Consider the following 144,179-nt stretch of genomic DNA (forward strand, 5'->3'; position numbering starts at 1 on the left):
TGATGACATCGAATCCAATCAGATACCATGTGTCAATAAGTTTGCCACGAACAAAAAATATCTTAAAATGCTTCGTGATGATTCGTGATGTGAATAATAACGTCATGAATATTCTTACGTAACTTAAAACCACCCCGATCCCAAACATTACAAACAACTTCCTCTTTTCGCTTTGCCCTCTTCACTGCCAGCAAACACGTATACACGTAACAAAATTAGAGTATGATAACAGCATAACATTTACATGATTATCAAATCAGTCGCACGGAAAATTTCTACTTTATTAATAACACAATATAATGATCTCCTGATATGTTTATCAAGACTACAACAATATGTTGTTAAGCTGTTTGTTACTACTTAGTGGAAACAGATATATATATATATATATATAAACAGCCATGCGTGACCATATAGCCAATATACTTGTGTTATAAACCTCCGTGTCAACTTCCTTGATGACGAGAAGACGACATGGACAGCAACGTGAATGTACTCATGTCCTGCATCCTATGGATTTTACAATATTCAGGTAAATCAAAATAGTATTTTACGTCGTAGTTGATTTAAAGGGAGTGTAAAGTATCACTTTGTTAATTCAGAAAATGAGTTCTGTGCTGAAAGTTTTGAATGGCTAAACGACAAAATCAGAGTGAACATATAAAACAATTTATATTCTGTATCAGTGTCATCCTAAATTTGTCCTATAGACAAGGATGTGTCTACATTTTACTAACAAATACTGTAAATGCTTTACAAGAACTGTCATTATTTTATCTGACAGGATTATATACCGGGGTATGATAAACACAGGTAAATATGTGGCTCTACAGCGGAAATATTAGATCTGGGAGCAAATTGGCTATATTTCTATAAACGATCTCTCCTCTGGGACTAAGTGATGGATATCGCTCCCATATGACTGGAAGTTTCTGTATGTATTGATGATTCAAACAGCTAAAAATGGTGGGGCTGACGCCCAAGGGGGTGATGGGCGGGGCAAACAAAGGAGCCGCTAACGCGCTATATTGATTATGTCTACATCCCATAGTGTTCATACCACCGTCAACCTAATAAAAACACTGTTCAATCCTTATTTAAACGACTTCTCTCTTTGGAACTACGCAATGAATATCACTCATATTTGACTGGTAATATCTTTCGGTGATGGCGATTCAAAAAGCTACAAATGGTAGGGCTGACTCCTCATTGGCTCAGGACGTGGCCAAAAAGGAGCTATTTGTCTATATTGCCATAAACGACTTCTTCTCTGGAATTAAGTAATGTATATCATTCATATTATACAGGTAGCATCCCTAGGTCGCGAGGATGCAAAAGGCTACAAATTGTTAGACTGGCCAATCAGGGAAGCAATTTGGCTTTATTGCTTTAAACGACTTTTTGTATTTTTGAAACCTCTTAGATTCCCGCCCCATAACCATATATAGCGTCACTGTGCACCAAGAGATAAACTGGTAAAAATAGGCACTCGGGTTTTCCCCACCTATAGGGACTTACCTGTAGTTTCTTGGTTATATATTTGAAACCGTTGAGATCCCCAAAATATTGCCATATATATCACTGCTGGGCATCAAGGAATAAACACAACCCTGATGTAAAAATAGGCAAATGGGTCTTTTTCCACCCCCAAGGGACATAGTTTCTGGGTTGTAATTTAGAATCGGTGTGTGCATAGAATTCATTGGCACCAAGCTTTAAGCACAATCCTGTTACAAAAAGAGGCCGTCGTGTCTTTCCCCCGGAACTCAACCAGTAGTTTACCTCCCCAGCATTCTCAGTGGAATAAGTAAAATATACACGAGTGTAAAGCATCTTAAGGGTCATCTATATAGCAGAATAATGTTGAATTTCAAACACGAATAAATATCTTAAAATTTGCACAAAAATAGTCATATAATATACCAAAATGTTTGTTTGGGCATGAAGTGTCTTAAAATCACAAATAATTTGATGTAGATACTCATAATTTCTTCTATAGAGTTAATTTGTGGCAAGTTGTAGCATTTGTTAGTCACAAACTAAACCTGAAAAATAGCCAAGCTGTCATGCTCACAAGTGTCTATAGCACAGGGTAGGAGCATTTGTTGGACCGGATTTGACTTTATGTGGGTATAAACACATATTTTGTTTTGACCTTGAAATGCAAATGGCGGCTGTGGATGATATTACACAAATATGACATAAAGGGGGCATTTCAGCCATTAAAAATGTTCCTATATCATAATTTTAAGACATCTGATTATAGTAAGAATGACCCTTTTAAGAAAAATTGTCAAACTGGTGAGTTTTGGGCCTTTTTCAGAAATATATCTTTTACCCCAAACTCAACGGATGAACATTTTTTCCTAAAAACAGTCTTCCTGCCATGTCCAGAGTTTTTTATAGTATCTAATAAGAGCATTTTTTGACGTTTGAAATACCTTCTTATATGCCATAATTGTGTGATATTATTCACAACCGCCATTTGCATTTCAAGGTCAAAATAAAATCAGTGTTAATACATATCATAAAGCCAAATCTAGTCAAACCAATGCTCCTATTTTGTGCTTTAGACTCTTGTGAGCAAAACGACATGACTGTTTTGCGCAATAAATGCGATACCAATGAGTTAATTATGTCCCCCTGAAGCATGCATTTTTCTCATATTTTGTTGAAATTGACGAACTAATGAACAAATTAAATGTCAACAGCAAGGCCCACAGTTTGACATGATACATATCAAAATCTTATCAAGTTACTTCTATTAAATTGCATCCTAGTAGGGATTTATAGCCTTGTAAAATATCAACTATTTTGGCTGGATTTGCTGTTTAGATGCCCCTTGATCTTGATCTTGGTAAAAACATTGAGATCGCCCTGTTAGGGTGAACGATTGTATCAATCCCACCCCTAACAACCATGGGATTACCCTGTAAAGTATATGAGAAAATCAATATTTCATCTCTTTGGGGATGACACACTCCAAACAGCGTAAATGGGCTATGGGAGATCCCCGTCTAAATCACAAATAGATGAGCGATTCTAGTATCTGAAACTCAACCAGGGCCGAGTTGTTCAAAGGGTGATTAGGCTAATCACAGTTAACAACAATTTTAAAATCTTAATTAAATAATTTCCGGTAAAACTAACTTGACAAAATTTTATAAAATGATAACACTTCTCAGTCTCTTCCTACCTGACCATTTTCAGGAATACACACACTCAGGTTTTGAAGCAAAGGAGAAAAAATATTTTCACTAATCAAGTGATTAAGCTAATCACCTTTTGAGCAACTGGACCCTGTCCCAGCAAACTCGACGGAATGTACAAGATAAATACCAATGGAAACACCTTCATCATAAACATGTTATTGGTAATCGATACAGTTTATCCGAATAATGAAGATATCTCCACCATATACTGTTTTAACATTCCAGAACTCATTTACCTTATAATGACTTATGTGGTTAATGATGAAGATGTACTTATGTGGTTAATATTTTCTATTCTAGGTGCGTGTACGAAAGGATGCCACGTCACCAGGATAGAAGAGACAAGTCGTGTCACGTGTTCAGGATACCGTCTAAAGACTGTGCCCCAACATTTGCCAGTCAACACGACTGCGTTGAACCTACGGAATAATGACATTAATACATTACCGGGTAAATCGTTTAGCAATCTTCATGCTTTAAAAGCACTTACACTTTCCATGAACAAATTGTCCATTATTTCGACCAATGCATTTTACGGGCTTCGTAATTTAGAGTATCTGGATTTATCTGAAAACAATCTCGATGTTTATTCATTCGACACTACAACTTTTCATATCTTGGAAAAACTTAAATATTTAAACATTCAACGAAATCGTTTCCACTTGACGAAACTATATCCGCAATATGCAGTTTCTCACATGTCACAACTGGAGACTCTTATTATAGATGTTTTTGAAGGATTCCGATTCGGAAGTGGATTTTTGAATTTAACCAAACTGCATAAAATAGAATTTAATAATGTTAGTGAAGAACGGGTGTCATTTCAAAATTCATCTTTTCTCGGACTTAAGAACTCAAATATCTCGTGTTTAGATATCTCTGTGCGGATGAAAAAAATTGAGATCGATTGCTTGTCTCCGTTTAGCAGACTATCATCGCTTAGTTTGAGTTCAAAACGAACCATACCAATAAACGTTCTTCTGCGAGCACTTAACGGATTGCGGGGAAGAATAATGGAATCGATAACACTGCATACAAACGATGTTAGGTTTAACGGAATGATCCATTTGACGGACTCGGATTTTTCCTACCTGGGTACTATCTGTATAAAAAAGCTTAATTTAACTCGAAATTCTATAGGAACAATATCAGTGGCGTCGATTGTGTCGTGGACTAAAAGACCGTGCCTGGAGATGTTAGACTTATCAAGAAACATAATTCATTCTCCTGTAATTTTAGTACTTATCAATTTATTTCCATCTATTACGTATGTGGATATATCATACATGGGTGAGAGACAGATGAGGAAACGTGACATTCCGTTTAAACGACAAACTGTCTTTTTCATACCAAGAAAGCTTCGTTATCTTAACGTGTCGCATTGTCCCATAGACGGAGCTCTGATGAATTTTTCAATATCTACTAAAAATAATCTACATGTTCTCGACCTAGGTAACCCTACCCGAACTCCGCGGTGTTCCTACGGATTCTTCACAGGGCTGATACACCTCACGGAATTGGACATATCAGGCTTTGAATGTTCAACGCCATATCTTGAAACACTCACAGAAATGCATAACTTGACACGTTTTGGGGCCAGTCACTGTAGCCTTGGTGACAGTTTTACTGCAAATACTACTTTATTCAAAGGATTGTACAATTTGACATCTGTTGATATTTCGTCAAATAATATAAAGACACTTAACATTCAGTTATTTGAGGATCAAAAGGATTCCCTTCATACCCTAGTCCTAGCCCAGAATAACATGGAAAGACTTCCGACTGGATTACTTCAAAGCCTCAGTGTGTTGGAAAGACTTGACATGAGGAAAAATCTCATAACCACACTGACAATATCAGAATATGTTGCTCTTGATGAAATGCAAAGGAGAACAGAACGATTCAGGATTAATCTTTCCGAAAATCCTCTAGTTTGCAGCTGTCACAATGTGGATTTCATTTCGTGGATAGAAACTACACGGGCTATTTATAACAAGGAGGAACTTGTTTGTTCGGTTCCAGGAGGAAAGCAAATGAAGATTGAAGAATTCCTTGAAATGTTTGATCAATTTCAGGAAAATTGTGTCTCCCAATTCTGGTTGATCGTCTCCGTTACACTTTGTGTTCTTTTGATTGTGTTAGGTATTGCATCTCGGGAATCATGGCGGCGCAGTGTTTGGCTGCGAGTGAGGTGCCGAGAGCCATCCGCATATAATAAATATCCTTACGACATTTTTATATCGTACAGTGACGAAGATTCTTGCTGGGTAGCAAACACATTTGCCCAATGGCTAAATGAAAAGGGAATCCAATACTGCTTAGATGAGAAAAGCTTTAATCCAGGGTGTGACATAGCTGATAACATTATGGACGCCATAGATAGTTCGCGTCGAACTGTTTTCGTTGTAAGCAGTACATATTTAGAACACGAGTGGACGATGTTTACGATGAAATTAGCCAGTGTTTATTCATTTCGCGAAGGTCGAGAGAACATGAATATTGTGATTCTGTTAAACGATATAAAACGGAGTGAATTTCCCAAGCTCATGCGGAAGAACTGGAATACCATTCGTCCTTTGCATTGGCCACGCAAAAACACAACAGATCCAGAAAAAGATATCGCCGCAGAGCAGGTGTTTTGGAAAAGATTGTTAAAACGCATCCAACGAGAAAATAACATCGTTGTATCGTCAGATGTTTCAAAGTACACCGCATAATATCGATCTTACCACGTCGACAACAAAAACTGCAGAATACCTGGCACACAGTTTGTAAGGGTACATTTCAAATAGTTGATTGGTTTATTGAAGAAATGATTACAGTATATGTCTGGGATCATGTATCTGTGAGAGAATGAAATAAAATAATTAAACCACACAATGAAGTATTAAGGAAGAACATTCAAGATTCAACACATCTGAAATATTTTCATCAAAGACATCTAACTGCTATGTATTTGGGATTATACGTTAAGGAATGATGCGAAAGAAATTTTGTGAAGAAAACTCAAATTTTTAACTGCCCTCAGCTTGAAAGTGTCAAAAAGTCAAAGGAATGAATTAATGCCGGAAATGTGTATCTCAGTAAAGTGTTTTGATATACATGCATCTATATCAATTCCAGGGGGAAGTTCAGAAGATAATTAACAGCATCAAGAAGAGGTGTAGGAAGGAACTCAAACCCATACCCGCCATCTACGACGAAGAAGTATCCAAACAGACCCAGGACTGGGCAGCTGACAGACCACTACTTGAGCCGATTCCCACCTACGCAACCTGTAAGACAACCGTTTGACGCAACTGAAAACCCTTCTACACAACGGCGACATCGATTACATCAACTATGGCGACCGAGCAACATATTTATTACAAAACATACTACATATATGTAGCAACGTATAGTTCTGTAAACAATGTATCATCCTTAATATAAATTCATCTTTTGTTATACAGTACAAATATTATACAAAGAAAGTAAACTATTGGTTTATTTATGATATAAATAATGCTCATTTGTAATGTATGTATGAATGTATGTGTGCTTATTATATTGTATTTTGAAGATAACAGTGCATATTAGTTATCCATTGTACAAATATAATATCATCAGTAAAAAGTACATGTATATTTGCTGAATAGACGTAGTATACATGTTTATGTATTGTTGGTATGGTAGTATTTTCATATTTAATTGGTTAAAGTTATATTCAAATCTGTATTATAACATATAGGGTACCTATATTGCATTAGTAGTAAATATGTGTATGAATGTCCATATACAGGTAAACTAGGTCAGTGAGGCGCCATATCTGAACTATTGTCCATAGTGCTAGAAGTGTTAGAAATGAACCTACACGTGTTAGCAATACTGTTTTCTATGAATACAGGTATTAAATATATATATATGTTATGTGTTATGTTGCTAGTACAATACTAATGAATATAAGTTATCAGTATGAATGTTTGGTGAGGAATTGTCAAGTGCTTTGTTGTGTGTATTTTGAAGCTCTCCATGTTGGAATGAGATCGTTCCTTGTACCAATCAAGACACTGCAAACCACCACGGCTTCGGCAACAGGACCGGTTATGGACCAAGGTTAGCCACAGGAAGTGTGTCGGTAATCACGGGCGGGTCATGGTATCCAAAGGCCTAGGGATCGACACTGCAGACATTCTAGTTGGATTGTCTTTGAGTAACTAGCTAGAAACCTTGGCTGGTATCCATTTAGTGAGGAAGACTTTTGTGTCAGTCACCCTAGATGAGACGCGCGCGGGAGAACGCTGTGCTCCGGGTTCAGCTTCAATGCATTGATTCTTGATCATGAGGAGAACTTATACTGTGAACTGTGACGTGCTGTGCTGAACTTTAATACATCTTTAACTTTTTAAAGTGTATAATATGTTTGACATATATATTCACGTATATATGATTATGTCAATGAAATTTAATATATAATTTCACATCTCAAGGTATAACATTAAATTGATATTTTTGTAGTTCAAATACCTACCTACCTGTATTTACCGGTATTACCTGGATTTTGCAATAAATGAATGAGAGAGATAGTGACTTTCTCAGTTTACTAAATAATTAGATCCCTGGGTAAACAAATCCTGTTTCTCCCAAAAATGTTTTACCTGGATTTTCAGTTTTGGGAAAAAAAGGATTAAACCAGCTGAAGCCACTGATCCACATTGTAGGACGATTGTGGTAAGATCTTCATTGTAGCACGATTGTGGTAAAATCTTCATTGTAGCACGATTGTGGTAAGATCTTCACTGTAGTACGATGGTGGTAAGATCTTCATTTTAGCACGATTGTGGTAAGATCATCATTGTAGTACGATGGTGGTAGGATCTTCATTGCTGCACGATTGTGGTAAGATCTTCATTGTAGTACGATGATGGTAGGATCTTCATTGTAGTACGATTGTGCTAAGATCTTCACTGTATCACGATTGTGGTAAGATATTCATTGTAGTACGATTGTGGTAAGGTCTACATTGTAGTATGATGGTGGTAAGTTGATGACATTGATCAACATTGTAAGACGATTGTGGTAAGATCTTCATTGTAGCACGTTTGTGGTAAATCTTCATTGTTTTACGATGGTGGAAAGATCTTCATTGTAGTACGATGGTGGTAGGATCTTCATTGTAGCACGATTGTGGTAAGATCTTCATTGTAGTACGATTGTGGTAAGATCTTCATTGTAGTACGATTGTGGTAAGATCTTCATTATAGTACGATTGTGGTAGGATCTTCATTGTAGCAAGATTGTGGTAAGATCTTCATTGTAGCACGATGGTGGTAGGATCTTCATTGTAGCACGATTGTGGTAAGATCTTCATTGTAGTACGATTGTGGTAAGATCTTCATTGTAGTACGATTGTGGTAAGATCTTCATTGTAGTACGATTGTGGTAAGAACTTCATTGTAGCACGAATTGTGGTAAGATCTTCATTGTAGTACAATTATGGTAAGATCTTCATTGAGGTACGATTGTGGTAAGATCTTCATTGTAGCACGATTGAGGTAAGATCTTCATTGTAGCACGATTGTGGTAAGATCTTCATTTTAGCATGCTTGTGGTAAGATCTTCATTGTAGTACGATTGTGGTTAAATCTTCATTGTTACACGATTGTGGTAAGATCTTCATTGTAGCACGCTTGTGGTAAGATCTTCATTGTAGCACGATTGTGGTAAGATCGTCATTGTAGCACGATTGTGGTAAGATCTTCATTGTAGCACGATTGTGGTAAGATCGTCATTGTAGCACGATGGTGGTAAGATCGTCATTGTAGCACGATGGTGGTAAGATCTTCATTGTAGTACGATTGTGGTAAGATCTTCATTGTAGTACGATAGTGGTAAGATCTTCTTTGTAGTACGATTGTGGTAAGATCTTCATTGTAGTACGATAGTGGTAAGATCTTCATTGTAACACGATTGTGGTTAGATCTTCATTGTAGTATGATTGTGGTAAGATCTTCATTGTAGTACAATTATGGTAAGATCTTCATTGAGGTACGATTGTGGTAAGCCGATGACATTGATCTTCTATGTAGCGCGATTGTGGTAAGTTCCTGACATAGATCTGCATTGAAATACGATTGTGGTAAGTTGATGACATATTTAGACTACATTGTTATATGGCTGTGGGAAGCTGATGACATTTATTTAATTGTAGTATGACTGGTAAGCTGATGACATAGATCTACATTATAGTACGATCGAGGTAAGCTGGTGAGATTTATATTGTAGTATGACAGGTAAGCTGGTGAGATGTATATTGTAGTATGACAGGTAAGCTAATGAGATTTATATTGTAGTATGACAGGTAAGCTGATGAGATTTATATTGTAGTTTGACAGGTAAGCTGATGAGATTTATATTGTAGTATGACTGGTAAGCTGGTGACATTGGTCTACATTGTGTAATATGATTGTGATAAGCTGGTGACATTGGTCTACATTGTGTAATATGAATGTGGTAAGCTGATGACATCGAATCTTATCAGATACCATGCTGTTTGTTACTACTTAGTTGAAACAGTTACCGTATATCGTTTTTTTAGCGAGTGTCTAATTTCCGCTATTTTCCAGACTCCCTTGTATGGGTGTTGTCATAAACTGATCACCTGTTTACACATGCCATGTACAGGTGTACTTAACTAGCCGTGACTCGACTGAACTGCTTTATTAAATAAAATGTACTCACAGTTGATCATATTTTTGTCCTTTGTATAGATCTATTTGAAATGATAACGAGAGTGGCATTGCCAAGTGAATCATGGCCATACTACGATTTGTAACCGTTACACGGAAGGACGAAGAAAATCCGGTCAGGGACAGACCTGAGTTTGCTGAAGCAAACAAACATGTAGATAAATCATTATTACTGTACTTCTTCGTTTTTGTTGTATATGAAACATATGTATGATAAAATTTGAATTACACGTTGTGAAAACGCTAAAAATGAAATACGCTAAAAATAAAACGTGTCATTTGGTACAGAAAACGCAAAATTTGGCATACGCTAAAAAAACCCCGTTATATTTATATAAACAGCCATGCGTGACCATATAGCCAATATACATGTGTTATAAACCTCCGTGTCAACTTCCTTAATGACGAGAAGACGACATGGGCAGCAACGTGGCTCTACTCATTTCCTGCATCTTATGGATTTTACAATATTCAGGTAATTCAAAATAGTATTTTACGCCGTAGTATAGTTAAAGGGAATGTAAAATATCATTTAGAAGATGAGTATTTACAGAGAACTGTAAATGCTGTACAAGAACTGTCATTATTTTATCTAACTGTATTATATACCGGGGTATGATAAACACAGGTAAATATGTGGCTCTACAGCGGAAATATAAGATCATGGAGCCAATAGGCTATATTTCTATTTATAAACGATTTCTTCTCTGGAACTAAGTGATAGATGTCGCTATATTTGGCCGGAAGTTTCTGTAATTAAACTGATTGCATTAAGATTAGCGTTAAGCAATGGAAAAATTATCAGCGAATTATCATAACGTCGTCTCTTTGTGAATTACCGGAAAGTATTTGAGTGCTTTGTCAAAAACTAAACTGAAGATTGCCGAAATGAGTGAATATCTAACTTCTCCATGAGGTAAGTTAACAACAAATAGCCGAAGCGTTCAGTTCCTAGAGAACAATTGACCACGTCACTACTATAGTTGTGTCAATACCCGCTGTGCTTGACAACCATAGTAAATCTAAGACAGAAATTGTGGGTTATGAATATATTACAGAATTGTAAACGGAAAATGTACTTAACAAAAATATTGAGTTGTTTCTTTTAGTTTTGTAAACAAAACTGGTGTCTTTATGTAGATTCACTCGAATTGTATTATCTTAGCAACCACGATTGCCGTGGTTACCAACGTCGCAACACATCACGACTTTTGTTTTCTTTGTACGGTATTTCAACGAATTGTTTTATGTGAATTGATGCATTGAATGCTGACGCGCTATATTGAATATGTCTGTATCCCATTGCGTTCATACCACCGTCAACGCAATAAAAACACTGCTCAATCCTTAATATTTACATTTTCACTTCGCTCCGCCTCAATGAACATAGTAAACTCAGATCACTTATTTCCCGTTGAAGATTTTGGGTCGCGTGCTTCTGTTCTGCGAGACGAATCACTTTCTTGCCGGCGTGTGAATACATTCACTGAGTTTACAATGGCGATCGAGTTCTGTACCGCCTCAGACTTGAATGCACTTTCACTTTGTGAATTGTGTAACATTGTTATAAACGTATATGAACACAAGTGGAATAGCCGCTTTATGTGCTAATAAAAATGCCAGTATAATGCAGACAGTTTAGAAAACAGGATCTGACAGAACACTGACACTCTCGATAGCACCGAGCTCATGACCTACGTAGCGCAGTAGGTCTAACGTTAGCTGTATCTCGAATGCCATGCTTAATACCATTTCAGTGGTCTCAGAAAATAAACCTCAATTTAAACACTATTTAACAACACAAAACAGACTGGTAGCAGAAGTATGCTATATCGAGAACAGGGACACAGTATTGTCGTAATTTGACTCAATCTAAACATATGAAGGACACAAGTTTCCGGTCGTCGAATACAGCCAATTTTCAAATCAATGTTTCTTTACTTACTATTATCAAAATGTACATCCCAAAACGCCAGTACGACAATGAAATCCAATATTTCAAGAACATCACCAGCTAACCTGCGACTAAAATCCACATTGTTACACTTTTTCTCGAGCTCTGAATATCCCGGCTAGACTGCATCACATCATTTTTTTAACCGAGTCCCTGTGTCTCGAGTGACCAAATCACACACATACTATACTGTCAACACTGCACTTTAAATTCGTATCTATATGGGTATTGCTAAGTTTTTATTATACAATATCATAAATATTTGTTATAAGTGAATATTTTACCTTGAAAATATCGTATCAATGTGTATCAACATCGTAATAATCAAACCGTGTATGGCACTATATTTTGTGTTGCCTTGGCGACGAGAATAGTTGACTGTCTGCTGTTCCACTACTGTGCACACATGTACGATAAGTATAACAATGTTACAAAGTGACGCACTTACGTCATACTGTTGCGACCGAATTTTGCAATCTGGTGGGGGAGTTTTAAATTTGGTTAACGTAAATATAAGGATCAGTTCATGTACCATTTGCACGAGGTTCACTTCCTTTCATCAGTCCATGCAAGCAACAAAATTGACAATCAATCCTTAATTAAAACGACTTCTCTCTTTGGAACTACGCAATGAATATCACTCATTGACTGGTAACATCTTTCGGTGATGGGGATTCAAAAAGCTTCAAATGGTAGGGCTAACCCCTCATTGGCCCAGGACGTGGCCAAAAGGGAGCTATTGGGCTATATTGCCATAAACAACTTCTTCTCTGGAACTATGTAATGTATATCGTTCATATTTGACAGGTACATGTAGCATCCCTAGGTGGCGATGATGCAAAAAGCTACAAATTGTTAGACTGGCCAATCAGTGGAGCTATTTGGCTTTCTTGAAATCACTTAGATTCCCGCCCCATAACCATATATAGCGTCACTGGGCACCAAGAGATAAACACAATCTTGTTGTAAAAATAGGCTCTGGAGTTTTCCCCACCTATAGGGACTTACCGGTAGTTTCTTGGTTATATATTTGAAACCGTTGAGATCCCCAAAATATTGCCATATATATCACTGCTGGGCATCAAGGAATAAACACAACCATGATGTAAAAATAGGCAAATGGGTCTTTTTCCACCCCCAAGGAACATAGTTTCTGGGTTGTAGATTTAAAATCGGTGTGTGCATAGAATTCATTGGCACCAAGCTTTAAGCACAATCCTGTACGAAAAGAGGCCTCGTGTCTTTCCCCCGGAACTCAACCATTAATTTACCTCCCCAGCATTCTCAATTGAATAAGTAAAATATCCACGAGTGTAAAACATCTTAATTTTGAACTTGGTAAAAACATTGAGATCGCCCTGTTAGGGTGAACGATTGTATCAATCCCACCCCTAACAACCATGGGATAACCCTGTGAAGTATATGATATAATCAATATTTCATCTCTTTGGGGATAACACACTCCAAACAGGGTAAATGGGCTATGGGAGATCCCCGTCTAAATCACAAATAGATGAGCGATTCTAGTATCTGAAACTCAACCAGGACCTAGTTGTTCAAAGGGTGATTAGGCTAATCACAGTTAACAACAATTTTAAAATCCTAATTAAATAATTTCCAGTAAAACTAACTTGACAAAAGTATATAAAACGTTAACACTTCTCATTCTCTTCCTTCCTGACCATTTTCAGGAATACACACACTCAGGTTTTGAAGCAAAGGAGAAATTATATTTTCACTAATCAAGTGATTAAGCTAATCACCTTTTGAACAATTGGACCCTGTCCCAGCAAAGTCGACGGAATGTACAAGATAGATACCGATGGAAACACCTTCGTCATAAACATGTAATCGATACAGTTTATCCGAATAATGAAGATATATCCACCATACACTGTTTTAACATTCCAGAACTCATTTATCTTATAATGACTTATGTGGTTAATGATGAAGATATCTCCACCATATACTGTTTTAACATTCCAGAACTAATTTATCTTATAATGACTTATGTGGTTAATATTTTCTATTCTAGGTGCATGTACGAAAGGATGCCACGTCACCAGGATAGAAGAGACAAGCCGTGTCACGTGTTCAGGATACCGTCTAAATACTGTGCCCCAACATTTGCCAGTCAACACGACTGCGTTGAACCTACGGAATAATGACATTAATACATTACCGGGTAAATCGTTTAGCAATCTTCATGCTTTAAAAGCACTTACACTTTCCATGAACAAATTGTCCATTATTTCGACCGATGCATTTTACGGGCTTCGTAATTTAGAGTATCTGGATTTATCTGAAAACAATCTCGATGTTTATTCATTCGACACTACAACTTTTCATATCTTGGAAAAACTTAAATATTTAAACATTCAACGAAATCGTTTCCACTTGACGAAACTATATCCGCAATATGCAGTTTCTCACATGTCACAACTGGAGACTCTTATTATAGATGTTTTTGAAGGATTCCGATTCGGAAGTGGATTTTTGAATTTAACCAAACTGCATAAAATAGAATTTAATTATGTTAGTGAAGAACGGGTGTCATTTCGAAATTCATCTTTTCTCGGACTTAAGAACTCAAATATCTCGTGTTTAGATATCTCTGTGCGGATGAAAAAAATAGAGATCGATTGCTTGTCTCCGTTTAGCAGACTATCATCGCTTAGTTTGAGTTCAAAACAAACCATACCAATAAACGTTCTTCTGCGAGCACTTTACGGATTGCGGGGAAGAGGAATGGAATCGATAACAATGCATACTAACGATGTTAAGTTTAACGGAATGATCCATTTGACGGACTCGGATTTTTCCTACCTGGGTACTATCTGTATAAAAAAGCTTAATTTAACTCGAAATTCTATAGGAACAATATCAGTGGGGTCGATTGTGTCGTGGACTAAAAGGCCGTGCCTGGAGATGTTAGACTTATCAAGAAACATAATTCATTCTCCTGTAATTTTAGTACTTATCAATTTATTTCCATCTGTTACGTATGTGGATATATCATACATGGGTGAGAAACCGATGAGGAAACGTGACATTCCGTTTGAACGACAAACTGTCTTTTTCGTACCAAGAAAGCTTCGTTATCTTAACGTGTCGCATTGTCCCATAGACGGAGCTCTGATGAATTTTTCAATATCTACTGAAAATAATTTACATGTTCTCGACCTAGGTAACCCTACCCGAACTCCGCGGTGTTCCTACGGATTCTTCACAGGGTTGATACACCTCACGGAATTGGACATATCAGGCTTTGAATGTCCAACGCCATATCTTGAAACACTCACAGAAATGCATAACTTGACACGTTTTGGGGCCAGTCACTGTAGCCTTGGTGACAGTTTTACTGCAAATACTACTTTATTCAAAGGATTGTACAATTTGACATCTGTTGATATTTCGTCAAATAATATAAAGACACTTAACATTCAGTTATTTGAGGATCAAAAGGATTCCCTTCATACCCTAGTCCTAGCCCAGAATAACATGGAAAGACTTCCGACTGGATTACTTCAAAGCCTCAGTGTGTTGGAAAGACTTGACATGAGGAAAAATCTCATAACCACACTGACAATATCAGAATATGTTGCTCTTGATGAAATGCAAAGGAGAACAGAACAGTTCAGGATTCATCTTTCCGGAAATCCTCTAGTTTGCAGCTGTTACAATGTGGATTTCATTTCGTGGATAGAAACTACACGGGCTATTTATAACAAGGAGGAACTTGTTTGTTCGGTTCTAGGAGGAAAGCAAATGAGGATTGAAGAATTCCTTGAAACGTTTGATCAATTTCAGGAAAATTGTGTCTCCCAATTCTGGTTGATCGTCTCCGTTACACTTTGTGTTCTTTTGATTGTGTTAGGTATTGCATCTCGGGAATCATGGCGGCGCAGTGCTTGGCTGCGAGTGAGGTGCCGAGAGCCATCCGCATATAATAAATATCCTTACGACATTTTTATATCGTACAGTGACGAAGATTCTGGCTGGGTAGCAAACACATTTGCCCAATGGCTAAATGAAAAGGGAATCCAATACTGCTTAGATGAGAAAAGCTTTAATCCAGGGCGTGACATAGCTGATAACATTATGGACGCCATAGATAGTTCGCGTCGAACTGTTTTCGTTGTAAGCAGTACATATTTAGAACACGAGTGGACGATGTTTACGATGAAATTAGCCAGTGTTTATTCATTTCGCGAAGGTCGAGAGAACATGAATATTGTGATTCTGTTAAACGATATAAAACGGAGTGAATTTCCAAAGCTCATGCGGAAGAACTGGAATACCATTCGTCCTTTGCATTGGCCACGCAAAAACACAACAGATCCAGAAAAAAATATCGCCGCAGAGCAGGTGTTTTGGAAAAGATTGTTAAAACGCATCCAACGAGAAAATAACATCGTTGTATCGTCAGATGTTTCAAAGTACACCGCATAATATCGATCTTACCACGTCGACAACAAAAACTGCAGAATACCTGGCACACAGTTTGTAAGGGTACATTTCAAATAGTTGATTGGTTTATTGAAGAAATGATTACAGTATATGTCTGGGATCATATATCTGTGAGAGAATGGAATAAAATAATTAAACCACACAATGAAGTATTAAGGAGGAACATTCAAGATTCAACACATCTGAAATATTTTCATCAAAGACATCTAACTGCTATGTATTTGGGATTATACCTTAAGGAATGATGCGAAAGAAATTTTGTGAAGAAAACTCAAATTTTTAACTGCCCTCAGCTTGAAAGTGTCAAAAAGTCAAAGGAATGAATTAATGCCGGAAATGTGTATCTCAGTAAAGTGTTTTGATATACATGCATCTATATCAATTCCAGGGGGAAGTTCAGAAGATAATGAACAGCATCAAGAAGAGTTGTAGGAAGGAACTCAAACCCATACCCGTAATCTACGACGAAGAAGTATCCAAACAGACCCAGGACTGGGCAGCTGACAGACCACGTCTTGAGCCGATTCCCATCCACCTACGCAACCTGTAAGACAACCGTTTGACGCAACTGAAAACCCTTCTACACAACGGCGACATCGACTACATCAACTATGGCGACCGAGCAACATATTTATTACAAAACATACTACATATATGTAGTTACGTATAGTTCGGTAAACAATGTATCATCCTTAATATAAATTCATCTTTTGTTATACAGTACAAATATTATACAAAAAAAGTAAACTATTGGTTAATTTATGATATAAATAATTCTCATTTGTAATGTATGTATGAATGTATGTGGTGCTTATTATATTGTATTTTGAAGATAACAGTGCATATTAGTTATCCATTGTACAAGTATAATATCATCAGTAAAAAGTACATGTATATTTGCTGAATAGACGTTGTATACATGTTTATGTATTGTTGGTATGGTAGTATTTTCATATTTAATTGGTTAAAGTTATATTCAAATCTGTATTATAACATATAGGGTACCTATATTGCATTAGTAGTAAATATGTGTATGAATGTCCATATACAGGTAAACTAGGTCAGTGAGGCGCCATATCTGAACTATTGTCCATAGTGCTAGAAGTGTTAGAAATGGACCTACACGTGTTAGCAATACTGTTTTATATGAATACAGGTATTAAATATATATATGTTATATGTTATGTTGCTAGTACAATATAATTGAATATAAGTTATCAGTATGAATGCTGGGTGAGGAATTGTCAAGTGCTTTGTTGTGTGTATTTTGAAGCTCTCCATGTTGGAATGAGATCGTTCCTTGTACCAATCAAGACACTGCAAACCACCACGGCTTCGGCAACAGGACCGGTTATGGACCAAGGTTAGCCACATGAAGTTTGTCGGTAATCACGGGCGGGTCATGGTATCCAAAGGCCTAGGGATCGACACTGCAGACATTCTAGTTGGATTGTCTTTGAGTAACTAGCTAGAAACCTTGGCTGGTAACCATATAGTGAGGAAGACTTTTGTGTCAGTCACCCTAGATGAGACGCGCGCGAGAGAACGCTGTACTCCGGTTCAGTTTCAATGCATCGATTCTTGTTCGTGAGGAGAACTTATATTGTGAGCTGTGACGTACTGTGACGTGCTGTGCTGAACTTTAATACATCTTTAACTTTTTAAAGTGTATAATATGTTTGACATATATATTCACGTATATATGATTATGTCAATGAAATTTAATATATAATTTCACATCTCAAGGTATAACATTAAATTGATATTTTTGTAGTTCAAATACCTACCTACCTACCTGTATTTACCGGTATTACCTGGATTTTGCAATAAATGAATGAGAGAGATAGTGACTTTCTCTGTTTACTAAATAATTAGATCCCTGGGTAAACAAATCCTGTTTCTCCCAAAAATGTTTTACCTGGATTTTCAGTTTTGGGAAAAACAGGATTAAACCAGCTGAAGCCACTGATCCACATTGTAGGACGATTGTGGTAAGATCTTCATTGTAACACGATTGTGGTAAGATCTTCATTGTAGCACGATTGTGGTAAGATTTTCACTGTAGTACGATGGTGGTAAGATCTTCATTGTAGTACGATGGTGGTAAGATCTTCATTGCTGCACGATTGTGGTAAGATCTTCATTGTAGCACGATTATGGTAAGATCTTCATTGTAGTACGATTGTGGTAAGATCTTCACTGTATCACGATTGTGGTAAGATCTTCATTGTAGCACGATTATGGTAAGATCTTCATTGTAGTACGATGGTGGTAAGATCTTCATTGCTGCACGATTGTGGTAAGATCTTCATTGTAGTACGATTGTGGTAAGATTTTCGTTGTAGTACGATGGTGTTAAGATCTTCACTGTATCACGATTGTGGTAAGATCTTCACTGTATCACGATTGTGGTAAGGTCTACATTGTAGTATGATGGTGGTAAGTTGATGACATTGATCTACATTGTAAGACGATTGTGGTAAGATCTTCATTGTTGCACGATTGTGGTAAAATCTTCATTGTAGCACGATTGTGGTAAGATCTTCATTGTAGCACGTTTGTGGTAAGATCTTCATTGTAGCACAATTGTGGTAAGATCTTCATTGTAGTACGATGATGGTAAGATCTTCATTGTAGCACGATCGTGGTAAGATCTTCATTGTAGCACGATTGTGGTAAGATCTTCATTGTAGCACGATTGTGGTAAGATCTTCATTGTAGCACGATTATGGTAAGATCTTCATTGTAGTACGATGGTGGTAAGATCTTCATTGCTGCACGATTGTGGTAAGATCTTCATTGTAGTACGATTGTGGTAAGATTTTCGTTGTAGTACGATGGTGGTAAGATCTTCACTGTATCACGATTGTGGTAAAATCTTCATTGTAGCACGATTGTGGTAAGATCTTCATTGTAGCACGTTTGTGGGAAGATCTTCATTGTAGCACAATTGTGGTAAGATCTTCATTGTAGTACGATGATGGTAAGATCTTCATTGTAGCACGATCGTGGTAAGATCTTCATTGTAGCACGATTGTGGTTAAATCTTCATTGTAACAAGATTGTGGTAAATCTTCATTGTTTTACGATGGTGGAAAGATCTTCATTGTAGTACGATGGTGGTAGGATCTTCATTGTAGCACGATTGTGGTAAGATCTTCATTGTAGTACGATTGTGGTAAGATCTTCATTGTAGCACGATTGTGGTAAGATCTTCATTATAGTACGATTGTGGTAGGATCTTCATTGTAGCAAGATTGTAGTAAGATCTTCATTGTAGCACGATGGTGGTAGGATCTTCATTGTAGCACGGTTGTGGTAAGATCTTCATTATAGCACGATTGTGGTTAGATCTTCATTGTAGTACGATTGTGGTAAGATCTTCATTGTAGTACGATTGTGGTAAGATCTTCATTGTAGTACGATTGTGGTAAGATCTTCATTGTAGCACGATTGTGGTAAGATCTTCATTGTAGCACGATTGTGGTAAGATCTTCATTGTAGTACGATGGTGGAAAGATCTTCTTTGTAGTACGATGGTGGTAGGATCTTCATTGTAGCACGATTGTGGTAAGATCTTCATTGTAGTACGATGGTGGTAGGATCTTCATTGTAGCACGATTGTGGTAAGATCTTCATTGTAGTACGATTGTGGTAAGATCTTCATTGTAGTACGATTGTGGTAAGATCTTCATTGTAGTACGATGGTGGAAAGATCTTCTTTGTAGTACGATGGTGGTAGGATCTTCATTGTAGTACGATGGTGGAAAGATCTTCTTTGTAGTACGATGGTGGTAGGATCTTCATTGTAGCACGATTGTGGTAAGATCTTCATTGTAGCACGATTGTGGTAAGATCTTCATTGTAGTACGATGGTGGAAAGATCTTCTTTGTAGTACGATGGTGGTAGGATCTTCATTGTAGCACGATTGTGGTAAGATCTTCATTGTAGTACGATTGTGGTAAGATCTTTATTGTAACACGATTGTGGTTAAATTTTCATTGTAACACGATTGTGGTAAGATCTTCATTGTAGCACGATTGTGGTAAGATTTTCATTGTAGTACGATTGTGGTAAGATCTTCATTGTAACACGATTGTGGTAATATCTTCATTGTAACACGATTGTGGTAATGTCCTCATTGTAGCACGATTGTGGTAAGATTTTCATTGTAGTACGATGGTGGAAAGATCTTCTTTGTAGTACGATGGTGGAAAGATCTTCTTTGTAGTACGATGGTGGTAGGATCTTCATTGTAGCACGATTGTGGTAAGATCTTCATTGTAGTACGATTGTGGTAAGATCTTTATTGTAACACGATTGTGGTAAGATCTTCATTGTAGCACGATTGTGGTAAGATTTTCATTGTAGTACGATTGTTGTAAGATCTTCATTGTTGCACGATTGTGGTAGGATCTTCATTGTAGTACGATGGTGGTAAGATCTTCATTGTAGGACGATGGTGGTAGGATCTTCATTGTAGTACGATTGTGGTAAGATCTTCATTGTAGCACGATTGTGGTAAGATCTTCATTTTAGTACGATGGTGGAAATATCTTCATTGTAGCACGATTGTGGTAAGATCTTCATTGTAGTACGATGGTGGAAAGATCTTCATTGTAGTACGATTGTGGTAAGATCTTCATTGTAGTACGATGGTGGAAAGATCTTCATTGTAGTACGATTGTGGTAAGATCTTCATTGTAGTACGATGGTGGAAAGATCTTCATTGTAGTACGATTGTGGTAAGATCTTCATTGTAGTACGATGGTGGAAAGATCTTCATTGTAGTACGATTGTGGTAAGATCTTCATTGTAGCACGATTGTGGTAAGATCTTCATTGTAGGACGATTGTGGTAAGATCTTCATTGTAGTACGATTGAAGTAAGATGTTCATTGTAGTACGATTATGGTAAGATCTTCATTGTAGCACGATTGTGGTAAGATCTTCATTGTAGTACGATTGTGGTAAGATCTTCATTGTAGCACGATTGTGGTAAGATCTTCATTGTAGTACGATTGTGGTAAGATCTTCATTGTAGTACGATAATGGTAAGATCTTCATTGTAGCACGATTGTGGTTAGATCTTACTTGTAGTACGATGGTGGTAAGATCTTCATTGTAGTACAATTCTGGTAAGATCTTCATTGTAGTACGATTGTGGTAAGAACTTCATTGTAGCACGATTGTGGTAAGATCTTCATTGTAGCACGATTGTGGTAAGATCTTACTTGTAGTACGGTTGCGCTAAGATCTTCATTGTAGTATGATTGTGGTAAGATCTTCTTGTAGTACAATTCTGGTAAGATCTTCATTGTAGCACGATTGTGGTAAGATCTACATTGTAAGACGATTGTGGTAAGATCTTCATTGTAGTACGATTGAAGTAAGATGTTCATTGTAGTACAATTGTGGTGAGATCTTCACTGTAGGACGATTGAGGTAAGATCTTCATTGTAGCATGATTTTGGTAAGATCTTCATTGTAGTACGATTGTGGTAAGATCTTCATTGTAGCACGATTGTGGTAAGATCTTCATTGTAGTACGATTGTGGTAAGATCTTCATTGTAGCACGATAATGGTAAGATCTTCATTGTAGCACGATTGTGGTTAGATCTTACTTGTAGTACGATGGTGGTAAGATCTTCATTGTAGTACAATTCTGGTAAGATCTTCATTGTAGTACGATTGTGGTAAGAACTTCATTGTAGCACGATTGTGGTAAGATCTTCATTGTAGCACGATTGTGGTAAGATCTTACTTGTAGTACGGTTGCGCTAAGATCTTCATTGTAGTATGATTGTGGTAAGATCTTCTTGTAGTACAATTCTGGTAAGATCTTCATTGTAGTACGATTGTGGTTAGATCTTCATTGTAGTACAATTGTGGTAAGATCTTCATTGTAGCACGATTGTGGTAAGATCTACATTGTAAGACGATTGTGGTAAGATCTTCATTGTAGTACGATTGAAGTAAGATGTTCATTGTAGTACAATTGTGGTGAGATCTTCACTGTAGGACGATTGAGGTAAGATCTTCATTGTAGCATGATTTTGGTAAGATCTTCATTGTAGTACGATTGTGGTAAGATCTTCATTGTAGCACGATTGTGGTAAGATCTACATTGTAGTACAATTGTGGTAGGCGAATGACATTGATTTTCCATGTAGCGCGATTGTTGTAAAGTTGATGACATAGATCTGCATTGAAGGAGGATTGTGGTAAGTTGATGAAATTTATTTACTAGTAATTGTAGTATGACAGGTAAGTTGGTGAGGTTTATATTGTAGTATGACAGGTAAGCTGATGAGATTTATATTGTAGTATGACAGGTAAGGTGGTGAGATTTATATTGTAGTATGACAGGTAAGCTGATGAGATTTATATTGTAGTTTGACAGGTAAGCTGATGAGATTTATATTGTAGTTTGACAGGTAAGCTGATGAGATTTATATTGTAGTATGACAGGTAAGCTGGTGACATTGATCTACATTGTAGTATGGTTGTGGTAAGCTGGTGACATTGGTCTACATTGTGTAATATGATTGTGGTAAGCTGATTACATCGAATCCAATCAGATACCATGTGTCAATAAGTTTGTCACGAACACAATGTAATGATCTTCTGATATATTTATCAAGACTACAACAATATGTTGTTAAGCTGTTTGTTACTACTTAGTTGAAACAGATATATAGATATATATAAACAGCCATGCGTGACCATATAGCCAATATACATGTGTTATAAACCTCCGTGTCAACTTCCTTAATGACGAGAAGACGACATGGGCAGCAACGTGACTCTACTCATTTCCTGCATCTGATGGATTTTACAATATTCAGGTAAATCAAAATAGTATTTTACGCCGTAGTAAAGTTAAAGGGAATGTAAAATATCATTTAGAAGATGAGTATTTACAGAGAACTGTAAATGCTTTACAAGAACTGTCATTATTTTATCTAACTGTATTATATACCGGGGTATGATAAACACAGGTAAATATGTGGCTCTACAGCGGAAATATTAGATCATGGAGCCAATAGGCTATATTTCTATAAACGATTTCTTCTCTGGAACTAAGTGATAGATGTCGCTCATATTTGAACGGAAGTTTCTGTAATTTAACTGATTGCATTAAGATTAGCGTAAAGCAATGGAAAAATTATCAGCGAATTATCATAACGTCGTCTCTTAGTGACATTACCGGAAAGTATTTGAGTGCTTTGTCAAAAACTTAACTGAAGATTGCCGAAATGAGTGAATATCTAACTTCTCCATGAGGTAAGTTAACAACAAATAGCCGAAGCGTTCAGTTCCTAGAGAACAATTGACCACGTCACTACTATAGTTGTGTCAATACCCGCTGTGCTTGACAACCATAGTAAATCTAAGACAGAAATTGTGGGTTATGAATATGTTAAAGAATTGTAAACGGAAAATGTACTTAACAAAAATATCGAGTTGTTTCTTTTAATTTTGTAAACAAAACTGGTGTCTTTATGTAGATTCACTCGAATCATATTATCTTAGCAACCACAATTGCCGTGGTTTCCAACGTCGCAACACATCACGACTTTTGTTTTCTTTGTACGGTATTTCAACGAATTGTTTGATGTGAATTGATGCATTGAATGCTGACGCGCTATATTGAATATGTCTGTATCCCATTGCGTTCATACCACCGTCAACGCAATAAAAACACTGCTCAATCCTTATTAAAACGACTTCTCTCTTTGGAACTACGCACTGAATATCACTCATTGACTGGTAACATCTTTCGGTGATGGGGATTCAAAAAGCTACAAATGGTAGGGCTAACCCCTCATTGGCCCAGGACGTGGCCAAAAGGGAGCTTTTGGGCTATATTGCCATATACAACTTCTTCTCTGGAACTAAGTAATGTATATCGTTCATATTTGACAGGTAGCATCCCTAGGTGGCGAGGATGCAAAAAGCTACAAATTGTTAGACTGGCCCATCAGGGGAGCTATTTGGCTTTTTTGAAACCACTTAGATTCCCGCCCAATAACCATACAGTATATAGCGTCACTGGGCACCAAGAGATAAACACAATCTTGTTGTAAAAATAGGCTCTGGGGTTTTCCCCACCTATAGGGACTTACCGGTAGTTTCTTGGTTATATATTTGAAACCGTTGAGATCCCCAAAATATTGCCATATATATCACTGCTGGGCATCAAGGAATAAACACAACCCTGATGTAAAAATAGGAAAATGGGTCTTTTTCCACACAAAGGGACATAGTTTTTGGGTTGTAGATTTAAAATCGGTGTGTGCATAGAATTCATTGGCACCAAGCTTTAAGCACAATCCTGTACGAAAAGAGGCCCTCGTGTTTTTCCCCGGAACTCAACCAGCAGTTTACCGCCCCAGTATTCCCAGTGGAGTAAGTAAAATATCCACGAGTGTAAAACATCTTAATTTTTGAACTTGGTAAAAACATTGAGATCGCCCTGTTAGGGTGAACGATTGTATCAATCCCACCCCTAACAACCATGGGATTACCCTGTGAAGTATATGAAATAATCAATATTTCATCTCTTTGGGGATGACACACTCCGAACAGGGTAAATGGGCTATGGGAGATCCCCGTCTAAATCACAAATAGATGATTCTAGTATCTGAAACTCAACCAGGGCCCAGTTGTTCAAAGGGTGATTAGGCTAATCGCAGTTAACAACAATCTTAAAATCCTAATTAAATAATTTCTAGTAAAACTAACTTGACAAAATTTTATAAAACGATAACACTTCTCATTCTCTTCCTACCTGACCATTTTCAGGAATACACACACTCAGGTTTTGAAGCAAAGGAGAAATTATATTTTCACTAATCAAGTGATTAAGCTTATCACCTTTTGAGCAACTGGACCCTGTCCCAGCAAACTCGACGGAATGAACAAGATAAATACCAATGGAAACACCTTCATCATAAACTTGTAATTGGTAATCGATACAGTTTATCCGAATAATGAAGATGTGTCCACCATATACTGTTTTAACATTCCAGAACTCATTTATCTTATAATGACTTATGTGGTTAATGATGGAGATTTCTCCCACCTTTCACTGATTTGTCTCCCGTTTTGATTGTACAAGATTTCTCTGTCTTTTTTAGCGCGTGCAATCTGTCATACCCTAGGGTGTGACAGATTGCACGCGCTCACTTTCTTCACCGGAAGTACTACAGGAACTACTTTTTTTGTTTACATTACGTCGTCTGCTACGTCAACAAACAATTGTGTACACAATAATACAGGTCTACAAAAATCCCCAGTCTCTAAACAACTACAGACAACTGAACAGTTTCCAAAAACAAAAAATGTCTGCCATTCTTTCAAATACAAATGAATCCCCCAACCGTAGGCCTACAACTGAAATTGAGAGCACAAGTGCACCTACCTGCACCGATCGCGACAAAATTGTTCAACTGTCACAAGTAAAAAGATCGCACAACAGCATTTCCTTGTGCCCAACTCCGTCCGATGTCACAAGATCGGTGTTTTATGGATCCACAATCAGTGGAGGAACATTTAACATCCATTTCCACAGCCATAATGACAACACAAAGTCGATTTCAAAGCGACCTCGTGTGATTTACTCCGAGCCGGACAGTGATGAGTGAGTGACGTCACCCCACGTGAAATGGATGAATGGAAATGTGTGCATATTTCCCGCGGTTTTTTTGACATATTTAAAATTGTGTTTCTTGCTACAGAGACATATACTGCAGTTATAATGACAAAACAATTAATGTTGTTTGCATAATGCAATTTTAATGTATTACTGAAAGTACCTGATAAAATAAATAGCTGTGAATTATTTGAGACCTATTTTTTCTTGCGTAAAGATGTTGGTATGCAAATATTTTGAGGCCTGACAGATGATATTCATACGCCCATGTGTACTTGTTTACAAATAGACGGAGATCGCCGATGGGAAAACACATAAAGAAAAGAGGTGGGAGAAAAATGATCATTCCCTACATTGAGGGTGTAACAAAGAAATCTCAACCTCGGGTTGGACATTCAAGAATCTCCCCCTCAGGTTGAGATTTCTCTGTCACACCCTCAAGGTAGGGAAATATTCTATTATTCTCTCATCCCTACCGGTATCATACTGGTCTGTCCAAGTAAATACACCCATGCTTGCTGTGTGTGTATTACCTCGCTTTCGGTGTAGGATAGCCACTTGTGCGCAATGATACAAAAGTAGGTCGCCGAACCGAAAGTAGATCTATCTATTAAACATTTCAACAATACATTGAATTAAGATAATCAGATAATAATTTTTTTTATTTATGATATAAATTATGTAAAAAAAACACGTTCTTTTATTGTTTTTTATTAATAAAACATGGAACTATATTTTCACGCGAAAGGACACACTAGCTTGGCCGACATCAAGTGATTTGGCTTCGCTTGCAATGACAAGGCTGCTGAAACAACGTTAGACTGTGGAAATGAATGGTTTCCTTCGTTTTTAGAGCAACAAACGCCGTTTGCATATATGGGGTATTGGTAAATCGATTGGCGCTGTTCTTTTTTTATTATATGCAGTAGAAAAAAAGTTTGGATTGAGAAAAAATGGCGTCTATCTGAGAAAGCTATCGACAGATAGTGCCTATTTTTGCATATTTTAGGTTGGGGAATGAGAGAAAAATACTCAATCATATGTGGTTCATGTAGGATAGGGATATTCCACCCTCTGGGTCACAAAATGTGGTAAAACCCGAGGCTCCGCCGACCACATATGATAGAGTCTTATAATATCCACCATATACTGTTTTAACATTCCAGAACTCATTTACCTTATTATGACTTATGTGGTTAATATTTTCTATTCTAGGTGCGTGTACGAAAGGATGCCACGTCACCAGGATAGAAGAGACAAGTCGTGTCACGTGTTCAGGATACCGTCTAAAGACTGTGCCCCAACATTTGCCAGTCAACACGACTGGGTTGAACCTACGGAATAATGACATTAATACATTACCGGGTAAATCGTTTAGCAATCTTCATGCTTTAAAAGCACTTACACTTTCCATGAACAAATTGTCCATTATTTCGACCGATGCATTTTACGGGCTTCGTAATTTAGAGTATCTGGATTTATCTGAAAACAATCTCGATGTTTCTTCATTCGACACTACAACTTTTCATATCTTGGAAAAACTTAAATATTTAAACATTCAACGAAATCATTTCCACTTGACGAAACTATATCCGCAATATGCATTTGCTCACATGTCACAACTGGAGACTCTTATTATAGATATTTTTGAAGGATTCCGATTCGGAAGTGGATTTTTGAATTTAACCAAACTGCATAGAATAGAATTTAATTATGTTAGTGAAGAACGGGTGTCATTTCGAAATTCATCTTTTCTCGGACTTAAGAACTCAAATATCTCGTGTTTAGATATCTCTGTGCGGATGAAAAAAATTGAGATCGATTGCTTGTCTCCGTTTAACAGACTAACATCGCTTAGTTTGAGTTCAGAACAAACCATACCAATAAACGTTCTTCTGAGAGCACTTTATGGATTGCGGGGAAGAACAATGGAATCAGTGACACTGCATACAAACGATGTTTTATTTAACGGAATGATCCATTTGACGGACTCGGATTTTTCCTACCTGTGTACTATCTGTATAAAAAAGCTTAATTTAACTCGAAATTCTATAGGAACAATACCAGTGTCGTCGATTGTGTCGTGGACTAAAAGACCGTGCCTGGAGATGTTAGACTTATCAAGAAACATATTTTATTCTCCTGTACTTTTAGTACTTATTAATTTATTTCCATCTATTAGGTATGTGGATCTATCATACATGGGTGAGAGACCGATGAGGAAACGTGACATTCCGTTTAATCGACAAACTGTCTTTTTCATACCAAGAAATCTTCGTTATCTTAACGTGACGCATTGTCCCATAGACGGAGCTCTGATGAATTTTTCAATATCAACTGAAAATAATCTACATGTTCTCGACCTAAGTAACCCTACCCGAACTCCGCGGTGTTCCTACGGATTCTTCACAGGGTTGATACACCTCACGGAATTGGACATATCAGGCTTTGAATGTTCAACGCCATATCTTGAACCACTCACAGAAATGCATAACTTGACACGTTTTGGGGCCAGTCACTGTAGCCTTGGTGACAGTTTTACTGCAAATACTACTTTATTCAAAGGATTGTACAATTTGACATCTGTTGATATTTCGTCAAATAATATAAAGACACTTAACATTCAGTTATTTGAGGATCAAAAGGATTCCCTTCATACCCTAGTCCTAGCCCAGAATAACATGGAAAGACTTCCGACTGGATTACTTCAAAGCCTCAGTGTGTTGGAAATACTTGACATGAGCAAAAATCTCATAACCACACTGACAATATCAGAATATGTTGCTCTTAATGAAATGCAAATGAGAACAGAACAGTTCAGGATTAATCTTTCCGGAAATCGTCTAGTTTGCAGCTGTGACAATGTGGATTTCATTTCGTGGATAGAAACTACACGGGCTATTTATAACAAGGAGGAACTTGTTTGTTCGGTTCCAGGAGGAACGCAAATGAGGATTGAAGAATTCCTTGAAACGTTTGATCAATTTCAGGAAAATTGTGTCTCCCAATTCTGGTTGATCGTCTCCGTTACACTTTGTGTTCTTTTGATTGTGTTAGGTATTGCATCTCGGGAATCATGGCGGCGCAGTGTTTGGCTGCGAGTGAGGTGCCGAGAGCCATCTGCATATGATAAATATCCTTACGACATTTTTATATCTTACAGTGACGAAGATTCTGGCTGGGTAGCAAACACATTTGCCCAATGGCTAAATGAAAACGGAATCCAATACTGCTTAGATGAAAAGAGCTTTATTCCAGGGCGTGACATAGCTGATAACATTATGGACGCCATAGATAGTTCGCGTCGAACTGTTTTCGTTGTAAGCAGTTCATATTTTGAACGTGAGTGGACGATGTTTACGATGAAATTAGCCAGTGTTTATTCATTTCGCGTAGGTCGAGAGAACATGAATATTGTGATTTTGTTAAACGATATCAAACGGAGTGAATTTCCAAAGCTCATGCGTAAGAACTGGGATGTCATTCGTCCTTTAAATTTGCCAAAGGAAAGTAGGAAAGATCGAGAAAGAAACATCACTGCACAGCAGGTGTTTTGGAAAAGATTGTTAAAACGCATTCAGTCATAGGTATTAGCCTCGTCTGTCAATACATTAAATATATGATCTTGTCTCATCATATCAAACTATTGTGTATTATATTACTTATATTATGAGATACCGATTGAACCATCCCGAGATAGATCTTCGGACGATTTTAGTTCTTAGGATAAAAAACGAGATCCCAGAGGGATCTTGGCACCCAACATTGAATGATCTTTAGAAATAGCGATAACAAACTTCAATTGTCAAAATCCAAGATTGCTGCCTGTCGGCCATGCTGTTTTCCGACTGGTCCCAAAATGCAATATGCACAATAACGGACCATGGGAAACCTATATATGAAATTTGAGAAAGATCCCTTCACTACATTCTGAGAAATAGCGATAACAAACTTCAATTGTCAAAATCCAAGATGGCTGCCTGTCGGCCATGTTGTTTTCCGATTGGTCTCGAAATGCAATATGCATAACAAGGCACCAAGAGGAACCTACATATGAAATTTGAGAAAGATCCCTTTAGTACTTTGTGAGAAATAGTGAAACCAACTTCAATTATCAAAATCCAAGATGGGTGCCTGTCGGCCATGTTGTTTTCCGATTGGTCTCAAATTGCAATATGCATAACTACGAACCATGGGAAACCTACATATGAAATTTGAGAAAGATCCCTTCACTACATTCTGAACAAGAGATCCCAGAGGGATCTTGGCGCCCACCATTGAATGATCTTCATAGGTTCCATGTCAGATTGATCTTTTCTCTACTTTTCCCTTCATTTTACTAATCTGTGCAAATTGAGACATCACTCCAGTACTTTTCAAACAAGGGAATCCTAGCTATATAAGAAATTCCAATTGTTTTCCAATTGATCTCAAAATGCAATTAGCATAACGAGGCACCAAGGGGAACCTCCATATGAAATTTGAGAAAGATCCATTCAGTACTTTCTCAGAAATAGCAATAACAAACTTCAATTGTCAAAATCCAAGATGGCTGCCTGTCGGCCATGTTGTTTTCGGATTGGTCTCAAAACGCAATATGCATAACTAGGCACCAAGGGAAACCTACATATGAAATTTCAGAAAGATCCATTCAGTACTTTCTCAGAAATAGTGATAACAAACTTAAATTGTCAAAATCCAAGATGGCTGCCTGTCGGCCATGTTGTTTTCAGATTGGTCTCAAAACACAATATGCATAACTAAGCACCAAGGGAAACTTACATATGCAATTTGAGAAAGATCCCCTCAGTACATTCTCAGAAATAGCGATAACAAACTTCAATTGTCAAAATCCAAGATGGCTGCCTGTCGGCCATGTTGTTTTCGGATTGGTCTCAAAACGCAATATGCATAACTAGGCACCAAGGGAAACCTACATATGAAATTTCAGAAAGATCCATTCAGTACATTCTCAGAAATAACGATAACAAACTTCAATTGTCAAAATCCAAGATGGCTGCCTGTCGGCCATGTTGTTTTCCGAATGGTCTCAAATCGCAATATGCATAACTAGGCACCAAGGGAAACCTACATATGAAATTTCAGAAAGATCCATTCAGTACTTTCTCAGAAATAGTGATAACAAACTTCAATTGTAAAAATCCAAGATGGCTGCCTGTCGGCCATGTTGTTTTCCGATTGGTCTCAAATCGCAATATGCATAACTAGGCACCAAGGGGAACTTACATATGCAATTTGAGAAAGATCCCTTCAGTACATTCTCAGAAATAGCGATAACAAACTTCAATTGTCAAATCCAAGATGGCTGCCTGTCGGCCATGTTGTTATCGGATTGGTCTCAAAACGCAATATGCATAACTAGGCACCAAGGGAAACCTACATATGAAATTTCAGAAAGATCCATTCAGTACATTCTCAGAAATAACGATAACAAACTTCAATTGTCAAAATCCAAGATGGCTGCCTGTCGGCCATGTTGTTTTCCGAATGGTCTCAAATCGCAATATGCATAACTAGGCACCAAGGGGAACCTACATATGAAATTTGAGAAAGATCCCTTCGGTACTTTCTCAGAAATAGCGATAACAAACTTCAATTGTCAAAATCCAAGATGGCTGCCTGTCGGCCATTTTGTTTTCCGATTGGTCTCAAAACGCAATATGCATAACTAAGCACCAAGGGGAACCTACATATGAAATTTGAGAAAGATCCCTTCAGTACTTTCTAAGAAATAGCGATAACAAGAATTGTTTACGGACGGAGGGACGGAGGGACGGACGACGGACCACGGACGCAGGGCGATTTGAACAGCCCACCATCTGATGTTGGTGGGCTAAAAATAGCGATAACAAACTTCAATTATCAGAATCCAAGATGGCTGCCTGTCGGCCATGTTGTTTTCCGATTGGTCTCAAAAAGGAATATGCATAAATAGGCACCAAGGGGAGCATATATACAAAATTTGAAAAATACCCCTGAAGTACTTTTTGAGCAATAGCGATAACAAACTTCAATTGTCAAAATCAAAGATGGCTGCCTGTTGGCCATGTTGTTTTTCGATTGGTCTCAAAATGCAATATGCATAACTAAGCAGCAAGGGGAACCTACATATGAAATTTGAGAAAGATCCCTTCAGGACTTTCTGAGAAATAGCGATAACAAACTTCAATTATCAAAATCCAAGATGGCTGCCTGTCGGCCATGATGTTTTCTGATTGGTCTCAAAATCCAATATGCATAACTAGGCACCAAGGTGAACCCACATATGAAATTTGAGAAAGATCCCTTTATTACTTTCTAAGAAATAGCGATAAACTTCAATTGTCAAAATCAAAGATGGCTGCCTGTTGGCCATGTTGTTTTTCGATTGGTCTCAAAAAGCAATATGCATAACTAGGCACCAAGGGGAACCTAAATATGAAATTTGAGAAAGATCCCTTCAGTACTTTCCGAGAAATAGCGATAACAAACTTCAATTGTCAAAATCCAAGATGGCTGCCTGTCGGCCATGTTGTTTTCCGATTGGTCTCAAAATGCAATATGCATAACTACGGACCATGGGAAACCTACATTGCTGTTGACATGTAATAATCAATATGATTTAATTTTGGTAAAACATGCGACAAATGCATGTTTCAGGAGCAGACAGCTCATGAGGAACATATATATTACACAAAATAGACATGCCACTAAGGTGACTAGTGTACCTAGCACACAATAGGGACATTTGAATCCAAGCATAAACATTGATTTTCTTTTGACCTTGAAATGAAAATGACATTTGGGAACAATATCGTGTCATATCAAACATCATTTTTTTTTCTTATTAGACATAATTTAAGGACTGAATATGGGAAGAAGATGGGTTTTTTTTTTGGGGGGGGGGGGGGGGGGGGGGGGGAATACACTTGCTGTTAGGGAATGGTCTATACCTATTTATAGGTACACCTTGACAGAGATAAGTCTAACTCAGAAATACTTACTGTGAAAATCGGCATCGAGGCTTGATTCGCGAGGTTTTGCTCATATTGAATGGTCTGCAATGTTTAATTTATTGTCAACAAGACTTTCCAATGACATCCGTAGGCGGGGCTAATTTGTCAAAATGATTGAAGATATAGTAGAAACAAAATGATGTGACTGTTAGGGCCAACAGGCCTCTTGTATATTTAATCTTCACCTCCTTGTACGCTACTCCATACGTACAATGTAAGTATTTTGTGTTTTGTCCGTCGTCGATCGAGACCAGAAGGAATTGGCCCAATTGCGAAAATGAAACGAAGACATTTACATCTTGTATAAAATCACTGACTCCACGAACCAGCTGGATAGGGTCAAAAGGGAAATTAAGAGACTTTTTCAGCCTGCTGGGTCCAATGGGTAGGGCTCAAAAAGGGTTGAGATAACATAGAATTTTATACAAAACAACTTTTAAACATATTTTCTCTTTGAGCCCCACATTCTTTACAAGAAGAGAAAACATTTTATTAAATGATTATCAATGTCCATCGGTTTATGGTTCTGAAATAAAGGTTGAAATGAGTTCTGGCGTTGTTATATATAAAAAGAAATTTTATAGATGGCAAACAACGACAGACAAAAACATCATGGCAGCAGGCCATAGAAACACTACTCCACATACCTGGCCGGCAGTTTCTGCCAGGAGATCTAAAAACATAACTTGTTTAAATAGTGAATACAATACTTTATTCATATGACAATGATAAAGCAGACACAACAATAAACAATAAGAAACCTGGATTGTACAATACCAAGATTAAATAATGACTGCAATATAAATTCAAGCACTTTGTACCACAAGTAAAAAGTAACTATGATTGTGTCTATAACAATATAAAGTTATTCTTCCAAAATGTGAAGTATACTGTAACACCCATGAATGAATATCTTATCTTGACCCGCTGTGAGATACCCATCTTCATTAATATCTCTCCTAGGGTTCAATACAAATTAAAAACCAATACATAGTGTAAAGAAAACCCAAATGCATTCTTGGATTGAAGAGGCGATTTAAGTTGATACAGTAAAAATAGTTACATATGTACCCAGATTTTTAGCAGATTATATTTTCGATAAAATTATTCTCTTTTGGTCACGTAAAATGAATGCAGAATGCCAAGTCCCCTTCAGATCAGTTTAACATCAGTTTCCATTTGATCAGAACGGCAAGAACCTGACATTTTTTTTTTATTATTTTGAGGAAGCAAAAAAAAAAAATTATAATAGAGAAAAAAATATGAGTGAAATCAAATTTCAGATTGATACAAGAAATCTCGGAGGGATCTTGGTGACCACTATTGTATAATATTTATGAGCTCTTTATGTACAGAAATTAATTTTTCTATACTTTTATGCTCTTATCCAAAAAGAACTTCCATTCCAAAGATGGGCATTCTATAATCTGTAGAAATACTGATTATATAAATCTTATTGAAGGATGAACTCTGGGCATCTGATTGTCAAAATCTGTAATATTAAACACAATCTGTAGTGTTAAACACAATCTGTGTAGTGTTAAACACAATCTGTGTAATGTTAAACACAATCTGTAGTGTTAAACACAATCTGTGTAATGTTAACACAATCTGTGTAATGTTAAACACAATCTGTGTAAATTCTACTTACATGTAGCAGAGAAAATATAAGATTTACACAGTCATGTACAGCTTTTCAAAACCATATATCACCGGTACTGAAATAGTGGGGACAGATTAGAGAAGTGTTTAATTTAGAAGAGGACGATAGATAATTTGGAACGTAAATTCATGCATATGAAAATATATATCTACATGACAGTAATGATAACTTCCTTTTACTGTCTGTGTCAAGTTTGAATTAGACCTAAAAGCTTTTATACTGAAGGTAAGATCCGGTCCCTCAATAGATTTAATTGATTTTCAAAACCACCTGTTACTATTAGAATGATAACAATGTGCAGTGCATTCTTTTCGTCAAGGTAAATTAACCCTCATCTGGAGGTGATACAAATTAACTCCCCTGTAATTATCAAACAACTTTACCATCAGTGGGAATTTTCACAAATTGTGTAGGTAATTTGGATTGGTAAATGTTTTCCAAAAGAAGTTTGGGACCAGAATAAACATTAAGGAAGCTTTATTTGCTAATTAGTACAGAAAAACAGCATCGGTTTTCAGAATCGACAGGTAAGAATTAAATAGTTTGAACTAATGCATGCACTGAAGTCAGTAAAGACAGAGATCCTGATAGACTGTATCACATATGTATATAGTCAGGTTATACTGTATCACATATATATACATGTATATGTGTGTATCTGTGTGAGGGAGGGTGTGTGCGTGTATGAAATGTTTCAACAGTTAACTGAAATTCAAATCAGTTATTCCTGAGACCCAGTTTAACATAAAACACTGATATGTCTAAAACTAAAATATAATCTAAAGAATTAAATGAGGCATGAAGCAGTCACCTGGACAAATATTTTAAAAATATCAAAGAAATGTGAGAAGACATATGCATTCAACAAAACGTTGAAATAAATTTTTCAAATGAAAATATACAGAGAGATATGTTGTGTAAATATAAATATATACTGATATGACCAAATTCAAGATCAAATATAAATATACAGATTCTTGAAATATCTTCTAAAAATGATATTTCCTTTCAATGAAAACTTTCTAATCATGTCTTTTAATCATCAAATTTAACTCTCAAAAAGAGGCTTGGATCCATCATCGTGTAGAATGGTACAACTAGCAATTCTGAAGCTGGAATCAGCCATAATAAATATTGGTACATTTTGTACAGACCGCAGCTTATTTCATTTTATTTTTTCTTCAAACCAGCAAAATTATCAAAAATTAGCCTTTCTGTAGATTATTAAATCTTTATAACACAATTTTAATAATCATCTCCGGATGATTGTGGTAACATGCACAGACTCTGATGGTACAACTGCATGAGTAACGGGCAACTTTTATTGTAACCAGTCTATAAGTGAAATGAATTCAAAGATTTTGGGTCATCGTTGAACCCTTCAATATTAGTACATACATGTAATTCTGATCTATTATACACTTCAAACACAACTACATGATAATTTACACACTCTATGCTCAAAAGTTAACAAAATGCAACAAGAATGAATACATCAGTTTTTTGGGTTTTTTTCTTTATATATTTCTTCCGATTTTCGCTCCATCTCTTATCGCTTTGCCATCAACAGAACTTAGGGAATTAACCTACATATTTATTCTAAAGATAACAATTTATTTTGGCAATATGATAAATCTGTTTCAATAAAAAACAAAGTCATCACTATACACTTGGAAAACTCAAACATTTATGAACTGTTTTCATATCAAGTGCTAAGAGCTAATTTCTTGAAAATGAAAAAGGCAAAAATACAACCAGCTACCATCTATACACAGAATCTGTAGATATTCCATCATGGTAGTCAAGGTAAGTTCTAACAGTGACGGTAAATGGAGATGTATACTGAGGAGGCAGCATAGTTCTGACAATGTCATATAAATTAAAGATAAGATACTGATATTGAGATGTATATGTATGATATGCAGTAATAAAAGTCTTACCTAATATACAGTGTAGGCACAACAAACCAAAGTTTGATTGAAATACATTTGGATATAGTTACACAATGAACATATATAGTATGCAAGTGTATGGTAGATTATAACGGACATCAAAAACAGCCATGAAATGTCTTCTTTCCAACTTATAATCCTTCCATTCTTAAAAGGATTTAAGACAAATTAGAAATTAATGTGTCAGCACATTTTGCCTTCAATCCTGTTTAGAACAATAGAAGTACAAAACTAAACAATTAAATACTTAGATGTTCCATTGGTTTTGAGAATAGAAGAAGATTACACGTTACATATTAATCTTCCGATTTTTCAATAAATGAATTGAAACTGTGTGTATCATAATGATTATGAGGCCAATAATTATCATGACATCCTGGTCCAGATTTATTGTCATAATATCACAGTCGATGTCTGAAGTGAAAATACAGAGAAAATGCATATAGGCAAAGTAGCACTGAACAAGGAAGAGAAAAGTTTTTTTAAAGAAAAAACAAGTTAAATATAAATCTAAAAACAGATTTAACATTTTTGATATCACAGGTCTAAGTAAAAAAAAAATTAAAATAGATATGTACCAGTATTTACAATTAAGCCCCCAGTAGGCCCATTTCATTAACACTCTTACAGCCAATTGATGTTAGAATTATAGAATACTGGTAATATCTAATTGCCACATTGTAATTGAACTTTTAATGGATATATAGTTCTAGTTTCATTTGACATTAAATCTTTTCAATCTCGACATGTTTTTCTTCTTTTGTCATGGTTAAATGACGAATTACCGGGTAATTAAAAAAAACTCGTAACAAAAATCCTCTTAATCTTATATTAGTTTTAAAATAATTAATAACTGGTCCTACATTTCCCACATAAACACAGCTGATGCACAAATAAGTATTCATCACCACACTCGACAACTTCTCTCACATCCACACACATTGTACAAAACATCCACATTATAGTATCATTGAGGTTTCATAGTAGGCATGAATAAATTTGGTTTCTAGCTGATTATATACTAAATTTGTACATAGAATCTATACTATATATACATGTAATTAACCAATTAAAACCATTAGCTATATATATAATTAACTAATTAAAATCAATAGCTAAGTTTGATAACTTAGTTCTCTCTGTAGAATTCACAAAATTACATTAGAAAATGCAGCACACAATCACAAATGTTCATCATTCCCTGGAGAGTAAGTTGATAAATTGCCATTAGATTTGTCCTGGGCACTAGCTAGCCGATATGAAAGTGTTATGACTAGACAATAACAAGATCAGGGATATGGTAACCTTGCCGACCACATGGGTTTTATCTAGGTACTATAGTTTCATAGTAGGTTAAGACTACGTGCAACTTCCATACAGGCCAACAATAGCCATTAATATCAGGTTCTTAATTGTTTCAAAAGTGATTTAAATTCAATAAAAACAAAATGAATTTTGACATTTTCAATTTGGACAGTTTTCTGATAAGACACTAGTCACACTCCCCTAGTTTTCTGAAATGACACTGGTCACACCCCTAGTTTCCTGATATGACACCGGTCACACGCCTACTATTCTCCACAGAGGTAAACGTTATAATTTAGTTAAGGCAACAATAACTGCAGCACTTGTGACTTTGATGTCAAGTACGAACGATTTTGAAGAATTTATTTTTTGCGAGCCTGAGCAGACTGCAGTTTGTAGTAAATTCCTTGTTTCCCCATTAAGTCACTGTGACGCCCCTCTTCTGCTACCTGACCATGTTTGATAACGCAGATTTTGTCAGCATTTTGGATGGTGGACAGACGATGGGCAATCACTATACATGTCCGTCCCTCTCTAGCTTTGTCCAAGGCTTCTTGCACAACCTGAAAAAAAAGAGATAACTTAAAACAAAATAACAAGTATGAACCATTCTCGGTACGAAATGGGGGGGGGGACATGATCGCTAAGACAGTTAAGAGTGCTGGCCACGTAACCAATGGTGAGGGGGCCGCGATAGCTCAGTCAGTTAGAGTACTGGCAATGTAATCAATGGTGAGGGGGCCGCGATAGCTCAGTCAGTTAGAGTGCTGGCCACGTTACTAACCAATGGTGAGGGGGCCGCGATAGCTCAGTCAGTTAGAGTGCTGGCCACGTAACCAATGGTGAGGGGGCCGCGATAGCTCAGTCAGTTAGAGTACTGGCCACGTAACCAATGGTGAGCGAGCCGCGATAGCTCAGACATTGCCAGCCACGTTACCTCAGGTGATGAGCCACAGTAGCTCAGTAGAGAGCACCAGCTACATAACAGGTGAGGGGCCATGATAGCTCAGTAGAGAGCACCAGCTACATAACAGGTGATGGGCCACAGTAGCTCAGTAGAGAACACCAGCTACATAACAGATGAGGGGCCATGATAGCTCAGTAGAGAGCACCAGCTACATAACAGGTGAGGGGCCACGATAGCTCAGTAGAGAACACCAGCTACATAACAGATGAGGGGCCATGATAGCTCAGTAGAGAGCACCAGCTACAGAACAGGTGAGGGGCCATGATAGCTCAGTAGAGAACACCAGCTACATAACAGGTGAGGGGCCATGATAGCTCAGTAGAGAGCACCAGCTACATACCGTATAGCGGGAAATTTTAGCGGGGCTTTAATTTGGCGATTTGGCGGGTCCGTATAAAGATCGCCAAAATTTAACCCGTCAAATTTTAACACCGCCAAATAAAAAGACGCGAAAATTTCAATTTCCCAAATAGTTTCCTTTCCGACCGCCATTTACCTTTGATAACTCAAGAGAGTAACGACTTGTGCGTAACGTTGGTTGTTGCCTGGCAACTTTCGGCCAAAATGCCGATAGGTACATGTAATACGAATAGTTAGTGAACAACTACTCACGATATATGTATAGCAATACAAGTATGACATATATCGCATCATAATTATTTTTTGTGAAAACAAAGCCATCTACCCATACCATTCAATGAACTGATGTTAACACTTTACCTGTAGTCTCATTGTTTAACTTACCTGTATACATATACACATCATACAATAGATTACCATGGCAATATCTTACGGTTGATTAAATTCTCTTTGTCTGTTGCTTGTACACATACTCATATGTATGTTTTCGTCTGAAATTTTTTGGTAATAGTTTCCGGTTTCGAGACAGAGGATCGATAATACACAACACACTTAATCAACATGAATTGAATGTATGGACATAACATAATTAGATTCTATCTCTATATATCAGTAGGTAATATATATGCGCAACGTCAAATTAAAACCCTAGATTTAAGGGAAATCGCTAAATTTTAACTCGCCAAAATTTAACTTTCAGTTTTCATGACCAAATCGCCAAATTTTATGACCGCTAAAATTTCCCGCTATACGGTAACAGGTGAGGGGCCACGATAGCTCAGTAGAGAACACCAGCTACATAACAGGTGAGGGGCCATGATAGCTCAGTAGAGAGCACCAGCTACATAACAGGTGAGGGGCCACGATAGCTCAGTAGAGAACACCAGCTACATAACAGGTGAGGGGCCATGATAGCTCAGTAGAGAGCACCAGCTACATAACAGGTGATGGGCCATGATAGCTCAGTAGAGAGCACCAGCTACATAACAGGTGAGGGGCCACGATAGCTCAGTAGAGAGCACCAGCTACATAACAGATGAGGGGCCATGATAGCTCAGTAGAGAACACCAGCTACATAACAGGTGAGGGGCCACGATAGCTCAGTAGAGAGCACCAGCTACATAACAGGTGAGGGGCCATGATAGCTCAGTAGAGAGCACCAGCTACATAACAGGTGGGGGCCATGATAGCTCAGTAGAGAACACCAGCTACATAACAGGTGAGGGGCCATGATAGCTCAGTAGAGAACACCAGCTACATAACAGGTGAGGGGCCATGATAGCTCAGTAGAGAACACCAGCTACATAACAGGTGAGGGGCCACAGTAGCTCAGTAGAGAACACCAGCTACATAACAGGTGAGGGGCCATGATAGCTCAGTTGGTAGAGTGCAGATCAAGTAAAACTCAGGAGAGGGGGATCGCCATAGCTCAGTTGGTTGAGGGCCAGCCACGTAACCTCTGTTGAGGAGCAGCATTAGCTCAGCTAGATGGAGTGCGGCCAAATAACCTGTGTCTGTTTGTATTTCTTCAGAAGCTGAGAAACGAGCCAGTCTGTGTTGTCGTGGTTGTGATCTTGGGCAAAGCCTTTACTGTTATTACTCTTGAGGGCATATGATAGGTCTCCCATATGTTATTAAGTGAGGTAGTCAACAACTACTACAAGGAGACCCCCTCCAAATAACCTACCATAAATATTCGCGTATAGTGCGCACTTTTTTTAAAAAATTGACAAGTGAAAAAGACTACTGCGCACTATACGCAAGTACAAGCCTTTTCCCCAGCCAGAATGAATGTGATTTGACGGAGATTTGCGATCGTTTCCTTCCGCAGCAAGATTGATTTAATACTATATATATATATATATATAACATATATAAAGCATTTAGAAAGTAATAGTTAACAAATAATCAAAGAAATGAATAGTTATCTTGATGTTTAATTCCTTGAAATTGTGTATTTATCAGCAATTACGTGGATATCTTAAGTCGATCGTGAGCCACACGTTCCGTACACATACGATCTCACTTGAGCATGTTCCCGTATTCAGGTCCAAAACGATGTATAACATCTCAATTAACATCAAACAAAACTTGAAATGATATAGCAGTACTTAGTTATTTCATACTTCTAAATTAATAACCTTATAAATCCAGAGTGTTGCCAGAAACTGATAACGTTCAACTTGTTTATTTACGGAAGCTGTAACAGCACGCATGCGCAATTAGGCAAGGGAAACACTAATGCCTTGATCTCGTGCGGCAGTCACTGACCAACTGGCCATATAAAATACGATCTGACTGTGAAAACTACCGGGGTACTCTTATTTATCGTCCGCACTGTAGATTTATCCATTACACATGTTAATTCATTGATATAAAAGTTGTGACCACCACGACGACAGCAGACTTGTTTCCGTACTGTATACAAAATGGCGGCCTGTGTTACATTACGTAGCAGTCAGCTTACTAGTCAATCGTGTTATAATTGAGCTTAATTAGCTTTGTATGTTCGTGGACAGATACCACAAGAGATCATACCTGCGTGAAAATCACAAGGTAATTGAGGGTAGGATTAATTATTTTGTTTGTACAACAGCGTAGATGGGACCGCTACAATTTGCAAGCTGACTAGGCCTGTCACGGTATAATGTAAACAACCTGTCAATCCAATGTGTCAAATCTGACCGGTGATTCCAATTAAATGTGGTAAATAAGCTTTCATAAGTTACAAATTCCTATCATCTTATGCTTTAGAATTCATCTACCGCTCAGTTGAATATTGAAAAAAAAATTGTTCATTTTTTTTTTTTTGAAAACGAACCTCAAAAACGTTCCTGCGCACTATACGTGAGTGCACACTATACCCGAATATTTACGGTAGTAAACGTTCAGTAAGAACCCACTAAAATCTTAACCTGAGGATGCAGTGCCCAACAGACTGAGCTATCACAACACCTTAAAATATTGTTGATCAAAGATCTATCACAACCCTTTAAAATACTGTAGTTCAAACACCAGCATGGCCCCTTAAAGCACTGTTGATCCAAGATTATCACAACTTCTTAAAAAACCATAGATATATCACGGCCCCTGGAAATACAGTAGATATATCACGGCCCCTGGAAATACAGTCGATATATCACGGCCCCTGGAAATAATGCAGATATATCACTCCCCTTAAAATAAAGTAGATATATCACGTCCCTTAAAATAATGTAGATATATCACACCCCTTAAAATAATGTAGATATATCACACCCTTAAACTAATGTAGATATATCACACCCCTTAAAATAATGTAGATAGATCATGCCCCGTAAGATAACGTAGATCATCCAGAAAAGATGTAAATCACTGGAGGATTGATCTTACCTTCTCACTCTCCGTGTCGAGGGCAGACGTTGCTTCATCCAACAACAGGATCTTAGGATTCCTTACCAGGGCACGAGCGATGGCCACCCGCTGTTTCTGTCCGCCACTGAGTTGTGTCCCTTTGTCACCAACGCTTGTCTCGTATCCCTATCAGGTGAGGGATAAAGATAAACAAGCTTTATCTCCTGATACAAGTTTCAATTAAGCTTAAATAAGGGTTACATTTTAAATATGTAATTTCTATCCAATTGAATATTGTCAGCTCAATTTATAATCTTTTAAAAACTTTGCTGAATTCTAGTAATTTAAATAAAACATCAAAATACCACTTTTTCCTCAACCACAATATTTGCATTGGTCAATCATTCTACAAGCTTAGGTGAGAGATCGTTCTTACATCTGGTAATGAGGAAATGAATTCATGGATATTGGCGTTCCGGGCAGCTGCAATGATCTCGTCCATAGGAATTTCTCGTGTGTTGTCCCCATATGCAATGTTCTCTGCAATGCTGCAGTCAAACAGGATTGGCTCTTGAGACACAATACCGATCTGTTCTCGTAGCCATTGTATATTGAGATCCGGAATTGGAATCTGATCAAGTATCTGCAAATACATTTTTTTTTTGTTATAGATTAGTAAAATCTAATATCATTTACACCAACAATTAAAAAATTTTGAGAAAGTTCTCCATTCTTCTAAAAATCAGCCAAAATTTCACCCAAAAATAGCATCCCAGAAATCCAAATCTGTACTTTTGTTCTGATCTTAGTCGTTCACACTCTAAACATGTACCTTCTGAGAAACTTCATAACACTACGTTGCTTCTACAACACTTTCAGATGTTTGTAATTCCAATGACTTTTTCCCCCTGTATCTAATAGCAACCCTCTCTTTATCAGCTACTCATCCATTTGATACAGACAACAGCTACTCATCCATTTGATACAGACAACAGCTACTCATCCATTTGATACAGACAACGGCTACTCATCCATTTGATACAGACAACAGCTACTCATCCATTTGATACAGACAACAGCTACTCATCCATTTGATACAGACAACAGCTACTCATCCATTTGATACAGACAACAGCTACTCATCCATTCGATACAGACAACAGCTACTCATCCATTTGATACAGACAACAGCTACTCATCCATTCGATACACACAACAGCTACTCATCCATTCGATACAGACAACAGCTACTCATCCATTTGATACAGACAACGGCTACTCATCCATTTGATACAGACAACGGCTACTCATCCATTTGATACACACAACGGCTACTCATCCATTTGCTACAGACAACAGCTACTCATCCATTCGATACAGACAACAGCTACTCATCCATTCGATACAGACAACGGCTACTCATCCATTTGAAACAGACAACAGCTACTCATCCATTTGATACAGACAAAGGCAACTCATCCATTTGATACAGACAACGGCTACTCATCCATTTGATACAGACAACGGTTACTCATCCATTTGATACAGACAACGGTTACTCATCCATTTGATACAGACAACGGCTACTCATCCATTTGATACAGACAACGGCTACTCATCCATTTGATAGACAACAGCTACTCATCCATTTGATACAGACAACGGCTACTCATCCATTTGATACAGACAACAGCTACTCATCCATTTGATACAGACAACGGCTACTCATCCATTTGATACAGACAACAGCTACTCATCCATTTGACACAGACAACGGCTACTCATCCATTTGATACAGACAACAGCTACTCATCCATTCGATACAGACAACAGCTACTCATCCATTCGATACAAACAACAGCTACTCATCCATTTGATACACACAACAGCTACTCATCCATTTGATACAGACAACGGCTACTCATCCATTCGATACAGACAACAGCTACTCATCCATTCGATACAGACAACAGCTACTCATCCATTCGATACACACAACAGCTACTCATCCATTTGATACAGACAACGGCTACTCATCCATTTGATACAGACAACGGCTACTCATCCATTCGATACAGACAACAGCTACTCATCCATTCGATACAGACAACAGCTACTCATCCATTCGATACAGACAACAGCTACTCATCCATTCGATACAGACAACAGCTACTCATCCATTCGATACAGACAACAGCTACTCATCCATTCGATACAGACAACAGCTACTCATCCATTCGATACAAACAACAGCTACTCATCAATTCGATACACACAACAGCTACTCATCAATTTGATACAGACAACGGCTACTCATCCATTTGAAACAGACAACGGCTACTCATCCATTCGATACACACAACAGCTACTCATCCATTTGATACAGACAACGGCTACTCATCCATCGGAAACAGATAATAATACACATCCATATCAACGATTATATGTTCTTGGTCTACTCCCCAAATTCACCAACTTACCACAGATCCTTCATCAGGATCGTAGAACCTCTCGATGAGTTGGACTGTAGTACTCTTGCCACACCCACTGGCTCCCACTAGGGCGAGGGTTTCTCCGGGGGCTACATTCAAGTTGAGTCCTTGTAGCACCTTGATGTCTGGACGTGTAGGGTAATGGAATTTTGTGTTTCTGAATGACACAGCACTGCTGAATTTAGCCTGTAAAGATGATATATATTCTTGAAAATAACTTAAAACCTGACACAGACGAAATGGGTCAAAATGTATTTAGCCTGTAAAGATGATATATAATCTTGTAAAGAAGTTAAAGCATGACACAGATGAAATGGGTCAAAATATAGTTTGAGACATCCACTAACACACACACATAATGCATTATAATCCAGCAATAAGTCCGTGTTTGGATATAATGAACCAACCAATCCTTATTGTAGTTTGGTAGAAATATCAACCATACTATTTTGTCCTATAAAAATCCCATAGATAACTTACTGGTTTTTGCCCTACATCAGACTCCCAATTTATTTTTGGTTCCTGATCAAGGAGTTTGAATATTGCAGCTGCAGAAACTCCAGCTTTTGATGCATCTGGAGCAAAGGCACTTGCTTGTCCCACAGCCATAGCCCCAAACACGATGGCAGAGAATACCCTGTGTATTAAATATATAAAGTAAATGTCAAGGGAAAACTACATTATACATAAGAGAAACAATGGCAGAAACACTATGTATTATATATAGAAAGTGAAAGTGAACAATAACAAATATGTATCATAAATGCAAGAAGCACAATATGGTAGACTGATACCTTTAATTCTATATGTGCATGGAATAGGAAAATCAGTTTTCTTTATTGTATTCTATATACTCGACATTGTCAGACACATTTATGTCCCCAATCATCACTTTGTAGCAACATTTTTGGCTTCATATTAATATAATGTGATTTTATTATAAGATAGAACTATGATAGCAGTAGTCCTTACTTAAACACATCAACAAAGTTCATTTCATTCTCCTTGATCAGATAGGCTCCAAAGTAAAAGGCAGCTGCATAGGCAAAGAATAGCACAGCCTGCGACAATGAGAAGGCTAGCCCCACCAGGTGGGCCTTTCTAAGAGCAGCTTTGTATGGCACCTCCAGATCAGCAATGTACAGCTTTAAAAACTTGGGCTCCTTTGACAGGCTTGCCACAGTCCGAATGTTTTCAATTGCCTCTGTGGCAACTTTTCCTGCATCTTCCAGAGCCTCCTTGTTTTGTCCAGCAACACCAGTAAGCATCTTCATTTCCAGCATTCCAGCTATAGCGATGACTGGGAGGAAGGCAAAGATGACCAAAGTCAGCTTCCACCCATAGATAAACGCTATTACAATGGCGGTCCCCATATTAGCCAACGCTTGGAAAAACCCGCCAATACGTGCTCCTGCTGCCTGTAAAAGACACTTGGACTCAAAACAATTGTAACAATCAAGTGAACAATTCCAATTAAAACTAATCTGTTATTACTGTATAACTGTTAAATGTTTTCTAAAATAGTCATATTCTTATATTAAGCTGCTATTCTTTAACTTAAACATAGAAAATGATTTTAATGAGTATTTTTTGTAACAAATGTGAACTCACCCCATGGACCATTGATGCATCTGTCGCTAGTCGGGTTGTCAAGGCTCCAGTACTGTTTTTGTGATCATCAAACCAGGAAATGTCCTACATAAACAAATTTATCATCAGACATCATCCTACATGACCAGTTACAAGCTAAATATTTATCCTACATAACAAGCTACCAATTGATGCAAATTTGCTGTTCCAATTTAACTTTTGTGTTTGTGAAAAACCTGAATAGCATTTCCATAACATCTGCATTTAGGATGGAACAGCAAGTTTGTCCATATCTTTATAAGTATCACACATTCATCAAGACACCATACCTAAATGGAGTAATAGAAAGTTTAAATGTCGCTCAGTATTACCTGTCACTCAGTATTACCTGTCACTCAGTCTTACCTGTCACTCAGTATTACCTGTCACTCAGTTTTACCTGTCACTCAGTCTTACCTGTCACTCAGTCTTACTTGTCCCTCGGTACTACCTGTCACTCAGTCTTACCTGTCACTCAGTTTAAATGTCACTCAGTATAACCTGTCACTCAGTATTACCTGTCACTCAGTCTTACTTATCCCTCAGTACTACCTGTCACTCAGTCTTACCTGTCACTCAGTCTTACCTGTCACTCAGTATTACCTGTCACTCAGTCTTACCTGTCACTCAGTACTACCTGTCACTCAGTACTACCTGTCACTCAGTATTACCTGTCACTCAGTACTACCTGTCACTCAGTCTTACTTGTCCCTCAGTCTTACCTGTCACTCAGTATTACCTGTCACTCAGTACTACCTGTCACTCAGTCTTACCTGTCACTCAGTATTACCTGTCACTCAGTATTACCTGTCACTCAGTACTACCTGTCACTCAGTCTTACCTGTCACTCAGTACTACCTGTCACTCAGTATTACCTGTCACTCAGTATTACCTGTCACTCAGTACTACCTGTCACTCAGTCTTACTTGTCCCTCAGTATTACCTGTCACTCAGTCTTACCTGTCACTCAGTATTACCTGTCACTCAGTACTACCTGTCACTCAGTATTACCTGTCACTCAGTCTTACCTGTCACTCAGTATTACCTGTCACTCAGTATTACCTGTCACTCAGTACTACCTGTCACTCAGTCTTACCTGTCACTCAGTCTTACCTGTCACTCAGTATTACCTGTCACTCAGTCTTACCTGTCTCAGCATAGCTCTGAACACCATCTGTCGAATCCTTAATGTCAAACATTCTCCTGATTTTCCAAATAAGTAGGCCTGAAAGAAAAACATAACCAAAATGAGAGCAAGTGTAGAAAAACAAGCATGCTGAGTATTACTAAAGTAATATATGTCCCCTACCGGTCCCAGCTAAAAATATCAACAGTGACCTTGACCTTCACCTTGATCTAAAAACTCGAACTTGATCTGTAGACTGAAGTTACATACGGGTAGGAAACCTCTATCCTGTTATTATAATAAGTCCTGGGGAAAAACACATATGCTTTGACTTAAAATGCAGGATTATATTATTGCAGGAAAATAAGATAACATGTATCATGCTTTTTTAATATCTTGAACTCCAATATACAGTGTAGATAGGGTTATACTATTAGGCATGGCCTTATTGCCTGATAAATATATGGTGGTCAAAATTAACAAAAACAGCAATCAGTTCTCAAATCTTATTTACCTGTCCTAACATAGCGAAGAAACTTCCTGCACCAATGCCAACCAATATCAAGGAATACATGGCTACGTTTTTTTTCTGTGTCTCCTCATCTTCTGCAAATACCTAATAAAGAAAACAGGAAATTATACAGAAAATCAACACAACAAACAACATATACAACAGTTGATCAATCAGATATGATTTGCTTTAAAATGACCAGGCTTAACAGTACTATGCTGATCAAGAGGATTTGGGGGTGCATTTTAAGATCAATTCCGCCATTTATCAAAACAAGAATTCAAGAATCAAGATATGTCATTCACAAGACATATACTAATCATGGACCTGAAATTCCAAGATTACATCATTAATTCTAGAGAAACAGTCATATATTATGACAAACTTTAACAAAATTATAAAATCCAGCATGGACAGAGGCTGAAACCATATTGAAAGTCCAATTATATTTGTCATTGCAGTAGGACCTAAGCTGAACATTTCTCTGAAATTTCATTAGTTTTCCATCTGTGGCAACGGTTCTTGCAAAAAAGTGTTAGAAGAAATGCTTATAAGGGATGGCTTGATGGACAGACCACTAATAAAACACTCGGAAATGCTTTATCTGTCAGAATTAAATTAAAACTACAATCTATCAAACTTGATTATGTCTATAAGACTAATCAGAGACTTACACCAATGACTTCAGCAAAGATGACAGCGAAAGCTGGCTGTACGCCACCATTCAAAATGGAACAAAAGGTACCAAACAAGATTAAGGGCCATTCTGGAGAGTTGAGGCGGATCACACGAGAAAACGGAGCTGATTCTTCCTTCTCTTCCTTCTTCTTCTTCTTTTTCTTTTTCTTGTCCTACAATGACACCAGATCTCATTTTTTGTGTGAAAATATTAATTTCATTTTCATGTAAAATGAAAGTGTCAAAGCCACTCAAAGGTGCTGTGCATGAGGGATTGAAATACAGGAGAAAAGCAAATATTATATATAAAAAATATAACATGGCATGTAATAAGAAGACATTTTCATTGTTTTTTCCTACCTATCGGGACTCGCGTATCTACCTTCTTATCGCCTGTTGTATCTTCCTCTTCCTCTGCTGCACTCCCAACATCCGAGGTGGTGGACAAAAGCCGTTTCAGTTTTCCATGGCTTGCTGCAGGCTTCTTACCATCGTCAATGTATGCCGCAATGATATCTTCCTCTATAATAATCAATGTTCCATGATTAAAAACAAGCAGGATATGTAGAAATGTTCATTTTAATCAAACACAATTATTCACATATTGAGAGGAAATTCATTTCATGAGAACTAAGGGGCCATTACCACTTATTGCAGTCCAAATACATTAGACATCACAGGTTCCTCATGCAAGGTTCATTTGTAATGAACTTTGTAAGAAATTATATTCATTCACATATTGAGCAGAACATTTATTTTATGAGAGCCAAGGGACCATTTCTTCATTCATTGCAGTCCAAATATATTGGATGTCAAAACTTCCCAACCTTTGTTATTTATTTTGTAATGAAGTTGAAAATAGCAAGTTGATGTTTTTAAGAAACAGAGCGGAAACTTTTGCTTTACTAGAACCAAGGGGCAATAACTCCATTTATAGTAGTTTCTTTACCCTGATTATTAGACAAAATCAGATAATAACTTAATTCAAATGTGCTAAAGGCTTTGTTTTACATAAACTAAGGGGCCATAACTCCTATCAATAACAATTAAGTTACTATTGAATATTACAAATTCCCCAAGCATAATCAATTTAGTAATTTACTTTGAGATGAAGCTTAAACAGTGAATTACAACTGAAAATATTGAACGGCAATAAAGAACCACTAAAAGGTCTATTCCAAGGAAAATTCCTTTAGAAATATTCCATAGATTTCTAATATGTACATGTATCTAATCTAGCTGACAGTGACTCTCTGTAATATGCATACAATTAAGTAGTGCATTGTAAAATTTTCAGTTTTACAAAATGTTTAAAGCAAGAAGGATCATTTTCTGCCAATATATGATAGAATTCGTTATATTTTCCCCATTAATTTCATTCTTTAATGTTCAACAATGAATCAATAATTTCAATAGTTTTAATCTATCATGGAAAATAACAAAACATGGAATCCTTCGAAAATAATAAAATTTACACAACACCAAAGGTGGCTAAGGTTACATCAGGTTGACAATTTACCTTCTTCATATAGCAAATCCAAAAATCCACAGTAAGTATGAAATGAGAGAAAAGTGTGATCAATGTAGGTTAATATTATACAGTGAACAATATCTAATCTGACATCCTGTACGATATGACACATTGTGTAATTTACAGGGTGTTACACAGGTTTTTAAGGTAGTTTCTTATGAGAAATAATTTTGTCTGATATTACAAGATGTCAGATTAGAAAATGTTTGCCCTCACACGCTCATGAGATTAATAGTACATAAATAAATTACATACATCAAGAAAATCTGTAAAACATGTCTATGATAAACATTTTGCAATCTAAAAATTTTTGAAGTCATATTTGGCACCGCTGGAAACTCAAAAATTGGTTTCTCATTTGTATAAATTGACATCTTAGGAATCCAAGAATTTCTTATTTCCAAGATTTATCTTGACAATTCTTAAGAACATCAGTTATTTCAGGGGCATGTCAGAAACAGGACATCTGAAAAGCAGTTTATCGGTTGGCATGTTTCTAAAAATTGTTTAAGACTGTTTTACTGTATAGATGTATGTAAATTATTTTTTTATAACTAAAATGATGGCCTAATGTTCACTGGGCCTTTCACTACTCACAGTACTGTGCTGTGCAGCGCCGGCAAGTGGATATTATATAGACCACAGCATTACAGCTATGTAGATGTTATATAAGCCAGAACACTACACCAGAGAGAATCTAGCTAATGCTAGGCTAGAGATGTGTCACAGTGGTGAACCATCTAGTCACTTGTTACTGACTCAGCTAGAGGTATGTCACAGTGGTGAACCATTCAGTCACTTGTTACTGACTCAGCTAGAGGTATGTCACAGTGGTGAACCATTCAGTCACTTGTTACTGACTCAGCTAGAGGTATGTCACAGTGGTGAACCATTCAGTCACTTGTTACTGACTCAGCTAGAGGTATGTCACAGTGGTGAACCATTTAGTCACTTGTTACTGACTCAGCTAGAGGTTTGTCACAGTGGTGAACCATCTAGTCACTTGTTACTGACTCAGCTAGAGGTATGTCACAGTGGTGAACCATTCAGTCACTTGTTACTGACTCAGCTAGAGGTTTGTCACAGTCGTGAACCATTTAGTCACTTGTTACTGACTCAGCTAGAGGTATGTCACAGTGGTGAACCATTTAGTCACTTGTTACTGACTCAGCTAGAGGTATGTCACAGTGGTGAACCATTTAGTCACTTTTTACAGACTCAGCTAGAGTTGTGTCACAGTGGTGAACCATTTAGTCACTTGTTACTGACTTGGCTAGAGGTATGTCACAGTGGTGAACCATCTAGTCACTTGTTACTGACTCATCTAGATGTTTGTCACAGTGGTGAACCATTCAGTCACTTGTTACTGACTCAGCTAGAGGTATGTCACAGTGGTGAACCATTCAGTCACTTGTTACTGACTCAGCTAGAGGTTTGTCACAGTGGTGAACCATTTAGTCACTTGTTACTGACTCAGCTAGAGGTATGTCACAGTGGTGAACCATTTAGTCACTTGTTACTGACTCAGCTAGAGGTATGTCACAGTGGTGAACCATTTAGTCATTTTTTACAGACTCAGCTAGAGATGTGTCACAGTGGTGAACCATTTAGTCACTTGTTACTGATTTGGCTAGAGGTATGTCACAGTGGTGAACCATCTAGTCACTTGTTACAGACTCAGCTAGAGGTATGTCACAGTGGTGAACCATCTCATATTCATAACAACATTATCAATCTTTGATATCAAGTATTCATTATTGAATGAAATAGTTTATATTTTACCTGGTAATGCTAGTTGTCCATATAGAAAGCATGAAAATGTTTAAAAAGTACACAATTGCAATTTCACATAAAGATGGGTATTTTAAGTAATAATTGATTCACACACTACACATAATTGATATATAGTCAATTTCGCCAAAGCGACATCAAAAATGTAAATGTGCAATAAGATTTTATGAATACCAAATTGTAAGTTGTAACTTTTAAAATTGCATAAAATGTGTCATGAAAATTTGTTTGTCATCAAAAGTTCTTTCAATGCATCATCACAACTTGTCAATGTGTCATCACATCTTGTCAATGTGTCATCACAACTTGTCAATGTGTCATCACATCTTGTCAATGTGTCATCACAACTTGTCAATGTAATATCAGAATTTGTAAAAGTGTCGTCAGAACTAGCACAGAAACAAGAAAATATCAGTGATTACTGCTACTGTTAATATGGTTATAAGACAATGAAGCAAACTTTGTGATGTGAATACATAAGATGACAAATTCTAATCTATGGACATGTTTTATACTTTCTAGATCTAGTAAGATCAAATGAATAGCCTTAAATATATCTACAGCAATATGAAAATAGAAAACAACCATGTCCCATCACCTCAAGTATCCGTATCTTTAGTAAAACCTTGTTTAGATGAATAGTGACAAACATTGAAAAATACTCAATCTAGAGAAGTTCATACTTGACCAATAAAATGCTTGAATTCAATAATTAGGATCAAATGGCTACTTGTTCTATACTTTCATGGAAATCAAGATACTTAAAACAAGGTTCTACTGTAACATAAGATTGATACGGTTGGTCATTCTAGCTTGTGAAAATCACATTGAAATATCATATTTACCTTCCTCATCTCGATCATGGGTCTAAAACATAATAAAAAGATTTCATAAGAAATGTATTTAACTTCCATTTAACATTCAAAATGGTACAATTTAAAGTGCTACTGAGAACTCATCAAGAAATGATGTAATAAACATCTTACAGCAAAATGAACTGTTTGTTTTATATGTAGACACAGCCTCAAGTTTCAAAGGAAACCTCTAGTACCCCCAGTTAAACCGGAACTGTTTGTTTTATATGTAGACACAGCCTCAAGCTTCAATACTCCTCCATCCCTATAGCATAGTCACTCTCTATAACCCAACATCACCATGACAACAACTTCCACCCTTAATCTCTAGTACATTTCTTTTTCTCTATAGCCTTAACCCTCCAGTCATAACTTTCATCTCAACATCCATTCTGAGAGTATTGCATTAGTCCCTTACCGGCCCCAGCTAAAAAAAGTAACAGTGACCTTGACATTGACCCAAAAATCCTAAAACTTGAACTTATCTTTAGCTATTTATACTGAAGTTATGTACCAAATTTAACCAACATACCTTGAAGCATGGCTGAGAAAAGTGCGGAAAACCAAGTGGACAGATTGACAGACAGACAGACAGACAGACAGAAGGAAAGGAAACCTCTAGTCTCCCCAGTTTCACCGGGACTAATAACCCGACCACTCATCATCATAACCACACTCCTCCATACCTATAGCCACATCTCTAATCTCTTTAGCCACATCCCTCCAACCACATCTCTAATCTCTATAGCCACACCCCTCCATCCACATCCCTAATCTCTGTAGCCACAACCCTCCACCCACATCTCTAATCTCCATAGCCACACCCCTCCAACCACATCCCTAATCTCTATAGCCACACCCCTCCAACCACATCCCTAATCTCTGTAGCCACACCCCTCCAACCACATCCCTTATCTCTATAGCCACACCCCTCCAACCACATCCCTAACTTCTATAGCCACACCCCTCCAACCACATCCCTAATCTCTATAGCCACACTCCTCCATACCTATAGCCACACCCCTCCATCCACATCTCTAATCTCTATAACCACACCCCTCCATCCACATCCCTAATCTCTTTAGCCACACCCCTCCAACCACATCCCTTATCTATATAGCCACACCCCTCCAACCACATCCCTAATCTCTATAGCCACACCCCTCCAACCACATCCCTAATCTCTGTAGCCACACCCCTCCAACCACATATCTAATCTCTATAACCACACCACGCCAACCACATCCCTAATCTCTGTAGCCACACCCCTCCAACCACATCCCTTATCTCTATAGCCACACCCCTCCATCCACATCTCTAATCTCTATAGCCACACCCCTCCATCCACATCCCTAATCTCTATAGCCACACCCCTCCATCACATCCCTTATCTATATAGCCACACCCCTCCAGCCACATCCCTAATCTCTATAGCCGCACCCCTCCAACCACATCCCTAATCTCTATAGCCACACCCCTCCAGCCACATCCCTAATCTCTATAGCCACACCCCTCCAACCACATCCCTAATCTCTATAACCACACCACGCCAACCACATCTCTAATCTCTATAGCCACACCCCTCCAACCACATCCCTAATCTCTATAACCACACCACGCCAACCACATCTCTAATCTCTATAGCCACACCCCTCCATCCACATCTCTAATCTCTTCAGCCACACCCCTCCAACCACATCTCTAATCTCTTCAGCCACACCCCTCCAACCACATCCCTAATCTCTATAACCACACCCCTCCAACCACATCTCTAATCTCTATAGCCACACCCCTCCAACCACATCCCTAATCTCTATAGCCACACCCCTCCAACCACATATCTAATCTCTTAAGCCACAACCCTCCAACCACATATCTAATCTCTATAGCCACAACCCTCCAACCATATCTCTTATCTCTATAGCCACAGCCCCCAAACTCCCCTAATCTCTTTAGCCACATCCCTCTATCCACATTTTTAATCTCTATAGCCACACCCCTCCAACCACATATCTAATCTCTATAGTCACACCCCTCCAACCACATCCCTAATCTCTATAGCCACGCCCCTCCAACCACATCCCTAATCTCTTTAGCCACACCCCCCCCCCCTCCCCAACCACATATCTAATCTCTTAAGCCACATACACCCCCCCCCCCCCCCCCCCCACTCCCCAACCACATATCTAATCTCTATAGCCACAACCCTCCAACCACATATCTAATCTCTATAGCCACAACCCTCCAACCATATCTCTTATCTCTATAGCCACAGCCCCCAAACTCCCCTAATCTCTTTAGCCACATCCCTCTATCCACATGTTTAATCTCTATAACCACACCCCTCCAACCACATCCCTAATCTCTATAGCCACACCCCTCCAACCACATCCCTTATCTCTATAGCCACACCCCTCCAACCACATCCCTTATCTCTATAGCCACACCCCTCCAACCACATCCCTAATCTCTATAGCCACACCCCTCCATCACATCCCTAATCTCTATAGTCACACCCCTCCAACCGCATCCCTAATCTCTATAGCCACACCCCTCCATCCACATCCCTGATCTCTATAGCCACACCCCTCCAACCACATATCTAATCTCTATAGCCACACCCCTTCATCCACATCCCTAATCTCTATAGCCACACCCCTCTAACCACATCTCTAATCTCTATAGCCACACCCCTCCAACCACATCCCTAATCTCTATAGCCACACCCCTCCAACCACATATCTAATCTCTTCAGCCACACCCCTCTATCCACATCCCTAATCTCTTTAGCCACACCCCTCCATCACATCCCTAATCTTTAGAACGACATGCTTTATCTCTATAGCCTCACCCTTTTATCCACACCACTAATCTCAATGACACCTTCCCTCATCACCACAACCACACCCCTATATAGCAACAAACCTGATCACAAAAGCCCAGCAATCAAAGCTATAATCACACACTTTTTTCTTCATAGCCTAACCTTCTTCCTCTATAGCCTCGTCCTCCTTCCCTACTTTCACCCTCCTACCCTACTCTCACCCTCCTACCCTACTCTCACCCTCCTTTCCTACTCTCACCCTCCTTCCCTACTCTCACCCTCCTTCCCTTTCACCCTCCTTCCCTACTCTCACACTCCTTCCCTACTCTCACCCTCCTTCCCTTTCACCCTCCTTCCCTACTCTCACCCTCCTTTCCTTTCACCCTCCTTCCCTACTCTCACCCTCCTTCCCTTTCACCCTCCTTCCCTACTCTCACCCTCCTTTCCTTTCACCCTCCTTCCCTACTCTCACCCTCCTTCTCTACACTCACCCTCCTTCCCTACTCTCACCCTCCTTCCCTACTTTCACCCTCCTTCCCTAGTCTCACCTTCCTCCCCTATAACCTTCCTTTCTTTCATAGCCACATCCATTAAAACCTCACCTGCATTGTAACCAGTGTCTTGTAAACTCCATTTTTAGCCATCAGTTGGTCGTGTGTTCCTCTTTCCACAATCTCACCCTCCTTAAACCCAGCAATGCTGTCAGCAGTCTTGATGGTGGACAGCCTGTGTGCTATCACAATGGTAGTTCTTCCTGCCCTTGCCTTTAAGTAAGATATTTACAAGGATGGATTTCATTTAACAAATATTTCATTTGGATTTCTGCACAAGTTTATCTCGGTATCCATGTTCTATTTCTACTGTTAAGGTATGTGTTCATATCCTATAGATTATCATCATGAAACAGGCGGCCTTGCACCAAACCTTGACTAATACTAACGGTAGCTACACATATATAACCTAAATATGAAGACCAATCTTTGACCAGTTACATTCTAACCTTATCCAGGGCCTCCTGTACAATAGCCTCACTCTCAGTGTCCAAGGCCGATGTGGCTTCGTCCAGCAGCAGAATCCGTGGATCTCTGACCAGGGCACGGGCGATGGCTACTCTCTGCTTCTGACCACCACTCAGCTGGGCACCTCTCTCCCCAACCAGTGTTTCATATTTCTGGTAAAATATGTCAATAATAGTAACCATGTTTCATACAGATACCAATGTATCAAAGTCATGGCAGCATTATACCAGGGGAAGGTCAGTGTTATACCAGGTGAAGGTCAGTGTTATACCAGGTGAAGGTCAGTGTCATACCAGGGGAAGGTCAGTGTTATACCAGGGGAAGGTCAGTGTCATACCAGGGGAAGGTCAGTGTCATACCAGGGGAAGGTCAATGTCATACCAGGTGAAGGTCGGTGTTATACCAGGAGAAGGTCAGCGTTATACCAGGGGAAGGTCAGTGTCATACCAGGGGAAGGTCAGTGTTATACCAGGGGAAGGTCAGTGTTATACCAGGTGAAGGTCAGTGTCATACCAGGGGAAGGTCAGTGTCATACCAGGGGAAGGTCAGTGTTATACCAGGGGAAGGTCAGTGTTATACCAGGGGAAGGTCAGTGTTATACCAGGGGAAGGTCAATGTTATACCAGGGGAAGGTCAGTGTCATACCAGGGGAAGGTCAGTGTTATACAAGGGGAAGGTCAGTGTTATACCAGGGGAAGGTCAGTGTCATACCAGGTGAAGGTCAGTGTTATACCAGGGGAAGGTCAGTGTCATACCAGGGGAAGGTCAGTGTTATACCAGGGGAAGGTCAGTGTTATACCAGGGGAAGGTCAGTGTTATACAAGGGGAAGGTCAGTGTTATACCAGGGGAAGGTCAGTGTCATACCAGGTGAAGGTCGGTGTTATACCAGGGGAAGGTCAGTGTCATACCAGGGGAAGGTCAGTGTTATACCAGGGGAAGGTCAGTGTTATACCAGGGGAAGGTCAGTGTTATACCAGGGGAAGGTCAATGTTATACCAGGGGAAGGTCAGTGTCATACCAGGGGAAGGTCAGTGTTATACAAGGGGAAGGTCAGTGTTATACCAGGGGAAGGTCAGTGTCATACCAGGTGAAGGTCAGTGTTATACCAGGGGAAGGTCAGTGTCATACCAGGGGAAGGTCAGTGTTATACCAGGGGAAAGTCAGTGTCATACCAGGGGAAGGTCAAGGTCATTGCTATACCATAGGATGGTAAGTTATAACAGAGAGGTGATTGTATTTTTATCAAAATTGGATCTTACATCAGGAAGACTGCTGATAAAGTCATGAGCATTAGCCATCTGAGCAGCCTTTCTGATTTCGTCATCGGTTACATTTTCCCTTCCATAACGGATGTTTTCTGCGATAGTTGTGGCAAAGAGTACAGGTTCCTGACTGACAATTCCGATGTGTTGTCTCAGCCAGGCTACATTCAATTCACGGATATCTGTACCATCTATCAAAATCTGTAGACAAAAAAGAACATGTTTGATATGTTACTTACAGATATTCAGTACTTATAAATTCAGTATCAGATGACATCATTAGAGAATGAGAGAATAGACAGACACCAGTGATACAAACCTTTCCGTCCGTAGGATCGTAGAAACGCTGCAGCAGCTGGACCATGGTACTTTTACCACACCCACTGGATCCTACTAGGGCTACGGTTTGACCGTTGGCCACATGTAGGTCAACGCCCTTCAGGACCTTAAATAAAAATCATCAATTATAACTAATAACACATTTATTTTATATAACATTTTTCAAATCTGTTGAGGTCTGCTTAAATGTATATATCACGTTAGCTTATTATCTCAAGGATACAAATAACACGATTTATTTCATGTTTGTTGGTCAAAATCTGTCCTCAATAATACCATTTAAAAGCAAAAGTTTTGCATTGCCATTTTGGATTGATTTGCCCTTTAAATCAACAAACAAAAAACAATGCCTATGAAGACTGAATTAAAAAGGTGCTAGTTTGAATTGAAAATGAACTGAACATATGCAGATATTTTCTTATATCACTCTTCTGAATTTGGACTTGGGTTAATAGGATAATTTCTGGCTTTTTGAAAAAAAATCCATTTTCATCAAAACGTTTATCTCACAGAAATATATTATTACCATTCTTTTTTTTTTAATTTCATTTATATAATACATATTGCAATCTCAGATGCATATTCATTCAACACCTTTTGTGAAAACTTTAAAGGAAAGTCCAGATTCTGAATGTGTGCATTATGCACTGTGTATTTCTGCCATGTAATGATCGAAGCTGATCTCAGTAATACAGACCTCAACCTCCTTCCTTGCTGGGTAGGTAAAGCGTACTCCCTGGAAATCAACGTTCCCATGGATACTGTTGGGTTTCTTCCCTTCCTTGGATTCACTGTCAATGTCTGGTTTCTATAAAATTATCCATTAAATTAATATCCGTGCTGAACAACTTGTTACTATCCTAAATACTTCATCCATAATGTTTGAAATATATCTAGGAGTTTATACCTCAACTTTTACTCAACATGGAGGATAGCGTTATCATTAGACAATGAAATAGCACTTGTTAGCATTTTTACTGAACTGCAATGAGCTGTTCTAAAACAGCTGTTCTAGGAAAACTTATATGGGATGGGGTTGAGGCACTTTGAAATCAGGGGACCCACCTTTAGAAGCAGTTTGAAATTTTGATAACCCTCCCACATATCCAATTTTTTGTGAATGGTACCCGTTCTATGGTTTTCTATTTCCTACCTGTTCTTTGTTTTTGTATTTCCTACCTGTTCTATGTTTTTGTATTTCCTACCTGTTCTATGGTTTTGTATTTCCTACCTGTTCTATGGTTTTCTATTTCCTACCTGTTTTATGTTTTTCTATTTCCTACCTGATCTATGGTTTTCTATTTCCTACATGTTCTTTGTTTTTGTATTTCCTACCCGTTCTTTGTTTTTGTATTTCTTACCTGTTCTATGGTTTTCTATTTCCTACCTGTTCTATGTTTTTGTAATTCCTACCCGTTCTATGTTTTTGTATTTCCTACCCGTTCTATGTTTTTTCTATTTCCTACCTGTTCTATGTTTTTGTAATTCCTACCCGTTCTATGTTTTTCTATTTCCTACCTGTTCTATGTTTTTTGTAATTCCTACAAGTTCTATGGTTTTTCTATTTCCTACCTGTTCTATGTTTTTCTATTTCCTACCTGTTCTATCTTTTTCTATTTCCTACCTGTTCTATGTTTTTTGTAATTCCTACCTGTTCTATGTTTTTGTATTTCCTACCCGTTCTATGTTTTTTCTATTTCCTACCCGTTCTATGTTTTTGTATTTCCTACCCGTTCTATGTTTTTCTATTTCCTACCTGTTCTATGGTTTTCTATTTCCTACCTGTTCTATGTTTTTGTATTTCCTACCTGTTTTATGTTTTTGTATTTCCCACCTGTTCTTTGTTTTTGTATTTCCTACCTGTTCTATGTTTTTGTATTTCCTACCTGTTCTATGTTTTTTGTATTTCCTACCTGTTCTATGTTTTTCTATTTCCTACCTGTTCTATGTTTTTGTATTTCCTACCCGTTCTATGTTTTTTGTAATTCCTACCTGTTCTATGTTTTTTCTATTTCCTACCTGTTCTATGGTTTTCTATTTCCTACCTGTTCTATGTTTTTCTATTTCCTACCTGTTCTATGGTTTTGTATTTCCTACCTGTTCTATGTTTTTGTAATTCCTACCCGTTCTATGTTTTTGTATTTCCTACCCGTTCTATGTTTTTTCTATTTCCTACCTGTTCTATGTTTTTGTAATTCCTACCTGTTCTATGTTTTTTCTATTTCCTACCTGATCTATGGTTTTCTATTTCCTACCTGTTCTATGTTTTTGTATTTCCTACCCGTTCTATGTTTTTGTATTTCCTACCCGTTCTATGTTTTTTCTATTTCCTACCTGTTCTATGTTTTTTGTAATTCCTACAAGTTCTATGGTTTTTCTATTTCCTACCTGTTCTATGTTTTTCTATTTCCTACCTGTTCTATGTTTTTCTATTTCCTACCTGTTCTATGTTTTTTGTAATTCCTACCTGTTCTATGTTTTTTGTATTTCCTACCTGATCTATGTTTTTCTATTTCCTACCTGTTCTATGTTTTTCTATTTCCTACCTGTTCTATGGTTTTCTATTTCCTACCTGATCTATGTTTTTGTATTTCCTACCCGTTCTATGTTTTTGTAATTCCTACCTGTTCTATGTTTTTGTATTTCCTACCTGTTCTATGTTTTTCTATTTCCTACCCGTTCTATGTTTTTCTATTTCCTACATGTTCTATGTTTTTTGTATTTCGTACCTGATCTATGAATTTACATTTCTTACCTGCTCTATCATTTGATAGATGATATAAGCTGCTCCTCTGGCCACTGCCAGACTCTGGAGATGAGGAGCTGCATTACCCAGAGAAAATGCACCAATTAAAACACTGAAGAATACCTGAAAATCAGAAAAATCATTGGAGGACTTAAAGAAAATGCAAATGTGTCATAAGAAAGATATCGTAGAATATGCAAATGAGGTGTGTCATTTCAAGTCGTAATACCAAAAAAAAGAGAAGACTTTTGTAATCACAAATGTCAGAGAATTTATAAAACTGGTCAGAATTAAAGACACAATTATATCAAGAAATTGAGTAAAAACAGTATTTGTGACACTGTACTAAATTACTCTGAACATATCTCTGTGAGACAAGAGTGCTTGTGACATTGACTATGAACATGTGTGAGAGACAGGTATTTCTCTCACCCTGGACAAGGATATCCACAGTTTTACCGGGTTGAGATTTTCTTATCTCACACTAGGGAAAAGACAAGCTACACATGCTCTTTGAACATGCTCTTGTTCTCGATAGGGTGACGTCACTATGACCTGATCCGGAACGTTTGAATGCTAAATATCAATATTATTCACAAAAGAAATTAAAATAAGTATTAATCATCAGAGTTAATTGAGTGTTTGGTGTTCTTTTTGGCAAGCTAAATTGGAACTATATTTTGTATGAAATCAACATCGTAAGGTGTAAAGCGTCTGCTGCAGCCTTATCACAACTGTGATCCGCCGTCCAGGTGTTGTTGTTTACATACGTTTGGATTTGGTTTAAACTTTGATTTGAAAACAGGGTAAGAGAAAAATCATCCACACCTTTTTGGGGTGAGATAGGGGGATCTCAACCGTTGGGGGGGGGGTGGGCCGAGTGTTTGGGAACTTAACAATCTCCCTCCGAGAGTTGAGACCCCAAAAGGGGTGAAAGATTCTATTAATCTGTGACATTGAATCATAGATATATCAAGAAGAAGACAATCAGAAAACTTACGATGAGGACTTTTCCAATACTGTAACCATCCTCCCGAACAAGCTTGGCACCATACCAGAATCCAAGAGCATATGACCCCATCATGATGAACCAAATAAGTCCCATAGACAATCCACTGGTTAAGCTTTTCTTTACACCAATCGCCTTGGCATGTTCCAAGTTTTTGTCATACCTGATAAATGAAACACAAAGGAACCTCAATACCACTGTTAATTTTTTTATGTTGTGAAATATTTATTGTGATAATGTACGTGTGAATTGGTAGAATATGTCATCTCTATGAAATTTTATTCATATCAAAGTTGTGATAATGTACGTGTGAATAGGTAAAATATGTCATCTCAATGAAACTTCATTCATATCAAAGTCAATCTTGTTAATGTTACATTCTAGTACCTGACAAACTCCTTTTTCTGTCCACCAAAGGCCACTACAGTACGGATCGAGCTTAGTACCTCTTCTGCCACAGCGCCTGCCTTCGCGTACGCCTTTAGTTCCAGACTAGACATTGTCCCCACCAACTGTTGTTACAACAATATCAGTATTAAGGGACTGATTCAGATCCAGATTTTAGGACATTCTGATGCATTGTGTAATTCTATTATCTTCTGTCCATATTTGTTTAATCAATACAAACAGGGTAAATTAAATGTATGATCATTAGGGCTGTTCTAGTAAAACATCTATCCCATCCCAGGACTCCAGGTTTTGTTATGGGGTACCACCCATAGAACTTATCAAATAAATTACTAGAACTTATAGAAAGAAATCCAACCATACATAGAAGTGATTTATTTTGGATTCCTGGAGTCAGGTAGATATTTTGATGGAATAGCCCTGAACACAATCATGTAAGATTAAGAAGAACCCTGTTATGTACCTGAACTTTCGTATCTCTACTCCACTATTTTTAGAAACAGTGGCCTTACCCTTAAACTGAATTTAACTAATCTTTACATGTACATGTTTCTTAACACTCAACTTTTAACATTTCAGCACATTGATGAATTGGCACATTTACAACACATGTAATACAAAACTACATAACATCACACTACCCATTGGGTAAATGTTGTCATCAACACCAACCTTATTCATGACAAATCCTGTGGCAGCCAACAGTGGACTTATGGCAAGAATGACAAGGGTGAGCTTCCAGCCGTAGTAGAAGCCAATCGCAAACCCAGCCAGAAAGCCTGAAAACCACTGCCAGAAAGATCCCAGCTTATCTCCAATACCTGCATGGATCTTGTTAATGTCACTAGAAAATAAAGAAAAACAAAATCATACTAAATTGCAGTAGACACCGTGTGTTGTAGGGAATTCTGACCTACCTCAGCCGAGGATCTACTGTAAACCAACTTTTCATGGCGATTTACAGTCTACAAGGCCTACTGTACCTGTGATTGAAACTAATTTGTGGTGATCACTTTTGCAGAGTGTTAACAAGTTAATCCCTGAACTTACTCAGATAAACGGGTGTTCAGCTCTCCAGATTCATGTGTGTCAAACCAGCCAATTTCCTGGCGAACTACATTCTTGAAGAATGCTTGTCGGATCCTGTGAGATTGTCGCTCTGCAGCAATGGCCCAAAATGTGACCTGGCCATACCCTACCACAAGCACACCAACACCGATAACTGGAAGAAAACAAGAATGTGTTTTAAATTTCAATCAATTATGTGTCTGAAAACATGAGCCAATTTATAAGTGTAATCACAAAAAATGTCAAATTTTAATTGTAAAACTGCAATTAACCTTGGTGGTTAGGTGACTATTTTCTTGGTTTCTAGTTACAGCCAGAGGAATTATGGGTAAACAAACTTCTCACATCTCAGTGAGACAGTCTGCCAAAGGCAGCAGGACTGACAGGATTCCCCACCAACAGGAGGTGATACATACTGATATAGAAGGATTCCCCACCAACAGGAGGTGATACGTACTGATATAGTAGGATTCCCCACCAACAGGAGGTGATACGTACTGATATAGTAGGATCCCCACCAACAGGAGGTGATACGTACTGATATAGGTAGGATCCCCAACAACAGGAAGTGATACGTACTGATATAGTAGGATTCCCCACCAACAGGTGGTGATACGTACTGATATAGTAGGATTCCCCACCAACAGGAGGTGATACGTACTGATATAGTAGGATTCCCCTCCAACAGGAGGTGATACGTACTGATATAGAAGGATTCCCCACCAACAGGAGGTGATACGTACTGATATAGTAGGATTCCCCACCAACTGGAGGTGATACGTACTGATATAGTAGGATTCCCCACCAACAGGAGGTGATACGTACTGATATAGTAGGATCCCCCACCAACAGGAGGTGATACGTACTGATATAGTAGGATTCCCCACCAACAGGGGGTGATACGTACTGATATAGAAGGATTCCCCACCAACAGGAGGTGATACGTACTGATACAGTAGGATTCCCCACCAACAGGAGGTGATACGTACTGATATAGTAGGATTCCCCACCAACAGGAGGTGATACGTACTGATATAGTAGGATCCCCACCAACAGGAGGTGATACGTACTGATACAGTAGGATTCCCCACCAACAGGAGGTGATACGTACTGATATAGAAGGATTCCCCACCAACAGGAGGTGATACGTACTGATATAGTAGGATTCCCCACCAACAGGAGGTGATACGTACTGATATAGAAGGATTCCCACCAACAGGAGGTGATACGTACTGATATAGTAGGATTCCCCACCAACAGGAGGTGATACGTACTGATATAGTAGGATTCCCCACCAACAGGAGGTGATACGTACTGATATAGTAGGATTCCCCACCAACAGGAGGTGATACGTACTGATATAGTAGGATTCCCCACCAACAGGAGGTGACACGTACTGATATAGTAGGATTCCCCACCAACAGGAGGTGACACTTACTGATATAGTAGGATTCCCCACCAACAGGAGGTGATACGTACTGATACAGTAGGATTCCCCACCAACAGGAGGTGATACGTACTGATATAGTAGGATTCCCCACCAACAGGAGGTGATACGTACTGATATAGTAGGATTCCCCACCAACAGGAGGTGATACGTACTGATACAGTAGGATTCCCCACCAACAGGAGGTGATACGTACTGATACAGTAGGATTCCCCACCAACAGGAGGTGATACGTACTGATACAGTAGGATTCCCCACCAACAGGAGGTGATACGTACTGATATAGAAGGATTCCCCACCAACAGGAGGTGATACGTACTGATATAGTAGGATTCCCCACCAACAGGAGGTGATACGTACTGATACAGTAGGATTCCCCACCAACAGGAGGTGATATGTACTGATATAGTAGGATTCCCCACCAACAGGAGGTGATACGTACTGATATAGTAGGATTCCCCACCAACAGGAGGTGTTACGTACTGATATAGTAGGATCCCCACCAACAGGAGGTGATACGTACTGATATAGTAGGATTCCCCACCAACAGGAGGTGATACGTACTGATATAGTAGGATTCCCCACCAACAGGAGGTGATACGTACTGATATAGTAGGATCCCCCACCAACAGGAGGTGTTACGTACTGATATAGTAGGATTCCCCACCAACAGGAGGTGTTACGTACTGATATAGTAGGATTCCCCACCAACAGGAGGTGATACGTACTGATATAGTAGGATCCCCCACCAACAGGAGGTGTTACGTACTGATATAGAAGGATTCCCCACCAACAGGAGGTGTTACGTACTGATATAGTAGGATTCCCCACCAACAGGAGGTGTTACGTACTGATATAGTAGGATTCCCCACCAACAGGAGGTGATACGTACTGATATAGTAGGATTCCCCACCAACAGGTGATACGTACTGATACAGTAGGATTCCCCACCAACAAGAGGTGATACGTACTGATATAGTAGGATTCCCAACCAACAGGAGGTGATACGTACTGATACAGTAGGATTCCCCACCAACAGGAGGTGATACGTACTGATATAGAAGGATTCCCCACCAACAGGAGGTGATACGTACTGATATAGTAGGATTCCCCACCAACAGGAGGTGATACGTACTGATATAGAAGGATTCCCCACCAACAGGAGGTGATACGTACTGATATAGAAGGATTCCCCACCAACAGGAGGTGATACGTACTGATATAGTAGGATTCCCCACCAACAGGAGGTGATACGTACTGATATAGTAGGATCCCCACCAACAGGAGGTGATACGTACTGATATAGTAGGATCCCCACCAACAGGAGGTGATACGTACTGATATAGTAGGATTCCCCACCAGCAGGAGGTGATACGTACTGATATAGAAGGATTCCCCACCAACAGGAGGTGATACGTACTGATATAGTAGGATTCCCCACCAACAGGAGGTGATACGTACTGATATAGAAGGATTCCCCACCAACAGGAGGTGTTACGTACTGATATTGTAGGATTCCCCACCAACAGGAGGTGATACGTACTGATATAGTAGGATCCCCACCAACAGTAGGTGATACGTACTGATATAGTAGGATCCCCACCAACAGGAGGTGATACGTACTGATATAGTAGGATCCCCACCAACAGGAGGTGATACGTACTGATATAGTAGGATTCCCCACCAACAGGAGGTGATACGTACTGATATAGTAGGATTCCCCACCAACAGGAGGTGATACGTACTGATATAGTAGGATTCCCCACCAACAGGAGGTGATACGTACTGATATAATAAATGGCAAATAGGCCCATCTTGTCCAGAAGACTGTTCTCCAGCTGGTAGTCGAGCTGTGGCAGATAGGAGCTGATGTTACTCACATTCCTGTACTGTCTGTAATCATCAACAAATTGAATTGTATAAAGAAATCAACATGAAACTTCCATCCTTTGAAAAAACATGATCGAAACTGCCATTCTTTGAAAAAATCTATAAATATGTTTAAAAGTTTTGACACATTTAAAATCTTTGTGATGCTCATTGTAGGAGGTTGGGTTTTTATAAATGGAGGAAGTTATTGTGGTTGAACAAAACAATCCTTTGACAAGCTAGTTTTGGATCCAAAAAATTAGTTATGAAGAATTTAATGAAAGAAGATAAGTACTAAGCAGTAAGCTCTGAATAAAACACTCCAGATTATCACTGTTACAGTAAAACCTAAATGTTCATCCTTTTATCTGCATACCTCACATACTGAGGGTCTAATTCCTGGTAAACTCTAAACAATTATCATATACATGTCCTCAGTTCTATAGTCAAAACACTAATGTCAACATCCTGCCAGACAAATGGTAGCACTATAACAATGTACTGTAAACATGGAAATTGATGCGAGGGGGAAATTTACACTAATTACACGGATCCCTATTAATTTGAGTAAACTCGAACTACAAATGAAGGTGGGTCAATCGCCATCCCCCCCCCCATCATATAGTTTACATATCGTAATCGCAAAATTAGCACTACCCGCGAAAATAACCAGAAGAGGAAAAGGGTGCAAGTGGTCAGGCAAAGGGATTAGTTTGATTAAAATTATTTCCAAATCAATAATAAAATTCAGTTTTGGGTATAACAATTCTAGTAATGCATGAGATAAAATTGTATTTGAAATCATACAAATATGGAATATACCTGAGGAGCTCTGGGTCTGAGAATGCCTCATCCCGTGTAAATGAGAGTGAGTACCCCAAGGCAACCAGGATTGCATAAATGGAATCCACAGCGGTACTATACAAGCCTGAATTCACAAATAGATCAATCATGTCTCCAAACACGATGATCATTCCCGGCAAAGCGGCGCCATGACAACAGGCTAGTATCGACCCGAGAATCATGAGGAACACATCACCACAGGTGGCAAACTTGAACTGAAACAAATATTGCCAAGCTTATAATTCAGAATCTGACAATTTTCTGCTAATGTCCAGTGCATTTTAAAGATCTTTTTCTTTTTTTGTTGACTACAGTTAATTTGCTTTCTAACCTAATGACATTCATATCTGGCTTTCAAAGGCTTAATTGTGATATTAGATGTTATTTCTATGAGATAAAGTTCATTCAATGTTGAAGGTATAGGAGACTTGTTCTAGTCAAAGAAAGGCAATTCATAATATTCAATATTGAAGATGGAAGACGTAGTCTAGTAAGAGACAGACAATTTATACCATTCAATGTTTAAGGTAGAAGACTTATTCTAGTCGGAGACCGGCAATTTATACCATTCAATGTTGAAGGTAGGAAACTTATGCTAGTCAGGGACAGACAATTTAAACCATTTAATGTTGAAGGTAGGAGACTTATTCCAGTCAGGGACAGACAATTTATACCATTTAATGTTGAAGTTGGAAGACTTATTTTTGTCAGAGAGAGGCAATTTATACCATTTAATGTTGAATGTAGAAGACTTATTATTGTCAGAGAGAGGCAATTTATAACATTTAATGTTGATGGTAGGAGACTTATTCTAGTCAGGGACAGACAATTTATACCATTTATTGTTGAAGGTAGGAGACTTATCTAGTCAGGGACAGACAATTCATACCATTTAATGTTGAAGGTAGGAGACTTAATTATTCTAGTCAGGGACGGACAATTTATACCATTCAATGTTGAAGGTAGGAGACTTATTCTAGTCAGGGACGGACAATTTATACCATTCAATGTTGAAGGTAGGAGACTTATTCTAGTCAGGGACAGACAATTTATACCATTCAATGTTGAAGGTAGGAGACTTATTCTAGTCAGGGACAGACAATTTATACCATTTAATGTTGAATGTAGAAGACTTATTCTAGTCAGGGACAGACAATTTATACCATTTAATGTTGAAGGTAGGAGACTTAATTATTCTAGTCAGGGATGGACAATTTATACCATTCAATGTTGAAGGTAGGAGACTTATTCTAGTCAGGGACGGACAATTTATACCATTCAATGTTGAAGGTAGGAGACTTATTCTAGTCAGGGACAGACAATTTATACCATTCAATGTTGAAGGTAGGAGACTTATTCTAGTCAGGGACAGACAATTTATACCATTTAATGTTGAATGTAGAAGACTTATTTTTGTCAGAGAGGGGCAATTTATACCATTTAATGTTGAATGTAGAAGACTTATTATTGTCAGAGAGAGGCAATTCATAACATTTAATGTTGATGGTAGGAAACTTATTCTAGTCAGGGACAGACAATTTATACCATTTAATGTTGAAGATAGGAAACTTATTCTAGTCAGGGACAGACAATTTATACCATTTAATGTTGAAGGTAGGAGACTTATTCTAGTCAGGGACAGACAATTTATACCATTTAATGTTGAAGGTAGGAGACTTATTCTAGTCAGGGACAGACAATTTATACCATTCAATGTTGAAGGTAGCAGACTTATTTTTTTCAGAGATAGGCAACATTTACCATTAAGAGTTGAAGATGGGAGACTTTTTTTTTGTCAGATAGGCAATTTTTACCATTCACAGTTGAAGGTTGGAGAAATAAAGCTCCTCACTAAACAACTTACAACTTCGAACAGTCCCACCATTTGGGTCTCCTCTTCCTCCTTCTTTTCTTTACCATCTTCATCAGTTTTTTCACTTGAGCTTCTGGATTTTGCAGAATGTTTCTCATCAGAAAGTGCCACCCTATTGACGTCGGCAGCAGACCGTCCATTAGCCTTGTAAGTTTCATCCTCTGAATCTATACATAGCACAAAAGATAAGGTCTCGTTTAATATGGATTTTCTTGTATCTTTATCAAGCTGGGGGGTTTTTGTGTGTATTTTTTGGATTCGTAGTATGTGTCTATATGTATACCGGTATATATACTTACAATGCTTGTCGAAATGATGATTAATTGGACAAATAGTATTGGAACAAGCATAAATGCCATATGTTTGTGTAATGCAATACCAAGTAATATGTGAGGAATTATATTTGCACAAATGACGCAGACTACATGATAATAAAGATCAGAATTCAAACAAGTGTGCTATCGCTTAGCAACTATCTATAAGCCAATGAACTATACAGCATTGATCCAAACATAACAATAAAAAAAACATTCCTTTGGAATTTCCCTCAATCTGTGAATCACATATGAATTGAAGATGATCGTTATAAAACCAATCAGAATTGTAACCTTATCTGTTATATGCAATGGGAAATATATGGACATTTCATATTCATATTTCAGAACATATCTTTTTTTCTCTCTCTTTTTAAATTTTTTCTCTTTTTTTTTTCATTTGAGGAAACTACTGTATTCTATTGATATAGAAATAATTGTAAACCCCATTGTATCCTGCAATTCTAAGCTTACAAATCCAACACACAATTTCTCACTCACAGACAGGAGATGGGATTATCAAAGGATTTGTTGAAGATCTACTACTGAACTACAATATGTGTGCATGGGCTTATTATCAGGTATGGGCTGAAAATTAAATAGTGTGCAGTAAAACAAACAACAACATTTTTACTAATGTCATTAAATCAAATATTTGAACAATCACATATATACTTTATCTCCAAAATGTATGTATTGGTCCTCATAGACAGGGTATATATGATATTGAGCCCCAGTACGGTCCTCTAACAGTTCAAGTACTACATGTTGCCATGAAACCAATATTAAACCATGTGTTTTAAGCCAAAAAATTTCAGAAATTTGTTTTTATATTATTTTCAAATAATTATTGATATACAGTTTATCATTAGGTGTATAAAAATCAAGGTTTAAGTTTTAAATTAACACAATATAACAACCTTCATTATTTATTGTTTATCGAGCTAACAAAAAGACTTTGGATAATTGGTGTCTATGGTGAAATCAATGAGAACAAACACTGGGCCAGTAAAACTAAATACCCTATGTACACTTACCTCTGTGTTAGCCCTATAATCAGTTGTTATAAATCACCCAACTAATGCCTTGAGCTGGGCTCAGAAATATATGTTCAAATTGCTTCTGCTTACTTAAGAATTTTGGAAATCTTTGTAATTTGAAACTCTCCATCTGCCATGTCCAACCCTTTCTCGCTCCCCCACCCCCCCCCCCCCCCCTCTCTCTCTCTCACACACACACACACACACACACACTATCTCTCTCTCACTCTGTAACAACATTGAATTCAGTAACAGTTAAAACCTGTCTAATCTGACCCGTGAGCATAAACAGCCATCAATCATACAGTATTACACAACCAAATGTCAGATAATATGTTGACACCCTAGCTAATCCGAACTGATTTACTGGATTCCAAAGAATAGTCTGCTCAGACTTAAATTTGTGGACAGGTGTATAAAACAAAAGTATTAATAGAAAAAGTAACAAAATTTGAAATGATAAAATAATATATGAAAATCTTATGAAAATGAAAATAATGTTACAGCAAGATAGACATAAGAAGTTTATTTTGTTTGCAGCAATAAGAATTAACAATACGTTCAGGAAAGATATCTCTTAGACAAATCAACATCAGACGCTACAGATCATCTATCCATGCAATTGACGTGGTTTTTGTTCTGTTTTTTGTTGGTGTTTTTTTTTTAAGAAATTCTGTTACATAAGTTGTTATAAAAGATATACTAATGACAGAAATATTTTTGACATGAAAATCATAAATATTAGATCAGCACACAAAAAATACAATAACATTAATACAAATCTCCAATTATGTTTCAAAAAAATTTGTCTATCAAAAGTTACCTTTATACCAATCTCATAATAAAATGGTCATCTTTTTAATGTTCACTGCCTACTTTACATATTACATATTACTTTGAACCAGTTAAACGTTCCATTGATCCTGATTACACACATAACAAAATACAATTGGATTGCATATATGACATCAAGCCTGGTCATTGAAATAGCAAGAAAGATATTATTCATTGTAAGGTCATGACCTTCATTAGATTCCATTTGCACAATAGGCACTTGTATCTGGTTATTAACACCAAGAGTTAAAATCCAATATTATTCCGTGATATGTAATAAGTGCCTATGGTTGCACTAAGCAACAAGTAATTCCAACGTTAAAGCTTTGAACATTCAGTCAATACACATACTCAGACACATTTAACAGTAAAATGCTCTGAAGTACATGTATAACGAAACTGAAGTTTGAAGTCAGAATTCGGGTCATGACCTTACGCATGTTTAAAAATGCTGAAAGTTAAAGAAAGAAGTCACATTTAAGGTCAGAGGTTGTTACCTCACACAGGGATTACATTAGCCAATGAAATGTCTAAAAGCAGGTGAGACAGAAGCCATTATAGTGTTTCTACTTCTAAAGGACATGCACCTGGAAACAAAGGGAGATAACTGTTATAAAGTGAAAATAGTATGACACAAGGAAATAAAGCAGTAGAAAAACAAATGATAATCCACAAAATCCCTGTAGACAATTACAACTGGTTTCATTCACAGATACAAAATCAACACATCTCAATTCAACGCACATCTGTGATTATTTCACAGCATTTAAAACAAAACAAAGAACTGTCAGAACAAAGAGGTTAATTAGCATTTTTGTTTGGTCAGTAAACAGAGAAATTTAGATTTTTAAAATTATCAAGTTCCAAAGTTTTCAAAAGATTTTATTTGGTACATTGGGTAAACATTGATACTGACAACATCAAAAGGTGATGCTGGATTAATGGATATACCTAGATATTAAAGTATGTAGCTAGCATAAATATCATGTTTTACAGTCATACTATCATGATAATAAACTACATATCTATCATAATAACAACAGCAAAAACTACAGGTGAATGAACAATCTAATTAGATGATTAATCATATCACTTTGTCTAAATTAATACGGAAAGTTTACAAGACTTTTCACATTAGTGTATAACAGCATCACTGTGATATCACACTATTGGAGGGGCCAATTAACTTCTTTCTCCTTGAGTAATACAATAAATCATTAATTGGTTTTAAATGTGAACTCGATATCCGGACAGGAAATGTAAAGATAGTCCTGCAGTGACAGACATCCTGAATGGCTGTAGTTTTCTCCCATTTTTTTTTTTTTAATAATAATCATTTTTTTTTTTTTCCAAAATGCTATAACTTTTCAGTTGTGGTAGCTGTTGAATTTATCCCTGTGAGGATGTGATGACACACAAACAGAAGAAGATGCAATGTTAGCTACAGCACATGCCCAACTGAAAAACCTACCTTTGTGGCCTACTTTGCCATTGCTGGATTGGGCAGCTGTAATCAAAGTCATATTGGCCAGATTCATTTATCAACACTCCGTTCTCCTAAGTCAAACTCAAATTTACGCACATTTTGTGCACACGTGACAAGGGATGCTTATTCCTGGCACAGTGATTTCATAATTATAAATTACACGTACATATTATATTATAGAAATAACCGATTGAAATATAAATAAGGGGCACAAGTATAGTTTATGTGTAATACAGAATACAGTGCAAGGTTTACTGCTAAAATAATTCAGCTGTAGAAATATAATGACTTTCTTAACTTTCTACTTTCTTTACATTGATTGTGGGGTACTATCTTTTATTATATATATATAAGTTGACCCTGAACCTGAATAATTTCACTGTAGATTTCGTGGACAATATTTCGACAAAAACCTAACTTGATTTTTGACGCTACAATGGCAAAGGTCACTGTATGACCTCACTGTGCCTTATGGTGTAGGCATACCTAAGATCAATGAAATCTACATCCAGGACCTGAAGATTTCACTGAACATTTTTTAAATTCTTGAACTTTTGACCAAGAGTGGAGGTGGAATAATGAAACCATATATCTCCAATGGTTTTAAAGCTACTCCCAGAGAAGCCCTTACCATATTGCTCTTCCGCAGGTGCACTAAAACCCCAGAAATTCACTACTATAGTTATTCAATGCATGTGATGTTTAATTGTTTATGTAAGAATAAACAATCCCAAATTTTCAAAGGCTGCCCACTATCTGCTAACAGATAATATAAACAAAGCCCTAACACAGGATGGGACTGGGCTGTATACTGTAGAAACTTCTCCAACACACTTCATCTGTCGTTCAAGAACTTTGAGTAATGTTTCTATAAACTTTGGTAATTTGATAGCTAACCTGATAGAACCAGAAATGTAAGAGAAGTTTTATACTTATAATGAATGGGGCATGAACTACATAAAATTGTATGGTATTATGCAATGCTTGCTATCTGTATCTGGTTCAGATATCAACACTAAGACTGGGGTTACCTCCCCTTGAATAAAATATTCCTGCAAAAGACTACCGGTAAAAATCTCCAAGATTGCAGCTATTAGTCTCTGACTGGATCAAAACTCGCAGATTAAGAAATTAATGCCTCATTTTGGGCATCTGTGATCTAGATATTTATAGCTTATAGATTTTTGAGACCAGTTTTATAAAGGTATCTAATGTGTAAGTACCTAAAATCTTAGTTGTTTCTCAAAATATCAGGTAAACAATCTGTTAACAAGCATACTAGCCAGAAGCCACTCAAGAGCGCTGGCATTTTGTACAAATGTAGAAGATAAATGGAGAAGTATAACCTAAAGTCCCCCGGATTCACTAGTATATGACTAATAATACTGAAAGTATCTCTCTTCCTGAAATTAAGTATAAAATGTAAGTGACAAATATATATATGCTGTTTTGTTCAGTTATTCAAACCACAATTATTTTGTTAGTACAGTCATGCAGTTGTCACAGACATTTACATATGTACAGCAAGTTAGAACCCACTCTGGTAGGATTTTCATGCCAAAAAATAAAAGATATAATAACAAGAGGCTCTGGGGGCCTGTATCACTCAGCTGGATATGGCAGTGAACATTGGAAAACACTCTTCGTTTCTAAAGAATGATTTTGAAAAATTTGCTTCATTTCCTATATTTGGCTCGATTTCTAAGGCCCCTACGGAAAAGGTCCCGTCGTTAATACAAAATTGGTTCCATTCACTAAAGAACAATTCAGACCAAATATGGACAAAATCCGTTCAATCCTACAGAAGGAGAAGGATTTTGAAGTAATCACAATATTTCTCCTATTGGGCCCTGGGCCGGGGGCAGACCCACTGTTGATTTATAATTAGTTCGCCTAAAGATGCTTCAGACCAAATGCTTTAATACATACAGAAGAAGGATTTTAATGAATTTTTTTGCAATATTTTCCCTGCTTGCCCCCCCCCCCCCCCCCCCCCCCCCTAATGAACATTTTTTTTCTTTGTAAATTTTGTTTCAAAACACCTTCACTTAAATATTAAAGGTCTATTGATAAAATAAAACATAATAATCTTGTCAAAGATAATACCTTACTGCTTAACAGTACAAGAGCTGATTATATACTACCAGTTACAGTCTACAGCATAAATATCCACTTTGATGTGTAGATTATTGAGGCTAGAAATGAGGATTGAACAGAGGATTTCTTGTACAAAGTTGAAACAACAATTACAGGTACCATGAAAGCTTTATAGAGAAAGGAATTAATCCTAGTAAATTAGATCATAAATAATCAATGTATGTTTCAACCATGTACCTTGGAGAAAAGTATGAAATTTGAAATTCAAAGGGAGATAATTTTCACACATATACTTACCAGAATATTCTACTTTGGGTTGGCCATTTGAGTGGGGCTCTGAAGAGTGGTTGTTGGCAGCTAAAATGAGGCAGAGAAAACAAACACATAACCAACATGCAACTTCATGCAAATCCATAAGCACATGTACACCATGAACACACATCAAGCACAACGTCTAATGACACCATGTACCGTCCATTAATTATGTGGCTGCATTGCCAGCAACCAATATCACCAGTTAACTCATGCATTCCAGCTCAATTACCTGTAAAGCAGCTAAATGTCAATCATAAATGAATACGGATAAAGGTTTTAAATTACAAGATGCTCTACTTCCTTAGAGATGTGGGAGCCAATGGTTTACCGTAACAGTAAAATATTCAGTCAGTTTGGGGACAAAAAAATCTGAACTAAAGTCTATTTGAATTATATGAAATTATACAACAGAAAAGTTTGAAAATTCCAGTGGACATCAGCAAAAATCTCAGGAAGTGAGTGTTAATGATAAGATGGTCGCTAATTTCTTCTTGATTGTTGCACTGTTGGGGCCAAATTACTCCAAAGCAATTGTAGCATATTGATTTTTATTTATCTGTAACCGTTATAAAAATCTTACATGCACGAGATGTATGATAAATCTCGCAGACTTGGGGCGGGTACCTAACCCAACTGACAAGTACATGTGGGTACCATAAAGACACAATATAACACTATTTACTGCTACACTGACAGACACCAGTATGACCCTAGTCATATGTCAAAATCTTTAAAAGATAGAGGTTTTAAGATAACAATACTATGAGCTGACCTACATTGAGGACTGTGACCGTTCTACCCGAATTCTTCAACGTTGAATTCTTTACCATTTATAGGTAAAATATTCAGGGGTGTAAAAAGGTTTTTTCTAATCACTAGCCCAGGGCCTAGTAGATACCAAAAATCTACAAGCCGGAAAATATACACATTCAGAAAATTTCATTCATTCATTAAAAAAATAATGTTCACAAACATGTTTTGATACATACAGCTGTAACATGTCCATCAGTTTCCATTTGAATGATCAATATTTCATTTATCTTTAATATCATTTTGATTCACCAAGCCAATGTTTTATATTAGATCTCACAGCATATATATATAACATTAATGCAGATTGTTCTTTTACCAAATTTACCCTCAATTAGAGCTGTAAAATGTATGAGGTTTTTTTTCAACAATTGCTTCTCATAAATTGTTTGCTTTTCACAATTTTCCTTTATTACAAATAAAAATCTCATTAAGATTGACATAAAATAAAATTGTGAAAGTGTAGTCATTCTGAATAATATAAAACACAAAGATTATTGTTTGTTAAGTTATTTTAAGACACAGGTAAACACTGTTTAAATTACAGGTAACACAGGTATAATCGATTCACGGTAGTGTCTATAAAAGTCATTCTTATCTCCAGAATGATCTAATAACACAAGAATGAATCACTAACAGCACATTAGATTTGTCATCTGCAGAATTAGACATTTCAGGAGGAGTGTGCCTGAGTACAGACCTGGACCTAAAACAGTTATACACTGTGCTTTCAAGTGTCAACTCGGAAATAACCACTGCACACTTATCACTAACATTGTCTTTACACCAAAACATTACACAATGCCAAAGTTTACTTGTTAATTTTAATATAATAGGTTGTTTTGGGACATTTCATACCATATCTATCCTGCAAATAGTCAAGAAGCTATATAGCTTATTGCAGGACAATGAAATGGTATCTGTTCATAAGTTTATTGAAATAATATGGATGCCCCAGGATGGACTTATTGTAGGGTATTGTACAATCCAAAGATTATCAAAAAATAATTAATTGTAAATTATTCCACTGAGTATATTACATTTATTTCCCCTTATTGTCTACTTGATAAAGGGCCCGGGAAGTACAGTTGCTTATGAAGTAACAACCCCTCCAATGTTATCCTTTCTTTATTTTCACTGAATAAGTTTGAACTGACCAATTCAACAAATAACAATGATTTATAAATACATTGATTTTTTTTTTACACTGGCAAGAAATGACACAACACAATCTAATTTTTATGGTGGGTATAAAAGTCACTACATATATATATATAGCTACCATGTACAGTATAGGTAACCATGGAAACTGTATGGCTATAATGTTAAGGCAATTTGAACAAACCTTAGAAGCCTAGAGTCAAGAAGAGTTTCCTAAATGACACAGAAAAAAAACCTTGATCACTTAATTATAATTGTATGTGATCTGGGGGTCAGACCCTGGGGTTTAATATTTCGTTCTGGGTCTGTTGGCCATACTGGGAATTAATGTAGGTATCAAGCTCCTGTGCCTAAAATATGATGTAAGCCACTGTTAAACCCTGTAATGATAGTGTAAAGATATTGGTATCAGATTCATTTTATAAAACAATGCTAGTAAACTAGCCTGGTTCAAAGCTTCCTATCTTTGTCTTTGTGTTCTTGGGCAAGATATTTTACCCTTTTAATTGCTATGTATGGCAAGCAACGTGTCTCCCATATGAAGTTCAGTGAGTTTGTCAACAACTACTACAAGGTCCCATATCAAAATAACTCTTGCTGTTCACCAGGCAATAAACCCACCAAACAATTCACAAGCAAGCGAGTACACTGTATATTTCCATGTTTTATTTGTCTTTGCTTTTCTGTCATCAACAGTTCAGTGAATGTTATCCGACACTGCATATACCATCGACACTGCATGAAATATACCATCGCCAAAAAAGGCGAGAAAATTTGTATTTTGAATAAAGTGTGCTTTGATCTAACATCACATGAAGTATGAAGTATAAACAACGTACGTTATAAAAGAGTAGTTGTGTTGGTGTATATAAACACAGGTCCAATATATACCTCCTTAACACTGTGTAGGAAATAATTCGGTTAAATTATTAAAATACATTTGTTGGAAATGATTCAATGACTAATTATCAACAACACATCAAGCTAATCAAAATTCAACTTTAATTTTTACTAAAAAGACAACACAACTAAGTAAACTGCAACTTTTTTTCCAGAGATTTTAAGTGAAATGTAGTTTTATTATATTTAAAAGATTTTTATTTTAAAGCAACAAAATTTTTGTTGTATTTGGGATTAATCGATGTCCTTATGACATGAGTGGTAAAAACTTCATATTTAGAGATGTTGTGTCTTGTTGTACTGTACAGCTACATGATATTAAACTAGTACTATCGTCTTTTCCCGCTTGTTTGGTGAACTTTCTGTTTGTCTTCAGTAAACAAAGAGGATAATGGGAGAATGTTCTAGTTTAAATACCAAGCATTTCAATGCAAATTCATCAGTATTATATTCAAATATTTGAGTGCTTTTAAATGTCCGTTTCAAATTCATTACCAAATATTCAAGTTACCTCAATACTCAAAATGTTGAAGGAGGTTATATATATGTGTCACTAAAAAAACTTCAGCTAACATTGATATCATAACCTAAAATTAACCAAAACTTATCAAACGTGATAAAAATATTGATCACAGATTTAAAATGTTGAGGGGATAACAGTGTATCCATTATATATCTATCTACATACTGTAGTTAACTTATTACTCTGACTATTAATCAACCTATTTTGCCATTATCGATCCACATAATGTAGTCATATAGCTCTGACTATCAACCTATAGCTTATAATATAATATAGCCATTATCTATCCACATAGCTAACTTATATAGCTCTGACTACCTATATCGACCTATATAGCCATTATCTATCCACATAGCTAACTTATATAGCTCTGACTACCTATATCGACCTATATAGCCATTATCTATCCACATAGCTAACTTATATAGCTCTGACTACCTATATCGACCTATATAGCCATTATCTATCCACATAGCTAACTTATATAGCTCTGACTACCTATATCGACCTATATAGCCATTATCTATCCACATAGCTAACTTATATAGCTTTGACTATATTGACCTATATAGCCATTATCTATCCACATAGCTAACTTATATAGCTCTGACTATATTGACCTATATAGCCATTATCTATCCACATAGCTAACTTATATAGCTCTGACTACCTATATCGACCTAAATAGCCATTATCTATCCACATAGCTAACTTATATAGTTCTGACTATATCGACCTAAATAGCCATTATCTATCCACATAGCTAACTTATATAGCTCTGACTATCAACCTATATAGCCAGTATCTATCCACATAGCTAACTTATATAGCTCTGACTATCGACCTATATAGCCAGTATCTATCCACATAGCTAACTTATATAGCTCTGACTATCAACCTATATAGCCAGTATCTATCCACATAGCTAACTTATATAGCTCTGACTATCAACCTATATAGCCAGTATCTATCCACATAGCTAGCTTATATAGCTCTGACTATCGACCTATATAGCCAGTATCTATCCACATAGCTAGCTTATATAGCTCTGACTATCGACCTATATAGCCATTATCTATCCACATAGCTAACTTATATAGCTCTGACTATATCAACCTATATAGCCAGTATCTATCCACATAGCTAGCTTATATAGCTCTGACTATCGACCTATATAGCCAGTATCTATCCACATACTGTAGCTATAAATAGCTCTGACTATCGACCTATATAGCCAGTATCTATCCATATAGCTAACTTATATAGCTCTGACTATCGACCTATATAGCCATTATCTATCCACATACTGTAGCTATAAATAGCTCTGACTGCTGGCCTATACAATGTAGCTATATATCTCTGACTATTGGCCTTAAATATACAGACATTATCTATCTATATAAAATAGCTATATATAGCTCTGCCTACCAGCCTATATATACAGTATCTATCTATATAATATATAGCTATATATAGCTCTGCCTACCAGCCTATATATACAGTATCTATCTATATAATATAGCTATATATAGCTCTGCCTACCAGCCTATATATACAGTATCTATCTATATATATTATATTATATATAATATACATGTAGCTATATATAGCTCTGCCTACCAGCCTATATATACATTGTACAGTATCTATCTATATAAAATAGCTATACATAGCTCTGCCTACCAGCCTATATATACAGTATCTATAGATCTATATAAAATAGCTATATATAGCTCTATCTACCGACCTATATATACAGTATCTATCTATATAAAATAGCTATATATATATAGCTCTGCCTACCAGCCTATATACAGTATCTATCTATATAATATAGCTATATATAGCTCTGCCTACCAGCCTATATACAGTATCTATCTATATAATATAGCTATATATAGCTCTGCCTACCAGCCTATATATATACAGTATCTATCTATATAATATAGCTAAGGGTCAAAGAAGTAATATGAACAGTATAATCCAGATAACACTGGATCCTCACATAAATGTATGGAGGATACGAATTACTTGTAATGATTATATGGGGCAAAGAAGTAATTCAAACAGTGTAAACAATAAGGCTTGTTAAATTTTCTAGGCAATCCGCCCCTTTATCAAAACACAAATATTATGTGATTGTATTTGTAATTTTTTGATAAAGGGGCGGATTGCCTAGAAAATTTAACAAGCCTTATTGTTTACACTGTTTGAATTAATTCTTTGCCCCATATATAATATAGCTATATATAGCTCTGCCTACCAGCCTATACAGACAGTATCTACCTATATAATATATAGCTATATATAGCTCTGCCTACCAGCCTATACAGCCAATATATATCTTTATGATATAGCTATATATAACTCTGTCTCCTGGCCTATATATATGCTGTATCTTTCATTACACTGTAGAGATATAACTCTGGTTGTTACAAGACAGAACATGAAGTGAAGTATCAGCCTAAATAAATACAGGTATCTGAGTATAAGGTTTCAATCTCCAGTCTGCATGACCCTACAATAAGTATGTCATAAAGTAATACCTTATCAGCAGTAAGATATTGATTTACACCTACTTAAATATATATAAATGATATGTCAGATACCACACAGGACGCACATATAGGTAGATGTAACATATCTTTCTACCACAATACCCTGTGTTATTCAACTCTCAGACCATCAGTTAATCATTACAGCTGTTGATTAACAATCTGTTTATACCACACGTGGTATAAACTCTGTACGCATTTTGATTGGCTAACACGGTGAACTTTGACCCAAGCTGCAATTGTTATTGACGTCATCAATAATCTAATGACGTCACATCACCGGGTCCCGGACGTCACCGGTACACTTTATTTGCATACGCGAAATTATACTTGGCCACGTTTCCCTTTGATTCAAGCCGATATTATTGTGGTAGAAACAGGTCACACGACTCGAAATTGTTGGATATGGAATTTATTTCACACTCGTAAGTTATTTTTTAAAAGTTGCAAAAAACACTCGCTAAAGCTCGTGTCTTTTGTAACTTTTAAAAAATAACTTACTCGTGTGAAATAAATTCCATATCCAACATTCACTCGTTGTGTAACCTCTATATACACTATAAATGTAGATGTGTAATTATACCTCCTCTTCTCACTCAGAATCTCAGATCTAGCCCCCAATCCCCATTACTCTACTGTGTAACCATTTTTGACATTTGTTATGATCTTTATTCAATAATTTCCATTTCATTCATGTACACAGAGTTCTGGTTCAATCCTATCATTCCTTAATTATTGAGAAACAAAGAATTTAGAATGGAACCCTAGTTGTTAATTATGTTGAAACCCAAGACTTACTGAATGATGATGCACTAGTTAGCATACAATGTAGTTAAAATGGAATCGAGAATCAAAACATGTAAGTTATATTGTACCCTTGTCTGAGTTTTCAGTACTCGTGTACTTTTCAAGTTTTCAGTCTAAACATTTTTGAATTCCTGGGAAACCAATCAAGATACCAGCAGCTAGCTGGTAGAAGAATATCGCCTTGAAAAGAAGGTTAGTTGGAGGAAGTCTGGATGAGATAAACACTGTCAAATTCTACAGTATTAATCTCCATTTAACCCACACATACCTGATGGAGCTGAAATACCAGATTATCACTAGCGTTCACCGAGCCGTTCAGTGACATTTCTGTCCAATTAAACATTGTTAACACTGTAAATAAGCAGTTAGGTAGTTTCTTGTGGGAAATTGAAAAGGATTATACCTTTAATTGATATCAGTTAAGTTTAATTCCAGTACAGAATTAAATTATCCTCTTCATTGGACTTAAATCATTCATGTACATAATATACAAGATGAATTATTGAAAATGTACAAGTTGTATATCAGTTATATATACCGTATTTATTCTAATAAACGCCCCCACCCTAATAAACGCCCTCCCCCCCCCCCTTTTTTGGAAAGAAAAATTCCTCAATTCGAGAAAAAGAACTTACCGTGGCACAGTTATATATCCATCCACGTGTGTCCAGAAGTAATTATTTAAAGGATATCCAACATAAAACTAACACAAACCACAAAACAAAGTTTCAGTAACTATATACACAGTACCACTATATGTTTCATGGTGTGAAATGGGTACATACAACAGATCTCACAACTTACCGACTCTGAAATTTTGATCTCCATTAAACGCCCCCCCCCCTTGGAAAAATTTCACGCCCCGGGGCGTTTATTAGAATAAATACGGTATTTACTGTGAAGTTCTGTTGATTCCAGATTTAGACGGTTCAGACTGATAGTTTGGCTCATACAACATTCAGATAGTTATTTAGATTGTTCAGATTTATAGTTTGGCTCATAACTATCACCAAAAGGAGGATGTTTACTTTGTCATCAACAAATGAAAGGTACAGAAAATGCTTATTCTAGAGCAAATTGTAAATGTTTTTTACCCAGGGACTCCACCACAACAGCACAGGGCAGTCCCTGAGTATATTAGTCCTGTACATAAACTGAGAATCCCACACTGACCCAAGTAGGAAGTGAGTAGAGGTGTCCCGTGATCAGAGAATCCCAGATTGACCCGAGTAGGGAGTGAGTATAGACTGTCCCGTGATCAGAGAATCCCAGATTGACCCGAGTAGGGAGTGAGTATAGACTGTCCCGTGATCAGAGAATCCCAGATTGACCCGAGTAGGGAGTGAGTATAGACTGTCCCGTGATCAGAGAATCCCACACTGACCCAAGAAGGAAGTGAGTATAGACTGTCCAATGATCAGAGAATCCCAGATTGACCCGAGAAGGGAGTGAGTAGAGACTGTCCAATGATCAGAGAATCCCAGATTGACCCGAGTAGGGAGTGAGTATAGACTGTCCCGTGATCAGAGAATCCCACACTGACCCAAGAAGGAAGTGAGTATAGACTGTCCAATGATCAGAGAATCCCAGATTGACCCGAGAAGGGAGTGAGTAGAGACTGTCCAATGATCAGAGAATCCCAGATTGACCCGAATAGGGAGTGAGTAGAGACTGTCCCATGATCAGAGAATCCCAGACTGACCCGAGTAGGGAGTGAGTGGAGATGTCCAATGATCAGAGAATCCCAGATTGACCCAAGTACGGAGTGAGTAGAGATGTCAGAGAGAATCCCAGACTGACCCGAGAAGGGAGTGAGTAGAGACTGTCCAATGATCAGAGAATCCCAGATTGACCCGAGTAGGGGGTGAGTAGAGATGTCCCGTGATCAGAGAATCCCAGACTGACCCAAGTAGGGAGTGAGTAGAGATGTCAGAGAGAATCCCGGACTGACCCAAGTAGGGAGTGAGTAGAGATGTCCCGTGATCAGAGAATCCCAGACTGACCCAAGTAGGGAGTGAGTAGAGATGTCAGAGTGAATCCCACACTGACCCGAGTAGGGAGTGAGTAGAGACTGTCCAATGATCAGAGAATCCCAGATTGACCCGAGTAGGGAGTGAGTGGAGATGTCCAATGATCAGAGAATCCCAGATTGACCCAAGTACGGAGTGAGTAGAGATGTCAGAGAGAATCCCAGACTGACCCGAGAAGGGAGTGAGTAGAGACTGTCCAATGATCAGAGAATCCCAGATTGACCCGAGTAGGGGGTGAGTAGAGATGTCCCGTGATCAGAGAATCCCAGACTGACCCAAGTAGGGAGTGAGTAGAGATGTCAGAGAGAATCCCGGACTGACCCAAGTAGGGAGTGAGTAGAGATGTCCCGTGATCAGAGAATCCCAGACTGACCCAAGTAGGGAGTGAGTAGAGATGTCAGAGAGAATCCCAGATTGACCCGAGTAGGGAGTCAGTGGAGATGTCCAATGATCAGAGAATCCCAGATTGACCGAGTAGGGAGTGAGTATAGACTGTCCTGTGATCAGAGAATCCAAGATTAACCCGAGTAGGGAGTCAGTAGAAATGTCCCGTGATCAGAGAATCCCAGACTGACCCGTGTAGGGAGTGAGTATAGACTGTCCCGTGATCAGAGAATCCCACACTGGCCCGAGTAGAGAGTGTCGTATAGACTGTCCCGTGATCAGAGAATCCCACACTGGCCCGAGTAGGGAGTGAGTATAGACTGTCCCGTGATCAGAGAATCCCAGATTGACCCGAGTGGGGAGTTAGTAGAGATGTCAGAGAGAATCCCGGACTGACCCGAGTAGGGAGTGAGTAGAGGTGTCCCGTGATCAGAGAATCCCAGATTGACCCGAGTGGGGAGTTAGTAGAGATGTCAGAGAGAATCCCAGACTGACCCGAGAAGGGAGTGAGTAGAGACTGTCCAATGATCAGAGAATCCCAGATTGACCCGAGTAGGGGGTGAGTAGAGATGTCAGAGTGAATCCCGGACTGACCTGAGTAGGGAGTGAGTATAGACTGTCCCGTGATCAGAGAATCCCAGATTGACCCAAGTAGGGAGTGAGTAGAGACTGTCCCGTGATCAGAGAATCCCACACTGACCCAAGTAGGAAGTGAGTAGAGGTGTCCCGTGATCAGAGAATCCCAGATTGACCCGAGTAGGGAGTGAGTAGAGACTGTCCAATGATCAGAGAATCCCAGATTGACCCGAGTAGGGGGTGAGTAGAGATGTCAGAGTGAATCCCAGACGGACCCGAGAAGGGAGTGAGTAGAGACTGTCCAATGATCAGAGAATCCCAGATTGACCCAAGTAGGGAGTGAGTAGAGACTGTCCAATGATCAGAGAATCCCAGATTGACCTGAGTAGGGAGTGAGAAGAGACTGTCCAATGATCAGAGAATCCCAGATTGACCCGAGTAGGGAGTTAGTAGAGATGTCCCGTGATCAGAGAATCCCAGATTGACCAAATTGATATTTGAATTGAAAATAACATAATTAGTAGATATCAGAAATATTGAAATTCAGTGAAAATTAAGCCAGACAGATTTTTGCTTCCTTCTGATAAACATTGACATATAGCTAGTATGGTGTACATCTGCATATTAATGATTTAATGACACAACATTGATACATGTAGCTAGACCACATCATAGAATTATCCTGTGGTATCCACACCAAAGCTTGACACACGTATACTACATATAAACTGAAAAAATCACCTGTGTTTGGACATATTTTTCGGTCTTTTTCAAACAACTTCCATTCAATTCAGTTTTCAATTCATACATTATTATGGGCATCAAGAAGTTGGTCTTGACTGAATAATTTACCATTATGTTGTGTCAATTAAGGTCGCTACACCCCGCTGTCGGCGCTGTGTTTACCTAGTGAGGTAAACTATGGTTAGCATACCTACTGGATGATGGGGGAATTTCAAGTAGGCCAATAGAATACATCCAGAACCTGGCAGACGGATATATCAGATATCCCATTTCAGAATAAATTACATATAGATGGGCTAAGGATTGTCAGTGCCTGTATTAATTCAAGAAACCAGTATGCTCAAAATAAAAATCCCGAGTAGAAGCATTAATTCAAATTGCAATTATTTTAATTCTCCTGAAGAAATTGAAGAGACTTGACACTATTCAATGTCTACAATTTGCCATTTTGCCCACAGAAGAAATTATCATAAAGTTCAGTCAAAATATAACAATTTGTTGTTCTCATGATATATAAACTCCATTATCTCGATCTTGCATTTTTCTTTATTGCATTAATAAGCTTGTCATGAGCCCCCCCCCCCCCCCCCCCCCCCCCCCTCCTTCATTACAATGACAAGTTGTTTATAAAATTGATATATATGATGTGATTATGCAATATATTCATGATGTTGTCCCCGACAGGGCACTTGTTAAAAATTGTCTTTGTCACCTGTCAATCAAATTATCACATGTACATGTGGTACATGCAGATGTGAAGCACCTGACTTAACAGATTTAACATATTCTCTACAAATGTATATTAAATGTACATTGATTGAGACCTACAGGATTTCCGTGACATTGCAAATGCATTGTATAATACAATGTTGTACGATGACAAAGACTTCAGATAGATCTACTTGTCATGGTCCAATACTTCACATTCAGTCTTCTCTGGACTTAAGACTTACTTGTACCACCAGGCGACATTTATAAATTTAGATACAGTTCACCATCTACACTAGTTTCTTATATAGAATGACTAAGTAAAAAAAACATCATTATTTCTGGCAAATTTTTAAATATCATGTGGTAAGTTAGATCAATTGACTTAATATTGTACTGCTTATATAGTCGTCAATTACAGTCTGTTAATTTGTCTGAAACATTTAGGACTAACAATTAACTTGCAACAATCGGGGGTTTTCCTCCCAAAACTACGGGGAAAGACAGTGGGAAGCACAGTGACCTGTCACCTGGACATACATAGACCTCTATAATGTGCATATTTGTTTACCTGTATAATTAGTACTAGCTGTCAAAAGTACAGAATTTTTGTCATCGAGTACCCAAATTTTAATACCCGACCAGTAACCGGTTAACCAACTATTTTGACCATACCCAAATCGCATTGTTTATAACAGGAAAGAGATAATGAAATCAACATTTTTTAACTATACTTCCTTGGTGATAGTATCATTATATCCTTGTCCTTGCATATTAACTGACTGTGTGGTGAATGTAACTGAAAATCTATTCATTAAATTAGTTTTGTGGTTATGCTGTCTTTGAGGAATTGTGTAAATATTTACTGCATACATGTATGTGCAGCAGTTAGCATGACATAATATCACTTGCACAGTCTCTTGATTTATCCATACGTTGCAAATTAAAGCTGACATGAACAAATTGAAGGATTCCACAATGAAATCAATAAATGACTGAATACAGTATCATTTTCCTTTTTTGACCAATGACACTAGTACTGGAGGATATGACATAATGTTTCCTATTTTGATGGGTACATCCTGGTACACATTTTTGAACCCTGGTACTCAAGCACTTTTAACAGCCCAAAGTATAATTATTATACATGTTATTTCTGGATTTGTTGCCCTAGACTGTCGAGAGTGAATAAGCTAGTCTTTCTTAGTCAACATAAAAATTTCCTGGTCACAAAGGAATTTCCTGATAAGCTTTAAGGTGACACTATCCCTTTTAATACTGTTTCTTCAAGAAAATATTTCATTTTGACAGCAATCAATTAAGTTTAATTACAAGGCCATAGGTATAAGTCCTATATGATGTTTACTTGCAGTAACAGAAAGTATTGAACATGTGTTGTTATGTGTTGGAATTCAATAATTATGAAGTAAGACATGCACTCCTTCGACTGAATGGACAGGTGTGCAGACAGGTGTGCTATGTCATTGACACATATTAGACACATAGTGTACAGTAGCTTTTTATGACGTCAAACAGGTACAGTGCAATTCTATCCAGTTCAACACATGGTACCAATTATTTACTTTAAATTATGACTTATTAGAACTCTATTTTACACACCTGGCTCGAGCTAAAATCCACAGCTCCATATGTATAAAATAATCAATAGCCATAACCACAGCTCCATATGTATAAACTAATCAATAGCCATAACCTATCTCATTTTATAATCATTAAACTATCTCATTTTATAATCATTTAACCATTGTTCTTTTCTTGTAAAATTCATAAATATTATATTTTATATCATCAAACTACGCTGAGTTAATAGCTTTGTCTCTCTTACTCTAGTGTTTTATTGACCTTTCTGAAATAAAGAACATTTACCATAAATCAGTAAATCATCGATCCCTATAAACTGGAACCCTTACTAAAATTTACCACCTTTATTCGGTCAAATCTAAACAGTGTCATTAGCTGATTTAAACATGAATGTATATATATGGTGTCTGGGTATACCACATACATATGCAGAGGTTTTGTAACACTGCATGGTAACAGTCATGTACACTCGCCTTTCACCTAGTCTGCCGGGGTTCGATTCCCCGATCGGACGTGAAAGAAAAGGTATGGGGTCACCTGCCTGATCACGTTGGTTTTCTCCCGGACCCAGGTACTCCAATTTATTCCCACAGTAAGACCCCTCGCATGCTTCCATCCGGGCAGACAAGCGTGATTAATATAAGTTGATATAACTTGTACATAAGAAATAAAGTTTACAATTAAATGAAGGAAGTGTATCCAAAAGAAAAATAATTTTTGGGCAGATTTTACCACATTATTTTTGCTACAACATAATAACCAATTGCTTTGGATGGGTTTTTTTCTGGTCAATAATTAGAATTTTTGTTTCCGCCTATATACAGCTATAGCCTATAGGACTTTCATTTTGGCCAACAGAATGACTAATTATATCAGCAGATAAATCATGTTTCATTATTGTTACAAAATAACAAATTTACTTTTCAAAATTTAAATTGATTTAATCTTCCAGTTCTGCAGTTGTATCGACTTATGCATTGGCCTTTCTGTCTGATTTATCAACATTCTGACAGTATACAACAAAATCACAACACCAAACTTATATAACAAATAGCTAACAACTACATCAATTCAGAGGAGGGTAACCTACAGTAAAAACTACTTCCATACATCTAAGGCATGAACAAATCACATTTACCATTTACTAAAAGAAAAGAACTTAATATTTGATAAATCCACAGCTATTCAACACAAAACCACCGATATATAATCTGATAATTATATATTATAAACAGTAACTTAAACCATTGTATAGTACAAACTCTGCAGATTAAAAGGGAACAGAAGATAACACTGTTGTGATACAATTGTCTTCTACCCTTTTTCACTCAAAAGAAAACATATACAATGTACATCATAAATATAAATTTGAAGAATTATACACAATTTATATTCAAATTTAATGATTAATTAAATATTCTGAAAAAATAGGTTGAAAATCTGAAAATAAAATGAAACAATAAGCAAATTTAAGTGGAAGAAGAAGAATAAAATGAATCAAAAAGAAAGAAAAGCAGGCCACTTGTGTTCATAATCCAGGTTTATGAGAAATTAGCTAAAACTAAACACAGATTTATAAAGAAATGCTGGGTTCTTTCTTTCATACTAAAACGTCTGAAAATCAAAACAATTTGTATTTAATATTAGCTTCATACATATGTGCTTTCTAAATCACACATAGACTTAAATCAGGAATGATCATGTGAACAGAAAAGAAACTGCAGAAAACCAGTCAAAAGGAAGAAACATGCACTCGTTTTTGCATGAATGTAGCCGGTCACTTCCGATATTGTTATATTTTCAAAAGTCAAACGTTTCAGAAAAAATCAACAACTTTAAATTGTTCAAAATAGAAAAAAATAGCACAGTAAAAAGAGCTGCTGGAAAGATCAGAATCACACCCCTATATGTCGCAATGATCAGTATCATGCTTATTTGTGAACAGCGGAACCATATTAAATTTCTCACCAGTAAAACTGATCACTTTCTCCCGTCAGAGTTGTAGATGTTTCAATAATTAGCTAAAATTGTTATTATCACATGTATGTGTTCTTTGTAATAAATTTGTGTATAAATTAATTCAGCAATAAACTTACTTAGTTACTATGACACTGGACAACTGAACTACATACCTGATCCCTCTACACCGGTGGGCGTGTAGCCCATTAACTTGGGCTCCGGCATCCTTAAATGCTAGGCTGAGATTCTATCTGAAAAACAAAATAATTACTTAATTATCTTTTTTTTAAATTTAAAAACCATGACAATTGATCATCAGGACTACTGTAGTGTACCTAAAGCCATATATTAAAGTCTAGGGACCCAGGGAAGGTTTCAAGGCTTCGTTCTATGCGATGTTCCTGCATCCTACACTATTGTAAAAGACGATAGCTATATAAGTGTAACGGAACTGGACAGGGTCAGCGACCAGGTAGCTCAATTGGTAGAGCATCCGGCTAGTGTTCAGAGGTCCCGGGTTTGAACCCTGGTCTGGCTATGCATTTTTCCACTCCTATTTTGGCTATTACAGATTTGGTGCCTTTGATCCGTCCAAGTGAAAGCTATAGGAGATTGAGAGGCTTCCTTGGGACTAAAGAACCTGGATGTGGTTGTCTTCTGGGGTAAAGACTTTGTGAAGGAGGAAGTAGTGTAAAAGTAGAGAGTATAAGGTCGCCTTACAAGCTCAGACTAGCAGGAATTTCCCTTTAGTCTTGTAAAAAGATGTTAACCTTGACAGTGAGAGGTCGTTAGTTCAAGCCCCAGCGTGAGCGGGTATGGTATTTTTCATTACTCCTTCCTATTACATTTTAATAAAAGTAAAATGATTTAGCAACCATGAGTGTCACCATTTGCTTTTAGACATGGGAAATCCTATGTATATAGAAAAAAAACAAAGAATTTCTGTGGAACCCCTTAATGGATCCCTTCCTGATCACATTTTTTTGTGGAGGCCACACCAACTCCCCATTAATTTCCACCTTAATGCTCCGGCCATCAATGCTAACGATTACATTTTTTTGGAACAATATTGCCAATCTAATTAAAAAATATATAAGACTTTGTTAGCTCTTTAACATTTCCTGTCAAAATTTACATACTGGTAATCGGCGATATAGCTGGCTCTTTTTTATTTATCATTGAGAAAATCCAAGTCTGCAAAAATTGCACACTTCTGTCGCTTGCCAACATTAAACAAGAATCTGCTGTTTAACTGTATAGCCTAATCTAATGAATGGCGTACTGTAAATATTCATGTAGAGTGCACATTTTTTTCTCAAAATTTACCAAGTGAAAAAAATTCACTGCACACTATACGTAGGTCCAATTAAGTCTTTGCTGGTCAGATGCATGGATGTCATGAATGTGATACTAAATTTGTAATTGTTTCCCTCAACAGTACTAGGATTATGATTTAAATTAATCCTTATATATATAAAGCATGCATGCAGTAGGTAAATATTGAACAAATACTCAAGGGCATTAATAGTTCTTTACATGTTTAATTCCTTGAAATTGTATATCTATCAGCAATTAAGTGGGTTAATGTTAGTCGATCTTGAGCCATACATATGATTCACACACAATTTTGACAGATTAACAATTATTCTTCTCTATGGTAACATTATCAGGACATTTAAATCATCTAGGACTAGAATCTATTAGAGTCTTTTAATTTTCTATTTATTTTTCGTTCACCTGAAATTCTTTCAACGCATCTAAATGTAGGTCAAGCGTGACTTTTGGCTATCTGCCAAGAGTAGTGTTGTAATGTAAAGTTATAAGGTGAGAGTACAGATGTACTGTTCATTTCCTAAACCATATCAAACTTTATTATCTGTATCAACACAAAAATATGGAATCCATTGCAGGTGCAGTATACATAAATGTATATATTACCAAAAAAAATCTGTACATGCAGTCACTAAATTAATCCTATTTTTCCTACACCCTATAATAGAATTTATGTCATAAGTACGCTGACATGCCATTTAAATGCCCGCCAAAATTACTCGGACCTCATAATAGTAGGCCTAAGGGAGGCTGAGTCACGTGATGACAAGATGCGACGAGAGGAGCACATGTTCTTCTAGTGGGTTTTGTCATAGATATAAATAGAATGTTTTACAAGCGTACAAGCCGCACTGGGCCCATCCTTGTTTTATTTGTTACTTCATAAACTATCTGCAGAATGTTAATTATATAACAAGAATTCGAACTTTCGGATCCGTTCGCAGAGTCTAAAATATAATTACACTTTAGGTCAATAAAGAGGACAGACTATAACCAGCTGATAACACGATTCAGCGACCGAGCAGTACAGCAGTATGCCCAATACACTAGAATGTAAACAGAAAAAATAATACCTACTGATCAATGAAAACATTATGATAAATTTGATTAAAACCACCTGTCATTGTGACCTTGCTTGAATAAACTGACAGAGAACCGATCTGGTCCGTCGGGTGGTCACGCAGTCCTTGTAGGGTCAAACAAGCAGATCTTATATTCTTGATAGTCATTGAACTCTTCAGAAAACAAAATGTATTTGTATCGCTTATTATTGCGGAAACTTAAATCACTGAGACAATTTGTCAATGAAGTAAAGAAATGTCACTTACCTTAGTATGAGATTCCGTGCTGTTTTATACATCAGCGCCAAGTAAATTCCTCTGATCCGGCGGGTTATATTATATCGGCAGCTACCCCGTGATGTCACTTCCGATATCGACGAGGGGCCCACCAAAGGGATCGTCCTAGATACTGACCGACCATGATATAAGCTCAACTGGACCGCGGCGGCAATATAGCTACCGAAAATACATTTTAAAAATAATTGGCTTTCAGTCCACACATGTATTGTTATATATCAGGTACTAAATGATATTTTATTAGTCAATATCATGTATGCTATAGTGGGCTCTTTCATTGCGTAGACACCGAGGAGAAGGGGCGTAACGTGCAACAATGTTATTGTGTAATTTACTGTTTAATAGGCCTACAATGTATATTATAATGTATTCTTGGGTTACTTGTTACTTGCTTGTTGCCATCAAGTGCACAATAAATATATGAGCTCAATTGAATTATTTTCCCGATCGAATTAATAAAATGGCGCATTAATTGTCACACAAATTTTTGGTATCAGAAAATGATTTTTTGACACCCGATATTTTGATATCGGAATAGTCTTCAAAATTCGATTATTTGAGAGAGAGAGAGAGAGAGAGAGAGAGAGAGAGAGAGAGAGAGAGAGAGAGAGAGAGAGAGAGAGAGAGAGAGAGAGAGAGAGAGAGAGAGAGAAAATGCGAATAGATTGTAAAATGGCGCCTCATTACAGTTTTTTGGTGGTCGATTGACATGGTGTACTGTATATATATATAGTTCCCCTCCTGACGTAAAAGGTATGGGGACCATATTTGGTAATACAGGGTTATCCTAAATAAGGTTAAACCGGTAGACTAAAAATAAATAAATTTAATAAATAAACATACACATACAACAAATATTTATCTTATTCTATATAGACACACATTTTGTAAGATCAGATAGATAGATAGGCGATATCATGACTTATATATATGGTGTAAGTAACACATTTCCTTGTACACGCAAAGTCTAGACACAAATATAATGTAATATAGGTCTATCTGATGAAACGGTTAAACGTTCTAGGACACGTTAGGGACAGCTTCTTTTGTTTTTGTTAGCAATAGACAAACTCTCATTTCTCTGTATTAGGTATAACATACTACTCTGGTATGTCTATATATATACATGTATGTAGTTGCTACGCTCCACGGAATAACGTGCTATTTCCTGACACACTTTACCTGGTGGTATGATATACCTACAGCATACATATATGGATTTTGGTAACCTCTATTAATAGGTACACGCGCAATCATGTCGGGTAGGGATTGTACATGGTATGTATCAATGTACCTAGGTGGAAATTTTGGCAGGCGATCCCGCAGGATCAAGTCCATGAGCAGGCAATATAAATAGAGGGTTACAAGTTAGCACGTTAAGCTATATCAACGACGGAGGGAAATATTTTGTTGGTTTTTTGTTGGTTTTTTTTGTTATTTTTTGGGGGGTGGGGGTGTTGTGTTGGTTTTTTTTTTTTTTTTTTGCTCATTTTGCCATCAATACAAAGTACATACAATTAATAAATCTTCAAACATATACCCACACGTTCCTAGTCCTATATCTGTATATAAATGTCCTCATTTATCATCGAGTAAACTACATATTCACGAATTCTCATAATTTGTCCATAAAACTTGTATAAGTCACATATGAATATGCCAAAACAAACTTATAAACAAATTACCTTTTATACTCATAAAATACATCAAACTCCACACAAACAATCCACACACATCAAAAAATTGGAATATTTTGTTATCCACTTATATACACACCTCACTCCACACCCATATCAAATGTTCTCAACGTGTGTTTCAATCATTCAAATCAAATTCACGAGTGAAAATAAAACACGTAGCTATAACTTATATAGAAAATGATTTCTCTTATTATTAGAATGTTATTAGAAACTCATAAGCACATACACAATTTACCACAGATACAGTATACAATGTATACAATCATATCTACCTGTTTAAATCACATACACGTCAACATATTACATCATAATCAACATTTCACCACTTACATACCTATGTGTATGATATTGAAATACTTCAAAGAGCAAATGTGAAAAGAAAGGAAATATCAGTTTAGCACTGGAAAGTGAGGACGGAAAAATATGAGTATCACACAAGAAAAAAAGAGAGAATTAGGGGAAAACAAAAAAAAGTAATCATAATAATAAAACCTGAAGGCAATTTATAAACTTGAAGAAACTTTCTAGCGTACACTGTACTGTTAAGAGGACTGACAATATGGGTTGAAAAGGTGAAGGGAAAAGAGAGTAAAAAGGTTTGATGGTATTAGTTTGGTGCAACGTGCTACAGTTGGTGTAGCCTGGTAACATTTAATCAATTATAGACGTACACAAGAATCCCCCACCAACATAGTTTCTATCACGTCAAAAAGGGGCATGAAAATCTTCAATAATCAAGTCGTCAATCGATATTCTGTCGTCAAGATGGGTTTCAGTTAAACATATTACGTCATATTCACTGACTATATCTTCAATATATTCAAGTTTGTTTCGAACACTTCTAACATACAAGTGAAAAGGTGACAACTCGTCAAGGCTTGGACCAGGACCATACATTGTACAGTCAGTAAAACAAGAACGAGCGAAAAATCCATATTGAGGAAACAAGGTGAAATAATTGCAACAGTACTATTTAGATAGTAAAAAAACATCATAATTTAATTCAGAAAATCTACCGATTTTCAAAAGGAATACAAAGTTTGATTTAGAATAAACAAGAGGAGGAATCTAAATCAAGAATAATCTCAATGATAAAGTATATATCAGTAAATTAAACATTATAAATGATAATACTGTTATCATATGTTAATTAGTTTGTCCGAAACACATGTAAATGTAATATGGGCCGTGGGTATTGACAGGGGACCCCGGGAGATTGTCCTCATGCATCACGGATCAAGTCCACGGGCAGGCTATTTAATTAGTGGGTCACAAGCTAGCACGTTAAAACTATAAAACAACACAGGAGATTTACATGTTAAGACATTACAAGTGTACGGCATTATTGTAAAGGGAAAGACATGTTTTACAAAATAGGAAAACATATTAGATAAGGAATAAAACCTTTTAACACCTACACACTTATATACATGATATATATTGACATACATAAAAAAATATTTATGCATATCTAATCATAATGAGGGAAAATGTGAAAAGAACAGAAATAAAGAAATATCAGTGTAGCACTTAAAAATGTGTAACGGAAAAGGAGAACAGAGGTGGGGGGGGGGGGGGGGGGGTGGTAAATAAGATAATAGTATTGTTAATGTAAGAAAGAGGAATCAAAATAGGTATAGGGAAAGTAAACGGGAAGGGGATATAAGGCTTGATACAAAAGTTGAATATAGCTTCCTATATGTTATATATCAACTTTGTGAACGGCTATCACGAACTACGTAAACAAGAAGAGGAAACTCAATAAAGATTTCTCTTTATGATCAATTAGTTAATAAAATGAAAATGATAATTGATAATGTAATCACATCTTAATCAGTTTGTCTCATTTTCCCCAGGTATTTTCAAACACATGTAAATAATATGATATGAGGCGTTGGTATTGACAAGGGATCCCTGGTCATACGCCACGGATCAAGTCTACGGACAGGTAACATAAATAGTCGGTCACAAGTTAGCACGTTAAAACTATAAAACCACACAGACGATATACATGTACTTCCAACAGCATTTACACAAATCAACGATAGACATACATGTGTACCAATGTAAAAAACAAAAATCTTATCTCTTTACATTAATTGTAAAATATATAATGATTGTAAAGGAAAAGATAGATTTTTCAAACCATATTAAAGTAATAAAAAAAAACACGTTACCACGTAGATATATATATGCATGATATTGAAATACTTAAAAATGTATATGTTTATCTACTCATAATGAGAGCAAATGTGAAAGGGAAAAAGAAATATCAATATCAATCAATCTAAAAGTATTGGGGGGGGGGGGGGGGGGGAGGAGAATGGGGGGGGGGGGGGGGAGTAATAATGATAATACAACATTCTGTCTAAAGTGTACGTTGTATTGTTAATGTAAGGAAGAGGCATTAAAAGAGGTGTTGGAAAAGTAAATTGGAAGCAGAAAAAAGGTTTGATTCAAGAGGTAGATATAGCTTCCTATGTTACAAAACATATAATATATATCGGCTTTGTGAAGGACTATCAAAAATTACATAAAAAAAGAGGAGGAAACTAAATAAAGATTTATCTCAATGATAAAGTATATATGAATAAATTAAAAAAATGATATCTAATACTGTAAACACAAATTAGAAATGATAATACTGTTATCGCATCTTAATTAGTTTGTCCGAAACACATGTAAATGTAATACAGGACGTTGGTATTGACAGGGGACCACGGGAGATTGTCCTCATGCATCACGGATCAAGTCTACGGGCAGGTAATATATACAAAATGGGTCACATATTAGCACGTTAAAGCTTTAGAACCGGATAGGAGATTTACATATTAAGACATTACAAGTATATGGCATGATTGTAAAGGGAAAGACATGTTTTACAAAATAGGAAAACATATTAAGATAAGAAATAAAACGTTTTACCACGTACACACTTCTATGCATGATATTGAAATACATTAGAAAAATATTTATGCATATCTAATCATAAAGAGAGCAAATGTGAAAAGAAAACAAATATCAGTCTAGCCCTTTAAAATGTGTATGGGGAAAAGGGGGGTGGGGGGTGGGGGGGGGGGGGGGGGGGTAATAAAATGATAATAAGGCATCAAAGTAGTTTATAGTTTATAACTTCATAACTTTGTACAAACTTTCTCAGGTGTGCATTGTATTGTTAATGTTAGAGTAAGAAAGAGGTATTAAAAGAGGTGTTGGAAAACTAAACTGGAAGGAGAAATAAGGTTTGATACAACAGGTTGATATAGCTTCCTATATACTACATTGAATATAAAATATATATAATATATATCGGCTTTGTAAAGGACTATTACAGATTACGTAAACAAGAGGAGGAAACTAAATACAGATTTATCTCTTTGATAATTAAGTATATATGAATAAATTAAAAATGATATTTAATACTGTAATCACAAATTGAAAATGATAATACTGTAATTACATCTGAATTAGTTTGCCACATTTCCCCCATTTATTTTCAAACACATGTAAAATATGTAATATGAGGCATGAATATTGGCAGGGGATCCCGGGATATTGTCCGCATACACCACGGATCATGTTCATGAGCAGGCGATACAAATAGTGGGTCACAAGTTAGCACGTTAAAACTATAAAACCACTCAGAAGATTTACATGTTAAACAGGAACTATACAAATCAACGATATACATACAAGTGTATTACATTATTGTAAAGGGAAAGATATTTTTTACATAACAGGAAACATATTAAGATATGAAATAAAACATTTTACCACGTACATACTTATATGCATGATATTGAAATATATTGAAAGTAATTTATAAATTTCCACAGACTGTCTAAAGTGTATACTGTACTGTTAAAGTAAGAAAGAGGAATCAAAAGAGGTGCTGAGAAAGTAAAACACCTTAACGATAGTCATGTCTTGTCAGTAGATTGAATGAAATTTTCAGCACAACAGAACACTACCGAAGACAATACGTTACATGTTTACATGATAAATGACAAAATTTTTTCCGAGTTTGCTCCGACTCTGACACCTGAATCGGACATTTTGACTGATAGAATATCAGACCAGAGGAAATTCGGTCTTAAATTTGACAGTGGACGTGGTGTAAACTAGAAAGATGATTAGCTCAATCTCTCACCGATAGAAGTGATTATCTCTCTCACCGACAGAAGTGACTGTCTCCCTTACCAACAGAAATGATTATCTCCCTTACCGACAGAAGTGATTGTCTCCCTTCCCAACATAAGGATCATCTCCCTTGCCGACAAAAGTGATTGTCTCCCTTCCGACAGAAGTGATTGTCTCCCTTACCAACAGAAATTATTATCTCCCTTACCGACAGAAGTGATTGTCTCCCTTCCCAACATAAGTGATAATCACCCTTACCGACAAAAGTGATAATCTCCTTTACCGACAGAAGTGATACATGCGTTTGATCACTGTTTCAGTAATTGTTCAAGAGTTATATCCGGAAAAGACTGTATTGAACTATTCGGACTGAACTTTGACACTACATATTCGTAAACTAATGGTCGCAGTGACCCGATTATAGTATTAATATCCGTATTTTCTATTTTCTGTATCAAATTTTCCCTTTTGGAAACATATTTCATGCAATTATGACGGTAATGTCTTTTTATACCTTAATGTTCCAATTAAGATTTTTGCAATATCCCTTTAATTAAATCCATATATTTATTTGATCAATTTAAGCCTATAATTCCTTTAATATCGGCAAGTAATTATAATACGCCAGTCATCCCCCTCCTCAAAACAAAAATGGCTGAAATGATTATAACGTTTAAAAAGCTTGCAAGCAGCCGAGGAGGTTTGAAACATTTTCAAATTACAACAAAAATCTTCAATTGTCAAACGTTTCTTCTGCGAAATTATATGAAGAGAACTTGCTACTGCGTACATCCAGGATCTTGTATACATTTTCTGGGTACGTCGAGAACTTGTATCGGTGTGACAAGTCGAGGTCATACCAGTATTGTTACTGATAAAGATTAGAACTATTCTATCGTCCGGAACTCAAATTATGCCATAGCAATTACAAGGATACAAGCATTATCTCCCTTTTGTATTTTAGCAAAATAGATATATAATGAAAAGTTTAAGATATGTTATAGGGTGCCGGAGTTACTTCCCTTTGATATTAATAGAAGCCATATCAATAAAACTTGGTGTTACTAGTGGGACCAGATATGATTTCAAATTGATTTTAGCATCGTCAAAGATGATATCTACAGACTCTACCCTGTATCACTATTATTTTTTCCACAATTAATGACAAATCATATCAACATTGTGGACAATGGAGGTATTGACAACAGACCTACATTACTACATGGCATTACTTTGTACGATACGTCTTTAAAGAACACGAGATCCCTTCCTGTTACATAAACTATATCCTTATTAAAATCATTGTAAATACTATATATATACTATGGTGGTTTATGAAGATTTTAATGATTTTATAGAAAGATTTAAAAAAAAAAAAAAAAAAAAAAACCGGGAAATGACATATGTGAAGTAACACCTGCCTGTGGACATTTACCATTCATACGTACATGACAGATAAGCTTGTTTGGGACAGCACTAGGTATGGCGGTCGTCAAACTGTTCTTAGAAGTGACAGTTTTAAGCGCTATTTCGGCGTATGTTCTGGACAATCGCATTGTCTACCCTACACCACCGGGTTGTTCCTGGGAAGGAAAAGAATACAATCATGGAGACGGAATTAACCGCGATAACTGTTCTATGTGTGAATGCCATATGGGACAAATTGTATGTATGTATCCTAACTGCCCTGTATTCCATCATAACTGTGTTGACGTTGTCACTATCAAATGTGGATGTCATCATTGTCCAAATGGTAATGCTGCAAGTTTTATTAACATTTGAAATTATGCCAGATTAAACCTAGATTTGTAAGCGTTTACTCTTCCGGAACAACTGATCCCTTTTTCATGCTCAAGCATAAATCTTTACTCAACCCAACTTCTGTTAACTGGCTTAAATAATAAAACGTCAGTTCAAAAGAAAGAAAAGAAAACCTAAACATGGAAAATAATATCTCACCAAGTCTTCCGAAATTCTTTCAAATCATTGAAAACTATTACAATGTACAAGATAATTCTGGTATCAGATTATCACCAATAAGTGATTAAGTCTTAACACAAAGTGAATATTGGAGCACGAGAACGATTTAAGGAATACGGGCACTGGTCTTATTCTTGTAAATTTCTCTATAGTTTTCTTTTGTTATATCTATTTTTTATTTGGAATTATGGTTTCGTTATCATGCCGCCATTCTTTGTTGTTTTGTATACAAGTAATGCCGACATGTCTAGACAACGTCCTTAAATGACCATCGCTGTTATTATTACGACGTTAAATACGATATTTTACATCACTGATATTGACTTAACATATCTTGCAACAATATACCGCATATACACGTACCTTTATCTCATTTTTCTTGTGACATAACTTTTTACATTTTGTCAAAAACATAGCTTCTATGTCCACGATTTTATAATAAAGCACACCAATCCTATTAACAAATTCGCATCTGACGGAGATTTTAAACAAGACTTCTTCAGCACAATTGTTTGCTTGATGCTTAGCTGTGGTGTCCTTGGTCCTAATGTATTTGTTCATTTCATAGGGAAAGATCTCAATTCTAATATTGAAATTCGCTCTGACGAAAGAGAAATGTTGATATCTCGGCTACCTTCCAGATCAAAGGGAATTATCAATAATCTTTTAGAGATATTACATATGCTATTAATGTAGAGGTTGCTCTTTACTCTGCGCTTCTTTTCTCTGGATGATGCAGATTCTTTCACATTGTTCGTCCTTTATTGCAATAGCTGTTTTTCAAAACAACTATTTCATTGATATCATCGATGCACTCGTTAGAATAGTAACAGTCTGTCTCAATGGAATTCGATGACCAATATATGTTAGAACACCAACATTGGATATAGGGTTGGCTGAAAAATGAAAGTGCTTTAATGTTCATAACACCTAAGCGCAGCATGTGAAAGATGAGCCAAATCTCACCAGAAAGGCCAAGTCACTATCTGTCAAAGTTGATAATTGTGACTTTCCAAACTTAGACATGGAATACCTTCGGACAATCTCCTGTGGCACGTACCAAATATCATTGGCAGATGGCTACATCAGTGAGAACCTCAGTGATGATGGTGACTACAAAAGTTGAATCTATCGGCACTTCCGGGACATTGCACGATGTCAGATCCACCCGAGGCATATGAGCAGTGTAAAGTACAATGTTTGGATCCAGCATGACAGCTCCGACACCATTAATCCCATAAAGGATTTTAATTGCTTACTATTTTTGGGCAATTCATTATATTTTTTTGGAGATACTTTTAGCACATAGTTACGAATTGACTCCAATAGGAAGTTGTTTTAACCGTAGAAAATTTCGCTGAATGTAAAAAGAGCATGTTCTTACCCAAAATCCATCTATTTTTTATCTCCGACTTCTAATGTATTCAAAATTGTAACGTCATGCTTTGCATATATGATATATAATATGATATTGTCAGCATGTTCATGTTTAGTTTTTCTCAAAATATGAAGAATTGATATTGTAGCATTTCACCGAAATTGTAATTTTTGGCAAAAAAGGGCGCGAGTATGTACATGTTTGAAATAAAGTGTCTATTTTTTAGCGCAGGACTACGGAGGCTACCAATAGTACATACGAGTTATTGTATTTGCTTCTTATGCCATTTTTAAACCCCATCGTTGTTGTGAAATAACAGTGCGCACAAAAACGGGAATTTTAGTGATTTTTTGCTTAAAATTTCTACGTCTCCTTAATCTGTAGGTGGGTTACATTGGAGTTTGTTGTGGAATATCATTGGGGGAGGGAAATCATACTTTAATGTAAATTAGCCTTGTCCGACCGCTGGGTTCAAAAACTTTGCTGAAATTTTGCTTAAAAACCCTACACCTGCTTAATTCTTGATAGTGGATTACGTCCAACATCATTAGGGGCTACAATAATATGTATATAAATGAGGCTGGATTGAACACTAGGGTCAGTTGGGTGCGTCTCCATCAGAGGAACTTGCTTTCTATATATAATGGTTCAATTGTCAGAAGACCATTAAGGGTCATGGCCGTCTTGTTCTTTGTATGCGAGGGAAACAAAATTCATTAACACATACATGTAGTTCTGCCTTGGTCGAGACGCGATGGTACATTATTGTTTGACCAGGAACATATCCTGCATATTCTACAATCACGATATCTATCTACCATTATCCTAAAGGTAAAATATGTTTAATGTTTTCGACCCGACAGGATACAACTGCAAATTCGGCAATTTGACGCTCCAGTATGGTACGGACTACAGACCGGATGAGACAACAATATGCAGTTGCGTGGAAGGAGAATACAATGCAGTATGTAGGCCGTTTGGTTGTGAATACCAGGGGAAGATGTATTCAGAAGAGATCTTCCATCCATCACCGTGTGTGACCTGTCGATGTTATCCACATACCAATGTTCAAAATTGCTCCCTAAACGCATGCATCAACAAACCTCTCGTATGTGTGGACGCTACAGTCGAGGCAGGAACCTGTTGTCACGTCTGTCCCAATGGTGAGTCTTGTTTTATATAATTGTGAGTTTCATTTCACTTTATAAAGTTTTGTCCTTTTTATCAAATACACACATGCAATAGGTATTGGTAAGAAAGCTAATTCTTATATATATATATATATATATATTAAAACCCAGGTTAAATATTTTAGATTCTACCAGGTCGGTATAAGCCATATTGACCGAATCCAAGGCTTTTTATATTAGATATGAAACTTGTTCGTGTTTATAAAAATAGAAAGATCAGGTTAATATTTCAAAAACTTAACCTCCACGTGACCATTTAAGGAAACATATATATTACAGTACAGTATATATATGTGATTATCAAAAGGTAAAATTGTAAATCAATGTCATGACGGTTTTAGAAATGTCCAGCTTTCAGAAACGACTCTAAAGGAAAAAAATGAATGAATTTAAAATACTTTACTTTCACTGTCAGGATCGTAATTAATTAGATATTGACGGTGTTTCCCGCCAATTTATTACCATTGTACAGTTAATATTTACCTACGGATTTTCAGTGTACAAAAAGCTCATTTTACAGAAATTGATCCTTAAGCGAGAGATTTTGTACATGTCTTTATATTGATGTTGTAAATATGAAGTTGTTTTATCTGGTGAGACGCTAATAAAGTACAGTGTATTTGAATTGTTACAAAAGTCGGATTTCTCGCTTAATATTAATATTTACAAGTATTCGTTTCATATCAGCATAGGTACTCACCTCGTCTTCCAATACACACAATAAATCATGTATTGACAGACGAGGTATGTGGTGAATGCTATGTTGTGAGCCTCGCATTGAAGGAGGTACTCGAGGATGTTCTTTTTAAGTCCTACTATTCTCTGACTATTTAGGACCGTGAACACAAGGACTGGTCTCGTTTGGTTTGTTTATATTGACGAGGCATAGTAAAAAAGACACGCGGCTTTTGCAAAATTTACAAAATCGGTTAGGGTGAAAGAGTCTGCCATTGCGATGGATGCCATTCACAATTGTGGCTTTAAATTGATTGAACATCCGCCTTATTCACCTGATCTCGCTCCATCAGACTTTCATCTGTTTCCAAACCTGTAAACAGATATTTCAGGTACCATAACCCTAACCCTATTCTTAACATTCTGTGGATGACTTTCTGAACAGCCCAGAAAAGGAGTTCTATAAAAGTCGCGTTGGGGGCCTTAAACACCACTGGCAAAAGTGTATATATACTGAAGGGGGTTATATTGAAAAATGTTACAATATGTCAGGCAAAATTCAAGTTCTTCAATAAGAGGCTCACAACTTATTAGATGAGGTAAGTATTCTTGGAGTATATCGTGTGTATTGACTGACTAGGCGAGTACCGGAGTTTATATCAATTAAAGCGATATATGTTGAGGCGAGTACCGGAGTTTATATCAATTAAAACGATATATGTTTTTGTGAGGAGATATATCCTATGACTTTAAATATCTGCTATACAATTTTTAATGATATTAAATAAAAAAGACGGCGAGTTGGTGAACATGTCAGTGTTAAAAAAGATTGTTCCTTATGGAACTTTAAAGATGCATGACTATGACGTCGCCTGTTACGTATTTTTACTATATCTTTAGTGTATATATAAAGTATTTATAACTGAAGCTGTATTTGTTATTTTATAAAAGATAACTGCGTTAAGATGGTTGATTTGGTAAAATAATTTTGGCATCATCTTCAATACCATCAACACATATCTGAATGAGAAAATTGTTTATTTCGGCAGGCCCAAACTGCTTTGCGGGAAACAGGAAAATTCCTGCAGGTATTGACTATAACGATGGTGGTCAAATCTGTCGATGCCCAGAACCTAACCATGAGATGCACTTCGGAAGTAGTGGCCCCCAGGCCATTTGTAACCTTGTTGGTCCCATGGCTCCACCATCCTCTACTACACACCCCCTACAGGTGTTATAACAAACCTGCCAGTGTCAATCTGGCAATTATTTTCGTACAGTGGCTGATTTGAGCAATTTCAATATTTTGCATTTTTGGAAGAAAACTCAGATTTACAAATACATTGTATTTATTTGAAGAAAGATGAGTATAATTTGTATTCTGCATTGTTTTGTTTTTGCCCTGTAGATAACAAAACTAGCCCTATATGAAAACGAGGTCATATATACTTTAGGAGCAAACAATACCATTTTGTCGATTTTTAGGTGATTAACCATAAAGTGGAGGTTCAGCGATCAATCAAACACTTTATGTCAGGTAAATAGAAAACATTATATGACTGTTATTTGCTCTTTCTAGAATAGCCGATTCTAAATACTTTGACTTGGCTTAAGTTTGCTCTTTGGAACTACGGTCTTTTGTGTTGTGTATGTCCGATACCATTACAATTTATTTTATGTATTTGTCAGAGGCCTATAGGTCTAAGAATAATATGTTATTGCAAAATAATGTTGAAATGTACTTTTTTGCATATTATTATGACGTGGACTTAACTGTTTGGCATCAAAACTCACTTTGAATCAATGTTTTCTAAAAGCTTATAAGTAAATTCACATCCTACCAATTTAGCTTGCACATTGAGAGTGATATCATGGAAAGGTAATATAGAACAAAATTGTGATTTTGGTTTTTATTAATGAACGTAACATGCGTCGTTGCTCGGATAAACACAGTATGACATAACTGTATATATACTAATGAGGCTGAGAATGTCCCTATTCAGACACCTATACGGGACTGTTGAATGGGTAATCGGGAGCATGGAGCATTCTAAAAGATAGAAAAAATAAAAGAATTATTGTTAAACAATTGGAATTACATTGTACTTAAATTTAAATTAGACTTGTACTTTACTCTGACTAGATCAGTAATAACATATAATACAGGCCATATATAATATATAATAAAGGAATATCATCGCCCATTGTTTTCGTATCTTTGGTTTGGTTTGGTTTGTTTTTATTTAACCTCCTATTAACAGCCAGGGTCATTTAAGGACGTGCCAGGTTTTGTAGTTGGAGGAAAGCCGGGGTTCCCGGAGAAAAAGTAACCATACAATGCTTACATGTGAAATTTGAACATTCGAGTGTCTTTATCAATGTCTGCAATGGCGGCCATATCTTCCGGTGAAATGTTGAAATCAAATACCTGAAATATAACATAAGGGCTAGATAAAAGTTTGTTTCCTGAAATATAATGTTATATAGGTATATATAAATAAAGTTTTTTTACTGAAATATTATACTTTATTACATTTTTACACATGAAATATATTATATATATAATCATTCTATAGTTTTCACTTTGATATTTTTCACTAGTGACAAATTAAAAGAAGGATAAGAAAGCATGACCGCGTCCGGGTCTCCAAGTTCCAGGTCAAGCTATAGTATAACAAAGCAAAAATACAATAGAAATACAATGCAAAATAATGTATAAAGAATTAATCTCTTCTAACATACAATATACAATTTTATCAAATCAAAACTTTTTCCAGTCGTTCTTAGCTTATCTAATTCCAAGCACATAGTTCATTAATGTTTTGAGAATTTAGAAGCAGTATAGCCTAATAAACGTGAGCGTTTTTCCAATAATATTTTTTATATATTCAACTCTAAGATTTCGAAATTTGATACAAGTAAGTAAAAAAAATCCATCTTCCACATCAAGGGAGTTACATTGTTTAAAATTCTCGCTTCTCTCGGAATGTTTCTGTATCTTACTGTCTCGATTTCCAGTGAGCCGAAATACGTAATTGAGTGAGACATATACTATACTTGACAGATATGTATTTATCAAATATTAGATATTTATATAAAAATCATTTAGGTAAAATAAAATAAACATGTATAAAGAGGATATCAGTGTCTTCAGTAATACCAAATATGTTTTCCTTGTGTAGATAATAGTTTAACCCGTGCTACTCACTCGTGAAAAAATATCCAAATATTGTCCACATTCATGAGTATTTTGGTATTACTGAAGACACTGTTAGTTATCCTCTAGATATAGGTTTATTAAGATAAATGTTTGTTTACTGAACTATAATACTATACAGATTAATATATATATCAACATTTATTTACTCTCGAATAGACTCTTTCCGCGAAGGAAGACTTCCCATTCTTTTCTAAATTTTCCTTTTCTTAATGTCTGTCTTTTATTTCTGTGCTTTGTTTTATTGTTATCGTCGACAACATGACGACGTTAAAAAAATACCGTCAGGTTACTCACGTCTCCGTTTTCCTGTATCCTACTCGGCGTTATGCTCTTGGGGATGACTATCAAGTTTCTTTGGAGCAAATTCCTTATCAAAATCTGAAATATAGTAATGTAGAGAATAAGGTTAATTAAGATTTGATACTAGTCTTCAAATATCCCGTATCTGATCCGTAATCACAGAGAATATGTTACGTATTTTTAAAAAATGGATTAATGAATGTCTCGAAAAACACCCAATCTCATATGTAAAATTATGCTATCTGCATAGATAATTGAGATTGAAATACGCTTCCCTTCGGCGAATGGCGCTAAATTTGAAATCCGGTCCGTGTTTGGTCAACGTCAAAATATTGCATCATATATTCATCATATTTATTTATTCTTTATTAATTGAATTGTGAGGACTGATCTAGATAATAGATATGTCTGTCGATGTATAAATTGAAAACCAGAGTGAACCATTTATTCTAAAATTCGAGGTGAACTATTATACTAAAAACCGAAGTGACCTATTTTTACTAACCGCAGAGTATACTTTGGTTTTAGGTCTGTGCATCGATAAACCAATTTATCATCTCGCTCAACAGTGAATAAACGTATTCATATATTTACCTGAGCCGGACTCTTCTGATACTGTGTTGCTAGTTTGACTATGACGGGATCCTCTAACAATATGGGTGGCGGGGACTCACCTGGTACCCTAATAACAAGGATGCTAGCGTTACTCTAGTAACCCAGACGTTACAAATGTGTTAGCGAATTTTATTTGTCATCGACGACACCTCGTGTAATTCTACGTCAAATCATTGGCATCAAGTATTCACTTGTATTTTAAAAATGTAAGAAAATAATTACAGGTGTACAAGTATCAAAGTTTTTAAAATGGTCTTTAGAAGCACTTCTAAGTTTATTAATAAAGTTATTTAATTTTGATTTACAACAACTTATAACGTATACGCAGAGAAGGCCTAACTGTTGTGATTTATATCAGTGATTCTAATTATTATTCAGAAATACAAAACATTTTACAATAATAGTTTGGAAATGGTAATGGATTTCTGTGAAACATGAACATTACTTGCTACTTCTTGTTTAGTGACAGAATGCCGAAAAAATGTAAATAAAATTATACAAAAAAATTATATAATGCATGATGGATATAAACTGCTATAGATAAACGCCGTCATTTTGTCCAACGAAATTTAGACTGAAAATGGTAAAAGGCGCATGGTAGTCTGGGGTATTATGGTAATTAGCAAGCTCACGTAACAAATGCTGCACTGCCAGGTGATCCAATGGGAGCATACGCCATTATGATTATATTATCCTTCTGTAAAACTGTGTCCAAATTTCTCTGCTGAAAATAGGCGTGACACTCAACCTGTATAAAACAGTATCAAAATATCCGGTCTTTACAAAAGGAAATATGAATATTTGTTTTCCTGGATAAAACAAGCATTTCAGGCCGAGGTTACATATAGTAACTACTATAAAACTATGAGTTCACGACGTATTTGAATTCAGAATTTAAGCCTTGGTTTGTACCAACACTTAACGTATATAGCGCACGCGTAAATACTGCAATACCTGATTCACTACTGGTTTTACACGTGCGATGTTCATGATGCGTTCCACTTGTGCAGCATTAAAGTTTGATACACCAATGCTCCTCGCTTTCCCTTTGTCAAAGAGTTTTTCCATCTCCTATCAACATATGAAAAATATACAGTGTATTCATATGGATCTCAAAGTGTAGTTGATACTTGTTTATGCATTAACAGACGCTATTTAATACACACAATGTATTTGATATACACTATTTAATACACACAATGTATTTGATATACACTATTTAATACACACAATGTATTTGATATACACTATTTAATACACACAATGTATTTGATATACACTATTTAACACACACAATGTATTTGATATACACTATTTAACACACACAATGTATTTGATATACACTATTTAACACACACAATGTATTTGATATACACAAAAGAACACGTGTCACTCACCTTCCAGACACCTTCAAAGTCAACTACGCCATTATTGTCAAACTGACCGTCTATCATAGGAAGAATATTACTAGGGTCGTTTTGTTTCTAAAAAAAAGAAATATAAATACTACGCATGCGCTTTTTTCAAGCATTTTGACTAATACCATCCTTAAAACGTAAAAGGCATTCTCTAGTATATAAATACATATACATACGTTCACATCAGAATGCTATTTGTGATGTAGGATTCAACGCTTATGAAGCTTATGTGCAATGGATACTGTCTCTTTGGATCTCTTATCTAGAACAAATTAGACAAATTCACGATTCTGTCGACCTCTGAATCTTATGTGGGGCCCCACTAGAGTTATAGCATATAACGTGTGTACCTTTAGCACCACAGGGAAGTGTATCAGGAAAAGATCAACGTAGGAGAGGTGAAGTTTTCTAAGACTTTCTGAAATGGAGTATTGGACGTCTGTCGGTCGAGTAAGGACGCTTCCTAGCTGTAAACAAAAACACGCCGGTAAACAATACTGGCTATTGCATTTCTCAAAAATTACCAAATGTTTCTTTCCTCAAATACATTGTTATTGTCTTTGGTGCTCCTTTTATGTGTCTGTTAGATTGTGACTGATCGAAAAACAATTAAAGTTTATTTCTCAGAAAATAATAATAGATCGTTCTCGAATTTCATATGCAGGTTCCCCTTGGTCCTTAGTTGTGTATGTTAAATGTTCAGGCTGATCGGAAATCATCATGATTTTGAGATATCCAGTTTGAAATCACCATTTCTGTAGCAAAAAAAAAACCAAAAAAAACAAAAAAACAAAAAAACAAAATATATAAAAAACAAAAACAAAAAACAAAAACAAAAAAAACAACAAAAAAAGTCATTTGTAGTTTCTTTTTTGTCACCAGTTGTACATGTTCAATTTCAAGGCTGGAGAAGTCCTGTCCTTCTGATTGTTACGTGATTCGTATGCGTTCGTAGGAATTATTCTCATTAATGAAAACAGTAAATAACTGTTCACAAGAGCAGATGCCAAAATCCACCTTCTGACCTTTCTACATAGAGTGGTCTCAATGACTTACCTTTGTCGATATAAACAGGTCCTCCCTTTTGATTTTGTTTGCCTTAAGATAATCGTTGAGGACTTCGCCTATTGCGTCCTCGTTTTGATAGTTGAACGCAGTGTCAAAGAGGCGATAACCAGCATCCAAAGCGATCCGGACGGCCGTCTTCACCTCCTCGGAGTTACTCTTGAGCAAGTAAATATATTCAAACAAGATACAGGTAGATTTTATTATATGATGTCGAGTATTAAAAATATAATGGCGCCTAACCAGATGGGTATAGAATGAAACAGTAGGGTGTCTAAGGCATTGTTTATAGGGAAACGTCAGGCCAGCTAATTTGACAATCGGCAATTGCGATACCATTCTAATATTACAAAAGGTTATTTTTCTGATTCTGACATTTATTTGTTAAAACTTATATTCAAATTAATACAGATGTCGCATGGTCAAAACAGTACTTTTTATACAGCTATTATTTTAACGATTTGTATTCTGAGTTTTTCAATATTCATATGTCTTCGGCTCTCCAATTTGTATCCTGACTGTGTGATAAGTGACAACCTCACCGGTAATTTTGTAGCTACAGATTGATGGATACTGCCTCTCACTGACGGTACAGTCAATATTATTCAAAAGCTATAATTCAAGGTAAATACCTAAACTCAATGAAACCTGCTTGAAAAACACAAAGGCTGAAGTCTAAATGTCGTGTGGCGATAGGTGGCGTCTCTCCCTATTATGTTACCTGTGATTGTACCTGTAGTTTGGCCCAGGTGTATGGGTTCTCTATACAATACCGCGTCAATAAACATTTTTATGACTCCTGTTTTGGACGTTAGAGGTCTCCGTCTCTGCACTCTTCTCTTGGTCTACTTTAAAATGAGAAATGTCTAATACCAACATTTTAAGCCCCTATCATCATTGACGAGTCTAAAGGGACAAAACAACTGTATGGTGCAGTTTACGAATTTATTTTTGGCTCTAATATATCTATCATTTTCTAAATGTGTAACTTAGTGCTCTGATATGTTGTCCTTTGTTCAATCCCAGATATATACAGATCATTTCAATACAGGACAGTTTAATAGTATGTACTGAGCTCATATCAATATGGTAGTTACATTTTGTATCTTAGTGATCTGAAAACAGACTGTTTACTGCATCCACACCAATTCCCACCTACCGGCTATGTTTGTCTGTATAGTCATGTGTCTACAACCCGTCAATGTACTTTCCAACCTGATACCTGTTATAAAATAAATTGAATTATGCCAATTTCGCTTACCGGTATTTTAGGGACATATAATTTTCATAAGAAATCCACCTACCTGCCATGTTCCCAGCCCGAACATCGGCATTTGGATGCCATTACTCAACGTAATGCCTAGTGTAGATATCGACATGGTGTGCCACGTGTAACTAAACGTGATGGCTTATGTCTGTAATTCTATACACAAAGTCAAGTTTGTAAAGGCCGTTTACACCCAAATGAAGGGTATATGACATAATAGTAAAACGCTTTTTTATTTAAACAGCTTTTTTTACAGTCTACAGTCATGTCGTCTTCACATTCCTATGAAATGATATGCCTGAAACTATGTAGTGTGTATCAAGCATTCGATATGTTTTATCCAGGGACTAATGTTATTAGAAACTTACTACAGTTTTTACCATAATTGAGTTTTACATATTTTCGAGATTAAAGAAAGGGTCTTATTGCGGCCATTATGCGACTATAAAGTGATAGAAATTATGTTTACCTGAAAATAGAATAAGTGATTTTTAAAAATAAGAGTACAATAAGTTTGAAAATAAATGGTCCATAGAAAATAATTTTTTTTCTCAAACTAAAAATACACAACTTATTTGTATCCGTATATATAGTATGCATTCAGCAAACGTGTGAAAATGAGTGTGAAAGCTGTATTAAATGTAGCTACCAATAAGGGGGGAAATCCTTTATTTTCTTATTACTCTATTCATTACTTGCCATATATATTTGTACATGCCATGAATTCAATAATTAATAAAAGCTACTTTCAATGGCCTTTTTATATTATATGCAGCTCCAGATAAAGCTATTAATCAAAGGGAGATAAATCTAAAAAAAAAAAGAATACTCGGGTAGCTTGCATTTCTGCTGTTTCTTAAAAACCATTATTCTGTATTATACAATCATGCAACGTCGCCAGTTTATGCAAGTGCTGGTCACTATACATATTTCTACCACAATACCCTGTGTTATTCAACTCTCAGACCATCAGTTAATCATTACAGCTGTTGATTAACAATCTGTTTATACCACACGTGGTATAAACTCTGTACGCATTTTGATTGGCTAAAACGGTGAACTTTGACCCAAGCTGTAATTGTTATTGACGTCATCAATAATCTAATGACGTCACATCACCAGGTCCCGGACGTCACCGGTACACTTTATTTGCATACGCGAAATTATACTTGGCCACGTTTCCCTTTGATTCAAGCTCTACTATATATGTACATCTATCAACTTCTTAATACTGTCAGATTTATATAATTCAACAATGGTACATCTTTATCTTAATTTTCAATACTGTATATTTATTAGCCATTAAACATTGTTCAATATATTTACATGTACACATTTTCTAAAATGTTATATGCCTAATCAATGACACCTTTGATGCTCTTCACAAAATAATAATAATAAAAAAAAACAAGATAAAACGATATCGTGTTGCTGTAAAATTGTATCTATAATTGATGCTTTTTTCTATGTATTTTATGTACTCATAATAAGCAAAAGGGTGAAAAAAAAGATTTCAAGACTGAAAAAGTGATAGTAATAATATTTTGCAGATAGATACTTTAAGATCAACTGCGTATTTTATGTTTTTTAAACATCTTTTTATGCGCTCATAGAAATTTCGGGGGTCAAATGTCAGAGGGTGGAAAATGATTTTTTTATTTTTAAAATGCAAGCAAATTCAATATTTGAAGAAAGATGATAGTTTTTGACGTTTCCGCTGAAGAGGTATCAGGTTTTAACAAATTTGATGAAAAAAATTGCCTAAATCAATCCCGTTATGAATTGACAACGATGCTTATCACTGTATACTTTACTCGAAATGTTCAAAAGTGTATTTACGTCTTTATACATGTACATCTAGATCAATAAGAGACAACACATACTTGAGCAAACAGTTACGTTATACTTTGCCATACCATCTGGCTAATATCGTTTGATATCACAGTGTGTAACTTTACCAACACCAGGTAAAAATAGATCATATAGTTAGAATGTGTTTGATTTCACAAAAACCAGGCAGGGTTCGCGAGCGATTCATGTTAGCGATATTTACGTTTAAAATCGCTAAAAACTAAACACCGCGAAAAATATCTTTTTCACAGTAAATCGTTCGATATGACAGAGTTTGAAAGCACCGGTTTATTTTGTGATATACTCAATGTTGATATCACGGTTAAAATAGTGTTGGTAAAATCTGGTTAGGACAACATCAAAATGTCTATATCTTGTCGTAGGCTACTTTCCTTTTCCCTCTCGTCACCACAAATACCACGCCATCCTGAAACATAAAGATGACGAATAACAGCATATGTAACTTCAAAACACGTCTTAACCAGTTTTCGCAACCTAGAAAGTTGTTGATGACTTTTTTTTATCTACCAGTTAAATTGTAGGTATAAATACGCTGATACGTCTTGTGAAGCTGCAGCTCAGAAACATATGGGGAAACAAAAGAACAACTATGTGAAATAATATAGTGATTGTAGGTGAAAGTCATCGCTAACGAGGTCAAAATAATACAGACAATTTCGTTTGAACATCAAAGGCACAAGCAACATGTTAGATAAACTTTACACTTTCTCAATATAAAAATTGAATTTACTTTCTTTTCAGACATACGAAATGCTTGTTTCAAGTTAAGATTATATAGCCATCCTAACCCCAGGCTAGCGTTATAAACGACTCGCTTCATAACGTAGAGTAACTGTATTTACTTCTAAAAGGCTTTTGTGTTGGCCATGTAATGGTGAAGAGAAATATAGCTTACAGGATTGTTGAGGTTTGGTTTGTTTGGTTTGTTTTTGTTTAACGCCCTATTAACAGCCAGGGTCATTTAAGGACGTGTCAGGTTTGGAGGTGGAGGAAAGCCGGAGTACCCGGAAAAAAACCACCGGCCTACGGTCAGTACCTGGCAACTGCCCCACGTAGGTTTCGAACTCGCAACCCAGAGGTGGAGGGCTAGCGTTAAAGTGTCGGGACACCTTAACCACTTGGCCACCGAGGCCCCGAATTGTTGAGGAGTAAACTTCTTAGAGCCCTTTGATAGTGATCTTCTTTAAATCAAGTACAGGTCGAGAATAATATAGCTGAGAGAATTGTTGAGGAGTAATGTTCTTTATAGCTTAGATAATTATTGAGGAGTGATGTCCTCTATAGCTTAGAGAATTGTGGAGGGGTGATGTTCTTTATAGCTTAGAGAATTGTGGAGGGGTGATGTTCTTTATAGCTTAGATAATTATTGAGGAGTGGTGTTCTTTATAGCTGAGAGAATTGTTGAGGAGTGATGTTCTCTATAGCTTAGAGAATTGTGGAGGGGTGATGTTCTTTATAGCTTAGATAATTATTGAGGAGTGGTGCTCTTTATAGCTCAGATAATTATTGAGGAGTGATGTTCTTTATAGCTTAGATAATTATTGAGGAGTGATGTTCTTTATAGCTTAGAAAAATTGTTGAGGGGTGATGTTCTTTATAGCTTAGAGAATTGTTGAGGAGTGATGTTCTTTATAGCTTAGATAATTATTGAGGGGTGATGTTCTTTATAGCTTAGATAATTATTGAGGGGTGATGTTCTTTATAGCTTAGAGAATCATTGAGGGGTGATGTTCTTTATAGCTTAGAGAATTATTGAGGAGTGATGTTCTTTATAGCTTAGATAATTGTTGAGGAGTGATGTTCTTTATAGCTTAGAGAATTATTGAGGAGTGATGTTCTTTATAGCTTAGATAATTGTTGCGGAGTGATGTTTTTTATAGATTAGAGAATTGTTAAGGAGTAATCTTCTTTTTAGCTTAGAGAATTATTGAGGAGTGATATTCTTTATAGCGAAGAGAATTATTGAGGAGTGATGTTCTTGATAGCTTAGAGAATTGTTGAGGAGTGATGTTCTTTTTAGCTTAGAGAATTGTTGAGGTGTGATGTTCTTTATAGCTTAGAGAATTATTGAGGAGTGATGTTCTTTATAGCTTAGAGAATTATTGAGGATTGGTGTTCTTCATGGCTTAGAGAATTATTGAGGAGTAATGTTCTTTTTAGCTTAGAGAATTGTTGAGGGGTGATGTTCTTTATAGCTTAGAGAATTGTTGAGGAGTGGTGTTCTTTATAGCTTAGAGAATTATTGAGGAGTAATGTTCTTTTTAGCTTAGAGAATTATTGAGAAGTGATGTTCTTTTTAGCTTAGAGAATTGTTGAGGAGTGATGTTCTTTATAGCTTAGAGAATTATTGAGGAGTGATGTTCTTTATAGCTTAGAGAATTATTGAGGATTGGTGTTCTTTATGGCTTAGAGAATTATTGAGGAGTAATGTTCTTTTTAGCTTAGAGAATTGTTGAGGGGTGATGTTCTTTATAGCTTAGAGAATTGTTGAGGGGTGATGTTCTTTATAGCTTAGAGAATTGTTGAGGAGTAATGTTCTTTTTAGCTTAGAGAATTATTGAGGAGCGATGTTCTTTTTAGCTTAGAGAATTGTTGAGGAGTGATGTTCTTTATAGCTTAGAGAATTATTGAGGAGTGATGTTCTTTATAGCTTAGAGAATTATTGAGGATTGGTGTTCTTGATGGCTTAGAAAATTATTGAGGAGTAATGTTCTTTTTAGCTTAGAGAATTGTTGACGGGTGGTGTTCTTTATAGCTTAGAGAATTGTTGAGGAGTGATGTTCTTTATAGCTTAGAGAATTGTTGCGGAGTGATGATTTTTATAGCTTAGAGAATTATTGAGGAGTGATGTTCTTTTTAGCTTAGATAATTATTGAGGGGTGATGTTCTTTATAGCTTAGAGAATTATTGAGGAGTGATGTTCTTGATAGCTTAGAGAATTGTTGAGGAGTGATGTTCTTTTTAGCTTAGAGAATTGTTGAGGTGTGATGTTCTTTATAGCTTAGAGAATTATTGAGGAGTGATGTTCTTTATAGCTTAGAGAATTATTGAGGATTGGTGTTCTTCATGGCTTAGAGAATTATTGAGGAGTAATGTTCTTTTTAGCTTAGAGAATTGTTGAGGGGTGATGTTCTTTATAGCTTAGAGAATTGTTGAGGAGTGGTGTTCTTTATAGCTTAGAGAATTATTGGGGAGTAATGTTCTTTTTAGCTTAGAGAATTATTGAGAAGTGATGTTCTTTTTAGCTTAGAGAATTGTTGAGGAGTGATGTTCTTTATAGCTTAGAGAATTATTGAGGAGTGATGTTCTTTATAGCTTAGAGAATTATTGAGGATTGGTGTTCTTTATGGCTTAGAGAATTATTGAGGAGTAATGTTCTTTTTAGCTTAGAGAATTGTTGAGGGGTGATGTTCTTTATAGCTTAGAGAATTGTTGAGGAGTGGTGTTCTTTATAGCTTAGAGAATTATTGAGGAGTAATGTTCTTTTTAGCTTAGAGAATTATTGAGGAGCGATGTTCTTTTTAGCTTAGAGAATTGTTGAGGAGTGATGTTCTTTATAGCTTAGAGAATTATTGAGGAGTGATGTTCTTTATAGCTTAGAGAATTATTGAGGATTGGTGTTCTTGATGGCTTAGAGAATTATTGAGGAGTAATGTTCTTTTTAGCTTAGAGAATTGTTGACGGGTGGTGTTCTTTATAGCTTAGAGAATTGTTGAGGAGTGATGTTCTTTATAGCTTAGAGAATTGTTGCGGAGTGATGATTTTTATAGCTTAGAGAATTATTGAGGAGTGATGTTCTTTATAGCTTAGATAATTATTGAGGGGTGATGTTCTTTATAGCTTAGAGAATTGTTGAGGGGTGATGTTCTTTATAGCTTAGGGAATTATTGAGGGGTGATGTTCTTTATAGCTTAGGGATTTAGTGTGGAGTAATGTTCTTTTAAACAACAATTGATTTTATTGTTATATAATTCAGATTTAGAAAATAAAAACTTCTTTTAAATAAACATTACAGATAGGTCACAAGGTGAGTGTCGTCATCACATGATCACTACATAAACAACATGTTTAGTTTAAATTAAAGAGTCATGTTAGTGGTAGTGACCTTACCTTTACTAATGCAGGGAACGCAATCCACAAGGCGTAGTTAGGAATTCTCTGCTTTCCAGTCTCCTTCCTCACAAAACTTTGAAACAGAACACCTGATATTCCGTAAACTAGCAGAAGTCCACCAAATCTAAAAGAAATGAACTTTTCAGTATATAACCGGTCTGTTATCATTCGGCAGTATAATATGTTAGCACGTGCCACTAGAGCAAAATACAATGGAGCATTTCTCATTGGCTGTGGAAGTCAAACATCGAATGGGACGCCATAATATGGACAATGGCGTACGTGACGTCATGGATTGTGAATGGGCACCAAAATGGCCGTCCCTGTTTGATTAAGCGCTCCAGATTTTTAATTGACTCGTTACTGTCATTTTAAATAATAACATTTTTTGAAGATTATGTATTTATGATTATTTTGATTAATATTTGCAGAAAATCTGATAAAGAAATCTAGAAATCAATTAAATAAAATATTTTATTTTTCGTATGTATCGCTGAACTTAAATATGTCACTCAATTGTTATATTGTACAACCTGCTTATAATTTAAATAACACTTATTCCAGATAATCACTTAAAAGAACAATAACCAATTAATGTCTCGAATTCTTATAGCTCAAAGACGCTGCCTAACTCAAATTAAACATTAAGTCCCGACGGTAAAAGTCTATGTAAAACATACTTCGTTACCTCGAACACTCGGGATATCTCGGGGTTTTTTCATAGGGCCCATTGACTCTGAGCTAACGAGATTGACTATCTAAATATTGCGTTGTTCAAACTTAATATATTTAGAAATCAGTCTAAAGAATTTATTCATTTGAGATGTTACGTGGCATTTATTGTTTGGTCAATAAAAATAAGTCATGACCACAGGGTATGTAGCATTGCTTCTTGGGAATTCTAGTAACTGTCATTTAACACAAATTATGATATATTAGACAAGATTGGCGTGTAACAATATCTCTTGGGGAGTCTAATATAATGTAATTATTGTATAATAGACTCCCCCAGAAAATTGTTACATGTCCCTATATTCACGACTACACTGCTGCAATATACACATATTGACCCAAAATGACCATTGCTGTCGATAGGCCTATCAAGCAGTTAATGTAGCGTTCACTAAATAACCTTTTTATATAAAACATGTTGACGATTTTTGAGTTTGTCGACCTTATTATTTTACCTACCCTATACACAGCAGTGTTCCTGTGGATATATGTGTTCCTTTGGGTGAACTCGGGCAGGCATATTTAGTTTTTAATTCAAAGTGCTGAAAGAAATCTTTAGATTGTTAATTGATGAGGTAGAAATACTATTTATCATATTTAAACAACAAGTACATGTATGAAGTTCACTAGAGTAGATGAGAATTAGCCACCATCATTCGGCCCTTTTCTAGTACATTTAATATTTCCATTGTTGGAATTTCAGACAGATCCGCTTACCGACTTTAAACATGCCTCCATCAGGTTAATTATCATAATAGTTTATTGAGAATCACGGTTTCTTTCTTGCTTTTTTTTTCTATAGTTGATTTTTCTTTTCTTTTTTCTGTTTTTGCTGATGTTTTCTCTTGTTTTCCCTAGTTCTTAATCCTATGTGTGGAAAACACAAAATTAATATTTCATTGTGTAATTTGACATCAAATAAATGTTACATAATTAACGGCTAAACACCCACGTATTCCTTTTGACCATCCTCCTGGTCCAGCCCGTACGCCGTCACGGCACCTTCGTCACCTTTCGAACATATTATGTTTACAGCTGTCGTCCTGTTAACAGATACAAGTTATTTGTATCATGATTGTGAATTTGTTGATCTATAGCAAAAACGGCTTACGTCATCACAAAATGTCAATACATCGCAGCATGCTACGTCATCAAAAGAAAAGCATTATATTCTTGATACAAGCATCCATTAAAATCAAAATGAAAGCACTATCATAGTTCAAGATGGGTTCCCGCACCCGTAACTCGCACTATAAGTAATAAAATTAGATAATGAAATTCAAAGATTTTTTTTCTCTGATTTTACTCCCGCACACAAAAAACATCTTTCCTAACGATCACGTGACCTTCCGTTGTGTATAATAATGAAGCAACATGAGGATAAGCGAGTAACGACTCTCAGAAATCAAGTTAAACCATTACTAACGCTGAATCGATTAATGAGTAGTCTTTCAATGGATGCATTTTTCATAGAAGCATTTCATCATAAAGTGTGTACTGTTGTGGAATAATGAAATCAAATAATATAAAGTGTTGTCGACTTACGCATTTCCCGCTGTGTACTGCAGGGTGAGAAGTCCCTTGTCGTCGTAAAGAAATGTAGCGGAATCCTGAGTACCTATACCCAGATATTGAGTAATCATCCCGGACGGGGTCACTTTACATGCCTACCAACGAGAAAGAGAGAGACGAAAAGTAGTACATAGATATGTGCTGTACCTAAGCATTTATAGTACATAGATATATGTAGTACCTAGAGATATGTGTATAGATATGTGTAGTACCTAGATATGTGAAGTACCTAGATATATGTAGTACCTAGATATTTGTAGTACCTATATACATGTATGTATAGTATCTAGATATATGAAGTACCTAGATATGTGTAGTACCTAGATATGTGTAGTACCTAGATATGTGTAGTACCTAGATATGTATAGTACCTAGATATGTATAGTACCTAGATATGTATAGTACCTAGATATATGAAGTATCTAGATATGTATAGTATCTAGATGTGTGTAGTACCTAGATATGTGTAGAACCTAGATATGTGTAGTACCTAGATATGTATAGTACCTAGATGTGTGTAGTATCTAGATATGTATAGTATCTAGATGTGTGTAGTACCTAGATATGTGTAGTACTTAGATATGTGTAGTACTTAGATATGTGTAGTATCTAGATATGTGTAGTACCTAGATATGTGTAGTACCTAGATATGTGTAGTACCTAGATATTATAGTACCTAGATATATGTATTACCTAGATATGTGTATTACCTAGATATGTGTAGTACCTAGATATGTATAGTACCCGAATATGTGTAGTACCTAGATATATGTATTACCTAGATATATGTGTTACCTAGATTTGTGTAGTACCTCGATATGTGTAGTATCTAGATATGTGTAGTACCCAGATATGTGTAGTACCTCGATATGTGTAGTACCTAGATATGTGTAGTACCTCGATATGTGTAGTACCTCGATATGTGTAGTACCTAGATATGTGTATATATATGTGTAGTACCTAGATATATATAGTACCTAGATATGTGTAGTACCTAGATATGTATAGTACCTAGATATGTATAGTACCTAGATATGTGTAACAACTAGATATGTGTAGTACCTAGATATGTATAGTACCTAGATATGAGTAACACCTATCTACAACCCTTTACAGGTTCCCTAATTACTTTATTTTCAATGACTTAATGAGACAAACAACTAATGAACTAAACACGTACAGTACTCTGTTGTCTGCCTAGATTCAATAATACTCAATATATGTCAACAGACCGTCAGCAGGTATAAATGTACATGATTATTACAGCTACGTTTCGTAAGCTTTCACTATGATTGCCACTTTGATTCATGTCATTTTACATAGAAGAAATAATAAGTGTTTTGATGATTTGTACTCGTGTCGGGTGTGATAACATACCGCTTCGTTGACACACGTGCCCTCTGTAAACTGTTGACAGGGATTCCAGGAGTACACGTCTGTTTTGCCCTTTGTATCTGGGATATCCTGAAATCTGGAAACAATTGTATGTTATAGACAAAATGTAAAGGGGTATGTTGGATAAAATCTCACTAAAACCATGTATAGTGGAAATTGACAAAAGGTGCTCAACAATGGAAACAATCAGAAGGTTTTAAGAGGGTCTCTTCATTTTATTATCCTTGTGATCTATCTTCTTCAGTCTGTCTGTGTTCACTAGATATCCATCCTCAAACGACCTCGACAAGTGGTTTCCCCCTAGACACCCATCCTCAAATGACCTCGACAAGTGGTTTCCCCCTAGACACCCATCCTCAAATGACCTCGATAAGTGGTTTCCCCCTAGACTACCACCCTCAAATGACCCCGACAGTTGGTTTCCCCCAAGACACCCACCCTCAAACGACCTCGATAAGTGGTTTCCCCCTAGACTACCACCCTCAAATGACCCCGACAGTTGGTTTCCCCCAAGACACCCACCCTCAAATGACCTCGACAAGTGGTTTCCCCTAGACACCCACCCTCAAATGACCCCGACAGTTGGTTTCCCCCTAGACACCCACCCTCAAATGACCCCGACAGTTGGTTTCCCCCTAGACACCCACCCTCAAATGACCTCGACAAGGGGTTTCCCCCTAGACACCCACCCTCAAATGACCCCGACAGTTGGTTTCCCCCAAGACACCCATCCTCAAACGACCTCGATAAGTGGTTTCCCCCTAGACTACCACCCTCAACTGACCCCGACAGTTGGTTTCCCCCAAGACACCCACCCTCAAATGACCTCAACAAGTGGTTTCCCCTAGACACCCACCCTCAAATGACCCCGACAGTTGGTTTCCCCCTAGACACCCACCCTCAAATGACCCCGACAGTTGGTTTCCCCCTAGACACCCACCCTCAAATGACCTCGACAAGGGGTTTCCCCCTAGACACCCACCCTCAAATGACCCCGACAGTTGGTTTCCCCCAAGACACCCACCCTCAAATGACCTCGACAAGTGGTTTCCCCCTAGACACCCACCCTCAAATGACCTCGACAAGTGGTTTCCCCCTAGACACCCACCTTCAAATGACCCCGACAGTTGGTTTCCCCCTAGACACCCACCCTCAAATGACCCCGACAGTTGGTTTCCTCCTAGACACCCACCCTCAAATGACCCCGACAGTTGGTTTCCCCCTAGACACCCAACCTCAAATGACCCTGACAGTTAGTATCCATACAAACACCCGTCCTCAAATGTCCCCTTACTGCTAATATCCCCCTAGACACCTATCCTCATATGATACCTGACTGTGTGTGTCCACCTTCACATCCGTCCTCAAATGACCCCGACTATCCGTGTCCCCCTACGCACCCACCCTTGCGACTGTTGCGACCACGTTAGACCCCGTACAACCTTTACCTCGGTACTGATAACCAGTCGTGGTCCAGCTTCCTTATTTGGAATCTGTTATGTCCACTTTTGAATGTGTCAGACACATATTTTGTGAGTGGTACCCAGTCGTGGCCTACTTACCTTGGGGTTGTGTCCGTGTTGCCAAGGGCTGTCAAATCTATTACCAACCCAGTGTCATCTCTACAGGAACAGCTCGACAACTTTGTACATGTTTGTGAAGTAATCCCCGATATTAACAGACAGAAAACTGTCAGGTAAGAAACAAGACTCCTTCTCGTCGCGAACATTTTGGATATTTATCTCCCGTCATATGACTTCACTGGTCGGCTGATACAGCTTATCTTAAACTGTTAACTTATAATTATCAAATCTAAGTTACACTTCTTTTTAACAATTCTCTGTTGTACATTTAATATTTTGATAAGCGTATGCATTTTTTTAACTTCTTGAAATAAATTACATTTTTTTAGATTATCATTTTTATTTCAAAATAAGCTTATCCTTGAGTCTAAAATAAAACGAAATGTTCATTTATTTAATAAATAAATAATCCCATTTATGATATTGTGATGTTAAGTTTCTATCTTGAAATCAATGTTGTATGTTTATTTTTGAAAGCTGAAGAAATTATATCCATGCTAGAACCATTGCTAAATATATATTGTTGATATCAAGAGATACGGGTAGAAAATTATCACTTCACGTTAATACGACCTTACTACTGCAGGTCAGTAACAGACTGCCGATATCAACCGATCGTTAGATTCATATCAACACCCTCGCCGTCTAGTAAGTAGTTACTTCAGACTGTATAGGGGTCACTTAGATATCGGTGATAACAATAGATATGATATCAACCAACAGCACAGTTGTAGATGCTGATATACTTATTTTGTTATAAATGATGAAATGTTTGGGTTGTCTCCCCTTCATCATGTAAGTGATCGTGTTACATTAGTTCCTGCTCACTTTCGTTTTCATAACTAGATTAATTTCAACCTTCATATATTCGTCCGTCGACATTTATAATCTACTTCTTGAGTGGATAGGAATGAGATCATGTGTGCTTCTTTAAAGTGAGGTTATAAACATCCATTCTTAAACGGTTAAGCCCTAATATGACCCAGGGTGTTGGTACCCCCCCCCCCCTAGACACCCGTCCTAATATGACCCTGGCTGAAGGTACCCCCTGGTCATCCGTCCTCGTATGACCCTGGCTGATGGTGTCCCCTAGACACCCGTCCTCGTATTACCCTGGCTGATTGTGTCCTCTAGACACCCGTCCTTATATAGGTTGTTGATGTCTGAAACAATGAGGCACTTGCTAATATATGTCACACACGCTTACCACTTCAAGTATGTAAAAGATAAATATCACTCAAAATAAGGGGGTGGGGTGGGGTGGGTGGAGGTGTTGAATAAAGACAACCAATTGTAGAACTTAGATATGTTTGAATCTCGGAACATGTATTTTCATACCATTCGAGTTGTTACCTTAACAGCATCAGTGGACTTTGAGATTTTTAAATGATTATCTGTATACATTTTAATATCTTATTGTAAATCTGTTATATGATTAAATCCGCATTTTAACTGATTTTGTACAGTCTTTGTGACTTTAAAGGGCCACAGTTCGCCACAAGAGGAGATTTCTGTATTCTTAGTTTGCATGTTTACTTTTGTTTTTACCTTTTGATGTGTTTTATATATATATATATATATATATATATATATATATATATATATATATTGTTTGTTTGTTTTATTTGTTTTGTTTTTTGTATACATATAGATATGTGTGTATAAAATAGTAACACAACTGACGAAAGAAGACAATTGTATGGCTTACCGGGCCTCGAATTCACGATCTACGTACGGCATCTAATCACATAGAATATCCAGAGCTCCACGTTATATAAGTATATACTTATTCGGGTATATAAAGAATATCGCTTTCGCCAATGTGTACGTATATAATTATAATATGTTGTCCCATTATATTGTATTGAATGACATCTATGGATTGCATGACATATTATGAATTGAAAGGACAAAACAAGAAAAGCAGCGATGATATAGATTAAATAACTACTACTTGGATGTATAAAATGAATTGAAGATAAATAAGCACTAGCATTTACTATCAACCCTGTGCAAGGAGAAACAGCTTATCATGTCATCATCATAATATTATAACAAAATTCCGGAATTTAGTACCGCCTACATTCCCGTAAGTTCCCCAACTTCCGGTTACTTTGTTTACTTCCGGTATGTCAATCATGAAAGAGGATTGAAAAATAACACAGGTAAGTGTAACATTACTTTTCTTTTCCTCGTCTGTTTTTGTTGAATTTTCATTTAACTGATCGCTGGTTGCATAGGGTAACTACGTCTGCTGCTTATCATTGGCAACAATGGCCGAGTTTTACAGTACTAAGTGTCTTCATGCACGACCGTAACGTTACGATATGGGCGGGTCTTGTATGTCGATATAATAGCTATTTAAAGCTATATCAAACTGACAAAATTGAAAAATACCGTTGTATTAAAACAGGAATTATAGCTATGGAATCCTTGCACGCAAATCCGACATCTGAGACTGAATTTAAGAATCACACTGGTGATGTTAATACAGTAATTATAAACAACATTTGAACATTATGTTATCAATTTTATTCGAAACAATAGAACACTTATTTACTCAGCTGCAATAACGTAGCTCTGGACGACGGGTGGACAATTTCTGAGCAATGTAGACAGTGTATGAATATTAACTATATATTATTTACTTAATTAACTATAAACATTATCAGTCATTATAAGTTTTAGGTGTTTCTTTTGCAAGCATGTATTTTTATCCAAATAAATGTTGTTTTCCCCAAAAGACGATATGGCTCTTGTCCCTGATTTGTCAGGCCTAAAGATATATGTATTTCTGCAAACCCTTAAGCTACGTATACTAACCTTATATTTTTGTGTCTACTCAAGTTTTTATGGCCACGTACGTGCACGTTCAAGGAAGTACTATTTTATCCTTTTTGAGAAGTATTTAAAAGATGAAAATATTTCCCTACCTACATAAGCTATTGATTTCTGACATTTTAGCAGAAACAAATGTATTATTTTTTAGGCATTTAAAAATAATATGTTTAATATTGATGTATACAATGTTTAGGTGCATGATATATGATCAAATTGTCAATACAACAATATTGAATTACCTCCCCTTATATAATAACAAAGACATAATTCAAGTTTTGCCATTTAATGAAATAATAAAATAAGATAATAAAGTATATAAAAAGCCCTTTTACTCCAGATCAAAATGTCTCGAATATATTAAAAGTCCATTAATAATCACTAATACATATGAAAGGAGGTGAAAAGGCTATACACAGATTGCAATACATTTTGATATTTTAATATCCTTCACTTTCCACACTCACAAGCAAATTTTATGCGACGCCTTAGCCAAAATTACTTTAACTTATTTATTTAAATTAAACCATTGAGGGAGCCTCATCAATTTCATACAAATTTAGCCTCAAATAGGGAGGGAAGAGTGGGTGTTTCAAAAAAGGAGATGCAATGGTATGTGTCCTGACACCTCAGGATTCTAAATGGAAGTAAGAGAAAAAAAATGGAAGGCACTACTCCAAAAAGGCGCCTAAAAGCTGGCCAATGAAAACTTTGTGCTAATGAGGGGTCATTTTACTGGTCAAGCTCGTGCTCGAGCTGTATGTCGAGAGGAGTGAATATTACTCGATGGACGGCAAATGATAACACACATAAAATATATACATTCAGGGAGGTAATTAACTATTTTGGAACAAAATATCCACATTGCTGGCATGACATCTTTGGTGCATCATGGGTACAATTGCCCTGGATGTGAAATCCCCTAATCTCAACTCTACATAGAAAAATATAGAATTTTCTAGCCTCCTGTTTGTCTATTCAAAAATCCTCCATTTCAGGTTGGCATCCCCCTGTTTCACTCTCACGGCTGTGAATGATTTTCTCTTTTGCCCTGTTTGTCCACTTTTGTATCTAACAATACATTGACCATACACCAATGCAAGGCACTTTGTGACATTACTTGACGGAATAGCTGATGTGACATCATTTACGATTGAATTGTCAATGTTACATCACTGTATTGTTTCCATGATATCATGCATTTATTGTGAGTGGAATCCACCCACTTCAAGACCAGAGTGAGATGTTTTACACTGATGGAATTGTGAATACACATCGAGACTTATTGCTTGTCTATGTATCAGAAGCATGGAAAATATTTGACATTGTTGGACAATGCCAAAGTAAATTACTTTCAGTACATCACAGTTTGCATATACACCATATTAGGTATATTCAAATGCCCTAAATCTTCATTACACAACACCATATTAGGTATATCCAAATGCCCTAAATCTTCATTCCACAGTCTGTCTACATATACATAATGATATACAAACAAGTAGCTAAAATCCTCAATTCACAGTCTTAATATACATTGCATGGTAAACATACAGTTATCTCAAATCCTTAACTCATTGTCTGCGTACCGCTTCGGTATACATTGTATCAAGTAATAAACATACAGCACCTCTGGCCCAAATCCTCAATATACAATAAGCATAAATACATTATGATAAATAGTTATATTGATGGCCCAACCTACATACATCATAATAAATACAGGTGGCACAAACCTCAGTTCACAGTCTTCATATATACATTATGATAAACATAAAGGTATCTCAAATCCTTATTGTTCTACCTACATTATACCGGTTAATTAACGTACAATACATGCACAGGTGGCCTAAATCCTCAATACACAATAAGCATAAATACATTATAGTAAATATATAATTAGTATAGTGGGTCCAAACCCAAATTCATAGTCTGCATGAAAACATCATAATAATGCAAGCATACAGATGGCCAAAATCCTCGATTCACAATATGCAAAAATACAGTAAACATGTACTAAAATATGATTGGCTCATCAAATCCTCAATTGAAAGTCTGCATGTACGTCATGAAAAGCATACAAGTAGTCGAAATCCTCAATTCACAGACTAACATAATGAACATACAGGTGGCCCAGATCCTCAATTCAAAGTCTACATGTACGTTATGGTAAATGTGCATATGACGATCATATATTGATATATTTTAAAAATCTTCGTGGAAAAACCGCTAACGATGCGGTTATATATGTATATATGTCAATGTCAGATGGTACAATAGTGTATTTTTTATTTACAGATTGAAAAGATGGTACAGTACAAGTTCCGCAGTACTACCAACCAATCCACATACAGGGGCATATTGACAATTTGATGTCTCTTTACCATGGAGAATGTGACGCCACTACCTAGTGAGTCTGGTGATGCCAAACTTATGAAATGTGATCCACAGATAGAACCTGTACGAGACTTTGTGACACTCACAAAAGGTCCAGATAAAACCATGGAGGCATCGCCTGTAGCCCTAACTCATGAAACAGGATTACCTTCTTCAATATCAACTCTTCAGGAGACCGTTCCAGTGCCAAATGAATCAGCAACAGGACCAGGTCAATCAAATGCTGAGAGTGGACCTAACACCGACAGCACACCTGGACTAACGACCACTGACTGTATACAGCAAACTGTAGGGTCTAGAATTGAATCCCAAGGCAGTGATAGACAGAGCATCCTCCAACTCATCAAGAGAAATATGAAGGACACCAAAAGAGAATTGGGGGAGCTCCACAAAACCCTGCTGCCAAGAGAACGACAGCTTTTGATTCAAAAGGAACAAACTGCATTAGAAGTTGCAAAATATTTTGCGGACATCAAGATTAAAGTTAGTAAATATCTTTTAGAACAAGAAGAGAAAATCCAAAACGAGCTGGAAGTTTTGACACAGAGAGAATCACAACACATACAGCAGGACGTTGTCAACTGTACAAAATTGATGGAGAACGTAGACGAGAAAGAAATGGAATTCTTGTCATGTGAACCTATTTCTAGGAGAGAAAACCATATGTCTGAGGTAAATTCAGACCTCCATGACTTAAAACGTACAATAACCGGTTACTCAGATATGTGTAGTCAGATGAAGACATATGCCGACGAGCCATTTAATATGAGGTTCATGATCAACACTGATTTAGAGGATATGTTGACAAACTGTAGTTTGGTCAACATTGAACTCATCACTGCAAGACACACATTGACAAGTCGGCAGTCAGTCTCATCAGAAGCATCATCTACCAGGCCGTCTACTTCGGAAGAACCAGATGTGGTTTATGCAGATAATAGTGCGTCCGACGCCTCGGATTCTGAGTCATCTGAATCCGAAGAATCATCGTCAGAATCGTCTGAATCAGATGATGATGATAATGATGACGAGAATGACGGTGTTACTGATGAGCAGCGTAGCTTATCTACAGTCACTGACGACGTACAGAACAATGCTCAATTTCGAAATACAAGCAATGCACCTATAAGTAGCACTGAACCAGCACCAGCCTATGAGGAAGAGCCCCCACCGCCATATCCAGGCCTTCCACATACCCTCTCTGTTCCTACCGTATCCGGATGCCAAGATCCTCGATTCCCCACACAGAATACCCCATCTACATCCGGTCATGAGTCGATGAATGCTCCTCCTTCCGTTACGGTCTATCCACCAGGAGAAAACATTCCAACCCGTACGTCATCCAGTTCCAGTATAGAAGGAAGGGGTGAGTCACATTCACCGAAGTTACACCACAGTCCTAGTCCACGTCAGTCGCATCAATACAGAAGGCGTTCGCCTGATTCCCTTGGCTCATCAGGAAGCTCTACATCACTTCAGGACGCTGGGTCTGATCCGACTATAGGGAACACAGCAAGTAGCACCAGAAATCGACTTGACATGGATTCGAATGAACGACGCAACAGTATCGAACCAGTGCATCCAGCTCTCCGCTTGCCATTTGCCTCCAGTTCAAGTCCATCAGCACCTCCCTTGCCTATGACATCCTATACGCCTTCTGATGGAAACGAAGGCCAGACTGCCATGGCTACTTTATACCCGCAACTTAATCAGCCACAAGGTCTCGGCAGGCGATCTCCTAACATGGGTCGACGATCGCATAGGTCAGTACCAGCACCGGTCCAGGGAGACCAGTCAAGACCAAGTCACCGATTCCGAGAAAAGAAATACACACCGCCGTTCAGTCTGAAGTTTGTCGGACAGTGTAACGCATCCATTTCTGCTGACGAGCGACCACCTGGCTTAGTAGGCATATCCAACATGGCAGAATATACAGTTGTTGTTGATCGTTGGAACTTTAAATTGAAACTGATAAAATATAGAGCTGTGAAAAGCGTTTTGTTCTTTGGAACCTTTGAACCCTGGGATGTTACTGGGTTGTCTGATACTCGTTGTGCTGTCACTGTTCCAAAAGCTTCAGAAATATGTATCGCCTCCAGACATGGCTCAAAACTTAAGTTAGAAAAAAGGATACCAACATCACGTGGGTATTCTTGTATACAGTACCATAAGCGCAAGGACTTACTGATTTGTGGATGTTGCCCACAGTTCGGCAGACCACATGTAGCTGTTGTAACTATGGAAGGCAGGGTTCTGAAATCATTCCACGACGACGCCAATAACACGGCGATTTTTGCATACCCAAGATCTATTGCAATAGTAGGCGAGGAGACTGTTGTGGTCGTCGACAACAACAAGAACAGTGTTATTTTCATTAGAATGGATGGAACCGTGTTAGAGACATACAAAGGTTTCCGTAAGTCTTTGCTCGAAGACGCACAGGGAGTGACTGTACACCCCTATCTTGGATTTGTTCTTGTGTCAGACGCCAAAAAGAACAGCCTCCATGTCTTGTCATCGAAGGGACATTACAGGGGATGCATTTCCGGTGGAACAGAAATGTCCAACCCGCGCCGGCTTATGGTTGTTGGTCTAAACAATCCACAGTTGGTTGTCGCACACGGAAATGGGTATGTAAGCCGATTCGACTTGGTTTCATAAACAAGGGCACAGCACTAGAGTAAAGTCAGTATTTATATGTGCAGACGTGTAGAACTGTGACACTATGTCTGTCGCTGCAAATTTTAACGACTTACATTGTGTGTCTTCTGTACTAGCGGGATCTGTCCATTAGACGTCTGCGTCCTTGCTACAGCTAAAGTCACATTTGGGACGGTGTCAGCAGTCTATGTTGTTTAGTATGTGGTGACCCTTTAAAGGTACTCTTGTTTGAATATCATTACCTTACAACGTTGGCTTGTCTTTCTCCTAGGTAAAACTGTAAAGGAAGGTGCCATCACAGAGAGTCTAGGTAGGACATACATGTTGCTATGACGACTAGATATCACCAAAGAATGGGTAATATATGCCATAGTATACAAACTAGACATAAAAAGTCAGTTAAAGCACTATTTTTTATAGATATGTAGAACAAAGTTTTGATAAAGTATCTTAATATACTACAAGCACAGCTTTGGAATACAAACATCAAACACCCGTAGGCAGATAGTTTTCTCACAATGGCCCGTGCAGTGTATATACCGTACGCCCACAACCAATCTGTGCGTTTACTGACATGTACATGTCTCATTACTATGGGAGACAGGGTTATATACCAGTGGACATTGACTAGTTTGGGATTGCGATGATAGTGTAAAATAGGTATACAAGGCACAATGTTGCTACCCTTTCTTCAGAGAAATAATTGGTTATGATAATTTTACAATGTATACTGGGCATTTTACTTTTCGGATACACTTTATATGAATGGCACACCCATATAAATAATATCCGAAATGGATGTTAGTGTCAGAAATCCACGCAGGCATTAATATTTGTCTTCAGATTTGCCTTATAGTGTACTGTGTTATGAAGATAAGTAGAATATTTTGTGTGTCTTGTACCTGTAATTCCATGGTATTTTATCTTTTGAATATACATGTAAACATTTTCCCTTGTCACCTACATTTAATATTGTATAGTTCAAATGTTTCATTTTCTCCAAAGATATTTTTTGAGAATTTGTGTTAGTGTTTCATGATGCCAAGGTCAAAAACAAGACCATTGTTATAATCTATAGAAAAACAATTTTCAGCGCTCTTGCGAATTTATTATCTTTTAATCAAGCTCATATATATATTGGTTAAGTACATTTATGCAAATACATGTACTTCAAAAAACTTAGTTTCTACGCTTACAGCAGGATATTTTGGCGGGTATACTTGTCATACAGGGGATGTGTAGTGTGCCTGCAATGCCTTGTTATATCATGGTTAGTCATAATTGCAGTGAACGTGATTATGTAGAAAAGATACACATATTACGTTATAAATGCGAGTGTTTCATTAACTATTGGTGTCCCAAAGCTTGCTCATATTCTGCCACTTGAACAAACTGAAGTACCTGTAGGTACTGTGTATTTGCTTTAATAACTGAAAGACCCTTTTCGGTTTGATGATAAAATCTAGCCATTGAAATAAGGTAAATACAGATTATTTCGGATATCTGTCGAAGAAGTTTAGAATGTGAATTTGTTTTGCTTAAAAGAGAGATATTTATATTCGACTCTCGAGTAACCCTGCTTAGTAAACTGATTATTATGGCTAGTAGTGAGATTAGAGGTTCAATTGAAATGGGAATCAATGGCAACGTTACTCTGCTGGGATAACAGTTTATACCTAATATAAATCCTGGATGAAATATTGTATTAACTAAACGCATTTTAAGCCAAACTGCACATTGTTTTTGAGTATCGTTATGACAATCTATAAAATAATATACATGTAATTATAATGAGAAATCCGAATTGTTCACAAAGGAATGGAAAATATAACTTTCACTTTTGTTTCCCCGTTTTTATCATTGCTTTTTAGAATATTTGATAATTTAAAACGTTATTTTGATATTATTTATGTACGCGAGAGCAAATCCTCATTTAGTAATATAAGTAACTTATTTTTTAGAACCATGCCATGCATACAATCTGATTGGATTAATCGTCGTACGATGTGGATTTCAAATATTGTGTTAAAGGATAATCAGACGATCGGTTGTATCGGTAAACTGGTAGACGGTCCGTTGTATCGGTAAACTTGTAGACAATCAGTTGTATCGGTAAACTGGTAGACGGTCAGTTGTATCGGTAAACTGGTAGACGGTCAGTTGTATCAATAAACTAGTAGACGATCAGTTGTATCGGTAAACTAGTAGACGATCAGTTGTATCGGTAAACTGGTAGACTGTCAGTTGTATCGGTAAACTGGTAGACGATCAGTTGTATCGGTAAACTGGTAGAAGATCAGTTGTATCAGTAAACTGGTAGACGATCAGTTGTATCGGTAAACTGGTAGACTGTCAGTTGTATCGGTAAACTGGTAGACGATCAGTTGTATCGGTAAACTGGTAGAAGATCAGTTGTATCAATAAACTGGTAGACGGTCAGTTGTATCATGAAACTGGTAGACGGTCAGTTGTATCAGTAACCTGGTAGAAGATCAGTTGTATCAGTTAACTGGTAGACGATCAGTTGTATCGGTAAACTGGTAGACGGTCGGTTGTATCAGTAAACAGGTAGACGGTCAGTTGTATCAGTAAACTGGTAGACGATCAGTTGTATCGGTAAACTGGTAGACGGTTAGTTGTATCGGTAAACTGGTAGACTGTTAGTTGTATCAGTAACCTGGTAGAAGATCAGTTGTATCAGTAAACTGGTAGACGATCAGTTGTATCAGTAAACTGTTAGACGATCAGTTGTATCGGTAAACTAGTAGACGGTCAGTTGTATCGGTAAACTGGTAGACGGTCGGTTGTATCAGTAAACTGGTAGACGGTCAGTTGAATCAGTAAACTGTTAGACGATCAGTTGTATCGGTAAACTAGTAGACGGTCAGTTGTATCGGTAAACTGGTAGACGGTCGGTTGTATCAGTAAACTGGTAGACGGTCAGTTGTATCATGAAACTGGTAGACGATCAGTTGTATCGGTATAAACTAGTAGACGGTCAGTTGTATCAGTAAACTGGTAGACGGTCAGTTGTATCATGAAACTAGTAGACGGTCAGTTGTATCGGTATAAACTAGTAGACGGTCAGTTGTATCAGTAAACTGGTAGACGGTCAGTTGTATCGGTAAACTAGTAGACGGTCAGTTGTATCGGTAAACTGGTAGACGGTCAGTTGTATCGGTAAACTGGTAGACGGTCAGTTGTATGTATTGCAGTAATTTTCATGTATGCATTTTTTGTTTACTTGACCGACAACCGCTCCATTGTTACGGCGCGGCAACATCTCGCTTTTATTAGTCATGTATACATTCATAACTTTTGACAATTTACAGCTTTTTTGGCTGCCGCATTTGAAATCGATTTTTATCCAGAACTGTTCATGATGTTGATATCTTTAATATTTTTTGTTTTTAAGTTGTGATAATTTGGACTCCTTCTAACTAACGCGATTTTATGTATTATAAATTTGTACATATTTGAGTCAGAGAGACTATACCATGACTGTAAGTAAGCTGTCAGTGATGTACCTCTGTCTCCCTATCTCCAATGTTTTACTTGATGACCTTTATTATGTTTCTATTGTTGATTTGTTGTACCTGTGTCTCACTATCTCCTTTCTTTACTTAATTACCTTTGTTACGTTTCTATTGTTGATTTGTTGTACCTGACCACCAGTAATAAATAATAGCGGTTAACGTTAATTATATATTAATCTGTCACGATTAACGTTTACATTCTCACAATATATTATCTTACTGTCTAAATGAATCAATCGACAAATAAAAACCTAAAGGCTAACATGAAATGTTTCGTTAGGGTTACCAATATTCCGATGACTTTTTCAACCAGTTTTAATAACACAAGCACTTGATTAAATCAGGATTTGTCATCAACTACGCTTACCTTTATAGCTATGTAGCGAAATTCTCAATTCCCATATAAAGTTTGTGATATATTTGATATACTGTCTAATTTAACAATTTAACATTCCAATTAATGTATTTACCAAACTAACAGGGTACACAGTTTTAAGTACACATATTATATTCCTTATCGTTTTTAGTATATTTTCACTTTACATGATACAGTGCATTTTTCCAAAGAATAAATGTCTTAATGTATCCTTCTTTTTATATATATTTTTTATAATGCATTTTATTGTACTCCATTATCTGTAGTATACTAATATAACTGATAGCATGTATTTCAAACATATCATGTTTTTACATTTTATGACGAAATCTATTTTCTTGTTGTTTTTCAAATCTTATTATCTTTACATTCACCGACATAAATCATTGTATGAATGTGTTATAGTTTATATTTTGGATAGGGCTTCGTTTGATATTTGTTGTATTTGTTTTGATTGGGTATGATAGACGCCCTGATCATATATTGCTTTGCTGATCTGTTCTTGTCGTAGTATAGTGTTTTATCACGTCTGTCCTTCGTCCTGTGAAAGTAACTTAAATTTATCCACAATAAATCATCTGTGTATATGTGCTTTAGTAGGGGCGAAGTTAATACGAAATTAATACGAATTTTTAAGTTTTTAATTCTGTATGCGATGCATCCCACGGTTAACAAAGATTACAGACTAAAGACTACAATCATCAAATCGGTCCATCCGTCCGTGCGTCTGTTCGTCTCGCTGTTTCTGTGATTAACGTTCTTGGTTAATGGTCAAGGACGTAATAAATGTTGAATTTCGCATTAACTGATCCCTTATGAGTGCATTGATTTGTTATATCAGAGGTAGTCTTGATTTCAGTGCTGTGGATGATTCAAATATGCAAAGGACAAATAATGTGTAAGAGATAACGTACATGTATATGAAAAGTATATTACAGTGTACATTATAACATCAAACTTGAAGTCATATGGGTTATGATCTCACAAAGCTGGCACATATCCTGTCACTAACACGTGAACCAACTGGATGCCTCTAGATCTAGTGATTTGTTTCTCTCAAGTAAGAAAAATACGTCCGAACGTAAGCATAAACAATCGTTCATTTCTTTATTTAATTCATGACCATGTATATATGCTAATCATTGACCAATATCCAAATGACATTAATAACCGAACAAACACTTAATGGCGTGACCTAGTTATTCACGTGAAACGAGCGATGAAGCAAGGAAACCATTGTTTTATTTACAACGCGTCAACAAAGGTAACTGTTATGACGTCACAAACAAACCATTGTTACTCATTTCTTTTGTTTGAGTGAAATGTCACGCCTATCTTAATAAAAAATGGAAGTTTTGAGGTTGATAAAAACGAATGGTTAATTTTCATTGACAGTCCCAGAGACATTGCACAATGTAGAATGATTCTGGTAATCCAGTTGTTGTTTTTTTCAATTGTTGTTCGTTATGTTAAAAACATAGCAGATGCCATATTATATGTTTAACTCGTTTGTTTTGTTTGTTTTAGTAAAGAAAACATACTTTATCATAACGTTACTTGTTTTTTACTAGTGCTTTTTATTAGTTCATGGATTTTCGTCTGCAATTTCAGCCTTTCATCAGTTGAGTCGGCAAAATGATGTTCTCCTCTTTGTAGAGATCGAACTAACTAAATAATTAACACAGTACATTATGGTGTCACGAGATCGAACTAATTGAATAATTAACACAGTACATTATGGTGTCACGAGATCGAACTAATTGAATAATTAACACAGTACATTATGATGTCACGAGATCGAACTAACTAAATAATTAACACAGTACATTATGGTGTTTCGAGATCGAACTAACTAAATAATTAACACAGTACATTATGGTGTCACGAGATCGAACTAACTAAATAATTAACACAGTACATTATGGTGTCACGAGATCGAACTAACTAAATAATTAACACAGTACATTATGGTGTCACGAGATCGAACTAACTAAATAATTAACACAGTACATTATGGTGTTTCGAGATCGAACTAACTAAATAATTAACACAGTACATTATGGTGTTTCGAGATCGAACTAACTAAATAATTAACACAGTACATTATGGTGTCACGAGATCGAACTATCTACATAATTAACTCAGTACATTTTGGAAACAGTTAAATATGTAGCACAATAACGGACGGTTCTAAATTGTATACAGTCTACGTAAACATCATTTTTTCAATTTTTGTTTTAAACATTAATGCAGCTAATTGGGTTGTTTTATTTGAAGTTTGTTTAGTTGTAGTGCGACACTAATGGTTGTATCAGGGTGAATTGTTGACAAATAAACTTGTGATCGTATATATTGATGGTGTCGTGTTGTATTTGTCTGCTAATGTATGGAGCTGAAGGAGACTGCCGACATTTGAATGATTCCAACATAAAATCGAGAAAACAAAAATTATGTAAATATAGATTTGGACTCTTGGAAGAGTACATTGGGATTAAAACCCTGGGCCCAGTTGCTCGAAAGGTGATTAGCTTAATCTCGTTTTGAACATCTCGGTCCAGGTGATTAGGATGATGAGTCGGGATGTCTCATAATTCATCGACGACAGTCGTGATATAAATCTCGGTTATATCACGTCCTCAAAATAGTAACCAGGGTAACAACGGAACCACCTGATCCTCTGGACATATCAATAATTATTTTACACGTAGACAATATATCAACAAAAACGTACTCTTTGTTTTCACCAACAAGTTATATTAGCTCGATACCCTCATTTCATAAACGCTTGTTGACATCTATCAATATTTACATTTTCGATTCACTGGGCCTCTCTGAAACTAGAAAACTCCGATTACTTCATTTCTTGAAGATTGTGGTACACGTGCTTCTGTTCTGAAAGGCGAATGACTTTTTGCTGGTGTTAAAATACATTGTTTAAATTGGCGATTTAGATTTATATCGCCTCATCTATAAATACACCTTCGCTTAGTAAATTTTGTAATATTGTTGTTCAGGTCTGTCCCCAAGTAGAACAAGTGATAAATATAAAATGGCGGTATGATGCAGACATATTTTGAGGATACAGGTGATCTGACTAGGATACTCCTGGTAGCCCTAGCTCATGAATTCTATCGCCATTTTAATCCATTTAAGATTTCGTGATCGCAATATCACGTATAGTATGGGTGGTCAAAGAGAGGTCTCAATCAAAAGTACGTAAGACTGTTTTACAGCACAAAGACAACTGACTGATATCGGCGTTACAATATCATGTGGTCACTACAAAGAAGTCACCATCATTGCGGCTTACCTTATATATGTGACTGACCCGACGATCGGTCGGACCCGCTGGTTACTTACTCCATCTTGACCTTTTCCATCAGCGTTGTCAACGTCGGTTTTCTTCTCGAATTCGGCATTTAATTATTCAATTTTAATCATCGATGTTGTGAATATCCTAAAAAAGTGCATCTCTTGACATAATACCGACTACACGAGAAGTTGAACGTGGATCTATTGTGACGTTACTATCGTTGCTGTGACGCTGACAAAGCCATGGAAATTGAAAGGCTCTCTGCAAGCCTTCTCCTTTGTGCTCTGATCATGATAATCGCTATAACAAGCTGGACATCTATTGTCATTTATTTACTACATCCAGTAGAAGTTAGATATGTAACCTGTAGTTATATAGAATGCCATTTATCTACTACATCCAGTAGAAGTTAGATATGTAACCTGTAGTTATATGACATGTCATTTATCTACTACATCCAGTAGAAGTTAGATATGTAACCTGTAGTTATATGACATGTCATTTATCTACTACATCCAGTAGAAGTTAGATATGTAACCTGTAGTTATATAGAATGCCATTTATCTACTACATCCAGTAGAAGTTAGATATGTAACCTGTAGTTATATAGAATGCCATTTATCTACTACATCCAGTAGAAGTTAGATATGTAACCTGTAGTTATATGACATGTCATTTATCTACTACATCCAGTAGAAGTTAGATATGTAACCTGTAGTTATATGAAATGTCATTTATCTACTACATCCAGTAGAAGTTAGATATGTAACCTGTAGTTATATAGAATGCCATTTATCTACTACATCCAGTAGAAGTTAGATATGTAACCTGTAGTTATATGACATGTCATTTATCTACTACATCCAGTAGAAGTTAGATATGTAACCTGTAGTTATATGAAATGTCATTTATCTACTACATCCAGTAGAAGTTAGATATGTAACCTGTAGTTATATAGAATGCCATTTATCTACTACATCCAGTAGAAGTTAGATATGTAACCTGTAGTTATATGAAATGTCATTTATCTACTACATCCAGTAGAAGTTAGATATGTAACCTGTAGTTATATAGAATGCCATTTATCTACTACATCCAGTAGAAGTTAGATATGTAACCTGTAGTTATATGACATGTCATTTATCTACTACATCCAGTAGAAGTTAGATATGTAACCTGTAGTTATATGAAATGTAATGGACTGTGGTAGGAACACACATTCAGCCTTCAATACTAATACAAATGGTCAAATACTATCTAGTATAAACACAAATAATGTGTTTTATGTAATAAACGATCCTTTAACTGCCTACAATGTATAATATTTGACAGTCCAAATCGTATATCCTTACACACTACATTAATGTTTGAAAGTCTCTTTATATTCATTTGCTATAAGTTTCCCTAAATATTTATCTCAAACATTATTTTAAGCATGACTAATTTTAGGATATCAATTCAAATGTATTACCCTAAGTTGTAAAGATAGCATTTTAACATTAAAATATTCGATTTTAACAAAAGTTTGAAGATAGGAAGTGGTTTTAGCACAAATTAAGAAATCGGATAGGAACATTCACTTTCTTTATCATTGTTACTTTAACGGCATTTTTTTCACATACAATAGCTGAAATAAAATTCCTCATCTATTTTCTATTTTGATGGTATAATTTAGCTTATAACATTCATGGTGGTTAACTATTGAGGAAAATATATAAATATATAATGCTTTTGAAGTGATTTCACTTTGTTGATCTTTTGTACTATAACACTCATATAACACTAAATCCATTACCTGTATATAACAATGATGTAAAGTCGTACCTTTTTTTTTCTAGATACTGATCACCATTGTTGAGGAAGTATATACTATTCCCTTTACCATTATTTGTCTATATTGATTTACCAATGTGTGTATCTAACATTGTATATTAATTAATTGGTTCCGCTAACTGTAATGTTTTGTCGACAGAATGGCCAATCAACAATTGTAACATTAAGAGTTTCCTTATCAGGTCAGTTTTCCTTTGTTAATGTGTACGTTTATTATTGGACAACTGTCGGTAAAGTATGAGCAGTCAATGAGACAATAAGATAGTAAATACATACATTAACACAGTTCTTCGACATGGAACGACTATTTTTTTTCTGCTCAACAAAAGGTCAACCGGCACAGAATGGCACTGCTACCTGTAGTTGACAAGTACAGAACATCGATTAGAGACAAACTCGGGGATCATTGCTTCATCTCCTTCCTCCAGCCCAACATGTAAATCTAGAATAAAGCCAGGAATTAACCTCTAATTGTATCGCTATGTTGCTCCGAGAAATTTTAACAACAAATACACAAAAAGGCCATTAGCAGGGAATGAATATTAATATGTTCTTTTTGTCAATACCGCGAATCGTACTTTCGTAACATAACATTTTACGGACTTGACCTAGATTAACTTGGTACATTTTCACAAATTGACACTCGTACCGTTCCACAGTAAGTGTCATCTTGATTTAGCTTCATCCAAAGTTGAAATGATGAAAAGTAAATAATAATGTTTACGGATATTTGGAAGACCACAGTCAAATTCTGCCCAATAATACACTTCTGTGATACTGTATAGATATTGAATTCCATGAGGCTAATTCTTCACGGTTGTTCCTGTATTAAATGCCACATTCTGCAGTAAAAAAAAACTCGACAACACGTCTTGAGTACTTTCGTCGCATCTTGGCGATGTGTTATCGAGTAATATATATACATATTCCCTTGGTTTTTTTTGGTTGTTTCATAATGTCTTTTATTTTTTTATTTTTTGTTTGTTATTTTTTGTTAATGTTTGTCTTCGTTTTTTGATTTTGGGTTTTTGTTTTTACATTTATTGTTAATGACTGCAAAAACAGCAAATTAAATCAACCTCTCACTTCCACCCCTAATATCACCAACTATGCAATATACTGACAATGTCAAAAATGTCTTCATGATAACCAGCATTTGTCGGGACTTGAGATAACTATACGTACTGAGCAGCACTATATGCTGTATACTTATTACGGAGTGTTCGACCCTCGATTGTAGAACAATGGTAAGTGTAGGGAGCTCACAACACTCCATACTGACCAAAGTATTTACCTGTAATGTTTTTTGCATAAAACTTTATTTAATATAATGATAAAATAGTACGGCTGGACCAGGTTAAGGTTTTAACGATATGTTTGTGATCACATATTATATTTTACAAAGATAATATATTTCCCCCCGTATATTATTTTGTATATGGCTATAAATCATCTGTATACTTATATTCATAAGTGTTATCGTCGTTAATTTATACAATTATATTGATTTCAGCAAAAGATAATCCTTCTCACATGTAGGCCACATTGATGTGAGGTATTCCAAATGTCAAATGTTGTTCTAACACATGTATGAATTATTTTCATTAATTAAATGTATAAAGTAATATATATCATTACAGGTCACTTTGTTTGATATTGATTACCTTAAGTACATAAAGTACATTGACACCAAGTATATCACAGGTTATTTCCATCAACACACATCCATCATTAATCAACGATTTATCAAACAAAGGGGGGCGTCTCCTGAGACCTGGCTATAAGTACGCGTCCGACATACACTACATTACCACTTCTGACAGACCAACACTATATTGTAAAGGTAAGTTGTTTGTGTTTTTAATTTTTTTTTTGTATCATTATCAGTGTTAATATTTAACTACAGCTTATTAAGATGAATATTTGGGAACATTTTTTCTACCAAACGTGTGTGAAAGATTTTATTCAATGACAGCGCCCGTCGTCCGCCGAAATTTCTTTTACATTGATACTAGGACTGAATGGCTAAATGGATTTTGATCAAATTTAGCATGGAGAATGGTTATTGAGGCAGATTTCATATTGTATGAACGGATGATCTGGTTTAAAGTATTTCTTTACGACGGTCTGCAGCATTATAGGACGAACCTGCTCTCCAGGATGCGGAGAGGCAGAATTAAATAGGAGGAAAGTAGATTTTTAACCTCATGGTAATTGAGAGAAGGGAAATTGATGTTGTATTAACTTAAAAGCCAATTGCCAAGGAGACAGATTATCTGCTTCTGATTGACTTTGAACACCCATATACCATAAAAACCAGAAAGCCCAATACAAATCTTTAGAAAGGCTTCTACTCTGGGAACTAGGGGGTGCAAATATTTCTAATATATCTCAAATGAGTGACTTGCCATGATAACTGAAGTGAGCGATATAGGGCCTATGGGTTTCTTGTTGTTTTAATCTTTTTTCCTCCTTTTTTTCAAAGTGTGTATTATTAAGATTTCTGAATATTCTGAACTAGCAGTAGCTATGAAGGCTTATTAGTGCGGCGGAAAAAATGGCTTTTCTTATTGGCGAGTACCTATTCTTATTGACGAGTATCACATTTAATTTATTCGTTGAACAACGTACATACTGCGTTTTTCTCTTACTATTTAAGACGCACAAAGCACCATTTTGCTTCTAACAATGGAACTTTTGTGTCTTGAAGAAAACGCTTTTTTTTTAGAAAAAGTATGCTAATTCACAACAAAAAGCGAAAAGCACAAATTAGCAACGACCAAGAATTGAATATTTCGCCTGTAAAACATTTTGTTTATACGGAGGTATTGGTTTTATGGCAGAGTATTTTTTAAATATAATTTTGTATATAAAATCTTTATACGACAGAGCAGGTTCGAATTAAAGAAAAACATGTGATAGAGAAATGTATATGTAAATTAAATAAAAGATTTTGACGATCAGGGACAAGCTATATATCAACACGCATTGTTTATATCATTTAATAGATAAAAAGATATATCATTTTGTTAATATTATCTCCATTCACTCGCCTGTTTCAGATGAGAAGTTTATGCCTCAGTCTGCTGTGTGTGTTGGTACTATGCGCGGTCACAGTTCATTCAATCCGGTACAATAACTACATGATGGGCGCTCAGTATCCCTCATTCCCATCGTATCAGCCCTTCCGATCGCATCAATCCTTCCCATCGTTCACAAATGTCCAAACGTTCCCATCCTATGGATCTAGGTTTGCAGGGTACGGGAACGGTAAGTAGAACAATATAATACAGGCGTCTGCTTCCGGTATCCACTCGTCTCGAATTGGAGGTGTCGCCCTTCTATATAGACATATATAGACAAGTATTTAAAGACATCGTCTTTCTTTAAAGAATTCAGTTCTCCATTTTAGTTTTTTAATATAATTGCTATTTGACATGGATAACGTCTTTGAAATAATAACTTGGTGCAATTTGAAACCTAAATATAGTTTGATTGCTTAAACAGTTCATTTTTTCCCAAAAATAAATAAGATA

At 36.6% G+C, this 144,179-nt stretch overlaps 6 protein-coding genes and 1 long non-coding RNA gene across 11 annotated transcripts in view; 4 read left to right on the forward strand and 3 right to left on the reverse strand.

Moving 5' to 3' along the window:
* The first annotated feature begins 443 nt into the window (after positions 1–443).
* Positions 444–9,938, forward strand: LOC117343604 (toll-like receptor 4). Its single transcript, XM_033906037.1, has 2 exons — positions 444–532; positions 3,513–9,938. Exons 1-2 carry the CDS (start codon positions 475–477, stop codon positions 5,927–5,929), a joined length of 2,475 nt encoding a protein of 824 aa, XP_033761928.1. The 5' UTR covers positions 444–474; the 3' UTR covers positions 5,930–9,938.
* A 4,920-nt stretch (positions 9,939–14,858) lies between these two features.
* Positions 14,859–29,661, forward strand: LOC117343401 (toll-like receptor 2). Its single transcript, XM_033905743.1, has 3 exons — positions 14,859–16,325; positions 16,753–16,910; positions 27,234–29,661. The coding sequence occupies exons 1-3, from the start codon at positions 14,916–14,918 to the stop codon at positions 29,608–29,610; spliced, it is 3,945 nt and encodes a 1,314-aa protein (XP_033761634.1). The 5' UTR covers positions 14,859–14,915; the 3' UTR covers positions 29,611–29,661.
* A 4,073-nt stretch (positions 29,662–33,734) lies between these two features.
* On the reverse strand, positions 33,735–93,555 carry LOC117343968 (ATP-dependent translocase ABCB1-like). 5 transcript variants are annotated; one of them, XM_033906538.1, is made up of 30 exons: positions 93,445–93,555; positions 90,958–91,035; positions 76,008–76,067; positions 73,599–73,634; positions 69,931–70,106; positions 68,046–68,281; positions 67,141–67,247; positions 63,890–64,061; positions 63,512–63,683; positions 62,819–62,943; positions 62,423–62,594; positions 61,432–61,545; positions 59,374–59,484; positions 58,657–58,782; positions 58,335–58,538; positions 57,056–57,226; positions 56,658–56,819; positions 53,223–53,244; positions 50,575–50,577; positions 49,438–49,577; positions 49,052–49,228; positions 48,381–48,482; positions 47,888–47,965; positions 46,723–46,806; positions 46,084–46,529; positions 45,592–45,748; positions 45,100–45,297; positions 43,056–43,262; positions 42,659–42,805; positions 33,735–38,522 (listed from the first exon to the last, which is right to left on the reverse strand). In XM_033906538.1, the coding sequence occupies exons 2-30, from the start codon at positions 91,007–91,009 to the stop codon at positions 38,322–38,324; spliced, it is 4,158 nt and encodes a 1,385-aa protein (XP_033762429.1). In that variant the 5' UTR covers positions 91,010–91,035; positions 93,445–93,555; the 3' UTR covers positions 33,735–38,321. The 5 variants fall into 5 exon arrangements, with proteins under 5 accessions (XP_033762429.1, XP_033762432.1, XP_033762431.1 ...); XM_033906541.1 differs by lacking the exon at positions 76,008–76,067; XM_033906540.1 differs by lacking the exon at positions 73,599–73,634.
* Positions 93,556–100,758: 7,203 nt separating this feature from the next.
* Positions 100,759–105,995, forward strand: LOC117344067 (kielin/chordin-like protein). The gene is made up of 3 exons (XM_033906716.1): positions 100,759–101,067; positions 103,536–103,835; positions 105,587–105,995. Exons 1-3 carry the CDS (start codon positions 100,797–100,799, stop codon positions 105,775–105,777), a joined length of 762 nt encoding a protein of 253 aa, XP_033762607.1. The 5' UTR covers positions 100,759–100,796; the 3' UTR covers positions 105,778–105,995.
* A 377-nt stretch (positions 105,996–106,372) lies between these two features.
* On the reverse strand, positions 106,373–113,443 carry LOC117343125 (aldo-keto reductase family 1 member C13-like). The gene is made up of 8 exons (XM_033905437.1): positions 111,147–113,443; positions 110,441–110,557; positions 110,070–110,156; positions 109,627–109,743; positions 108,652–108,739; positions 108,052–108,135; positions 106,883–106,965; positions 106,373–106,587 (listed from the first exon to the last, which is right to left on the reverse strand). Exons 1-5 carry the CDS (start codon positions 111,492–111,494, stop codon positions 108,728–108,730), a joined length of 681 nt encoding a protein of 226 aa, XP_033761328.1. The 5' UTR covers positions 111,495–113,443; the 3' UTR covers positions 106,373–106,587; positions 106,883–106,965; positions 108,052–108,135; positions 108,652–108,727.
* A 402-nt stretch (positions 113,444–113,845) lies between these two features.
* LOC117344376 lies at positions 113,846–123,871 on the reverse strand. The gene is made up of 7 exons (XM_033907123.1): positions 123,669–123,871; positions 122,089–122,182; positions 120,685–120,806; positions 120,092–120,182; positions 119,599–119,681; positions 118,405–118,531; positions 113,846–114,700 (listed from the first exon to the last, which is right to left on the reverse strand). Exons 1-7 carry the CDS (start codon positions 123,833–123,835, stop codon positions 114,641–114,643), a joined length of 744 nt encoding a protein of 247 aa, XP_033763014.1. The 5' UTR covers positions 123,836–123,871; the 3' UTR covers positions 113,846–114,640.
* An 18,529-nt stretch (positions 123,872–142,400) lies between these two features.
* Positions 142,401–144,179, forward strand: part of LOC117344148 — a 2,331-nt gene continuing 552 nt past the window's right edge. The window contains exons 1-2 of the long non-coding RNA XR_004536124.1: positions 142,401–142,486; positions 143,706–143,913. This is a non-coding gene — a long non-coding RNA (uncharacterized LOC117344148). The remainder of the gene's footprint in view (positions 142,487–143,705; positions 143,914–144,179) is intronic.

The sequence above is a fragment of the Pecten maximus genome, chromosome 15, assembly GCF_902652985.1.
Source record: "Pecten maximus chromosome 15, xPecMax1.1, whole genome shotgun sequence".
NCBI lineage: Eukaryota > Metazoa > Mollusca > Bivalvia > Pectinida > Pectinidae > Pecten > Pecten maximus.

What these genes read in the sequence shown, in the direction of transcription:
- LOC117344067 (XM_033906716.1), top strand. Translation starts at nt 100,797, where the DNA reads ATGGCGGTCGTCAAACTGTTCTTAGAAGTGACAGTTTTAAGCGCTATT. An exon ending in ATGTCATCATTGTCCAAATG is followed by an intron (nt 101,068 to 103,535) that starts GTAATGCTGCAA and finishes TCGACCCGACAG; the next exon opens with GATACAACTGCAAATTCGGC. An exon ending in TTGTCACGTCTGTCCCAATG is followed by an intron (nt 103,836 to 105,586) that starts GTGAGTCTTGTT and finishes TTATTTCGGCAG; the next exon opens with GCCCAAACTGCTTTGCGGGA.
- LOC117343125 (XM_033905437.1), bottom strand. Translation starts at nt 111,494, where the DNA reads ATGGTATCGCAATTGCCGATTGTCAAATTAGCTGGCCTGACGTTTCCC. An exon ending in ACCTGTTTATATCGACAAAG is followed by an intron (nt 110,558 to 111,146) that starts GTAAGTCATTGA and finishes TTTTGTTTACAG; the next exon opens with CTAGGAAGCGTCCTTACTCG. An exon ending in ACTTTGAAGGTGTCTGGAAG is followed by an intron (nt 109,744 to 110,069) that starts GTGAGTGACACG and finishes ATATGTTGATAG; the next exon opens with GAGATGGAAAAACTCTTTGA.
- LOC117344376 (XM_033907123.1), bottom strand. Translation starts at nt 123,835, where the DNA reads ATGTTCGCGACGAGAAGGAGTCTTGTTTCTTACCTGACAGTTTTCTGT. An exon ending in AACACGGACACAACCCCAAG is followed by an intron (nt 122,183 to 123,668) that starts GTAAGTAGGCCA and finishes AATTGTTTCCAG; the next exon opens with ATTTCAGGATATCCCAGATA. An exon ending in CGTTCCCTGCATTAGTAAAG is followed by an intron (nt 114,701 to 118,404) that starts GTAAGGTCACTA and finishes TTTATGTTTCAG; the next exon opens with GATGGCGTGGTATTTGTGGT.
- LOC117343401 (XM_033905743.1), top strand. Translation starts at nt 14,916, where the DNA reads ATGGGTGAGAAACCGATGAGGAAACGTGACATTCCGTTTGAACGACAA. An exon ending in ACATCGTTGTATCGTCAGAT is followed by an intron (nt 16,326 to 16,752) that starts GTTTCAAAGTAC and finishes TATCAATTCCAG; the next exon opens with GGGGAAGTTCAGAAGATAAT. An exon ending in CCCATCCACCTACGCAACCT is followed by an intron (nt 16,911 to 27,233) that starts GTAAGACAACCG and finishes AATATTTTCTAT; the next exon opens with TCTAGGTGCGTGTACGAAAG.
- LOC117343604 (XM_033906037.1), top strand. Translation starts at nt 475, where the DNA reads ATGGACAGCAACGTGAATGTACTCATGTCCTGCATCCTATGGATTTTA. An exon ending in ATGGATTTTACAATATTCAG is followed by an intron (nt 533 to 3,512) that starts GTAAATCAAAAT and finishes TTTCTATTCTAG; the next exon opens with GTGCGTGTACGAAAGGATGC.
- LOC117343968 (XM_033906538.1), bottom strand. Translation starts at nt 91,009, where the DNA reads ATGCCGGAGCCCAAGTTAATGGGCTACACGCCCACCGGTGTAGAGGGA. An exon ending in TCTATCAAATGATAGAGCAG is followed by an intron (nt 59,485 to 61,431) that starts GTAAGAAATGTA and finishes ATAATTTTATAG; the next exon opens with AAACCAGACATTGACAGTGA. An exon ending in CAGCAAGGAAGGAGGTTGAG is followed by an intron (nt 58,783 to 59,373) that starts GTCTGTATTACT and finishes TTTTTATTTAAG; the next exon opens with GTCCTGAAGGGCGTTGACCT.